General features: G+C 35.9%; 1 protein-coding gene and 2 non-coding genes across 5 annotated transcripts; all 3 read right to left on the reverse strand.

The window, feature by feature from the left end:
* Nucleotides 1-12,479: 12,479 nt before the first annotated feature.
* TRNAL-UAA (transfer RNA leucine (anticodon UAA)) lies at nucleotides 12,480-12,562 on the reverse strand. The gene has a single exon. It is a non-coding gene; the product is annotated as a tRNA-Leu (tRNA).
* Nucleotides 12,563-12,719: 157 nt separating this feature from the next.
* Nucleotides 12,720-12,790, reverse strand: TRNAG-CCC (transfer RNA glycine (anticodon CCC)). Its single transcript has one exon. It is a non-coding gene; the product is annotated as a tRNA-Gly (tRNA).
* A 21,071-nt stretch (nucleotides 12,791-33,861) lies between these two features.
* LOC131036836 (DNA-directed RNA polymerases II, IV and V subunit 11) lies at nucleotides 33,862-85,008 on the reverse strand. Of its 3 annotated transcripts, none has more exons than XM_057968828.2 (5): nucleotides 84,758-85,005; nucleotides 84,505-84,594; nucleotides 83,856-83,934; nucleotides 83,472-83,567; nucleotides 33,862-34,182 (listed from the first exon to the last, which is right to left on the reverse strand). In XM_057968828.2, the coding sequence occupies exons 1-5, from the start codon at nucleotides 84,808-84,810 to the stop codon at nucleotides 34,150-34,152; spliced, it is 351 nt and encodes a 116-aa protein (XP_057824811.1). In that variant the 5' UTR covers nucleotides 84,811-85,005; the 3' UTR covers nucleotides 33,862-34,149. The 3 variants fall into 3 exon arrangements, with proteins under 3 accessions (XP_057824811.1, XP_057824813.1, XP_057824812.1); XM_057968830.2 differs by lacking the exon at nucleotides 33,862-34,182 and adding an exon at nucleotides 83,027-83,275 and having other exon boundaries at nucleotides 84,758-85,007; XM_057968829.2 differs by lacking the exon at nucleotides 33,862-34,182 and adding an exon at nucleotides 83,293-83,340 and having other exon boundaries at nucleotides 84,758-85,008.
* Nucleotides 85,009-144,179: the final 59,171 nt, after the last annotated feature.

Raw genomic sequence — 144,179 nt, forward strand, 5'->3', positions numbered from 1 at the left:
TTGAGACCAATTGATAGGCAAGAAGTTGAGGAGAGCTCATCCAACTCTGAATCTTCAGAAGAGGAGGAAGAACCTCCAACGCAGCTCGTTCGAAGGTCTACAAGACATAGACGATCACCTGAAAGGTATTCACCTGATGATTGGAGATGTATTTTTGCTTTGAATACTAATGTGGATGAACCTAGATCTATAGAAGAGGCATTAGGTATGAATGATGCAAAATCCTAGAAGATTGTTATGGAAGAAGAAATGACAGCTTTGATAAAGAATGAACATGGGATCTTGTAACATTTATTGAAGGTCGAAAGCCTATTGGTTGCAAAAGGGTGTTCAAGAAAAAGATTGGTTTAAATGGAAGCATTGAGAAGTACAAAGCAAGGTTGGTTGCAAAACACTATTCTCAGGTTGAAGGTGTTGATCATGGTGATATTTTCTCCCGTTGCAAAAATGACATCAATTAGATTTTTCTTTCTAGAGCTGCTTCTTATGATTTAGAGGTTGAGCAAATGGATGTGAAAACTGCTTTCCTTCATGGTGATTTGGAGGATATTTATATGACACAGCCAGAGCACTATGTGGTGAAAGGTAAAAGTAATTTGGTTTTTAAATTAAAGAAATATTCGTATGGCCTCAAATAGAGTCCTAGGATGTGGTACTGGAAATTTGATACATATGTGTTGAGTTTGGGATTTGAGTGTTCTAAATTAGAACACTGTGTTTATTATAAATCTAATGGTGACATTTCCTGTACATTGCAATGCATGTTGATGATATGTTATTCATTGACAAAGGGAAATGTATGATTTCAGAACTAAAGTCTCAGCTCGCTGCTAAATTTGAAATGAAAGATCTTGGTGCTACAAAGAACATTCTTGTGATGAAAATTAAAACAGATAGAGTGAACAAAAAGCTATGGCTAGGCCAGAGTAAGTATGTGAATTCAATTTTACAGAGGTTCAACATGTAGGATTGTAGACCATTATGTGTTCCTTTTGAAGTTGGAACAAAATTATCTGCTTCAGATTGTCCTACATCCCCATTGGAGATGGAAGACATGAGAAGAGTGCCTTACTAGAGTGTAGTTGGAGGTTTGATGTATCTATGGTCTATACCAGACCAGACATTACCCAAGCGGTGGGAGTTCTTTCCAGATATATGTCTAATCCTAGTAGAGTTCATTGGGATGTAGTCAGAAGTGTTTTCAAATATTTGAAGGGCACCTCAGAGTATTATTTGTGTTATCATGGTAATTTGGTTGGAGACATAACTTCTCTTAATATTCATGGTTATGTGGATTCAGATTGGGTAGGTGATATTGATAGCAGAAGATCCACCATTGCTTATGTGTTTACTTTATTTGGTAGTGCAATTAGTTGGATGAGTAAGCGACAGGATGTGGTTACTTTGTTCACTACTAAAGCAAAGTATATGGTAGCTACTCATGCTTGTAAAGAAGCCATTTGGCTTAAGAGATCGCATTCAGATATCGAAATTGTATACAGTGAAAAGTGACGATGATAAACTATTGTAAAACCATAGAGATCCAACCACAAACAATCTAGGTCCTACAATGAAGCATTCACCAATACCAATAGAGATACCTAAGATCATGCAAATCAACAAAATAAAGTAGTATTGCCATTCACATGTCAAGTAGGGTTTCAATCTCCATTGTCTCATGTCTTCATTGATATTGTTTTATATATTTGCTCTCAGATTTCATGTGTGCAAAAGAGCTCAACAAAGAACGGATTGTGGTTGATAGCTTGATCGCAAGAAGGCTTTATTGCATATGAATGTTTAGATGCATTTATTAGCTAGCTGGATTGATTAAACACATTGATTAGATGATTAGGTGATTAGGGTTGAAAAGGAAGAGGGCATCCTCTTATATAGAGAACACGGTAATAAATGGAGGGATAAGATTAAGAGGTGTAAAAATAAATGGTTGGCTAGGATTAAAGGGTAGGTAGAGGAAATAATTAAATGATAAAGGGTGTAGGTAAGAGAAGAATTAAGAGATGAATGACATGTGTCATGGGTAGAAAAGGCTAATGGATTAATTCAATAAATAAATATTTATTTAATTAATAGAGGAAGCATGATCAATTAAATAAATAAAATATTTATTTAATTTAGGAAAAAGGTAATTTAAATAAATAAAAGTATTTATTTAAATGGACATGCTTAGAAGAGGATTAATGAATTAATTAAATAAATAAGAATTTATTTAATTAATAGAAGACTTTGGATAAAATAATTAAATAAATAAAATATTTATTTAATTAGACAGGACATGTAATGCCTGCACCCGAGCAGACTCTTATTCTATTTTGCTAGACTCAATCAGACATTTATTTTGTGCGATGGATTTGATAGACATGATTAGATACACTAGATGCATGGATGTTGTTTTGGCTTTTATATGTGCTTCATTAATGATCATTGACATAGATTATATGCTTCATGATTTGGATATTATTGATTATGCTCATGCCTAGTTACGACTTTATGAGATTTAGCTATTAAAATGATGATTGCATTGCTATACGTATGTTGTGATTGATGCATACATGGATAGTGTTAGCATATTGATTATCATGTGCATGGATAAATTTCATGGCTTTTGCTTTATTATGATATGGGCATACTAACCCTAGTTCTGATTTATTTATGATGTGATGGTGATTGTATGAGTCTTGTCTGATTGTTTGCGTGGGGGAATCAATGTCACAACACTCACTGATAGCGAATGTGTCATTGCGACATTCTCCCACATGCATGCAATGTATGAATATATGTATGTATATATGCACGTGTACTTCATTGTGGTTGCAGGGATTGCAGGTACTATGACACTTATTCCTCCAGGGCAACCGGGTGCGAGCTCCCCTGGCTTTACAAGTGCGAGTGTGTCTCTTCCCAATGGAAAATGTGGTACAGAGATGTCGTTGGTTCCCTACTCACACCCTAGGTCTAGTTTGGTCGCCAATGTTGTCGTAAGTCTTGGCGTGATACGCCATGTCATCATGTCATTGATCTGTGAGTATGTGGCATGGGAAGTTTGTGTATTCGGTCAATTTTTTTAATTTGTTGAATTATGATTTGTTAATTACGAGAATAGATTGATTAATTGATCCATTCGATTATGGTTGTTGACTGATTGTGTTAAGTGTTTATCTAATATTAATTAATGATTTTATGGCGATAATGTTTATTTTAATTTATTTAATAATGCTCATTTTGATTTATTTAATAATCTTTACCTTGATTTATTTAATAATATTTATTTCGGATTATTAATGTTTGTCGAGTTGATTTAATTGACAATTGATATTTAATGATCTTTGACTATTTATCTTCATTTTTTTAAAATTTAAATAATGATATTTTGATTTATTTAACAATTTAGCGATTTCAAATTTGGAGGCGATTAAAAACTATTAAATTATTTCGCCTTAAAGATTTATTTGATTAATGATGACTTGATCATTACTTATTGACTATGACTTGATTATTTAATTAATTTCTAAATTGTTAGCGACATTTGAGTTATTTTGAATAATAATAATAATAATAATGGGCGAGTATTATATAGTTTTCCTATATTCATTTTTATAATATTATTTTAAATCATTTTCATGATTTATTTTGGATAGAAATGATAATAGAAATAATAATATATTTTTTATTGGATTGATTTTCGAAAAATCCCATGAAATAAAATGGGAAAATAAAACTTAGTACTATAAGTTTATGAAAATATTATATTGAAATATTTTATTATATTTTTTCAAGCTAGGGTTTTGATGGAATTGGATTTGGGGATTTATTTTTGTTTCCCCGTGAAGGGATGTCTCTCTCTCTTCCTCGGGTTTTTTATTTTCTCTACTCTCTCTGCATTGTAATTTTGCGTTTGAGATTGGTTGTCTTGTAAGAGTGGCAAATTTGGAGAGTTTTGGGCAGATTGGAGCTTATTTTTGGAAGAGACTTGTATGTTGTCCAAAGATTTCTTCTACATCTCACAGGAAGAGGTAGGTTTTTGCTTTCCCTTGCTCTTTCTAGGCTTAAGTCCAAAATTTGAAATAAAACTCTGTTTTTCTTCCTTTCTATGTTTCAAAATTTGAGTGCATTCAAGGGGGTTTTGTTGAAATGTTGTTAATTCAGTAGTTGCTGGATGAAATGCACTGCTATTAAACTTGAAATCTGGTTATAAGTTTTTCCCTTTTTAAGTTTGAACCAAGTGAAATTGGAGAAATTGGGGTTTCATTATTTTGCAGATGTAAAATGTTGTTATCCATGTCTGGAATTTGTGATTTAATTTGGGTATTAATTTACCCATGTTTAATGGGTTTTGAATTTCAAATTCTTCTGCTGCCATAGCAAAATTGTTGCTGCTATTTTAAAATTGGATAGGGGATATTGATTTTTTTTCACCCATGTTTATTTTGTTCCATGGGCTGCAAATTTCTATTTATGCTACCCCTTTTGAATACCCTGTAGTGTTGTTCGAACCCACATAGTGGGTTGGGTGTTGTGGCACCATCCACATAAGTGGTGGGTGCTACAACACCAACCACCTACGTGGTGGTGCTACTAGTACCAACCACATACGTGGTGGTGTTGTCCAGCACCTCCCACATAAGTGGTGGATGTTGCACCACCACCCACATAGTGGTGGGTGCTACAACACCAACCGCCTATGTGGTGGTGCTGCCAGCACCTCCCACCTACGTGGTGATGCTGTCAACACCTCCCACATATGTGGGAAGGGTTTCGTGCACCCAGCTTTATGTAATTTAAAATTTGACCCTACAAATTTAGTGTTAAAATAATACCCTGCTGGAAATGAATTGTCAGTAGGGGGTGTAAATTCGATTTCCCCGACATTATAAAATTATGAAATTCATTTCTTTTTCAGCCTACCACATATGTATGTTTTCATTAATTATCAATTCGATATGGTTGGCATTATGGTGTTCTAAAATGTGTGACTCTCTAACTGTTATTGTAAGTTCGATTTGGTTCTCTTCTTGAGTTGTCTAGTATGATTTCAATGTGTGTACTTACATTTTCAACTGTAGTTAATTTAATTGTTTAGACGTCAGTTATTATTCTAAATGATTATTTGTGAAGTTCACTCGTAATTTTTGGGGTGAGCTGCGAGTATTAGCGCGAGCTAAGCGTAAAATACTCGATGCCCCAATTTGCTCATTGTTCACCTCGGTGTTTGTCAAATGTTGTGTATTTTACTAGTTTAGTTCTAGAGGCCACTTGAGTGATTGTTTAATACAAGTCAAAGCTCTCATCTCACGTCTAGTTATTTGTGAGTTTAATTTTGTTGCTCATGTGTACCTCATAATGATTTTTGCCATGAGGGTGAATTATTTATGCTGCTGATTTTGAGGCAGCGAGTGTGAAGACCTTGTTGAGTTGCCAGTTACTTGATAGCAGTCGTATTACGATATTGTTATGTTTTCCTTTGGTCAAGAGGCTTGCCTTTTTGTTGAGTTGATGATTGGTCCTTTGGGTATGTGATGAATTGTGGTATGTCATTGCATGATGTTCGCATTAGATTTGCTTGGTTATTTATGAGCCTCTTGTTTTGTTGAGTCATGGGTCCATGTTAAGGGAGTGGGATTCCTTATGACACCGGGGGTCATGAGAGATGGGTTATCACGAGGTTCCTTGTAAGGATGCATGAAATCCAGACCTCTCGGGTGTAAGGGAGTTTACCGTATTTTAATCAAGTGATAACTAAATTAAAGAATGGGTATTAGGTAGCTAGAGAATTTAAAAGATAATAATTTATTAGTGCCTCATGACTCAGTCCTAGGGAGGATGTATTGGGATGAGCATGAGAAGACCGTGGAGATGGTAAGCCAATCTCCCTTGGTCTCTCAAAGGTCGAGATGGCTTCACATGCCCACAGGCTAGTGCCTTGTTCTTGGTTTGGCATGTGATGACACTCCCTTCTACATGCAAGTCCCTTATGTTACTTCCGCGTTTATGCTTGATGTTCTATCAGCCTCTGGAGTTTCTTGTTTATGGTGTTGTGTTGAGGTATGCTTGTGTATGTGAAGTGTTTGAAGTTAGTCCCTTTGGTCAAGTGTCAACCTAGGCTTAGTGTGTGAGTCGGGACCTAGCGACATCTCCTATCTTGGGGGTGGTTCCTTGTAGGTTCCACATTGGTCGGGTGGTTGGAGATTTTTGCCATTGGGGGTTTTTCCCCTCTTCATTGGTGTTTTCTTCATGCGTGGACTTGGATTCTTCCTCATGCTGATTTTGGATCCTTGGAGCAGATTATTGTTCTATATTACTTCATGATTGAGATGTTATCGTTATGTAATAAATGAGGATTATGGATTGAGAAGTGAGTTAATCTCACCATTGTACCTCATGTAATAACAACATCTATTGTAATCGTGATCATGTTTTAGCTTGGACTTCCAATGGAAGTAATGTAATCTACTCTTATGTAATTAGGGAAGAAGTAAATTGTAAACACTTGTAAGTAATGACTTAGTATTTGTAAGCATATAAATCCTTTGACTTGTTACATGAAATCTTGATATAATCGTCATGTTTATTTAAGAGTAAATTAGTTAGTTGAAATTTCCAATATGTTGTGCTTAAAGTTAGTTTAGATTAGCAATATAGTCACTTATGTAGAATTAATATGTTAGATGGATGGATGTGAATATATGGTCAATGCAATGATAGCAAGATGTTTTATTATTTTCAGTATGATACATCTTGACATATGTAACGAGCTAATGCTGGACAATCAAATACTTCCACATGGTTATCAATGCAAACTAAGTAGGTGTTAGTATCTTGTAATGAGATTAAAAGACTTGAACAATGACATTGAACCAAAAACTATAATAACCTATCAAGATAGAGTAAGGAAACAATATACCTCTTGATGACACCATTATCACGATGGTAACCCAATCCCCTAAGGCTGAAAACTAAAATAAAACTTAGCAACTCGATATTCTTAAGGATCTAAACGGGAATGCACATGTTAATGTAAGTGCTGCAATAAAATTATCAATGCATGATTAGTATCAATGTGCATATAGTTGCAATAGAAGGACTTGTGTGCATACATTGGTGATTAAATGAGATATGGTGGCATATAAGTGTTGCATTATAAATGTGGAAAATGATATAGGAGTATCCATTTTAGTCATAGTAGCTCATAATAATCATATTAGCATAAGGAACTAGAGTGTATGTATTGAGTCAAGATCAAGGTTGGTTGTATGTAATGACTTGAGTTGACATTCATACTTAAGGTAAGGGCATATGTACATAAACATCATGCATATGTAAATAGCTCCATACTCATGTATGTGTTAAGGGGAAAATGAAGTATTATGCATATATTTATTTAGGTTGATTGCAATATTGCATTGGATTCCTAGACGATGTAACAGTTATGGAAGTGCATTTCATGCTTAGCTAGTAGTGATTGAGCATTGTAGTGGGTTGTATTCATTAAGAGTTTTAAAGGGCAACAGTAATAGAGTGCCTTATGGGAGTTACCATGTTGGGTAGTATGCATACGAGCACTTATAGTTATGTTTCATAGTAAGGTTAGATCATTAGGTGCATATAGGTGTATTTTTATGATGATGGTAGATTAAATATACTAATCATAAAACACAAATAATGTCGAACTAAGTAGTGGAGCCATTGCCCTAGAAAGATTATGAAAACATGTAAACATGATTCCGCTTGTGTTAGGAGCATAATGTATCAACCATCAATTGGACAATTGACCTTGAGATGAAACTATTGAACCAACTTAACAATTCAATGCCTTAATTGAGTTAGATGCAAACCTTATTAGTGAACAAAAAAAATAATTCCTCTTTTAGGTAAATTGTTGTAAGTTTCCCTAGGGTTTATTGGCAGGTGCTACACATTGGTATCAGAGCATAACTTATGAGTTTCGGGTTCTACACTCGGTACTCTGGTTATGTGTGAGCCCATTGTGCTAGATAGATGTTTAGCATGGGATAGCCTAGCAACTTTATCCCTGTTGTTTATTTGTTGTAATCCCTAGTTCAATGGCTTATAGTATTCCCTTGCGTCTTGTCCAGTTAGGATGTCTACTAGGCGCAGAGGACATGGACATGGTCCTAGCAGTCGCACGGGGACTCGTAGGAATCCTCACCTCGAGGTTTCAAAGGAGTCACATCATAGTGAGCCGCGCCAGGAGCAACCTGGTGGCAATGCGATACCATAGTTGGTGAAAACACTGCATGAGCTTCTTGGTTGTTTAGGGCCAAGGCAAGAGGAGAATAGACAGGAGGAGTCTCACCAGTCAATGCGTCAAGAGAGAGAGCACTCCCGCTCCCCTCCTAGGAGGAGAGTTGTGGTTGATCAGGAGGAGATAGGAGCCAGTCATATGAGAGATTTACTAAGAGCTCATCCTCCCACCTTTGATGGTTCAGGTACTGGTATGGAGGTAGAGACTTGGCTATTGGACCTGAGTCGGTGTTTTTCTATGTATTTATATAGCAGTAACACCAAGGCTAGGTGCGCCATTATGCACCTATGTGATTTTTCTTCCACTTGGTGGTGCACTAAGGAGAGGAAGCTAGAGATAGAGATTACCACAATCACTTGGGAATTGTTTTGAGAGCGATTCCGAGCTAGATTTTTATCCGAGCACTGGAGATAGTGTAAGGCAAATGAGTTTCATAATCTGAGGCAAGGCAAGATGACACTTGATGAGTATGAGTGCAAATTTTTTGAGCTCAGACAATATGCAGGGATAGTAGAGGATGAGACTATGCTCATACAACACTTTGTGCAGGGTCTCAGAGATTACATTTGTAGAGAGGTTCACATGCATGAACCCAAGACTTTAGAGGCCGCCACAAAGAAGGCGAGGATTGTTGAGGAGAATTACTCCTTGAGTACAGGGGGTGCTACAAGAGGACAGGTAGCTAGTGCCTCAGTTATAGGTACAACTGTTAGAGGTTCCCAAAAGTAGTCTACAGGTGTGGCTAGGAGCCACCCCTCCTCTTTCTGTAGTAGCCAGTGATTTAAGAGGAGACATTGACAAGGTCAAAATTTTACGAGAGGGGCTAGATTTTTGACTGATAGGAGTTGCAATCGCTAGCAGTGTAATAAGACACTCGCTCCTACACAGCCAGCTCAGAGATCACATCCAACCTCTAGTAGAGGTAGTGTTCAGCAGCTGAGTGCCACATCTGGGAGTAGAGTTCAGGAAAGGAGAGGATGTCTTTCTTATGGGTAGCAGGGACATATAGCACTTCATTGTCCTCAACGCACATCACATGTTTCAGAACAACAAAGGACAACCCCAACAGAGCGCATTGTTGCAGATTCAAGCAAGAATACAGGGTATTCGTGATGGTTGATAACCGTGAGGCCGAGCATCAAGCCATAGTGATTGAGACATCAGATGTGATAGGTGGTATCCCTTGTTCTATATTATTTGATTCAAGATATTCAAATTCATTTATTACCCTTTATTTAGTAGAGAGATGTGGGCTTGCTACAACAAAGCAGGACGATAGGTGGCAGGTAGAGCTAGCTATGGGGTCCAAGGCAGGAGTGGATTCCCTTGTGCTTAGTTGTCCTCTAGTTTTGGGAGATCTTCATACCTCAGTGGATTTACGTATTATGCCCTTGGGTTCCTATGACATAGTTCTTGGTATGGATTGGCTTGGATTGCATCAAGCATAAATAGATTGCAGAAGTAAGAGGGTGCAATGCATAGATGACAATGGGAAGAGTGTAGATATTATAGGCATTTAGAGGCCTATCTCTCTTCGCATGATTTCCACCATGCAAATGAAGAGGTGTGCACGTAACGGTTGCTAGGTTTTTGCAGTCAGGTTGAGGGATGTGGATGAGGAGGTTAGTACAAAGGAGTTATTACAACAACATCTTGTCCTTCAGAAGTTTGTAGATGTTTTCCCCAGTGAGATTCCAGGTATGCCCCCACAACGAGACATAGATTTCAGGATTGATCTTGTGCGAAGAGCTGAGCCTATCTCTAGGGCTCCTTATAGGATGACCACTCAGGAGTTGAGTGAACTGAGAGTGAAGCTTGAGGAGTTGTTAGAGAAGGGGTTTGTTCATCCTAGTGTATCCCCATGGGGTGCGCTAGTGTTGTTGTGAAGAAGGATGGTTCTCTCCAATTGTGCATTGACTATAGACAGTTAAATAAGGTGATAGTGAAGAAGCGGTATCCCTTGCCTCAAATAGATGACTTATTTGACTAGATTAAGGATGCAAAGGTCTTTTCCAAAATTGACCTTAAGTCCGGATATCACCAGTTGAGGATCCATGAGGCAAATATACACCATACAATATTTTGTACTAGATATGGACACTATGAGTTTAGAGTTGTGTCATTCGGTCTCACGAATGCACCATCAGTCTTCATGAGTCTGATGAATGGTGTGTTCAAGGCATACTTGGACAGATTTGTGCTGGTTTTCTTGGATGACATTTTGATTTATTCCAGATCAATGGAGGAGCATGAGGATCATGTTAGACAAGTCTTGCAGTGTCTTAGGGAGAATCAGCTATGTTGGAACCCTAAAATTTTCAAATTTTAGAGTTCCATATTCAGTCAGAAGGCATATTTTTCCATGCGATTGTGTGTATCGCCTATGATTAGCCCTCGGGAACCTTTTATGCAATCAAAACTTGAGGTAAGTATGTATTGCACAGATTCAAATATCGAGGTGCGCTCTCAAGCCCTAATTCTTTTGTCTAAAAGTATGATGCCTTTTTAATTTGTTTATATTCAAGTATTTCAATTTTAATATTCACTATGTCTTTTGAATAAATCCAAATGCAATTTACTATGTGCAATATTAATTTTTTCTCAAAATCATGTTATCTAGACATTGAACTGTTTTCTCCTACAGGGACATTACAGTGATTGAATTTCATCATAGCATTTTTTACAACCAGTCTTAATTATATTAATTGGAGAGTGTTTAAGTTTTAAAATATTGTTTTTTTATCCTCCAATTAATATTATAGCATTTAAATTATTTTTGTTATGAAACTATATGATGTTTTAAAAACTAACACAAACTTTGAGCTCGTGTGATGTGCAGGAAATAAAAGATTTTGTGTTTGATCAAATGAAATGATCAAACACTATGTAGTTGGTTGAAGGAAATAAAGAGTTTATTTTCAAAAGCAATATATAAATACTCTAATTTACACATATATTTAAACCATTTAAATAAATGATTTAAGGACACATTATGAAGAGCATACTTTGAATCTTTTAAATAAAAGATTTAAAGTATTTTAAGGGAGGTAAAAGGTTTTTTTATCTCATAAGGTAAACTAATTATGATTTTTTCTCCAAAGATATTATTATAGGGACTTCTTGATCTTGAAATTTTATTTATTTTAGATGATTTCCAGATCATTCTTGAAAATCTCCTAAATATTAGGAGAATTTTGTGAGGGTTTTATTGTAATAAAAATAGCTTTGCCCTAAAGGTTGAGTTTTGGTAAAATACATTTCTTAGGGTAGATTATTTTTATTAATGGTTTTATGATTCTAGAGAAATAAGTAAGTCATCGGGGATAGACAAAATTAAAAATGTGCTACCCCGATAGAGTAAGCTATCCCGATGAGCCAATGAGGTGTGTAAAACTATGCCGATGGAGATCAATAAGGTAATATTATTTTATTTCGTCATTTGGTAAGTATTTCAATTTAATATTTTGCATTCTGATTTTTAGCTAATGGTAAATCATTATGAGTTTAAAAATAAGGATGAAATATTTTCAAAATGTTATTAAAGTGACATTCTTATTTTGAAATTTTTTATCATAATGATTCTTTTTTTTTTAGATTTCTTCTTTTAAAAATTATTGAGAGAGTTTTGCCTTAATGTTTTAATGGAGATATATCTGGGAGAAATTCCCTTAATGAATATTTGCCTTAGGGAATTTATTTATAGTATTTTATTGTCGATTTTTTTATTGCTCATGTAAATACTATTGAAAAGGGAAAATTATTATTTTTAAGATTATATATTTTCCACATTGAATTATTTTGAAAGGAGAATATTCTATTTACAAATGCTTTTTTGACACATAGTAAAAACAATGAATTACATTTGATGAATGATATTTTCTTCTCTTATAAATATACTTACCATAGATCAATGAATAGAATAATTCATTAGGGCAAATAATTATAATGCTTTTAAGCATCAAAGTGTAATTATTACTAAATCTAGAGAAAAAAATTGTTTGAATTTGACTTATCTCTCCAGGAATCTATGTAAATTGAAAAGTCTCCTACTTGGTATTCCATGACAATTTTATGCTAATTAATTATAGTATCTATAATTATATATATAATTTATTTTATCCAAAATTTTAATCTATATAAAAATTGAAAGAGTAATCCAATTGGGATAACCATCTTGGAATTTATAAAAACGGACTGCTGGCTGTGGGGTTCGAACCCACGCGCACTTATGTGCAGAAGATCTTAAGTCTTCCCCCTTAACCACTCGGGCAAACCAGCTACATTACATGCCTTGCTTCTATATAATTTCATCACAAATATAATATAATTTAGTAAGTCAAATTACTCACATTTATTGACCAGTATAGATGCAATTATGTGTATTTTAACTAGCAGGGTCGTTTTTCCTAGCATTCAAAAGAGGAAAAGAAGAAATTGCGCATCCGGGGAATCGAACCCCGGTCAGTACCGTGGGAGGGTACTATGATACCACTACACTAGATGCGCTTTGTTGTTTCTAAATGCTTATGAAAATATATTTTAACTATAATACCAGTACACTAATGCACTCTGTTCTTCACACCAATTTATGATACCGTCTCTTCCACTATTGTTTGTTTTCATAAATGACGAGACACGAAAAATTAGTGGTTTTGTCAAATTTAATGGCTAAGTCTAAAGTCCATGTTGTAGCTATCTAAATGGTCTATAGTGAAGCATTTGATTAATTAAAATATATTTAGATTGTTTTTAGAGTGTAAATGATTTCATATCAGTTAATTTTTACAATATATTTGTTTTTATTATTAGTATTTATTTGTCACAAAAAGGTCGCAAACATAAAAATCTTACAAATGAGAGGAAACTTGATTTGAATTTGACACAACTTGTACACATATCATGATGCTAAGATTTGAAACATTTTCTTTAATATTATGAACATGTATGAAAAGCATAGGCTTTAATAGTCTCATGTACAAATGCTACAACCATCTAGTATAAAAATTTATTTTTCAAAGAAAAAAATGGTTTGTCAACAAAATTAATGCCCAACTACCCCATCATACAATTGGATTCATCCTATAGTGTAGTAATGTTTTCCAAATATAAAATCCTCTTTAAACAAAAAGCATGGCCAAGTGTCTCATCGATTATACTCAAACACCCAGTTATTGGTCCCTTCCTCCTTTAATACATGTGTGCAACACACTTGAAGGCGTAAGGCTCAGTGAAGGCTCACCAATGAAGTTGTCAAAACAAGAGGACAAAAAATAAATAACTTAGATCATACAAGCCTTCAACAAAATCAATCAACTCTCAAACATATTGCCAAACAAAAATTCCAAAACCTACAAGCAACACAATTGATGGTGTAAGACTCACAAATCAAAAGAAGAGCACACAAATTTAAGCATTCAACCAAATCAATCACCTGTTATTAGTGTTATCGATTCAAATTTTTAAACATCTATTAAATATATATTTTTATTTCATATAAATTGATCATCCATATTATTTTGTATTTTGTTATCTCTTTTTTCTCTTGTTCAATATTATACTATTGGCAACAATGTAAGAAGAGGAGGCAACTACATATATGTCATTTTTTGTTATTTTGTATATGTCTTTCTATTGTATTGGACGTAAATGTTGTAGGCACTATTATGTGAGTGCATATATGTTGCATAAGATGTAAATGTTGTAGCCATGATATTGTAAGTGCATATATTTTGGTTTTTGTTGTATTGTAAGTGCCTATTTGGACTTCATAGTTATACTATCAATGTCTATCTATTGTTTCTAGTTATATTGTAAATATTTATTTCTTCTGTAAGATGTAAATATTGGGACCACTAAAGCTTAAGTATTTATATGCTTATCTTTTATATAATGTTAATGCCTATCTATTATATATTGTTAATGCTTATCTATTATATAATGCTAATGTCTATCTATTTTGTAGGATGCAAATGTTCTAGCCATTGGATTGTTGGTGTATATTAGTTAAATATCTTTCAAACAAATTATGTCCATCATGGAATTATTGAGGTTAAGGTACATTTTTTAAAAATTTGATCCACATGGCATTTCGTGTGGACCCCAAAAGTTAGCCCACTCCACTATAGTCTTTTGGTTATATTGTTGATGCATGTCTCTTATATATTATCAATGTCTTTTTGTTCTATAAGATGTAAGTGGCGTAGCCCTGATGTGTTGTATTTGCATATATGGGGTTTTTAGTTCTATTTTTAATGCATATATGTTCTTACTATTAATGTGCATATATGTTCTATACTGTTAATCCCATCTATTCTACAAGATATAAATGTTGTACCTGCTATAATGTAAGTGCATAAATGAAATTTTTAGGTTTATTGTGTTTACGTTTATATGTTTTATATTGTATATGTTCTTTATGATGTAAAGATTGTAGACATTGTAGTGTAAGTGCAGATATGAAATTTTGAGTTATATTGTTAACTCGTATTTGTTCTAAACTGTTAATGCTCATCTCTTCTACCTAATATTAATGTTGTTTTGTAGAATGTGTGACAGAAAGGACGAACATAAAATTGATTGAACTGGTTACTTTTGCCCTGTAATATCTAAATAAAGATTGTTAACAATTAGTTGTATTCTTTCTTCTATAAGTTGCAGGAATAAAATCATCATTATGGTGTTTGTTTTCTGATTTATTGATTATCTTCAAACAAATAATATGTGAATATTTCATTATTTCATTATTATATTCACCAAAACATGTTCACATCTACTATGTATTTGCTAAGGCTTCCATGGAAAGGAATGGCCACCAATGCTAGGTCCTTTCTCATTGTTCCTTTCTAGGTCATCATCTATATCAATTCTTACTAGTATAATGGGTTCGCTCTAGGGATACTTGATTAGTATTTATAGTTAAAAAAAATTGCACATGTCCACATATCAATTTGAAATGTAGAATAAAATATAGCTTAACATAAAATGCCTTTGAGAAAACAAGTCTCTTAAATGCTACCACATCATACTAGCTTAGGTTTGTTGTTCTATATGATGTAAATGATGTCTCTATATTGTATAAATATCATATAAATGTTGTTAATTTGAGGTTGATTGATTTTGTTGAATGTTTGTTTCTGTTGAAGTTTTAAATTTATGTAATCTTATTTGGATTGAAATTTTCATTAAATTGTGTCAATCAATTCAGGTGAGATAACTTAATGGATTTGATGGATGTAGGAGCAATTACATTTTCTATTGTCTAACAATTGATTGATTTGTAACCTCTAGTTTTTATTTCTTGATTAGTGAGCCTCACACCTTTGAGTGTGTTGCTACTAAGTATGCATGGATTAATTGATCTATGTTAGGACAATTAAATAGGAAAGGATATAAAGTTAATGTGGGCGATCAAGTGGAAGAAGAGGTGGCACCAATTTAAGCTTGGGAAATGATATTTCTCATGGCCACAAAATTGTTGCAATGCATAATGTTAATGTTCCAATCTTGTACTAATATAGATTGCAAATAACATATATATAGTTATAATACATTGGCTACAATATTTACATAATAGAGGACAGATGGCCATTAATAGTGTATAGTAGATAGGCATTAATAGTATAACTAAAAACCCCATGCATGCACTTAAATTTAGTAGCTACAATATTTACATCATATAAAACAAATAGGCATCAATTTTTTACAATAGATAGTAACATATATGCAATAGATATGCATTTATAGAACAACATTTACATTATATATAAGAGATAGGAATTTGTAGCACAACATGTACAACACTTACATCATATAGAAAAAATAAGAATTTGCATAACAGTGGCAACAACATTTACATCATATACAAGAGATAGGCATTTACAGAACAATGGTTACAACATTTATTTTATATCTAGAACCAATAAGTGTTTACAAAATTGCGGTAATGCAATTAAATCTTATAGAACATGTAGGCATTTACATGTATGTATTTAGAATACAGTGATAACAACATTCACAACATATAAAATAGATATGCATTTATAGTGTAACTAAAAACTACATATATGTTAGGATTAAGGTACCATCTAACTTTTAAATCCTATGACATGGTTCCAACATCCATGGAAAGTATACTATGACACTTAGGATGTATTGGGAAAATATAGTTTAATATTTATTCTCACTATTGTTTGTAATACATTCATAAGTGATGATGGGTTCCACTAGCAGCGCAAAGGAGGGTTGTGAACACAATTATTTAATATTGTTTTCCCCACAAGTGGACACCCTGAATGGGATAATTAATGACTTGGGAATTGAAAAAGTGAGCATGACTTTTGGGATTCTCCAAGTGGGGCCTTGACAAGGCAACATGTGTCTCTTGGTATTCCATCATTTATTACATTTAATGCAATGTTTATCTTTTGTGATCGGGCACTCAAGTTGAAAGGAAAGTATTGATCCAAAACCTGTGTTTTCAACTTTCATGGAGGTAATCCAAGGGTTGTGACCATTGGGAATGAAAATCCTTCTTTGAAGACTTTTATTTGTGGTTTTGGAGCTCTTGTCCTTCTATCAATTTAACTCTTTTGATGTAGAAAAAATGAAGAGCAATTGAATGTAGAGTTAATTTATAGGAACAATGATAGGTGGGAGGCATAAAGAGATTGTTCATAGGTACACAGGTGCTACTATATTGGAGGAAAGAGGAGAATGGAAGTGAGTGTACTGTAATCACATTTATTGCCTATAATGCATACTTGGTCTCTCTTCTTGGTGGAGTTTTTCCCTACAAGGGTTTCTCCATGTAAATCTTGTGTTATGTGATGCTTTCATGTTGCTGATTTGTGCCTCATTGTTACTATCTTATGACGATTATATTCTCTATTTATTGATGTAATAAGTTCACATAAGATACGGTTATTGAGCATGATATGTAGGCTAATTTTTGGCATCATTAAGAAGAAGGATCAAAGCATGGTTTTCCACATTAAGGCAACTTAATTTTTAGATTTGCATGTAAGTTTCAGATTTTCATGTTGAAGTTTTCCAAGACTTGTATCTCATCCTTTGATTGGTTCATTGGATAGAGATTAATCTTCATAATCTTGGGTATGAAACCTATTTATTTCCCACCAATATATACATTTAGTTTAAGCCCTTGTTAATTTGGTTAGCATTGTGTATAGGTAACTATTAGTAGAGTGTGAGAGTAATGCAGTTTATTGGATGGTGATTAAGTAAATTTAATTATAGTTTACATAAATTTAATTATTGTGATGAAAAAATTTTGAGCACATGAAAATACCAAAATAATGTTTGCAGTCCTAGTTAAAGAAAGTGAGAGTAGTGCATGAGACATGAAATATACAAGTGAAAATGTTTTTTTGAACAAATAGATAGCCAAGATAGTTTAGATGGATTTGATGATTTTGTTAGAGAGAATATTAAATTTGATGATTTTATTAACGACAATGATAATTGACTTTAGTTGCCACAAACTATGGTTTAATTGATTTGATATAGGACCTTAGACATTTGTAATTGTTGTGCATCCACTACATACTATGGTCTAAGGTTGATGAACATGGCAGTAATTAGAATTTCATAGGAAATACCAGAGATTCATTCTAAACCAATAAGAGATGTTGTCCAATTACCATTCTACATTGATTTGTTTGTTGTTTTTTAGCACTATTAGAAAACTAGTTTTGATCTTGAAAGAGCCTTACACGATTTGCAAGCACAACTTCAAATCATAAAAAGATAAAACTTAATCAAGATGCTCTAGACTATCATTAATTCATGTATCATCACTCCAATACTTAAACTTTGTTGTACATCACTAATTTTGTGGGTTTTGGGTGTGAAGTTCCTAGTTTTGTTACAATCTTCTAAAATTCCTTGAACATGCTAGAAAGCTCTCCACTATAGCTCCCACTATTTAAATTTTTTAAACTAATTCAATGAGCATAAATTTTCTTTAAAAAATTGTTGATTTTTAAAGAGAGAATAATACCATGTAAGAAAGTTAATAAAAAGATCAATATTTTGATCTTTTAGACAATAACATAACATAAAAGAAACTAAAAATCTACAACAAACAATAATCTTTATTGCTATAAATTTATTATAAATATGCATGTTAGAAACATAATTATTCTACAAACTTTATAAATTGCTTCCTTCAAAAAGAACAAAAAGATAAAATTGATTTAATATAATCTCCATAGTGAAATGATCTAATACATTACTTGCATTAACCTAACTAGGAATTTAACATATAATATCATAGCAAAATTACTAACATAATGAATAATTTGAGCAAAGGTGGCCTTTACAGGAGGAAACATAAATTCATACATCTCAAATCCCCAAAAGGTAAAATGTTTGGAGTAAATATAATATTACAAATGACAAGGACATAAAGATAAAGTGATTGAAAATATTACACCAAAAAGCACCATAATATTGCTAACATCTGGTTCATAGAACTCTTTTGCCATTATTCAAAATGTAATTGGACATGAGAGATAACCTAAAATATAAAGGAAATGAGATAAGGAGATGGTGAACAGAAAAATAGAAACCCTAAATGCAAGTAAGCCCTTGTTAATAAATAAATGTGAGTAAAGCATATTACTATAAATTAAACCTTGGAAGTTCCTTAATGCATTTGCAAGTGGATTTGTATCTAGTAATTAAACAAATAAGCATATAGAAATGAGTGCACAAAATATAAAAATAACCACACAAAAAATAAACATCCATGCCTCCTCCAAAAATGTTTATATTGAATAGAATTTTTAGTACTTGTTTTGATACCCTTTCCTTTGTAAAAACTTATACTCACTCAACTAAGAGAAAGATTTCATTTGGTCTACATTGCTATTTTTTTATCAACAAGGATAAATTGCCTATCAGATGAAGAGACTTCCACATGGTTTCTACACTACTCACTCTTGTTATGAATGTGTGCATTATACAAGCTTCTAAATGGTACAAACTGAGTTTGTCCATTTATAAATTTAAAATCAGTTCACAAGAATAATTTGTAGCTTGGAAGATTATAATTACCACTTTTCTATTGTTAAATGATTGCACTTCCAACATTTAGATGCGTAAATGTTATATCTATTAAAAACTATATTGGAAATTATATCTAAAGGTTCACACACATTAATCATTTGACCAATTTTGAGATTATTACATATATTGTATTATAAACTTATTCATTCACATAGAAACCTAGTTATTCCTTGTGAGAAACTTCCCAAAAACTAGCCTAAATTATTACTAGCATTACTTACATGTGTATTCTTAATTTAGTTAATTAACCTTTATTATTATTTATAAATTAACGTTAATATTTTAATTTACTAAGACATGCACTGATTTTTAATACTTTATATTGTAGAAAGGAAATAATTAAATATACCTTTTTCATTTTGTAAACAACCTCAAAAAATTGACAAGGTGTTATGTCTTCACTCTCAATCATTATTAATAGTCATTAAATGGAAAAATGGTCTACTTAGGAGTCATAGTTCCTCTAACATCATCTTTGAAACATTTAGAAAAACCATTCTTCGGTATATTTGACATGATAGATATAATGATGCTTTCTCTAAATCTTTTGCCCTTTGAAAGTTCACATGCAAAGTAAAAGAAATAAATTAGCATCGTGTAAATCCTAATAATAACCTCATGAATAAATGCAAGAAAACCCTAAACATATTAAGAGTGTAAAGAAGAATATTAAACATTATTAAGCACATAATATGTAGATTATAACAAATAACGAACAAACTTTAGAATATTATTGAAAAACAATAAAACTATTGATAACCCATTTACATAATGAATTAAAGAACTATAAACTTAATTTTATAACATAAATTGTATAAGTCACAATGATGCTCTAGCAAAACATCAGAACTCTATAAAGAATAAATGTGTTGCAAAACATAGAATATGCTCGTATTCATAAACACCTTTGAACAACACTTTTGGTGTGAGTAGGATCTCCTAATCATAAACACATCACAAACTGATATTTGCACTTCTTCTTTCACACATTCTTCTCCATCATCCTCAATCAATCCACACGACAATTTATATCAACTTGTTCACCAAAACCCTCAATTAGGTTGATCACAGATAGAATAAGCATAAGTTACATAAAGTCGACCATCATGATCAACTATGCTAATTGCGGTCCACTTCAAGAGATAAAGGAGACCCAAATATATCACAACATGTCTTCCTAAGTCAATTCCAATGAACCACACACACCAAAACATCCTGCAAAGTCAGCATCAAATGTAATGTGTAGATAAACAATAAAGCATGTTAACTAGTTAGCCCAAAAACATTATCCAATGCAAATAACTTAATGAAGATCTTCACATGCCATGGTCAGACCCATAACAGTACTTTAACCCAACTTCCAATGCATGTACAAACCAAAAGAGTGTGATCCAAATAAGATAACCCAGCTGAGTTGGTTAAAAACCAACACAACAAATAATCCCAAACCACAAATCAACATATCTTCACTTGTGGAGAAAACCAACACATGAATTTTGAACTAGAACACTGTAAGAGCAATGTAAACATGTCCTTCAAGCTGCAACACATGAACTAACATTGTGGGGCAATGTAGAGCATTCTCTTGACCAATCCTAATAAACATCCTCATTGTTAACAAATTGCAACAACCATCTTCAACACTTGAACAACTGAGGATCTGAAAACATAATAGTGCAACATCCACAGAGCATAGACATTAAATCTAGAACCGCAAGCCATCATCTTCATAAACTAGAGGAATTCAGAGCATTCTCCCACAAGAACTTTAAATACTTTTTCCTGCATATTGTAACTTCCAATATTGTCACCTTCTGGAAACACCACATGCTCACTCAATATCACCACCAGACATCAAAACAACATTTGAAAACTTATTTTTTTACCATACACATCAGGTAGCAAACAACTAGACAATATTGAACACAACACAATTGAACAACTACAACATCAATTATAACATCAACAATCTTCCACAACAAGTTTAACATGAATGACAATGCAAACAAACTCATGTTTCCAACACTATCCCCAACCATCAAATCCACATCCCCATGAAGAGATTTGGAGATGTCAATATCAACCAAAATGCAAGAAAAAGTAGAATGTCCCATGAAGAAAGTGGAATCATCAACCTTCAAGAAGTGGCTAATAGAGTTGCCAATGGCCTCATAAGAAGAAACCTCCTGAAATTGGAGGGGAAGATTGGGATTTTGGACCCACATTGATCGCACATTTAGTGGTTTGGTAAGGGGATTAAATGAAATTGTCCAAGGTTTTATCAAGAGAGATTATACTCGTCAAGCCCACAACTTATTCAACGCCAAGTTTTTATCTTCGGAAGAAGCAAAAGAAGCAATGAAAATACCCAACAATGAAGATCTGAAAGAGAAGGCCAAAGACTAGAGAATCTATACACCAAACCATAACATTAGTGAAGTCCTCATTCTCCACTACATCATGGCCGCACACCACAATAGGGGATGCTTTGACGCAAACAAGAGAGCAAGGTTTCCTCCTAGGAGGATGAATGGAAGCAACACTAGCAACACAAGAAAATCTCCAACCTCCAACATGATCTAGAGGAGATTATTGTTCATGTGAATCTATTGGAATAGATTCATGTATTGAATGTATTATAGCTACAATAGTTAGAAGAGTGCATATTAAGATCGTGATGTTGATTTTAAAAGCTAGAGAAAAAAGTCACTCTATCATGGGGTGTAGTGTGGATTATTGTATAACCATTTGTGTATTTTTTTATAGAGGATGTGTTGTTACAACCAATCTAGGGTTAGCCTAGTAGCATTAGTGGCCAAAGTGAAGAATTGGACTTTGTAGACCATTGTAAATGTGCACAATCAAAGGAATAATATTTTTGGACCTTTCTCCCAAGTTTCCCATATCTATAGAATTGAGCAAGAGGAGACATTGCACAATATAGAGAGTTCAATGTAGCTCCTACAAGCAACAAATGTTTTTTATTCTTGGTTGTAGTGAAGCCAATGAGGATCACTGCAATGAGATGCACCTTCAAGAGAAAAGAGCATGTATTGGATCATATTAAACAAATTTGATCTCTGGATATGAATAATTAATTTCTTTCAAGTTTGACAACTAAAATTCCTTCCCCTAGCAAAAGATCAGTTCTACATCTTCTTTCTCAATGTCATGATTAGGAGGATGAGAGCATTAGATGTTGAATTTGAACAAATTTGTCTAATGATAGGTAAAAGATGCATGTAAAATTAGCATATGAAAAAATTCTACATTTGAAATAAATTTTCAACATGCAACGATATTGTTCAATCCATTGCATAATAGAAACTTTGAAATATTGTGATTAACTCATCATGAATCTAACATGTTCATTTCCTTTGATTAATAACTAACATTCAAAATAAGTAATGAAATAAAAAGGCATGTAGTAGAGAGAGAGAGATGTTAGATACTGCTAGTATTTGGACTAACTAATTTGTATCTCAAGCCTCCACGTGTATCTGCAAGAGGGAGAGCACCACTCGAGTTTTTTTCTTCCAACCACAAACTTGGTAGTCCCCTACACACCTTCTTACCACCTTGCTTAAATAGCACACACTAAGGATTGACTTAGTGTGTGTTGTCATATGTGGGGCCCTCTTCAAATTTCATTCAATTTCATTATTTCAACATATACAGTATTGGTATTTATTGCAGAGCTAACTTTAAAAAGTGTTTTATAAAAAAATAAAGGGTAAATAATTTTTATTTGTCATTTCCATTTTTTTTCTTTCTTCGTTTGGTTAGGTTTATATATTTTAATCAAATATACATAATGAAATAATTTGAATATTAAATTTGTTAAAAATTGATTTTTTTAACAAGTTTAGAAATGAAGATTTATATTCTAGATATCTATAAATGAGTTAATATACATATAAAACTTGTTAATTTATATGACATTTTTTATTTTTTTCTATAGATATGATAAATTATAATAGATCATTCAAAATTATTAAACATCAATATTACATAATTATTTTCTTATAACTTTATAATTTTATAATTATATTTTAGATTATATTATTGTGTTATATAAATTTAATTATATAATAGATATATTATTTTATTCCATTTATATTACATTAGATTATGGTTAAATATATTATTAATATTTGGCTTTGTTGAATCAACAACACTTTGATTGTGTTAGTTGGCAGTTTGATGGTGTTAGTTGGCTAATTGTCTTGCCAAATGGGCTTCTGACTTTATGGAGGGCTAGTCTATTGAGGATAAGGGACAACTTTCTCCAAAGTTGTCTCACATGTTTTTGATTAAAAAAAGCAGCGTTAACAAGGGCGCTGACCCAATACAAAGAGACCTCAATCCCTCAACGATTAGCGTTAACTATTGCTAATTGTTTTTGAAACAAAGCAGCATTAAGAAGGGCACTGACCCATTACAAAGCCAAAGGCTATCAAAATTAAAGACCAAGCAGGGGTGCAAACCCCAAAAGGACAAAGTCAGACCGGCTAAACCAACCAGTTAAACGATCAACACCCAAACCAAATCAAGAGGGGGGAGAAAACCCCGACTCTTGAGAAAGGAGGGCTTGGGAAAGGTGGTTACAATTTCCTTTCCGCCTATGACAAACCACCATCCAGGCAACACTGTCAGTAGGAACTTTCGCAAAAGAAACAGGCGGGGAAAACCCTGCAAAGTCACTGCCAGACTGTTGTTGCAGAGCGGCAACAGGCTATTGCAGCAGAGCAACAACAAGAGAAGGAACGCCAGGAGTAGAGTGAAAGTGAGAAGCAGGAGCAACAGGAGGAGGATCCAAGGGGGCGGAAGGGGCTGCAACAACAGTAACATCAACTAGGGCTTCATCAGCTGTAAGGAGCACCTCATCTTGGGATGAATCAACCGAAACAAAATCTGAAGCATTGATCGTCAAGTGGTCCTCTGTAGCATCTTTCCACCAAGTAGCAGCACCTTTGCGGTGAGAGAGAGAACAGTCAAAAGCAAGGTGACCCGTTGAGAAACACCTTCGACAGCGAAACAGGAGGGCCTCATAATCCAGCGGTTGAGTCAAAGAAGGTCCCCAACCATAAGAACCACATCCCTAGGGAGGGCCAGCGATAAGTCAACATCAATTAATAGGCGAGCAAAGGTAGAATGACCCATGGAGAACGTGGCATCATCAACCTTCAAGAAGCTGCCAATGGAGTTACCGATGGCCTCAAAAAAAGAAGGTTCCAGAAATGGAGGGGGAGATTGGGGAGGTGGACCCAAACCGGACAAATAGAGAGAGATTCTGTAAGGGGGTTGAAGGAAGGAGTCCAGGGCTTAAGGGAGAGAGAGTGATCCTCCCAAGACCAAAGCTTACCCAAAATCAAATCATGATCATGAGTAGAGGCAAAGGAAGCAACAAAAAACCACTTAGCACAAGGGAAAAGCTCAATGCCATAAGAAATATGGGGCTTCCAAGAATCACTCACCCAGCGATGAAGGTTCGGGAGGGAAGGCCAAAACCCAGTAAATTTGCAGACCAGAGCGCTGCGTTGATAGAAGTCAACATTCTCCATAACCTCACGGCCACAGACCACAACAGGAGAGGTCTTGGCACAAGGAAGAGGACAAACCCCCCTAGAAGGCTGGGCAGCAGATTTAGCCACACGGGCAAAGATACGCATCCCAGCAAAGGGTCTGGGCATAACAGTCTCACCCACAGGAAGGTCGTCACTAGCACCAGCAACAGTCGCCAAGGTATCCAAATCCAGAACTGGATCAGAGACACCAGGTTTGGGAGGGACAAAACCACCAACAGGGATCTTGGCATCCAAACCCCGAACATTAGTACCCAAAGTCGTAGGAAGACCTTCTCCAGCAGCAAAATCACCCAATGTAGCAGACAGAGCCGCCACGACACCAGCATCGGAAGTAGCAGCCACAAGTGGGGGAAACTCACCAACATTGTGGGAACCACCAGTGACCCACCCAACAGCAGACCGAGGCACCAGTTCTGAAGAGGAGCATGGAGCAACAACTACAACCCCAACCCGAGCAGAAGCACGACCCAGCACAGAGGGGAGCGAAGAGCCTTTGTCGGTCCACGCAGTAGTAGGCACATTTGAAATGCAGGAGGCGGGAGAGTCGTTGGGGAGCGGGTGCGGGAGAGACATTGTAGGCACTGATCAATGAACATGTTGGATCAACTTGTTGTTCAGGATAATTCTTTATAGTCTTCTCTTTGTTGGGCGGTTGGCCTTCTTTTGATGTATCCTTCTTTTTGTTTTGAATAAATGTTTGCCTTCTATTAAAAAAATATTTTATGATAAGTATATTTATTAAAAGTAATATTTATATTAGCCAATAGTGGCATGTTGCGATGGTTAAGTTGTTGTGTTTTTGTTCTTGCCATCAAGATTCAAATCCCATTGGTTCATAACTCCAGGTTAAAAACGTTTACCCCTTTAAAAAAAAGTAATATTTATATATATTAATAGTTTAATATATTTAATCCTAATTATATATATATATATATATAATATGAAAAATAACAAATTTTACCTTAATAATATTATATTCAATTATATTATATTTATACTAGTATTATAGTAATATACATTATTATTATAATGATTACAATATAATAATATAATGTAAAATTATAAATTTTATTAATATCATATGATGATAATAGTTAATATTGTTTATTATCTTATATATATATATTTTTATTTTTATTTTGTGTGTGTGTGTGTGTGTGTGAGAGAGAGAGAGAGAGAGAGATTGCTATTATAGATCTAGTCCTAATATTCTAATTAATAAATATATTAATAACATATACTTTATATTTAATTATCATATATAGTAATCTATATTATATCATTTCAATTTCAAATATGATAAACATAACCCTAATTTTATTAATATTATATGACTATTATTATTAATATATTTTTATGTTATAATATAATCCTAATTTTAAAATATTATTTGAATACTTAAAATCATTTAACTCTAACCCTAAAATTGTTTTTCATTGCTCATAAATTCTAATATAATATTATTATTTTTATAATAAATGATCTTTAGAGAGCCCTAAGCTTTGGAAAACCCTAAAATTATTTTTCATCACTCATAAATTATATTATAATATTATTATTTTTATAATAAATGACCTTTAGGAAGCCCTAACCTTTGTATTAAAATATTTTAAAAAATCAATAAATATACAATTACATATTACGATTAATATATTTAAATCATATTAGCTTATTTGTATTATATTTATATTATATTTTTTTATCAGATTTTATATTATATTATTATTAATGTATTATATTGATATTATTTTACTATATTATAATTACTATATTATTATTTTTTTATTATTGTTATTATATTATTATCAATATTATCATTAATGTTGAATACATAGATGTTATTCTAGGCTATATCAAGCGTTGTAGGAAAATTGCAAATATCTTTTGGTCTTATTTTTCTTTGGAGGTTCTTTGGCTCATATGGAAGTATCGTAATGATAACATCTTTAATAACAGCACCAAGCACCTCACTGAGTCTCTTAGGAGACTCATTATTTACTCTATCTCTATGCAAGTCACTATTGTACTTAAACTGGACTCATACAAATTTGACAGATGGATCAAGGAAGGGGCTACTACTGTTTACATCTGAGAGTTATCTCACGGATTCACTTGGGAGGGATGAACCGGGCAAGGTCGCATTTGAGCAAGCACTAATGGCCTTTATGAGGCACATGGAGCGTAGACAGATACACATGGAGATCACTCGAGAGGAAGCTGACCAGATTCATGAACGCACCTCTCACCCCCCACAAACATGCCATACTTGATGGTTGGGTGGAAGTGTGGCAAGATGGAAACTTGGGGTGGGTGGCTTGGATCCCCCCACTGGGATACAACTCTTCACCGGATTCTGAAATCTTATATACCTAGTTCTTTAATGTTTTTTGGTTGCAAATATGTATATCTAATGTAATCATCTTCTTATAGTGGAGGTGCTCATTAACTATATATTTTTGTGCATGCACCTTCCCTTGGTGCCTTGATACTGTTGAACTCAGATTTTCCTGATGCTATGTAATGTTTATATGATATCTAATCCAAATATTATCCTTAATGTTTTAACTATGATCAATTATCAATATTATCCTCAATGAAAAACTACATAAACTCCTTACTCACAAAAAAAAAACATAAAAAATATTATAAACAAATTTAATATTCAAATTAACTCATTATATATATATTTTTAAAAAACATATATAGCCCTCATTTTTTCATCCTTGAAAGAAAAAAACTAAATTATTCATTAAATTCAAATATTACTTTACATAATATATTATATACTAATTATTATATGAAAGAGTCCCATAATTTACCCCAGTGCAATTATATTTGTTAAAAATATTTCCAATTTCGCTTTTAAAATGTCTAAAAACAATCAAGTTAAATTTCCATTATGTTTTCAGCAGGTACGACTCTTGTCTGACGAAACGGAAAGGGTATTTGGAGGCAGACCCACATAGGATAGCACACACTAAATCACATACTAAATCAATGCTTAATGTGTGTTATTTAAGGGTGGCCCCTTCTGACTAGAAGTGGCCCTACCCTTCATGAGGATACAAACAAGCGAATTGGTCAAGGCTTGCCATCTAAGTCTAGTCTGGTATCCTACATAGTAGCAGTCAAGCATACAACTATAAACAACCTTCTAACTATGCATGACCATTTGACAAGACTATGCAATTGAACATAGTGAATTGACTGGATTCAGGTAGACCTTTGTGTCACTTTGGCCAAAAACTCATACAATATCACTTATCAAAAGTGCAATCAAATGTTCACACACCCTTACTCGACTTGGGTACGATCAGATGTCCTACTATTTCAACTCATAGACTCAAAATAACAAGGTTTGCCATTGAACCTCTAGTCATGTGTAAATCCATTCTCTAACTTTGGCATCTACCTCTAGTTCCCATGACAAAAGATAAACAATTATTTCAAGGGTAAGAACCTCAACTCAAAACATCACAACTTGAAATCTAAAAATGGAAGTGCAAACAATCATCCTTCACATAATTGTGACTTGGTGAGTTGCCATACACCTTGACAGGATAAGAGACTTTCTATTAAACCCAACATCTCCTACACTCTTGTCTGAATAATGACTTACCATAGCTTAGTTCTAGTTTTTTAAGTCTCATAAGACTCATTCCAAGTTCAAAATATTTAGAAACCTCAATGGTTTACAAATATTAGCTCTTTGTTAAGAATGGTTCTTGAATAAGGCACCATTACTCGTTATCCTCTTTGTTAATAATTCAAATCATTATATCATAAACACGTGAAATGCACCTAAAGCAACTCCATAGCTTCCATACCATCGAATGTATGCATAATTGTACAATCCCCTTGCACCCTTATACCTACATACGACTTTATGAAAGTTATCTATTCATGTGCTCAATGCACAACATAATTGAGAAATACTCTTCTTCCACTAGTTGAGTAGTAAATAAAATTTAAGTTATTATGTTGTTCCTAATAGAATATGTTTATAGAAAGATACGTCTAACCATCTTTAAGATTAAGGGGAGTTCATAACCTTAAGCAAGCATGCACATTATTTGCAAATGCAAGTATGTGCATAATATAATACTCAATAACAACTTCTGAGAATAGAATAATCTTTAATCTCCTTTCAAAATAAAGATAATACTCATAAACTCATGAATTGGCAGATCTCACTACCATTCCTTAACGTTTGCAAAAGTATTCAAGCTAGTATTCAAAATTAAAACTTTAAATAATAAAGCAGTTCGTTACATTCTACTTTCATATGTCCGAGTATGAAAGATTCTTTTGTAATTCTAACTACTATTGAATTCAAAAAAATATAACTAGGTAGAAAGAGATCGGATGGCTTAAATTACACACACTAAGCTTTGAATTCTAAACTTCAAAATGTTAAACACTCAGAATTGACTTACATTCTCTAAGCTTAATATATTACTTAATGTGTAGTTTAAAACTGACTAAAAGAAACATGCCTAAAAAAATATGTGCTCTTGTTCTTTCAGTCTCTTATTGACCCTTTTGCACCCACGAAGCATTCAATTGCAAACGCAAGACTTCATTGTTTCATAGAATTCATTCGTAATCTCATCGAGATTTACTATATGTAGATTGAAATGTACTGAAGAAACAGTTTAAAGAGTTTATAATCTCTTTCCACGTAACGTATATTGCGGCTACAATAATACTCATACGTTGAATCACATTCACTTTATTCACTGCTCCTAATATTTCATTTCAAATATAAATATAAGGTGCGATGGAAATAATGTTATATTGCTCAAAGCCATAGTGCTCAGTTTTAAATTGATAAGCAACCATAAGCTTAACAAAAACCTGTCGATATCGACCTTATTCAAAATACATACAAATGCAAATATATGCAAATATATGAATTCGATACAGGGTCTCCTCAAGCTGTCTAAATCGGTTTAATATTGACATTAAAACACAACATCAAAAAGCTCATAGGTTTGGCTATATAAAGCCACTTGGAATTTAATTCTAAGGTACAATATATTTGCATAGATATGTCTTCATTGTCATTAAAATATATATATATATATATATATGTATGTATGTATATTAAATTTACATATACGTACACATATATGCAGTATACATAATTATACACCCACATATATATGTATCGATAAAGTAATTAAAATAATATCAATAACATGTGTGTGTGTGCGCGCGCACGCAAGCAACGATCTAGACATGGGTTAAATCCAACCAATAATTAATTTTATGTTGACAACTAAGATCAACATAGATTCAACGGACACATATCTAACAAGATGCAAGGTGATCAATCAAAGACTTGACCAAAACAATAATTGTATGAACCTCTGTGTGTGTGTGTGTGACAAAACCCTGATGGCATTGCTTGCCTGTTCTCGTGTAGTTAGCCCATTACATCTAATTGTCATCAAATACATCGAAACAAAACATTAATCATATATCATTGAATATTAATGATAAGCATTTAATACGCATGCTCAATTTAAATCATCCATCTAATGTAAACCAAATTCACATGTAAATTTACCATATAATATCATGTAAGTAAAAAGTGCTCTCAATATCATAAAGAGGTATGTAACAATTTGCAAGAGCACAAGTTTTGCAAAATTGCACATAGATCATGATATGCCTCATTTTACTCTTGTAAAACCATTCAAGTTGATGTTTGCTTTCACCTACCTACATAATAATGTTGGTGTCCTATTGGGACCCTCACCTTCCATTTGCACATATTACATACAAAATGGTTTCTCTACATGTGAAACACTTATAAACCTTATCTTAAATAAACTAAATTAAGTAGTCATCCAATGATTGCATAGTCATCATTATGATTGCATGACCATTGTAGCAAAAAATTGATCTTTAATATAATTTACAAATATTCTATTCATATGAGCATCTATATGAGACTAATACAAGCTCTTGCAAGCACCTAATAGGAACCAATACAAGTTTCATACAAGCACACACACTAGAAATCACCTATAGAATCCCAAGGGTCACTACTTAGAAACCCACTTTTTTAAGAAACTACATCCACATTACAAACAAACTATTGCAAACCAAGTGTCACCACTTTGAAATCAACATTAGATGCCCCTCTAAAGAGTTGATCTTTGCTTTCTATAATGAGAACTCAATGCTTTAAAAAATTAAGCTCAACCCCTTAGACCACCATGGCAATTTTAAAATTGCCTATTTAATTAAATTAAAATTTCTCAATGATCTATCATATTGAAAGCAAAATATCAAGGTCCAAGAGGAATGGTTCCCCCCACCTTGCTCCTTTGTTTGCATTTCTACTTCACCTAACAAACTCTAAATCCTTCATTTTTCTCCAAGCATGTCTCTTTAGGCCAATCCCGAGAATTAGAAAATTTGTGTTGTTGGCCATTTATTGGTACTCAACCTTAATCTTATTGTCTATCACTTTGATAAGGACAATATTTGTTCAAATTAGTTTGCATCCCCTTGTGAGCATCCCAAGATACATATGTGAAGACGACATACTAAAGACTTTACATTGAGGAGTCAAATGATATTACAACTACATTGATTTGTCATCTTATGCTTGATGGGGCAGTATTTAGTTTATTCATTTATATTAGTGGACTTAATGATAGGTTAGCATTAAAATAGTTGAATTATTAAGTTATTTTTATTGCTAACTTTCAATAGCTTATACAAATCTCTAGCATAGTTGTAAGTGTATTTTGGGAAACTCAAGTATAACTTTCTGTTATTACTTGCAAAATTTGTCATAATCCCTACATCACTGTTTAGGAGTGCTTGTTTCAACATCTACACCGCTACCTTAGGCTTGACTTGTATATATTTACTTCTCTTTCATCTCTACTTAATAGTTAAGTAGAGGCCTAGGTGTCACTCTCACATAATGATTCTAACCCCTAAATACCCTAAAAACATCATTTCTTCCCTTCTCTAATTTTTTTTCTTATTTTGTCAATTCTCCAAGTCACTTTCAACAAATTTGATTAAGTTTCATTGTTCTTCCTCTTCTCTAGTTGCTTTATACATTGTAGTTTGGATAGATTAGGTGTCTAGTTTCATTCCAATCAGAATTCATTATTCTTCCCAAGTTAATTTCTTGTCTCAATCTCACTATCTATCTAGCTAGAAATCATTTTCCTATAATTTGGTTTTGTTCACATTTTCCTTTCAAGGTTTCCTATGATTTCCGACCATAACAAAAAGGGCAAGTTTAGCTTTTTAGCTTCTTTAGAAATGTTTTGCATGGGAACCAAATTATTCGATGCTCTAGTAATAGGATGGATAGGTTCAGGAACAAATTCTACATCTTTCTCCTTTATTTTCTGAAATTAGCATATTATTCCAAAAGGAAGTAAGAGATTGCCTTGATTTCATTCATGATTTTAGTAATATGCCTCCACTCAAATTCTAGTTTGGAGATATAATTTATTTATCTGCCTATACATCTTTTAGGTAAGATAATTTTTAGTGTTGTGATCTCCCATTTTGGGTCGTTTAATTCTAGAATTATATTTCCAAAAGAATTCCTCACATTTTTAAATATCACCAAGCTGATTAGCAACATATTTCTCCTTCAATGAGCCCAAAGACATCATTGCATAGAGGTGTTTTTGAGTATCCATCATCCTATTTAAGTTGAAATGTTGCAATCTCCCTATTTGGGCCATTTGAATAGATTTCTACTTCCAAAAGATTTCCTCATATTTGAAATATCAAGTTGATTAGCAGCATATCTGTGCTCCTTCAATTAATCGAAGACATCATTGACCTAGAGGTGTTTTTCAGTATCTGTCATCCATCATCCCATTTTGCTTTGAAATAGGTTCTTGAAATCTGAAAGATTCCACTCATTCAAATGCTGTTTCAAAGCCTTCAGCTTTCTAGTAAATGTGTACATCTTCATCCAAAAATGAGTGATGTTCATTCCAAAATTGAATGATGTCCTTTCCAAGATATGCATATTTAAGGGAGGTTTAACAGGACCACAAGAACTCAAGTATAAGAAAATTGGAAAACAAGTGGCCAAGTAGATCTTCTTTTTGAAGGCAATAAATTATTTAATTGTATTATTTTCCTCTAAAACTGAAAAGGAAGACATTTTTTAAGGGGAACCCTAGTTTCTCAAAAAAACAGGACCTTTCATAAAGGATCCATCTGCTACTTTCAACCCCGCCAAAAACCTCTCCAGTACAGTAGTAGTATGGGTAAGAGTACCTCTTTTCCCCAGCGAATAATGGCAAGAATCCTCCTTAGAAAAACTTGGCAGCTTAGAACAGCTTTTCCCAGATAGAGTTGTCCTAGACATGAGTGGAATAGAATGGGAACAGCCACTTGAATATGAAAATTTCCCTTTCAGATTTAGTCTGTGCCACTAATAAGAACATTTTGAAAGTATATACCCCTCAGAAAAATTAAAGGGGTGGCCTGGAGAACATTCAAAGCAAACCCGAGGCAACAACAGCAAATCAAAGCCTATTCATGACACATTTATGATTTACATGAACGAAATTTGACTGAAAATTCATTTACTTGGGGTGGATTTAAAACAAATGCATTTGGCATTCTTTGTCTGTAATGACTCGAAGCTTCAAGGATAATAAACATTTTTTCTTATTAAAGAAGAGCTCATATAAAGAAACTATGAAATTGAGAACAATATATTAAGGGTAGAATCTTAACACCCATTTATAGACATCCAAAACAGTGTTAATATGAGAAATAGGAATTACCACATCATTTATTCACCAATGTGCCGCAACAAACTCACTCCCAAAAGAAGCAGAGTTCCATAAGACCAAAAATTAAACTTAAATTTAAAGATGCTCAAGAGAGGAAACATAACACAATAACTCCAGAATTTTATTAGCAGCAATGCAAATTGAATTGCATGCACTTGATATCTAATCTCACAATTCACATAATTAAATTTGCAACTGGCCATACATTCCAGAAATTACACACACAGCTTTTACAAAAGATGCAGAAGTCTATTATAATGTATTATATTGCTCCAAAATATAGGTCACGATACACCTGCACCTTGTATCCATTCTTAAGCAGAATAAGGAACCACATGCAATGTTCAATGGGGTTCTTCCCTCACTTATCTTTCCTAATGGTAGTCCATCAATATTGACTTTTAAAGCGTTCTAATTCAGCCTGCAAGTGACTTATTATTCAATTAATTATGAACATGAGAAATGCCATATTCCTAACATTGTAAAAAGCATTTAAGGTTAGGAAAGGTATCAAATATTTAGGTCACAATCACAATTTATAAGAATTGTTATCCAACACCAATGAAACTGCTTCACAACACAGAAACAAGTATGGGCATTTCTAAGAAGACAAAAAACACCAATCCAGAAACTCTACATAATGATGCTAAAATAAAAAGAACAGAAATCAAAATGTACAAATAAAGTTTAAACACACCCCCACACAAAGTCATCTCACAAGAGGACTATGTTGATCCTGACTGCAGAAGAAATGTGCCAGAAAGTTTGAGAACTGTATTGTTGTCAATGACTTACAAAAAATGCCAGCATTCTTGCCCACCAATTAAAAAAAAAAAATTAGAGAAGCTTTGTCCTGTTCTAAAAGATACAGAATAGGATTTAGGATTTAGGAGGCACAATAGCTTTACCATGTAGGATAATTAATCCTACAAGTAAAAGACAAATAAAAATGGAAAGTGAAAATGTTAGACCTCTAAGCCTTTGAGTAAGATACATTTTTAATAACATCTACATGGTAAGCCATGATAGATTAATCCTCGGCCAATCCCAATTTCATTTGTCTCTGAGCACCTTACACCTAAAATACCTCCAACCTCAGATAGTGTGTTTTCTAATAATTCTTATGTACCATCCAAACAAATTATCCTGATGATTCTAGAACCTGAAGTTCAGGTGCAATGGACATACTCATAATTTATTATGCGTGCCTAAAGAAGACACATTCTCAGGTTGCTTGGGAAAATTATGCTAGCTTTCACTGTTACCTCGGATGGCAGGCTCTCCAAATTTATCTCCATCACTACAATAAATGAATGAGCTGTGGAGCACAGATCAATGGTACAGAAAACATAAAATTTATCTTGAATAAACTTGCACACAAAAAAAGTTTCAATTTTTAAAAACCTTTTGGGTACAAGAAAAGTGGTTGTGGCAGTTTTCATGATGAAATTGCCCGATACATTTATTGTTGTTGTTTCCGAAGTAGTCCATGTCTCTTTTTAAATTCAGATTTCACACGGTTCTCAATAATTTACTTGGGTAATTTGTGATAGACTCATCCTTGGCTAACTTGCAATGTCCACACTTCTCTTGGAGTATCCCATGCCTCTTCAAACCTAAGGAAAGCGTGTAATTTTTTAAATTCATGTGTGCTGGTTGAACATTAGTTTAAACTTTATATCAACAAAGTTTCAGTAGAGATTTTTTTATCTAATTTTAGTGTTTTTTATTTCTGAAATAGTCTGCCTCTCTTCAAACTAAACATTCAGAATTCAAAAATTCTGACCTTAGATTCTAAGATTCATGCTTCAGTTTTCATTAATTAAGGTTTCACTTTTCTGGATTTTTGTTCTGGTTTTACATTTATGGATTTCAGCTGTAGATTTTTTTGGTTATTTGTTATCAGAACCATTTTGTTACCGCCCAAAGGGCTAACAGTTAATCCCTATCATTTGTGAGTCACCAAATATAAAGGTCAGTGAATCACCAAGAGCTGACAGCCAGTATGATTGACCAAAGGATCAATCCATTCCCTAGATAAAACATCCAAAATGAATCACCACATATGTCAAAACTAGACTACAGAAGAATAGCTAATAACAAAAATATCCAACAATTGTGTTATGTTGGTGCATATTTATCATAAGTCGGTGTGGACCAGAATCCCCATTTGATTTTTTCCTTTACAGTCACTGGTGTAGACTCTATAGAGAACATAAAGGAGACTACTTTCGTGAGGGCTGAAATCCTACTTCCTGATTGCCTTCCAACATGGTCCGAATCAAGTAATACTAATTCAATACATATTAGTTCATATGATGTGTGTTTCTATGTGCTAATGGATATATTTGATGTTTGATCATGCTAGTGTGAATCAGCTATAGATCCTGCCAAACAATGGATCCAATAACATTGTTTATGAGTTTTCTGATCATTGGCAAGAACAAGAAGCATTGGTCAGATGTGATGAATACATAAAATGATAGCATACAGGAAGAGAATCACAAAGCATCTCAGCATTCCACATACTTTACAATCAGAAGGGGAGTAAAAAGTTTCTATTATTCAACATACAACACCAAGATTGAAGAGATGTGATGAATTAATAAAATGATAACATAAAAGAAGAGAATCACAAATCACCTCAGCATTCCACATATTTTACAACTAGGAGAGGAGTAAAGAGTTTTTGCTGTTCAACATCCAGCACCCAGATCGAGGACCAATTTAAGCCACAAGAAAAGCATTAGCTTGATGGTTACAATGTCCTACTATGAAGAGATTTTGAGGAAGATAAGAACAAGAAGACACAGATCTTAACTAAAGACTTGCTGCAAAGAGTTTGGGTAATTTTACTCGCAAGGCAAGTGTTAAAAGTTAAAAAAGCTGATAGATTTACAAGTGTTTTAACCTTCCATAGATCCTTCAACCATCCTAAACAGCTACAATAAGGGTGACAAGGAAGAATGGTCTTGGGGGGGACCACACTTCACCAATAATTGTACTGCAAGAATTTCATAAGTAAAAACTTCAGACATTCTAAACTACTGCGATGAAAATTGAACTGAGTTTTATTTGTTATGGATTGTATTAAAGTTGCTGACAAAATTTACGATTTATACCAAGAAAAGAAACATTTGTGAAGAGTATACAATGTGAAACTCAAAAGCTAGTTAAAATTAGGAAACCAAGCCCACTTGTTTCTTGAAGAGATGGTTCTTAGAGAGACTCTTCACAAATAGAATTTGTGGTGACAGGCTACAGAAATTACCATGGAGATGAAATACCAAAAGTTAAAGTTAACTACGAATAATAGTGGTCCATTAAGTGTCAAATGTTCCTGTGCGATGGTGAGTGGAAGAGTGAGCAGGAAGGCAAACAGAAAGGCAGGTAAACTCAACAGAGAAAATGGCACATCCACGGGCAGTTTAGATGGAGCAGGTGGCAGTGATGGAAGGGAAGCAGATGATGTGGAGAACTTTTTGCAGGCTGGGAAACTTGCTCTTAAACTTGCCATAGTTGATAGTGAGGTTGTGCTGCATGAGGAGCGGTTGGTTTTTGTCAATTGTAAGAATGCTGCTAACCTCTTTCACAGCTACAGAGACTTCTGCAAGTCTCAGATTGCTTAAGTTATTGGAAAGTCGATCCTTGGTGCTTATTTCTGCTCAACTGGCTGAGGCTTCAAAGCTCAATTCCGAAGATGTTGGTTTTGTTGGGAATTAGTGCTCACATAAGTTAGGAATTATAAATTATGTGAGTATTTAAATTAATGTTATGAATATTAAGTTGTTGAAAAACAACTTAATATTATTATTAGTTACATTGTTGGGTAGTTTATTTGAGTTGTTAAAACAACTCAATTATATTAGGGAGTCATTGTTAGGACGGTTCCTATAATATAGGATCTACAAATCCTATATATATGTAATGTGTATTGAAAGAAAAGTGAGGAAGCACGTATTATTTCTATGTAAAAAAATTTGTAGCTTCTGTTTGATTGAGCTCAAATGTGCTTACATGGTATCAGAGCAAAATCAATTTTGTGGCTATTCCTTAGCGATATGAGTTGATCTTTTATCATTAGAGTGGCGCATCTATAGAAAGCTTAGCGGAGCAATAGCCATGTTGTGCAGGCCTTGGTTTCTTTGAATGGGTCAACTCATGGTCTTTTCAGCTAGGCAGATTTAATTTGGGCATTGTTTTCGGCTTCCTGAGCATGCAACGTGGATTTAGTCACACATAGTGATTTGGGTGCATCGCTGTGATCAACGTTTGAAGTTTTGGCAGATCATTTGGCCTCCTTTCATGGGTTTTGACCATTATTTTCAAACAGCCAGTGAACTTTTTGTAAACCAATTCTTATTGGCAACAATGGCAACACAATTCTGCCTGCATGCTTTCGCCAGTAGCTCTTGAGCATTTTTGTCTTCGTTGAGCATCTCTCACCTTTGAGCCAAGCCTGGATTCTTTGGTTATTATCACACTATATTCATCAGCTGAGGGCAGATTGGCTTTCATTTTTTGTTTGATCTTTGTTTGATTTTTAGAAAGTGGAAGTGATCTGCTCGATGTCCTTTGTCAGCCTATGTAGCTTTGGCAGTCTGTTGACAGCGATATATTTTTCATCACTGGAACGGGCGGGTTCATTATTTGTCTTTATCCATTGAATCGGGTTTCTTGATCAATTGGAGGGTGCGTTTCTTGACTGGGTCGTGTAAACTGTCGACTCAATGTAGAGGATGATTTTTCTTGTTTGCTCGATTGCTCTTTACATTGGGCAGAGGTTCATTGCCATATATATTGATTGAGATATATTGTCATTGGTACTTTGAATATGTTGTGATAGGATATCAAGTAATATTATTTATTAGTTTTACTATAGTAGATTATTTCTATAGTTGATTATTATATATTGTTCATCAAAAAAAATTGTGTCAATTGGAGTGCATGATCGGTGGTACCGACATTCGCATGGCTTGTAAAAGAGAAGTTCACATCAGGGGGGGAATTCTAAAATTAAGCTCCAAAGCCAAATTTTCTAAGTAGAAAGTCTACTAGAGGTTGGAGGCAATGGAGGAAGGAGGACAATCAGCATCCTCTCGTCAATCACCAACTACGGGGCCGCGCATCAAGCATGGTGAAATTTTTTCAGTTGTGTATTTGCTTCCAGTTACAAATGGTGTGATGTGTGCTTCAGATTTTTGGTTTTCTACTTTACGAAGTGTGTTGGATGCTGGAAGGGCAATTGTATAGGAAAGCAGCTAACGTCCATGATCCTCTGACTACGGAGATCCTCTGACTGCCATACTTCATCAGAAGATGATCGACTAGTGAATACGTTCACTACCAATTATGATCATGTGCAGCAAGATCCAGACATTGGTATGCAGTTTTATGTGATTTGTTCATGTTTTAGTGTTCATGGTTGTGTGAATAAATGAAAATTTCACATTGTGGTGGGGGGATAATTTAACCAATGTTCCATTCCCATTTTGTGCCAAAATGACTAAAGTCAAGGACAGCTTCCAATGGCAGTGGCGGTTGTCTATGCTATTTGAGATTGAGTAGCAGCAATCGATAACAGTGACTACAATTAAGAACATTGTGTTCTTATGGAATGTAATGTGAAACCTTTTCTAGTGTGGGTTTTTCAAGTTTGTGATATGTATGTTGATTCCTATATAACTTCCCTAATGTACAAGCATAGTGGCGAACAAAAGCACCAGAGTCAGTCAGTTCATGGAGCTTGAAAGGGTTTGTGGGAGGATCCAAAAAACCACACAAGGTGGGCAGTTGATGGGAGGTGCCTTTCGTTTTTTAATCAAGATGTAATGTCCCCTATTTAACACTATCAATTCCCAAGAGCAACATCTATGTTACTACCTTTTATCACTATTAATTGAGCATAACTAACTAATTCTTTGTAATATAACTTATGATGCCATTAAAACCATGCCTAAACCCAAACCAATCTGACCCCATTCCCAGAAGAGGGCTTGGCTGCCTAGGACGCTTGACACTACCTCCTTAATGTAACCTAGATTACCGGGACTCAGTCCATTCACCCTTGGGGCCTGCAGCATAGATTTCAGGAGGAGTCCTTTCACCCTTGGGGCTTTCTATTGAAGTGATTTTACTCTGCCCTTCCCTAGCAGCACCCATCTCCCTTGGGGAATAGAAGGATTAGAATAGATTTATGACCTAGGACAAAGTTATGGCAATATCACTTTGTACTGTGGATGTATATTATGACTGTCGTACATATTGCAATCTATATTAATATTACTATTAAATTCTGCATAAGAACATTATCAGGCTTCATATATTAAACATATATATTAAGCACATCCCCATGCATACCAACAAGAACAAGGATGTTACTGCCTGTAACTTAGTAACGGTTCTGATCTGATCTGATCGATGGTGATGTCACTAGATGCTTTTGATTCCGTTCCTTTATATCTCTCATTGTGAGGGAGAGATCACACCTCTTCATCATGTATGCCCTTTGGCAAGAGAGACACCCTTTCACCATTAGCACCCTTTGAAAGAGTGCAACTCTTCATTATTTCTGCCCTTTGAAAAAGGAGACAACCTTTCACAATCAGATCTGCACTTCTTATTTAAATCAAATCTGCACTTCTAATTCCCAATTTATCCCCCTTCAAATGAGTTCTCCTCTCTTTTATACCTCATATTTGGGGGAGTCACAACTTACCATTTCATGCCTTTTGACCATTCATTAACTTTAATCAAATTTTAATTATATTCTTTTATATTCAAATTTAATTTTTATTTTTATTCTTTTGTATTTTAATTTTATTATTATTATTCATTATTAAATTATATTTCAATGTGGGGACACTACACAAGATCATGAGCCGCAAGAGTTGGGCTTACTACAGATGAAGGGCGTGAGTTCTACCATGTTCACACTAAGGGGGGGAATGTTGGGAATTAGTGTTCACATAAGCGTTAGGAATTATAAATTATGTGAGTATTTAAATTAATGTTATGAAAATTAAGTTGTTGAAAAACAACTTAATATTATTATTAGTTACATTGTTGGGTAGTTTGTTTGAGTTGTTGAAACAACTCAATTATATTAGGGAGTCATTTTTAGGACAGTTCCTATAATATAGGATCTACAGATCCTATATATATGTAACGTGTATTGAAAGAAAGATGAGGAAGCACGTATTATTTCTATGTAAAAAAAATTGTAGCTTCTGTTTGATTGATCTCAAATGTGCTTATATTTGTTATTTCTGAATCCCCCCTTGAGCCAAGCAAGGATGGAAAGAAGCTTTATGATTCTTGTTGTAAACTGTTGCAACACACACAAGTTTCTTTAAACTCAGTGTAACCTTTTGTTTTTTAGTCATTTTGCCTTCCAAACTCTTGCAGTGTCTGTTTGTCCCAAGATTTTAAATGTTTTCAATTAAATAACTAAAATTAAATAATAGATATTTTATCAGGTTTAATTTTTATTTTCATACTTTGCCAGTTTTTTATTTATCGGATTACAATTACACTAGGGATTCCCAAATCCTCTCTGTCTCTTTAAACCCTCTTTCTGAATAGCTCAAACTCAAAGTTAGAATACCTCTGGATTAATTTCAACTTCGCATCTGAATTCCTCTCATAAAACCTTGGATGATTCTGAGCCCATTTTACCTCTAAGAAGCCCACAGACTGGAAATTTTATAAACCAGATTATAATTGGATGTGCATCTGATTTCCCTCTGGAGGAAAGATACATGTTACAAATGTCCCTGATGAACACTTTGAGGTCAAATGCTTAAGGAGTGTGAGATGTCAATATGTGTCCCACTGCAAATAAAATCAAAACTTTTCTTGGAGCCTACCAGATTAAGACATTTGTTTTCCTCAAAGCTCCCAAGATGTTGACAAATGTTACAAACAGAGAAAACCTAAGCCCCAATCTAAACTTGAATGTAAAGTATTATAAACCCAGATTTGTTTTCCCTTCACATCTAATCTCACCCATCACCACAAAAGACATCTTCTGCAGAACATTTTTTGGTGTGAAAATGTCAACGTATGTCCCTTTTCAAAGCTGTCCTGTCGCTTACATCAATCTTTCTTGGACTTAACCACATTAATCTAAACTTGAATGTAAACTACAATAAACCTAGATAAGTTTTCCCTTCACATTTAATCTCACCCATCACCACGAAAGACATCTTCAGCAGAACATTTTTTGGTGTGAAAATGTCAACGTGTGTCCCTTTTCAAAGCTGTCCTGTCGCTTGCATTAATCTTTCTTGGACTTAACCACATGAATCTAAACTTAATGTAAACTATTATAAACCCAGATTTGTTTTCCCTTCACATCTAATCTCACCCATCACCACAAAAGACATCTTCCGCAGAACATTTTTTGGTGTTAAAATGTCAACATGTGTCCCTTTTCAAAGCTGTCCTGTCACTTACATCAATCTTTCTAGGACTTAACCACATGATGCCACGAGGAAACCCCAAACAAAAACCCTTGCCATTTTTGGACCCAAAATTGATTCAAATCACATTCAATCAATTTTTGCATCCGATTTCCTTTGGAGCTCCCAAAGTAAATTTTATGATTGACTAATTAGCCTCCTAATTAACTAAAATTTAACCCAGTCTTTTCGATCCAAAACTTTCTCAACCCTGTAAACTTAATGATAACCCAGGCAAACCTATGACCATAAATATTAACCCAGAGATCAACTGGTGCCCTGGCAATGATAGAGAAACCAAAAACCAGTGCATTAACGACAACCGCCATCCTGTTGGCACCCCCATGTATCCAAATGTCCAAAAATGATTGAATTGAAGGAATTTCGAGAAGAAAAACAAAAAATTGGGATTTTAGAACAGCTTACAGAAGAATCTACCTGATTTTTCCTTGGATTATTCTTACAAATAGATTTCTGAACACCAAGAACTTGTAATCAGGTAAACTACAAAAGAAATAATTTATGAATTCCCATGTTTGTTAGTTGTCAAATATTCTTGAAAATTAAACCTGGCAGCTTGGAATTTCAGTTAGTGACTGATGCCCAAATCAAAATTGTTTCTTTGTGCAAGTTCTTGAAACGTATCTACTCAGGATCATCTTCCAGATCAAATATAATTGCAATCCAATTGAATTAACCTAGGGTTATGGAACAAATGTACTTATATACATGGGAGTTACTAATTATTCACTGCTGGTCATGAAGATTTGCATTGAAATCAAGAAGCAGATTATCTTGAGGGCCATGAATTCAATCAATCATATCATTTGGGACACATTATCACCACTAGCACCATAGGAATATGATTTTAAAGTACTGATTATTGCCAAAGGCAATTAATTGTATTGTAAACCGAGAAAAAAACTTAGTAATAACAAACTCAATTAGAAAACTACTTGCATTTGTAAACAAGAGATTCTATTATTATCCGATTGGTTGGAATCTTTCCATATGCTTGGTAGTTAAGCTAGTCTGGGCTCCTTTTTGTTTTCCAATCCAGCTTTTGTAAATCTATGAACATAATTATTGAAATTTGTATGAGAATTATCACATGAGCAATCAGTATCATAAGCCTTTATCTTTATCTCTCACCTAAACCTTTCACCCTGTTTTATTTTCTCTCTTCAATTAGAGGAGTAGATTAGATTTTATTTCTTGTTCTCCTACCCTGCAACGTTGGGTATATGTCTAGAGGATAAAACAAAGCATGGATTTTCTGAAACTCACTTTAACTGTATAACTAATTTACCATGTTTTCTAAGAAAGCAACCAACAAGCCCCTAGTAAGGAGACAAATCCACATACCATTGAGTCAACCAAGCATGCCTTAGCAAGCTTCTCAATCTTGGGAGGGTGATTTCCCTTTTCAAGAGGAACAGATAGTTCCTTATATCGGGAGAGTCAAAACACACATTAACAAGTCTCTTTTCCTTGGAGATATTTCAATCAAAATTTCCAATGATTCTCTTAATTCTAGGTTACCGGGTTCGGCCCCCTAGACCCCTGGTACTGGTCCGGTCCAGTCCTGGTCCAGTCCGCCTGTGGTCCAGACAGGGTCCGTGATTCACAAGCCTGGTTCGGACCAGGTCAAACCCAGGAGGACCCAGGTCGAACCAGGGGTCTGACAGCCCAAAAATGGTTTTTTTTGCAAAATTTAATTTTTTTTGAATTCCACCAAAAAAATTAAAATATAACCCTAAAAGTGAGTTTTAAAACATTAACTTGGCTCATTTCACACAAGCAACATGACTACAAGCAAGGGGAAACGAAGATGTCGGATATAGAGCCAGAGCATACTGATTTGGATGCTTTCACTTCTCAGCTCGTTGCATTTGATGACTCAGATAGCGAGCAAACTTAAAGTGCAGGTGCAAGTGTAAGTGGCATTGGCATTGGCATTGATTCATCTAATGTCAATGTCAGTGATGAGGTGGAGGAGAATGAGGATGATGAATTAGAGAATCCATTGGATGATCAAACTTTAAATTGTCGAAAGTTGAAACAATGATACTTGAATATTTTATCATTTTGATATTAAACTTGATGTATATGATGCTGTTATGGTATGATCATGATGCTATGATTACAAGTTTATGTTGGTTTTGTTTATATGATGCTATGTGACATGCTAATCTTTCTTAATTCATGCTTATAGGCTGCATATATATATATATATATATATATATATATCTGTCTCTGTGTGTGTGTGTGTACTAACGAACCCAAACTCCTTTTCAAAATTTTGCCATACCGGTGTACTGGTTCTTCGAACCCGAACCCGAACCAGCAACCTGGTTTTAATTTGGTTCTTCATGAAGATAGGCTCGAAATTTACCTGCGAGCAAGAAAGCAGATCTTTAGTTTGCAGGTTTCTGGGTAAAAGACCATCAGTTTAGAAGATTTACAGTTCGATGGAAATTAACTGAAATAATGTTGGTTGTCCAACTATAGCAAAGATATCTTGGGATATCTTTTTTGGTTGAATTTTAGTCTACGGATGATCAAGAATAGACCACGGAAACCTTTAGTCCAACTATAACAATGCTATCTGAGGATTTCTTTTGATAGAATGGGATTGAATGTATGCCCATGGAAACCTTTTTGACCCTGAGAAGGAAATGATCACCAAAATCCCTCTCTGAATCCAATTTTATAAAATCTTTTTCGGACTGAAATCCAGATTTGGTCAAGGTATTGGTGGGTACAACTGAAGACTTTATTAACTTTGACAATGAGAGAGTTGATTTTCAGCACAATTTTGTAAGGGTTGTGTCATTGCTGATATTCCTAAACCCCTAAATGACTCAATTGAAGTTTTTTCTGCACTTAGTTCTAAGATTCAATTTGTGAATTTTGAAGGTCTTCCATTCAGGTGCTTCCGGTGTAATTATTTGGAGCATGGGCTTTAGAGCTACAACTCTTAATAGTTTGCTGACTCTCCTAAGTTGCAGCCTCAACATTGGGTCAGAAAGGTAGCTTCTCCTAATGCAGATCCCATTTGGAAAATCACAACTGCTTTTTTGTTCAAAATCTTGGTTCTTCCCCTATTTGTGGCAAGGAGGAGGGTCTTCGGCTACATGGAAGGCTGGAGGAGTCTTTTGATTTCCAGAGCCTTAGCTCAACCTCCAAAGTCATCTTCACTGGTTGATGAAGAGAGTTTTCTTGAAGTTGAAGAGAGGCAGATTTTTAAAGACTCGCAAGTTTTGAAAGAAGCACTAAAGGAGGATGAGTTAGCTTACTCTGAGATATTAAAAATCTCTCAAACAGCTAGTCAAAAGAGCAAAGCTCACTGTGGAACTACAGCAAAGTGTATGGGAGGAAGTCAAAACTAAAAGTGGAAGATTGAGGTTGGAAGCTCAGTATTGAATTGGTGATGCTCCTCAATGGACTATGGAGGCTCTCTTGTCCCAAAAGGGGGAGGAGTTTTCTCTTCGTGTACCTTTGATTTCATTCAATTGTATGGTGAAGCTTGGCTGGATCTTTCATGAGATGGTTTATGAGGTATTACAAGATTTTTAGTTTTAGTTGAGGTTGTCTTCCCAGATTCTAATTGTAAAGGACCAAAGTTGATCAAGCATCTTTGGCAAGCAGTTTCAGCAGTCTTCTACAAATTTTGTAGTTCTTTAGTGTTGATAGATGTATCCTAGATTCCTTTTTATGGGCAAGGATCCCAATAGATTCCCTCACTTACCTATCAAAAGAATATCAGTCAAGTGTCAACCTATTAAAGGAAAAGTATGATAGCAGCTAGGGAGAGTGCCATGTCCACCCAAATTCCAATCAACAATGACAATGCTTGAACGTTACAAAGATATCATTAGCATTCGCTTGTAGATGCTGTGGTTATTGCGGTTCAACAAAGCATCCATGGTTTCAAACTACTTGGTCAACTCTGTTTAAGGCAAGTGAAAGTAATTCAAAAATGAGCTAGAGATATGAGGACAATCAAACTGATTAATAAAGAAAGACTTCAGCAAATCCTAAGACTCTAGATGTTAAGGATAAATTACAAAGTAGGTGATCTTGTTCAAACAAAATATAGAGCTGGTTGCCAGTGTGCGAATGTTGTAGAACTATTTGCAGGACTAAGCTTAATCCATATAGTGGCTAGTTCCACTAGCAAGTGTAAAAGTGTGATTTTTTGGAGGAGAATCCACTCGTCTCAAATAAACGTAAAAATTTACAAGGAATATGTCAAGTAATACTCTGCCTAAACCTGTTTTGCGCATAAAATAAACCCAATAATTCATGTTACACTTTTAAAGTTTCAACAAGTTCATTATTTCAAGAGCTAGTGAAAGAAGATGCAACCTTGCAAAACCAAGTACTGCATAGCAAAAAACTAGATATGCAGTTCAAATATTATTTAGTGCTACATGTAGTGGACTGCGCCAAACCACAGAAACTGAAAAGTCAAGATGATGAAATGATACACAACCTTTGGCTAAGGACAAGGAAAGGAGTAATTCCCCTCAAAATAGGCTCAGTCCCCCTGACTTGGATTTGTGGAAAGATAGAAGTATAGAAATAGAATGTTAATAGGAGGTGAGAGTACAGACTGAGTGATATAAATTATGCATTAAGGCTTGAGAATGCCACTTCACAATACAATTAGCCCCAAGCATTATTAAAATAACCACTACCCAGCTGTCAGATGAAAGAGATAATGAATATCATTTAATGTATCCTACTCCCACCAAGTAAAATAGAAAAAGCATAAATACTTTAATAAGGGAAGCAATTGTGACAAATAAAATTTCATTGCTTGTTTCAAAGATTGCATGCTTACTAATTAATAAATATAAATGGGACTTGGTGTACTGACCATAATAAGCCCTAATCCATATAAATTAGAAGGCTAACCAGTAGGACTGTATGACTAAAAGTTGTTTTATCAATGGATAGAATAACCATCAGTATTACTCATATTTGTGGTTAAATACCACAGAGAACCTACAAAATTCTTCCCAAGACAAAAAACAAGCCTACAATGCTTATAAAAGCCAAGTCAGGAGAGTACTGAGTTCAAAATTAGTGCAATAAAACAAAGAAAAGGACAACCACCCACAAATGATTGAACCATTTGTAATTAAGTGGACACGCAAAAAGAGAATGCTAAATTTACGACCCAAAAGCATGCCCTAGGCCCAAAAGAAGTTCTACTCAAGACAAAAAGCTAAGGTAGATGCAAAATCATATTGGCATTGAAATAAAAGTCATAGATGGCCCCTCATGATATCAAAATATAAATGTACAAGTTCTATAAGGATGGTCAGTGATGATGTCAAAGCGCATGCCTACAAATTTACAATAACAAGTATTACAAGGATGGTCACTTAACAATGCCAAAAACTGTTGGACATGTTGTCATCGATGCCAAAGTGTGTTTTGTTCAAGAAGGAAGATTGTTGGAAATATTGTCATTGATGTCAACGTGTATTTTGTTCAAGAAGGGAGATTGTTGGAAATGTGGTCATTGATGTCAGAGGGAGATTGTTGGAGATATTGTCATTGATGACAAAGGTTGTTGATGTCAAGTTTGGGAGATTGTTTGTTATATTGGCTTTAATTGGAGTTCGACTCATTGAATTTTATTATTTTGAAAGAGGTGTAATTGGAGGCTGACTCATGAAATTTTATTATTATGATTTAATAATAATAATGTTATTATTATGAGGCTATATAATGTTTCTTGACAGATTGGCAATTTAATTAAATAAGTAAATTAAAGATTCATAAAAGATTTCATAATAGATAATCGATTCAACCATATTACATACCAATCATTTTGCTGATCACAAATGGCTGCCTTTTCTAAATTCAATCTCAGGTCTCAGAATTCTTATCTGATCGATACCTTCCTCCAAGTGAGGACCTTCCTTATATAGGAGGGAAAATTTATATCTCTTACTAAAAACACCATCTTTCCAAATGAGGTTTCTCTTCTTAACTAACCACTGCCCCTCCATCTAATTGTCGCTCCTTGGGAATTGCTGCTGCTTATGATTTGTTTAAAGATAACTATCCTTATGCTTAAACAGATCGCTGATCATGTGAAGAGGTACTTTGTTTGATCATCCATTAATAGGGAGATCTTCAAATATGTTTTATTTTATTTATTTCTTTTATTTTTTCCTTACTTAAGGATGGATCATCGAAATGGTCTCATGGCAGGGGCATGATAGTCCACCCTTCCTGAGATTGCTTGTCCTTAAGCAATTTTAAATTTGGATGATCAAAGATTTTGGCTCCTTCCTAAGTGGCGTCTTCTATAGGTAGACCCTTCCATTTAACCAGATATTCAAGAATAGACTTATTCCTTAACTTGTTTTCTCGCATATCAAGAATGGCTTTGGGCTCTGAAATTAACTTGCCTTCGTCATCGAGCACGGGCAATTCTAAACATGGAGTAATATGCTGTCCCAGTACCTTCTTGAGATTGAACACATGGAAGACATTATGGACTCTGCTATTTGCCAGTAGTTCCAACTCGTAAGCAACCTCTCGTATTCTTCTTAGAATCTTGTATGGTCCATAGAATCTAGGTTTGAGTTTCTCAGCTCCACTTACTTTGACTGATGATTGCTTATAGGGTTGTAACCTTAGGAAAACTAAGTCCCCGGCTTCAAATGTTCTTTCAATCCTTCCTCGATCAGCATACATCTTTTGTTGATTTTGTGCTTGGTGCAGATTACCTTTGAGTGTATTCATAACAGTGTTAAAAGAATTTGTTGGAAACGCCGATTCCAATCAATTCCCAAGGTGAGGCAACCTGGCAGAATCCAGGAGCCTCGAGACTCAAAATCGCCGAGTCTAGCTGAGGCTGGCAGAGTCTTGGCAGAGTCTCGGCAGACTCGTCGAGTCTACTAGAATCGGTGATTCCAATAGATTCCCGAGCCCTAGAATCTGTCGTCCCAACAAGATGAAAAAGTCAACAACAAAAAAAATTACGAGTTAAAGTTAAAAGTTAAACACTTGTATTTGTTTCCCTAACCCCTAAAAGGCATTCTTATTGTTTTCAAGCACAAGGAGGAGAGAAAAAGAAGGCTTTGTGCAAAAATAGTTGCCATTGAAGAAAAAACCAGCAGGCTGATTGAAGACAAAATATTGATTGAAGATCATTTGGGTAGGTTAGTAGCTTGCACTGATGTATTTAGAGGATTTGGAGGAGGCCACAACTAATTTGGAGATGCATTTCTTCATTTTTGGAGCAAATTTGAAGAGGTAAGTTAATATTTTTTGTTTTTTTTTCCTTTAATTTCAAAGTTTCAAACTTCCATTTTTTTGTACATTTGTTTTATTTTTATTTCATTTTAGGTTAATAGGAGAAAAAGAAACCCTAGCTGTCAAATAACCAAACACTAGCTATTTTTTTCCCTTAATTCTTTAATTGCAAACCCTGTGTAAATGCATATTTTTTATTATTTATAATTTATTGCAGCTTACCATTCATTTATACATTGATCCAAAATTTGAAGTATAATGTCTAGTTCTACTCCAGTTAGAAAGGATCCTGCTTGGAAACATGCCATCCTTGGTACAAAAAAAGGTGAAATGGCATGTATACATTGCAAAACAAAATACAACAAGGGAGGTATTCATCGGTTGAACTATCTGTTGATGGTGTTTTTATGCACAATCGAACACAATAAAGTATTGAATACTCTATCCTCTCTTGAACAAAGACTTCTCAAATGCTGAAGATTAGCGAAGGTTCACTTGAGATGACTCCAAGGTTCTCGATGTCAGGTCTTGACGTGTTGGATAGCTTCACTGGTGTGATGTATTTGTTGTACTTGCGAGGGGACTTACGTACTTGTTCTTCGTTCAATTCAGGCTCAATGGAATGACATTCTTCGAAAGATGTTGCAATATTGCTCTTTCTTACTACTAATGATCTTTGATTAAAAAACGAAAAAAGAAGCAAGGTTTAGGAATGCTATGCTAATGCCAGGAATGCAAGACAATGGACAAATTCAAGTGAGCTCAACTAAGCTTTGCTTCGACATGCCATGAACATCCCACAAAGCTAGTGCAATCTTCTAAGGATAGCTTGGTGATTTTCAAATCACTACCACAAGCATAAATACCTTCAAGATGAAGCATATCAATGATGGAACAGTAATTGAAGTTAAGCTTTTGCTAATATTAAGTTTAGTTGACTACGCAAGATACTTCACCATCGATGTAGTACTAGTAGTATGAACAATGAGCTTCACTATCAATCATGCACATGCATCTTTCATTCATCTAAAATACTTAAAGCAAATTGTATTCTAATTTTTTTGTCTTTTCAATTTTAACTTCTCCCATAAAAGGATGAAGAAACAAGCAAATGCTCCAAAACTCAATAAGCCACCAACACTTCAATAATTTTATTAATTTCTGCAACATCAAGCAACAATTCTTCAATACTCCTCTAATCGATCCATAGTTTGAAACTTTGAAGACTCGTGGACTCACCACGGACTCGCGAATCCAGTGGCTCCACGAGTCGACTCGCCAAGGACTCGCAAGGCGAGTCCAGGCGAATCTTTTTGAAAGACTCGCGAGTCTTTCTCATGGACTCGCGCGAGTCAATTACATGGACTCGTGAGTCTTTTGTAGGGACTCATACGACCCAGTTATGACGCCCAGCAACGTTAAAAAGTGATTTTTTTTGCATTTTTTCATTCATTTGCCTTTCTTTCTTGGTGAAAACAGGTTTGTAGGGTTTAAAACTGCTACTACTTCTAGCTCAAGGCCTGAAAAATTGAGCTATATTAGGAGAAGTGCAAAGAGGAAGACGTAGTCTTCTCTTTAGTTTGTTTATTGTTTTTTTTCACATTTGGAGTTGGACAATCATTATATGTAATTTTGTAAACATTTATAAACTTATGCTGCTATTATACATTTTAGAGTTTGAAACTATGAGTAATGAGTATGAATGATGAAATTTTAAATATTGAGTGTTTGGAGATCATATGACATGTGTAATGTTTCAATTATGGTTCTTATATTCTAAAAATGCATTAATTTCTTTATTTTTTTTGTAAAACTATGGTTGTTTTTTTTGCCGAGTCTTTCGCAAGTCTTTCACGAGTCCGAGTCCGAGTCCGAGTCCAATTTTTTGGTTTGCTGAGTCTGTGGCGAGTCCGAGTTTTAAAACTTTGAATCGATCCTTTACAAATGAAATGATTTGAGTTTATATAGAGCTCTCAATTACAACGAATGGCCAAGATTAAATCAAAATCAAGGGTCTAAATTATGCCACCTAAACCCTAATTAGGATTTGTTACAACAAAAATACCTAATTATTGCAAATCATTAAATATCAGTCAATGGGAATGTGACATCCATTTAGCACAAAATACGAAGAAAAATCCTCCAATAGGAAAGAAGATGCCACATAGGATCATAACAAATTGTCTTCTAGAATCTTGTTGCCTTTATCCTTTTCTCTTTTTGCAAATTCAACGAATCTAGACGTCATGAATTCAATCTCAGTTATTGGAACTACTGGCAAGTTCTTCAATTGTTCTTCCAAGTAACTGACTTCATCCAAGCTTAAGGAAAAAGTTGTCTCCCATCCTGGTCCAAGATCTCTTGTCTTATTGGCAAGCACTATGAATGAGTGAATATCATCCAACTGCTTCTCGGAAGGTGATCTGTCTATTCCAAAGAATATGAGCTTCACTCGTTCAGCCAGCTGATCGGTATCAATATAGATTCCTTCGTTCATCTCTTTCTTAAGAATGATCTCTACTACCTCTACAATCTTGTCATGTATCAAATTTATTGTGTGATCAGTTGGGTGCATCCACCACTGATATCCTCAAATATGACCTTTCTCATGCGAAGCAAATTACACCACTACTGGAAATCGGGTGATTGCTCATCTCTCAATACCCTTTCGTTCACCAAAGTCAGCTTCGACATCTTCTTCATTACTTGTAATATGGGTATGGTAAAGTCTCTGGTGTAAACGAAAGTATCATATGCTGCCATGAGAACCTGAGTTCTTTCAAGAATGCTTACAACTCTATCAAATATCTTCACTAATTCCTTTATAAATGCATTCCCCCTAAGTCTTATTAATCCAAGTATCCATCAATTGTGCTAAATCTTTCATCTTTTCAAAATTGTCAACTTAGTCGGAGGAAAGCAATGGCGGTGGTGTAGCTAGAGAATCATGTTGCCTCAACGATTGCATGAACTGCAGAAGGTGACCTCTCAATACACTGATTTCTCTTTCCAATCTCTTATTCTTTTCAACTTCCAACTTCAGCATGTCATGGACTATCTTCACTGTGTTGTTCATATCTTCCAATGCTTGATCAGTGGTGGGAGGACCTAAATCAATAGTCTCCAAGTCATATTCTTCTGTTGTGATCTCGCCTTTAGACTTATCTACTCTTGGAGTGGCAATTTGTATTATTCGAGACCCTTCGCCATCTCTTATCATCTTTGACATCTTCGCTGCTTTCTTATTCTCAGTCTCTTGAGTTCTATCCAGGAAGTTGTCTAAATCAATGGGATCTTCCTCTTCCACTATCACTTCCTTTGCTAATCTCTCCCTAAGCCAAGCAGGAATAGCAAATTTCCCTCCTACCTGCACTTCATTTAGTTGTTGGTCTTCTCTAGGTGGAGATGTTGCTTCTTGATCTCAATCTTCAATATTCTCATGTATGTTACTGCTTGCCTTATCATTGACTAGGTTAGGTGAGACTGACTTGTCTTGACCTAGTGATTTCTTACCCTTGTCGGTTCTTTCGCACCTATTGTTCTAAATTGTGGATTCTACAGACTCATTCCACCTCAATCCAATTGACTTTTACCTCTTTGTCTTTCTCTTGCTCATATATAGGTAGGAGGTGTCTTCTACTATCTTTGCATGCCCTGACGATGTCAATAGACAGTCTTGAACACATTCTTCTTCTTATGTCCAAATCATCTTGAGCATGCATGAAATGATCTTCCAATTGTAACTTATGCGTGTCTTCTTCCACTAGATCTCTTGATACTATCGTAGGGATCAAAGCTATCTCTGGAAAAGTATGGAATGAGAAGGAGAGACTTCAATTTTTTTTCCACCTTCTCAACTGCCTACAAGGATGGGCACACTTCCAATGACCGTCCAACTAAAATGGGAAAAGGAATCCTCGACTTGAGTTTATTCTTCTGCACCTTGTTGTATGTCATCAATTGTTAGTAGGATATCTCAGTAGCATGTAAGGCGGACAAGTGCATCCTTGTATTCTTATGTAAATGAACTTGGGAAACTGAATAAACCAAGCGTCGAACTTCTCAACTAACTTTCTTGCTCGTGGGGATAGTCTTTGATAAATGCCAACTTGCGAAATTCTCATTATGTGCATAGAAGGCATCATTCACTTTCCAGTAGTGTCTTGCTAGGGTAATGCAGTTGTGTGTATGATTCACATGCTCCCAATTCTCCAGCTCTTGTACCAACTGGACCTCTATAGATTAATCCTGCATATTCATGAGCTCTGGCAAGTGCATATATGATGTATGAACTCATGTAGAATTTTTTGGTTCGCACATGTCTCTTGAGTTGTACATCAATGTTATTGCTAATTATCCTCGCCCAAATGACTCTCTCCTTTCTAGTTGATATGACCTCCATGAAGTAGAACATCCAATTCTCAAACTAGGATGCTTGAGGGGCTCCTACAATTCGATTGAGCATAATGGTCAAGTCACTAAATTCTTCCTTGAAGCCCATCTTGTGGAGCTTGGCGGGTAACTTAGATAAGCCAAGCCTGCTCTTCAATAACCAGTACTTGTTGATTATGCCGAGGCATTTGTCGAGATCATGTGTTGATTATGCCGAGGCATTCAAATATATGGAAGGCTTCACTGATAGCTCCCTCGGAAAGGTAGGCAATCTCTCTACCATTAGGTGCTATTATCATCCTTTTGCTCGCATCATAGTGACACACTCAACGATCAACTCATTGCATTGTATTGGTGGAGGGAAGCCTACTGCTTTCACTAACCCGCTCTCAATCATCATCCTTGAATATCTAGAAGGCTTGGTGGTGTACAAAGGCCCTTGGAACATCTTCATGTTGATTTGGCCAAGGTTGGTATCTCCTATATTGCCCCAGAATAATGTAATCTTGGACTCCATCGCCTCTCCCTTTGAGTCCTCCTTGATGAGAGTCTGTCGTGCCATTGCCATGTTCTACCTGTGAGAGTTGTCCAAATTAGCTCTATGGTATGATTTATTGCTTACAAGTGGAAATCAATCACCTAAGTTAATAATCTCCACTCTAGAGCTGATAATTCACCAAAATTTTCAATATTGCTAAAACCCTAGGTGCTTATGTTAAGACCTTAGCTTGCAAAACTTGATCCTACTTGAACATGACCATCTAAGCTGATGAATTAGGCTTTGAAATGTGCTTAGATAATCAAAATATAATGAACAAAGCATCCCATGATCAAAATCATATTAAAACAGTAAGCAGGAAGCTGTACCGGCGCTAAACAAAGTCTGATTTCCTAGAAAAATGATCAAATAAACTTGTCTCAGACCTGCGAATTGATTGAAAATGAGCTGGTAACATTGGATTAATTGATCTTTTGGCAAAATTGCCTTCCTATATCAATGCGCTCTTGATGTCAATTGCTGGAGTTGTCAAATTGCTGATTGTAGAATTGGTGATCTCCCTCCAAGTTCACTGTTTGTTTAATTCGCTGATGCCTTATGGATACAATGTCACTGCCTCAAGGACAAGTTCTCTGATCAAAGAAGTCGATTTGCTGTTTGATTGCAACAAATTTCGCTATGCCTTTAGAGACTTTGCCTTGCCTTGGTCAAAATCGTCATCAATAATGAATGGATTTGCTGTGGTTTGCAATGACAACCTTGGCACTATCTGATTGAAAGTGGAATCGCTGCCTTTGATGAAAAATTCGCTGCTGATTGGGATCATTCACAAATTCATATGTTGATCAACTTACCTTTATAGTCATTGAAAGGGGGTGGGTGTAAATCATCACAAGGCCGACTTGCATTTCATTAAATGATTTGCAATTAAAACTAAAAGCTGACTCGGATCCTCAATTCAAGTTTTAAATAAAACGTTTTTCTCTCAATCATGGGGCCCATTCAAGGTGGTGCCCATATCAAATGCATCCCCTTTGCAAGATTGTATTCCTTAAGTCGCACTTTTGGGGTGGAAAAGGAAGTAAAATACCTTAAGTTGCTCATTTCTATTGCCAAAGGAAGTCCTCAAATCCTTAAGTCGCTTTCCATTGCCAAAGGAAGTGTTAAAATCCTTATGGAGCGCATTTCCATTGTCAAAGGAAGTCTTTCAATCCTTATGTCGCTAATTTCCATTGCCAAAGGAAGCATTTCAATCCTTATGCCTACTGATTTCTATTGCCAAAGGAAGTCTTTTAATTCTTATGTCACTGATTTCCAGTGGCAAAGGAAGTGATCAAAACTGCCAACTTTCATTGTCTTCATCAATTCGCTTCCAGAAAGGATCGCTCTTAGCAATCTAACCTAACAAAACCTAAAACTGAAATGGATTTGTGATGGGGCAATGTGTGAAATGGTCACAACAGTATCATCTTGCACAAATACCATTGCATGATGCTAAACCTTGCACACTAGTACCCATTGATGTCATACGTGAAGTACAAATGCAAATAGAGGATTTTGAAGAGAAAAAAGAATTAAAAATGAAGCAAAGGGAAGAAATGGCAAACAGTAGTGGGGAGACCTCTTCAATTCCTCCATTTCCTAGGCAGTGGTAGTGCGAGTGTGAGTGTTGGGTCTCAAAATCGTAAAAATAAATCCCAACTAGATTCATTTTTTGCTCCACATACGACTCCAAGTTCTCAACCATCACTTGATAGCATGGATTGGAATAAGGAGAAGCATGTTGCTGCAAAAAGTGCAAATGGGGATTTTTGGTTCTACTACGACATTCCATTCCATGCAGCTAGGGAATCACTATTATTTTTGTTTTAAAATACATAATTTGATTTCTATGTCTGTTAATTTTTTTGTTTTTAAGACTTAAGAGTATGTGGCATGTCAGAATTTATTTTTTATAGTTAAAAACTTACTTTGTTTACATAATTTGATTTAGGTCTCCTTATTGGCAAATCATGATAGATGCCATTACTGTTTTTGGTGCAAGGTTCAAAACCCCTAATGATCAGGAGATAAAAGGTCCCATTTTGTCTCAAAAGTTGGTTGATGTCAAAGCCACAATAAATGAGCAGCGTGAGATATGGGCGAGGAAGAGTTGCACCATCATTACTGATGATTGGACCGACAAAAGAAATAGAACACAACTAAGCTTTCTTGTTCTTTTCCTCAGGTAATTGTAGTTTGTAAAATCTATTGATTTAGTGTTCAAGATTTTTAATTTTTATTTTACTAAATCACTGATTTTTTTCTTTCTCAAGCAGCACAATGTTCTTGAAGTCAATTGATGCTTCAAGAAACACAAAAAATGTTGAGTTTCTTTGTGGGGCCTTGGAGAAAGTGTTGAGGGAAGTGGGTGAGTAGGGCGTAGTTCTGATAGTCATAGATAATGCAGCAAATTATGTTGTTGCAGGTAGACTTCTTATGGAGAGGCACGCCACTTTATTTTGGACCCCTTGTGCTGCTCACTACCTTGACCTCATATTGGAGGATTTTGGCAAAATTCCTTGGATCAAAGCATGTGTAAAGCATGCAAGAAATATTTGTAAATACATATATAATCATGCTTGGGTCCTCAACCTTATGAGAAATTTCACAAATAAGAAAGAGTTGGCTCGTCCAGGAATCACTTACTTTGCAACCAATTGGCAACCGGCCAGGGAGATTGTGCAAGTAACTTTCCACTATATTTTTGTTCTTATTTCCATTTCGTTTGCCTATTTTTGTTCACACTTATTTATGTTCACTGTTAAAGATTTAACTTACAACTTAATGTTTCACAATGATTGCAGTTCATAGAGCCTCTAGTTGTCCTACGAGTTGCTGATAGAGAGAAGCCCGCAATGGTGAAATATCCCATCCTAAGATGACTGAAAACAAGGAATATTTTGCTGTCCAAAATGCATGTAATGTTGTTCTGAAGCTGTGTGTTATGCTGACAGAGTTTTCAGTTTGAAATGAAGACCATCACATATGAACATTTCATGAATAATCAATTACTAGATGACTCCCCTTAACCAATAGATAACTAGAGATGCATAATCAACAATCTATTGATAATATTTAAGAGTCTAAGTCATCAAAATCATGACCTACAGCAGATTGGCATTATGACAAACACTTGGCATACGTCCTCAGACAATCATAAATGTAAGGGTGACATAGATGCAATCCCAACTCCCTTCTTATTTATTTCATTTGACCATCCAAAGATATTACATAAGCAACAAAATGATCAAATATATGGACTGTCATTATAGACCATTTTCAGACATTCTGAAGACACCTGACAGTCCTATTCTCACACACACAAACTGATAATTACAAGTTTAATTGGCAATTGAACCTGGAAGAAAGCACTATGAAGAAACAAGCAATATCAAGGTTAAAGGAGCCTCCAATGTGCCAATTCGTCCTCCTTCATAAGTGGCCCCTGCTGCTGCAGATGGAAGGGCTGATAAAAAATGGTATGTCTGCTGCTAGCCTCCAATTATTGTCATAAACTGATCGCCTTGACTCCTAGAGTGTAGCACTGTCCATCAAGAGGAGATTCGATGTCCAAATGATGAGTTATATGCAAAATCATGGGTCACTACCAGTCTGATACGAACTGTTTCAGACCTTAAATGGATGCCAAAATCTGCTTAGAACTCCTCCATACTCCTCCACAAAGAATCGCCTTATGCTTCCAATGAATTATACCCTTTCAAAATGACCTTTCGATGCTCCAATGAATTATGAACAAAATCGGTGGTATGAGGGCTGGAAGTCAATTTGTTATCAGACCTGCAAGTTGACCAAATTCCACACAATCCGACCTCCAACCATTCACTAATAAAATCGCCTTCTATTCTTGATGAAGAGTAAAGCAAAATGGGCACTCAATTGGGAAATCCGAAGATGTCAGGAATACCCTATCCACCATGAAAGTTACAGCAAGCTCATTAAGCACAATTAGGAAGACTGAGGTGTCTCCCTCTCACAATAGCAACCCCTCAGAAGATCTCTCACCTCCTCAATTATGCCAACCATCAGGAGTTTTCGTTCCCAAATGATTACCTGCAGAAAACCCTTCGGCTCCACAAGTCTACACAAGAAGAGATACTCAACAATTGATGCTCAACAATGAATCACCTTACTCTATTTATTCCTTTCATATCCAATCATGTGATTCCTTCTAGAAGATTCTCTTCTTATCTTGAAGGTACACTTTATTGTATTTTTATTACACATTAATTTAATTGCACTTTATAAAATATTATTATATTATAATTAAAGTGCACACGTCTTGCAATACGTGTAATCTCCTTATTTCACCATAAAACCACATAGACATGAAATGTGAAGCCGTGAATTGCTGCAAACCGACCCCCTAATCAATCCTCTTGGCCTACAAGGGTCAGATGATAGGCCAATCCTGTGAATATCTAAAGACTAATGAGAAGGGGACATTACGAATGGGCTACATATATGAGGACATGGGCAGGGTGAAGGAGGCCATTAGATCTATTTCTTCAGAGGATGAGGCTAAGTATTGTCCCACATGGGAAATCATTGATCGACGATGGCACCATTAGCTTCATAGGCCTATACATGCAACTGCCTACTACCTTAATCGGGCATTCCAATTTCGCTGAGATTTTTAAGGCCAATGAGGTGTTGAGTGGACTCTACACAGTTGTAGAGCAAATGTCCTCTAATTCATCAACGGGAGCACACATAGTCCGTGAGATAGAGATGTTCAAGAATGCACAAGCAGACCTCTTTGCATGAGACTTACGCAAGCAAAATTGGATGCTAATAAGCCCATTTAATAACTTTTCTATCTTTTACCATTTTACGTTAATTAACTCAAAGTTATAGAATAGAATTGATTTCTATTTTTTCAAATTTCGGATGCATGGTGGGAGATGTTTGGTGCTATGGTGCCAAATCTACAGAGGATTGCAGTTTGTATCTTGAGTCAGCCATGTAATACTTTGAAATGTGAGCGCAATTGGAGTATGTTTGAGCACATACACTCCAAAAAACACAATAGGTTGTCAGTGCAAAGGTTGAATGATCTTGTGTTTGTTCATTACAACCTTTGCCTCTGTCATAAACAAATCCTAGGCACTGACATATCTCCTATCACTTTAGAGGAGGTTAATCCACAGTCATAGTGGATCACTGAGAGTGGTGATCCTATCTTCAGCAATGATGACTTGGCATGGGTTGATCAGGGGGATCGAGAGGCAGAGGCAATAACCATGGCAGAGGAGGAGGCTAGAGCACGAGACCCATTGGAGGAGGAGAATGATGTGGATGTCACTGAGCCTGTGCCTCAGACATAGGCAGATATCATGGCTGCAGCGTCATCCAAGATCTATCTTAGGCGCACATGTAGGAGGGTCAAGGTGCCGAGTGATATAGGCTCCTCTGAGCAATAGACTTTTGGCTTATATTTTGATATTTGTTTGGAACTTTTGATGCCATGGATTTGATATTCCATGACTTTTGTAGACATTTGACACTATTTATATATCTAATGTGTTATTTCCTTCAGCTAAAATTTGTGTTTATACTTATGTGATCAATGTATACTTGTGTATGTGTTCAAAGTAGCTTCTATTTCATGAGATTATTGTGTAATTAATGTTTATTTAGTAAAGGGTGCATGAAACAAGTTTTAAATCCTTAAAAATCTCTGAATTTCTTGGGTTTTTCAATTTGCCAAGTTTTTGTCAAGTCTAGACGTCAAGTTGGAGTTCGAGTCCAAAATCAGCTTGCCGAGTCCAAGGCGATTCCGGGTCATGTGACACTAATTTATAATGTCTACATTTTGCTAAACAAAGTCTTTTAGGATGTGTCATGTGCCAGCATAAATCCTCCCTTATGATTATAATTATTGTAATCAGTACTTAATCTTGCAAATTGTATATTGACATTTTACATATATATGAGTCAATTGTCTATTTAACATTAACATTGAATGTTTATTATATGTTGATCAGTATATATAATATGTATAAATAATTAATTGTGTATCAGTATATACAATAAATGAATTTATTTATGGATAACTAACTGTGTAAATAATATCCATATAATAAAGAAATATATATATATATATATATAATGATTAAATATTCATTTTAATTAAGTTAGTCATTATTTGGAATTAAAGACTCCCAAAGGTTTTAATTCCCTTATAAAAATACGATTCCAAAGGGAAAGACGTGACTCATGGAAAAGTCGCGCCTCTTCCCCAAACCATCGTGTCTTGTCTTCCACGATAAGAAGAAGCATGACATGGATAGAAGGTCACGGGAGAGTATAGAGAAAAGGAAGGAAAAAAGACTACGGTCAAGGTAGTATCGGATCTTAGACTCTTGCCAGTTACTTGCTGCCACACCATGAACAGGTAAGGTAATTCACCTAGCCTACTTATTGTCACATTTGATCACTTTCAGATATTATTGTTTATACTAGGAACAGCATCAATATTGTCAAGAGTACTGGGGATATTAAATATATTTTGAATATTATATCAGAATTAATATGGTGCTGAAAATATTTATATAATCTGATTGTAATTGATTTAATGCTGTCTGCAAAAATATACACACTGTTCAATTACACTGAAATAGGAAATATTATATATAATCTGATAAATATATACTGTCTGATTTCATATGGTCTGAAATATTTACTTTGTAATTATATGTATAATGAATTATAATGAATGCTACTTGTTCAGCAAAGCTTTAGGTTACTGCTGTATATCAATTAGTAATTAGGCTACTGTTGTATGTAACTGGGGAATATATGTGATAATCCATTTTGGTTACTGCTGCACATCATATTAATAGTTAAGAGTAATGTTTCCAACTCTATCTTGGAGAGAGTACTGGAGGTGGTGATCAGTGGCAACGAGGGGCCATCATGTGGTCAAAGACCCATGAAGTCAAGATACCAGTTACTAGCTCCCTGCCAGTCTTTCCAAGACAGAGAGGTTATTTGTGTGTCTGAAAGTATTAAGGTCTAGAAGGAAAGCATAGGGAGACTACCCATATAGCAAGGGGATTAGAAGCAACCAGCCTTTGGAATAGGTAGACAAGCAGTCGCTTGCTCTCCTCTTTAACCTATGATAATTTCTTGCTGTCTGCATGTTAGTACTGATGGTTTAGGCTAATCAGTAATATGTATATGTTGTAGGTATTGTGTGCCTATCCTTGTGATTGCAGGGCTCTCCATATAATCAAGCAATCAAGTGCAGGCTTAAGGTATGAACTGATTTATACTATGAGCAATTTCTTTCATTATAAATCATGTATGATAATCAAATAATGATAGTTAACCAGTAGTATGAAAGTATATTCTAAGATTTAAGTTAGAATGTTCCCTTAAACTAGAATTGGTAGATACTATAACCATATTGAATAGGATTATTATTGTTCATCAGGCACAGTACTAATAGGGGGACATTACAATAGGTATCAGAACTAAAATCCTGCCAACCTGAAAATTCTAGTTAATGTCAAGAGGAAGAAACAAAATGAGTGAACAACTAAGCAATGACTTAAGGGCTTTTATGGAACAAACAGCCCATACTACCCAAGCTATCTCTGAACAAAATCTAAAAACAAATCAACTGCTAATGCAAACTTTCCAAAATCTAAATCAGCCAAGACCCCAACAAAATAACAGCAGGGAAGTACATTCAAACTTCTTTGAAAACAACAACCAAGCTAGTAGTTCCAGGCCTACAAGGCCCTCTTTCCTACCTGTTGCGACCTTTTCACACATCGCCCCACCCCCTCTTTCCTGCTTTTCGCGTTGGTTAGTTTAGGGTTTTGGCAGCATAGTGGGCAATTTTGAGTTTCCCGTGCCCGAGTCTCAGATTTTTTATCATGCCTATTGTCGTTTGGGGTTTTTGAAGTTACAGGATCAAGCACGTAAAGTTGAGATGTTAAATGATCCTAATTTTGTCTAAGTGTAGACCTTTTGAGCGTTAACGTGTTTTTGAACGTCCTCGTCGGTGATTTTAAAGTGCTAAGGTATTTTAGGACTTTTTGGAGTTGTTTTCTCGCTCCTAAGAAGTTATTCAGGTTGATTTTGCACTTTATCCCAATAGGTTTCCTTGTGTTTCGCTCAAATTTTTGGTGAATTTGCCTAAAAGTCTAGATGAGTTTTATTGAGTTTTGAGGTTTCCTAGTGATTTTGAGTGGAAAAATGATCATTTTCCGGATGAAAATCCATATTCTAAGGGTCAAAAGGTCAAAATTCCACACTAGAGGTGCTTTTCCCCTCATATTCCTTACTACCTGTGATTTTTCCCACTCAAAATCCAGACTAGACATGAATTTCCCCTGGAATCTAGAAATACCCTGTTTTTCCACCATTCAGAATCTCCATACTAGGGGCGATTTTCCACCAAATGACTGAGAATTTGTTTAAGTGTCGGAGAATTTCCTGACAGCTCACGTTTTTCCACTGGGAGTGTGGATGAGGTTGCGGATGACTTTTATGATGATTCCTGACATGGATCGATTTTCCACCAGGACTTTTGTGATGAGATTTTGTGGATTTTTATGTGGATATTCATTCCAAACCCTAGGCGAATTTCCACTGGGAATTTTTTGATGATTTTTGTGTTTGGATGACTATCCAAACAGAGGTTGATTTTCCCCTAGGATGATTTTTTGTGATAAGTGATGAATTTTTCGTTGGGATTTTTATCCCAATAGGGGTCAATTTTCCTCTGGACCCAATTGTGCAAAGTTGATGAAGATTTTTTATGGGATTTTTATCCCTACTTAGTGCGATTTTCCCTTTAAGGGGTATTTAATAATTTTTAATGATTTTTATTGGGATTTTTAGCCCAAGTAAAATTGATTTTCCCCCAACTGGCCATTTCGATTCAAATTTTGAAATATTTTAAATGAATGGGCCCCAAATTTAATTGTTTTTACAAAGTGCAACGATTATTTAAAAAATAAAAACAATTAATAAATGATTTGCAAAGAGCATTTAATAATTTTCGCCTTCTAGAAGCAAATTGATTTTTGCCAGGCAAGTATAAGTACAAGTGTTTTATCCCACATTGCTTGTGTGGTGAAAGTAAAAGGCAAAATCAAGTTTAAAGAGAGAGGCCAGCAATATAATATTATTATGTTTGCCAAGTGTGTTCATACTTAGGCAAATTTTTTTCTCCACCTGGCGTTTTGTGAAGTGTCAAGTTGACACCATTGGAGCTTGAAGTTGATTTCTTGTTCATTTTTCTTCATTCCCAGCCCTAGGCGATTTGATTTGGCTGCCATTGGAGAGCATTTCTTGCAGATTTTTCAGACTTTGGCGATTTTTTTACCAAGGTGGCGTCATTTTTTGGAAAGGGGCGATTTTGTTTTGGAGGTCATTTGCCTTCATTTTTGGGTGAATTTCTTCACCATTTGTGACGCCTTGGCTGGGAGATTGCTGTCAAACATTTTCCGACCTGGTTTTTCTCCTCCATTGCTGGCTGTGCATGACATTTCCAGACATATACTTCATTGACAGCCCAATTGTGCCTAAGGCGATTTTGTCTAAAGGCTGATTGGAGTTGTTCTCAGTCAAATTTCAGAGCTTTTTAGAGTTGTTGCAGGTCTGAAACTTCATTGTAGGGAGGCTGTCCTCAGAAAACTATCATTTCCAGCCACCTACCTAACTTGGCAATTTCATTTGGGAAGCATTTTTGCTTCATTCCGGGGCCATTTTCTGAGTTTATTATCATTCCTAAGGGTGTTGGTAATCCCAGCCCTACATACATACTCTGATTTTCTCATGTTTGCCTTGGAAAATCGTTTTTAATCAAGTTTGTGCACATTTGGGTAATTGCAACATGTTTTTTAGAGATTAATTTGTAAAGTTGCAGGTTGTCTTCAGATTTGCTGGCAGCCATTGTTGACCTCGGAAGGTGTCTTCAAACATAATTTTGTGTGAAAACATAACCTTTCACACCTTTCCGTAGTCATTGTTTGATCCAGTATACTCCTTTGCACTCTATTTTGAATAAATTTCTAAGTAGAAGGAGGTGATTCAGACTTTGGTCTGAAAATTATTGATTTTGATGAATTTCATGAGGGTTTTATACCCTAACCTTGTCACATTTTGCATTCTATTGTTAAAATCTATTGAGAATGTGGATTATTTTTCTGATTTCCATACCCAAATTTGTCTAAATCATTAGGAAATCGGAATTTTTGTCAGAAATATTTTTCGGAGTTCTAACTTCTAGCTTCCTACAGGTACGATGTCGAAGTCCGGACTCAAGGAAAGGAGAGAACAACAGAGGATAGTTGAGACGGGATTCTATCCAAAATCCAAGATGTCATCTAGATGGAAGGAGATTACAGACACGAACATGCATTTCCTGAACATGAACCAAATGCGACAGCATATGTTCGGAATTGGAAGCCAGATTCCTTCCCCAGCTTATGTGAACATTATGAAGAGTGGCATTTATCAGGCCGTTGGATTTCCGCAATCTATACAATGCAGTGAGCTTATCCGGAATGCGCACGATGTTATGATCCTCATTCCCGAATGATCAAGACTCCTAAGGGTGTCACCATTGCCTACCTTGCTGAGGTGTTTGGAATTCCACGTGGAGCAGACATGAAAGATATAACTAAGGATGAACATGAAGACAAATATAAGAAGAAGATGGATGTGTGCAAGATTGTAGTAAACAAGGAGTGGATGATTGATCTTAGGACTCATCATTCCAAGGCTCCCAAGACACTCATGTGCATAGACTTCAAAGATGAATATAGTGATTTAGTATTCCTGCTTACTGAGTGATGGGGATGCCGCAAGGTGCAATATGCGATGGATGTATGTTCTATTTCATTTAGGATTATCTGAAAGAAACATTGATAAATTGGTCTAAAATCATAAGTGACAATCTGGATTTTCAGCTCAGGAATGTGGAGCGGTCCAGATCATTCGCCATGACTTCCTATTTGGTGTACCTGCTTGCACGATTTGTTACTTACAAGGGATTGACATGCAGAGGTGAAGTCGATAATGGACAAGGACAATTCAGGAGTTGTAAGTGCTATCCACAGTTGAACATGTATCGAATTGAAGACTATAAGCGAGTGAATGATGTATTCACAATGTACATAACGTGAATGTTGCAAGGTGGAGTCCATAGGAGGTTGTCCAAGGAGGCAACAAAGCTGATAGAGAAATATGGATCATGGTAGATACAGTTTCCCACTTTCACATACCTAAGGATTCATAGATTTCAATCCGAACCTTACAGGCTTCCTAGGTATCCTTCTGACAGAGTGATCTTGTTGGAAGTGGTGAGACAACTTCTGGAATTTGATTCTATCAGAAGGAAAAGCACAGAACGGGCATGTCATTTCCTATTTCAGTTGGGAAGACATTGGAGGTTTGCCAATCCACCTTAGCAACTAGCATAGCCAGTGAGGATCTTGCATTCTATCGATTTGCAACATACAAGAGAAGAGAAAGGTTTGATCCGGATAAGAAAATTGGAAGGATCAGAGGAGAAAAGTTCATCCACAAGGTAGACATAGAAGATTATTGGGCCAACCTAATGGACAAGCAAGCAGTAAAGAGAAGAATGTGGTCCAGAATGTAATGGATTTCATGAGGAAGTGTGAACTTTTCCTCATTCCTGATCAAGTGTTAGATGACAAGGATCATACGCATCCACAAAATGAGAATGAAATGAAAGCGGCGATTTTATTGCCTAATTGGTCAAAACTAGAAGATATAGATTTGAATGTGTTGATGAGAGAGGTCTTAAGTTTCTCCCGAGCATGGGTGGATATTCAAATGAATAGATTAGTTGATATGGGTGTCGCCTTCACTTATAAAAAGATGAAACCGGAGGAATCCTCTTCTGAAGATGATCAGAGGACTATCAGTGATATCAGGATTCATGCAAATGAGGAGAGTCAAGCTCCCAAGAGAAGGAAGAACACACCAGGAGAAGTCAAGGCTAGAGGGAAGAAGATTGAGGAGGTTAAGAAGAAGAAGCAAAAGACTATCATTCCTTCGCCTATCATTCCTTCACCACCCCTCAATGTCTCATCAATCAAGGAAGTTGAAGTGCCAGAACAAAACAAAGAGACTAAGTAATGTTCCAACACAATGATATTACTAGAGAATATTTAGGATTTACATGCCACAGCGACATCTGCTCCACCTAATGAGGATGATGATCGGTTGGGATCCCCTATTGTCCTTTTGGAGGTTAGTTTGGGAAAGAATGTATACAATTTGACCAAGGATAACACTGATGATGATGATGATGTTATCTCAACATTGAGAGAACTTGATCGAGAGATGTCTCAATGATGGTATGGAGATGGTCGTTATTCCTGATTGGTTGATGAAGAGTATGGAGAAAAGTAAAAAAATGATAGGGGCATAACCTATTGATGACTACTTAGCTAGGAGAAAGAACCTAAGAAAGCTGAGATTTTGTCACACATAGCTAGAGATGAGACAGGAATGCGGATTGCACAGGTCGTTGTTCCTATTGGAGGTGTGACGGCAAATATTGCTACTCCCATGGATTTCCAGATTACTTCACTTGCCCTTGGTCGTACTACAAAAGAGCGGGAATTTCAGGAGGTTGGTGATACCCTTAAGGTAATCAGTGCGAGATTGGATGGAGAAATAGAGAAAAGAGAGAAGTACGAAGCAGAGAATATCAAACTTACAGAGTACATTGCAGGCATAAGGCGTGAGAATCCCACCCTTATTTCCCCTATTGCAGTTGATCGTGGACTACATTTGCATTATGAGGCAGCGAGAGATACACTCTCGGAGGTGGAAAAATGGATTGAAAACACAAAGAGACAGGCAAATGATTTCCTTACTCAGTTTATCCGGGCTTTTGACAGGACAACAGGGCTCATATTCAGGATACAGTATTTGGAGGGAGTTTGGGAAGAATTCCGACCTATTCAGGAGAAGACTATTCCACGCCTCAGAGCTTTGAAGAAGATTCCTAAGTCCACATTGGTCAGGGAGAATGTTGTGCACAATGGAGATAGATACGATTTCCATGGTTGGTATTGTTCATTAGCCATGAAGAAATCAACTTATGAGAGTGCACAAATAAGTTGTGCAGAGATGGAAGGATATATCCATGATATTCAATTGAAGATCCTTGCCTCAATTGAGGAATTATTGGGGGTTGACATCAATGAAGCTAGTGGTTTATACTTGGCAGAATTAAGAGACAAAATGAAATTCATGTATTTCAATCAGTTGGACTCTTTGAAGAGTTAGATAGATGATTTGGTCTCTTTGTTAATTCATGTTCATAATTTGCAAAAGCTCATGCCAGGTTGGGAGAACACTTTGGATGCTTACTCGGATGCTTTGGACGCGATTGATTTACAGCAAGATACCTTACCCAGCATTTCCATGGAGGAATTAGATTCTGTATTGGCTAGATTCTTGGAGTATGCTATGAGAGAGAGAGAGATGCAGGGCAGAATCTTCTAGAAGATTCCCTATTTGATGACTAGGTATCTTTCTATTGGGCCATATGTTGGTGGCACCATTTTTTATGTAAACCCTAATTAGGGCAACCCTAGGGTTTTGTTGGCATGATCTTGGCCCTTGATTTAGTTTTAATCTTGGCCATCCATTTTGTATGAGACTATATATACCTCATTGTCTCTCATTTGTAAGGGAGAGATTTTGTAGAATTGTTGGTATATGCTACAACTTTTTGAATATAAATCATTGTTCGACTTGATGGTGATTTTGTTTTTCAAGTGTTATTTTGCATTCAAGGTTCTCAATTCCTCCAAGTTAGATTAGAATTTTAGATTACAATTTGCTTTCAATGTTTGTTAGATTGAATGAAAGAATTGTTGAATATATTTGTGTGGAATCTATTAATCCATACCACTAGCCTCTTGTTGATTGTAAATGTGCCTTGCGTGGTCAACTGGAAATTTATGCAAACTTAACTTCGATTATTACATATCCATTGTTATGCATCAACTTGGATGGTCTCAATGCTTGATGGTAATAGTTTTAAAATCTATGAAGTATACCTTAGATGATTGCACTAAGCTCGTGTCAAAATCTGTTCGATTTGATGGTGAGACCTTGCCTAGTTTGATTCCACTAAATTTGTTCATCATTTCCTACATTCTTAGGCTTAGAATAGATTTCTTGAACCCTATTCCCTTTTGTCCTTTTTTAGTAAGTCTTGTTAGAATTAAGTCCAGAACTACATTGCCAAATCCTAAGTTATCAGCACACCCATTCCATATTCATGATAAATGAAGTTAATTCGAACAATTGTGTAAGTCCCCAAGTGAAAACAGCAATTCACATCGACCATTGAGTTACCCACTCATCAAGACCTGACTGTAGAAACCTTGGAATCATTTTAGTTGATCTTATCCTTAGCATCTGAGGTGAATTTGTTCAAGAGAGGGTAAAGTACTTTGGTATTTTATTCTAAATGTTATGTGCATAAAACACACATCAACACTACCCAACGAAATTCAAGTAGAAGAGAGGGGTGAAGAAAATGCACCCCCACATGATAATGTGGACGAGATCTTGGCAGCCTACTCCAGATTGGACCTTGATTTGAGAAAGCATGTGTCTTTCAAAGACTATTGTGATGCCAAAATGATGGCCAACTCTCAAAAGAAAAAGAGGAAACAATCAGACAGAGACCTGAAAGTAAGGATCAGCAAAATCACCTTACCTAATTTTGATGGTACTGGGAAAACTTCTGCATGCTCTTGGGTGCAAAAATTAGATACATACCTATCCTTAAGTCCCATGACAGAAGAAAATGCCATCAAGTTTGGGGTATTACATTTGACAGGAACAGCCCATGAATGGTGGCATCATGCTCTTATCACGCAAGGTCATCAGCACATTTCTACTTATGATGAATTCACACAAAAACTCGTCAAGAGGTTTGATCAAAAGCATCCCCAATGGTATTTTAAGGAGCTAACTTGATTAAGACAGCATGGATCGGTGGAAGAATTTGCTTCAGAATTTCAAAATTAGCCGTCATGGTTCCAGAAATCTCCGAAGAAAGGCTCACTTACCTTTTTGTGTATGGGTTAAAAGAATCAATCTGAAATATTGTGAGTGCTATGGAGCCCCAAAATCTGGAAATAGCCATCCAAAAAGCCATGAAGTTTGAAACAAATCACTCAACTGAAAAGGTCAAAAAATTTACAAATCATAAAGATGGGAAACATAGGAAAGAGGATAAGAGAAACACATGCTATTTCTGCCATGGAAAATGGGAGAAAGGGCATACTTGTCCAGATGCACTTAAGCAAAAAGAAGAGTTGAGGAAAAACAAATTGTGTTTTAGATGCAAAGAACCTTGGAACCCCAGACACCATTGCAAGGGAGGCAAAATACACAACATAGAGGCAACCACCGAAGAGGGGAATAATACCAAAAGAGTTAAGTGGGATGAAGAAGAGCATGGAACTCTTGCTACCATCTCCCAAGTAAATGAGCACTGGCCATTCCGAATAAGAGGCACACTCAAAGGCCAAAGAATAATTATGCTGGTGGATAGTACTGGTAGGGGGACATTACAGGATGTCCTTCTTGAGACCCTTCCAAGTGTATTTCTCTCTCAGTTGCTTATAGGTTTTATAGTATCCTTGGTGTCCAACTTAAGGATCTTTGGCATATTCAACAATAATTGAGTTCTTCCAATCTGCGGAAATGTTTGTTATGGAGCATAAGTAGTGTTTGCAAGATAGAGCATCAGCTACAATGTTGTTTTTCCCTTTCATATATTCTGTCAAAATTATAAGCTTGCAACTTGCTGACCCATTTTTGTTGTCGGGGGTTTAAATCCTTTTGATTTAGGAAAAACCTTAGGCTATTGTGGTCATTTTTACAATAAACTTTCCACAAACCAAATATTGTCTAAATTTGGCCAGTGCATGCATAATGGCTAACATTTCTTTGTCAAAAATGGAGTAATGGTTTTCAGCTTCTATAAGTTTGTGACTCTTGATGCAATCGGGTGTTTGTTTTGCATGAGTACTGCTATAATGCCTTCTCCGAAAGCATCACACTCTAATTCAAAGGGTAATGCAAAGTCAGAAACGGCTAGAACAAGACATGATCTCATTACCTCTTAAGTCTTTCAAAAGCTTGTTGGGCTACTTCGTTCCATGCAAAGGCTCCCCCTTTTTTTTAATTCAACGAGTGGAGAAGCAAATTTAGAAAAACCTTTGACAAACCATTGGTAATATTTGCATAAACCCAAGAATCCCCTTGGATGGGTTAGGGTTCTTGGTTTTGGTCATTTCGTTATAGCCTTTATCTTTTCCTCATCCACATTCACCCCTTGTGTGTGTATTTTATGTCCTAGATATAGGATTCCTTCTAACCCAAATTCACATTTGGAGACTTTAGCATATAGTGATTCTTGTTCAAGAATTCCTAGAAATTAATCGAGATGCTCAAGGTGTTCTTATGTTTCACAGTAAATCAAAATGTCATCAGAGAATACCAATAGAAACTTCCTTAGTTGTTTTCCAAATAAGTGATTCATGCATGATTGGAAAAGGGTAGGACCAAGAATTCAAAGTGTCCATAGTGACATCTATAGGCGGACTTAGAGATATCTTCCTTCCTCATTCTAATTTGGTGGTAACCATATCGTAAACATTGATGATGGATCATAGAGCGTGATCTGAAATGTTGATGCAAAAACTACCACAAAATCTAATCTAGAAGCAGCTCTTCCAAATGTAATGGATTGTGGAAACTTGGTGTCTTCAACCATATCGTAAGTCAATGTTAGAAAAGTATTTTGTTCCATGTAATTCATCAATTAGTTCATCAACTCTAGGAATAGGATAACAATTTTTTATGGTTTTCTTGTTCAAGGTTCTATAATCTATGCACATTCTCATAGTGTCATCCTTCTTTTTAATTAGTACCACGAAGGAGGCAAAAGGACTAGAACTAGGTTGAATGTGTCCCATTTCAAGAAGCTCCTTAATAGTTTCTTCTTTAAATTTTGAAGGGTGCCTATAGGGTGTAGTGATTATGGGTTAGCCCCTTCTTTGAGTTCTATGGTGTGTTCAAAACCTCTTTTAGGAGGAAGTCCCAATGGAATGTTGCCAAATACCTTTTTGTGTTTCTTCAAAATGAGTTGAATGTCAACATGTATGTCTTTGCCTTTGAAGGAAGACATGTCAAGTATCATGCATTGAGCGGCCCATTCCACCCACCCATGTCTAAAGGTTCTTCCCATCCTTTTCGACAAAATTCCTCTTGGGGATCCATTGGATAATCCTTGTAAAATGATTTCTTGTCTGTTATGTTGAAAACAAGTTCCCATTTTTGGAAGTCCAGGTAGAAACATCCTAAAGAGTGCAGCCATTGGACACCCAAGACTACATCGGTGTCCCCCATATTTACAACATTGAAGTCTTCTTTGATTGGGTGCCCTCCCAAGGTGATGCTTAGTTGTGGAATCCCTCTTGTACATGAGGTAGTAAACCCATCAACCATGGCTACCTTAAAGCCCTCAAAATCTAATGCTTCCAAATTCATTCTTGTAACCAAACCTTCATCAATAAAGTTGTGTGTTGCCTACCTTAAAGCCCTCAAAATCTACTGCTTCCAAATTCAATCTTGTAACCAAACCTTCGTCAATAAAGTTGTGTGTTGCCCCACCATCCACAAAGGCAGTTACCTTTTGTCCCTTTAAAACACTATGAATTCGGAAGGGGTGGTACTTGGATGCTTTTGAGATTGCAACTAAGGTTCCATAGTCTTCCTCATCGAACCTTCTTTTGCTTAGGTTTTTCCCTTTCTTCTTCCCATACTTCTCCATTGGATAATGCCTCTATGTTGCATACTTGACCTCTTTTTCCACAATTATGTCTTGGCTCCCACTTCTCCTTACATTGGTAACATAGTTTTTTTTCTTTGAAGATCTTCTCAGTCACAATTATCTAGGCTCCCATTTTTCCTTACACCAAAAACATACTCATTTTCTTCGAAGCTCTTCTTGGTCAGCTTTAGAAAGAAAAAAATTTTGATGCCCATCTTCCTCATAGATGGGTTTTGAGGTTAGATTTTTTCTCTTGGCTATCTCTAGGAGGGAAAGTTTTTGATGCGAATCTCTCTTATAGAAGGGTTTGTCTTTTGATGGTATCACTTCCAACCTTGTCGCTTTTTGAATTGCCTCTCCAAGTGTCATAGAATCAATAGCACTTACCAAACCACAGAGTGATTCTTCTAATCCTTCAATAAATAGGTATGTAAGTCTACTTTCAAAAACCCCCAAAACCATGACTAATATTTTATGGAATTCTATTACATAATCTTCTACGGTTTCTTATTGCTTCAATTGTGTTAGTTCTTTCAAATATCTTTCGGAATGTTTTTGATCAAATCGTTTAATAAGCCTTTGTGTGAATTTGTATTAGGTTGTTATGTTTTTGTGTCCTTGGGTAATAAGGCCATGATGCCACCAATCATGAGCAATTCCTTCCAAATGTAGAATGGCAAATTTGATAGTGTCCTCTTTCTTCATAAGACTAAGGGAAAGATAGGTGTCCATCTTTTGGACCCATGAACTATTGTGACCCTTCCTGATCCTTCAAAGTTAGGGAGAGTCATTTTACTCACCCTTTGTTGTAAATTTCTATTAGGTTGTCTTGTTTCCCTTCTAGGGGCATTCCGTGTTCTAGCATCACAAAATTCCCTAAAGAAGAAATTTCTCCTAATTTTTGGGTCCAACCTTGAGTAGGCTTCAGCAATTTTGTCAACATTATTAATGGGTGGATTGTTTTCTTTTTCTTCCATTATTGGTTCTTCCCTAGGTAGAAAATGAAGGTCTTGTTAATCTAGGGGTTGATCCCATTGGTGTTATGTTGTTATTTTCCGAGTGATTAGAGTTTACATCCCTTCCATTTGTTTGGTTGGGCCTAACGATATTGATTGTATTATTCATATTTTGTATGGTTTTGGAGGAGTGCTTGAGAGGAAGGCTCTCAATTCATCTACCAACTATTCACCTATTTTATTTCTTTGAGTAGAGTTATTATTTGCTACAAATCATCTTCTTTCCCTTTCCAATGCCCTTTGAGCTCTTTGGCTTAGTTGCATCAACTATCTTTTGTCCCACAGGCAGGCAGGAACAATGCTCTGATACCAATTGTAATATCCCCTTTTGGGAATATACATGATTTTGCCCAAAATAACAGCTCTTGCAATACAATGTATTTACAAAGAGTATTCTAGTACATAATTGCAATTCAATTTAGAGAAAATTGTAATCAATTGATATTAAACATTAATATCAAGGATCTATGATCATATACAAATAATTCCTATTGAAAAACATAGTATCCTACATGCATTGAATACAATTTTTTAGCATATTTCCAACAGCCAAATATATGAGGAATTTAATGGGGAGGCTTGGTAGGATGCCCGAAGATTGTTCCTCACAATTAGCCCAAGAGGCAGAACAACCAACCAATTCAATTCGACCCCTTAGCCCACAAGCTAACCAACTTGGGGTGGGCTACTGAATTGAAGGATGCCTGGATATTGGTTCATCACAGCTAAGCCAAAGAGCACGGAATGACCAACCAAGTCAATTCAATCTCTTGGCCCACAAGCTAACCAGCTTGGGGTGGGTTATTTAATTGAGAAAAAGCTAGTACTGCTGCACCTCCCTACCATGTTTCCTCATTAATCCAGTTATGATTGCATGTAGGAGAATTAAATGAACAATTATATTAATGTTTCTTGGTGGATTGGCAATTTAATTAAATAAGTAAATTAAAGATTCAAAATAGATTTCATAGTAGACAATAGATTCAACCATATTGCATACCAATCACTTTGCTGATCACAAATGGTTTTCTAAATTCAATTTCAGATCTCAGAATTCTTATCTGATCGATGCCTTTCTCCAAGTGAGGACCTTCCTTATATAGCCCTCAAGAGAGGACGAAAACTCATATCTCTTACTACGAACACCATCTTTACAAATGAGGTGTCTTTTCTTAACTAACCGCTTCCCCTTTGTCAAATCATGGCTCCCTGGGAATTGCTGCTGCTTATGCTTTGTTTAAAGATAACTATCCTTAAACAGATCGCCAATCATGTGAAGCAGTACTTTGTTCAATCATCCATTAAGAGGGAGATCTTCGAATATGTTTTATTTTATTTTTTCTATAAGGCCGGATCATGAAAATGGTCTTATGGTGGGGGCATGACAGGAAAATTTAGCTCAAGCAAAGGAATGTTCTAAAATCAATATTCCGAGTGAGAGGCAAGAAATGATTTTACATACCTTGTAAAGAAGATTCGTGTGCACCCCGTATAAATTTTCCTCTCGCAACTTAACCACATGTTAATATTTGTTGAAAAAAAATCCACTTCAATGTAAGACCACATTAGGGAGTGACTCCTACTTGTAACTGCATATGGACACAAACAAGGTATTTCTGCCCACACTGTTAGCACACAATGCATCTACTGCTATGATAAAAATGTGATAAGCAGTCTTCAATGGGATGCCCAAACAAATGAAGAGATACAGTCATCGCCATCAATTATCTTAATTGATTAAATTTTACATCCATCAATGGTCCTTTCATTTAGATTCAAGCTTGTCTACTTTAGACTCCTAACGAATCACCATATTAATCCTTGAACCCAAATATGGCTACAAACAAGAGCTCCAGGTTGAGGCCACAAACTAATGTCACATAAATATCTTGAACACTGAGTTGAAGCCATTGACCAAAAACTATATCTTGAGGCTATAGTATAACAGCTCTGGATTTGAGACATAAACTAAACAACCTGATTTTCTTCAACACTTACTGAAGCCACAAATCAACAACTCCTAACTAAGGTTGCAAACAAACGACACTAGATTCAGGACAGAAACCAATTATTGAACATGAACTTGAGAAATACACCAAAGCCCTGACTCATCATTCTAGGGTATCAACAATTGCATTTGCTTCTCAAAATTCATAATATAACAAATTGCTCTTGCAATCACCTGACATAAGTTACAATACCTAGTGCAAAAACATTTAATGCAATTGCATAGATGTCTATTTGAATATAGTGAAAGAAAATATTTTGACATTTTAAAACAAGAAAAGAATACATCCTCGAGTAACTGATGAAATACAAAGTTTTCACAAGTAGTCTGAGAGAAGTCAATTAACAGCTTGACAAACCCTCAGAGATTTATATGCAAGTGCACATTTTTGTAGGTAACATGCAATTTTGGAGAGACAAATGGCTGTGATTGGTGGAGAAATACTCTCTTAAATAGGGTATTTATAGTTATCATTCCCTTACAAATTCTCCTTGATTGGCTTAAGGAGTATGCAGACTGATTCTAACACTAACCTGCAGGCTCCACTTCCATAATAGGGTATTGGAAAATTGAATAAAGATGATATATTCCTGTATGTTATTCAAATGTGTGCATATTATCCATAATGAAGAACTCTTGAAATCCTAGTGAAACCCTTATCTACTGATAATGAAACTGATTCCATTTATTCCTTAGATTTTAATAATGGTCTAAAGTTTCACACAGTCACTTTACAAGTAGCTTACTAGACTCATATGATAGCTCACAATAAGAATAGGCTTCTTATATCAATGCTCTTAAAATGTACTTTGTAATGGTATAAAGAGCATAAAAATCTCAAGGTTCTTCAACAATAACATAATCTCCAAGCTACCCCTTTAACAGACAAAAAATTAGTTAGAGAAAAATCTCAATGTTGTAAGCCCCATTCTGACATCTGGAATTTGATAGTGCTTCAAAGGGCAATCCTAATGTTGCCGGTGCTGGAGTTATTCTGATTCCTGAAAAAGGATAAGAGGTGTTTTGTGAAAGGATATTCTTAGTTCCTAAGTGTTTGTACCAACAATGAAGAAGTAATTGAAGGAATCTGTCTTCCTAAACAAGCAGGCTATGAGAAATTGATTTTGGAAGGTCATTCTTTAGTGTTCATTTAGGGATTGATCAAAAAGAACTGCCAATTGGAAGCTAAAATCTCTTCTAGATGAGGCATTTGATGTCTGCCAAAGTTTTGGCATGTTTTCCTTTAATCATTTGCTTTCGTGAGTGCAATAAGACAACTGATTTGCTTGCTGATAATGGTGTGGATTTAAATCCCAACTTGTCTTGTGGCCAACCATGTGGATGAGTGGGCTGTCCTTGGCACTGTTTTAGAAATAGATCTGCCTCCATGAATTGTTTAGAGTGAGGTCATGTATGGTGGGTCCCTTCAGTTTTATGTTTGGCTGATATTCGTACTCCCCTCTAATTGTTCACTCATTTCTCAACTGTAATGATTGTGCAGCTTTGAGTGTAGCAAAGGGGGTGACAGTGTTCAATTGATTTGGGAGATGGCAACGAGATGGTGCCAGCTTGTTGTGGTGTTTGTTATAAACAATCTACCTCCTCCTCGGCTTTGTGCCCTTGCATTATGCAGTTTTTACTCTGTGAGTCTGCTGTCTTTATTACATCCTCTATAGCTGTTGGTGGCTGTCTGTGCTGGCCTTCTCTTGATTCTACTCTCCAATGCTCATGGTAAGTTCTAAGTCCCATGACCCTCTTCTTTGTGGGGTTGTGTGAGACGAGCATCTTAATGTAGTTTTTAATTGCTCGCCCCTTGGCTCTCTCTCTCTCCCTCTGGCAAAGTGCATTCTTGGACAAGACAGCTTGGGTGACTTGGGACAGCTGCAGAGTAAAGCCTCCGTTTGGAAGAACTTCATGCAGGGTTTGGAAGCTAAAATTTTGGATGGAGAAATGTGTGGCTAAGTGAAGAATTTCTTGCTCTGAGAAGAGTCTTTCAGCTCTGGCTTCAGAGCCCTCAACCTCAACTTGTTCTGCTTTGTTCTTGCTAGCATCATACTGAGATTTACACATGATCAGCAAGGAGCTGTTAGCTGTTCATCATCACCTTTGTTATATCCATGCTTTCAGTTTGGACCTTGAAAAATCTTCATGTAGTGCATTCCCAAGGGACATTAGAGGTTACGATCTCTTTAACCCTTTTGCTGCTGGTGGTTAAGATTGTTCTTTGCTTGGGGAAATGGTCTTTAACCCTTTTGGTGCTGGTGGTTGGGATTGTTCTTTGCTTGGGGAAATGGCAAGAGGTTATCTGTTGTGACCATTTCACACATCACCCCATCAAGATGGGGAACCCCCTTTTTTTTTAAGTCCTAGCCTCTTAGTCTAGTCTCTCCCTCTCGCAGGTGAAATGAATAAGTTCATAGGGTCTGGATTTCACGTGAGTCAGTCATGAGTTCAACCAAAAAGTCTAGAGAGCTGCTAGTTAGCGACACCTCCAAGTGCTCAAGGTTAACGGCAAAAGCTTCAAATGCTTCTCATGAAGAGCGAAATTCATCTCAAATACCCTTGACTGAGACCTAAGTTGTTCCAAGAACTTTTCTTGTAAGTTTGAAGGAAGAGAATGAAACAAGGTGATGAGCAAATACGAAATATTCAATTTCAATTCACTTCATTCTCCAAGCCCCCAAAGCCTTAACTTCGCAAGCTTAAGTGAGCGCACTTCAGGTTTGGCTAGAGGTGAGTGAACTTCAAGAATTAGGTTAGATGAGCGAACTTCATGTTGAGAGGTAGGAGAGCGAATTTCCCTTGAGTGCCTTGTTTGAGTATACTTGTGAATATGAGTTCGAGCATTTGAATGAGATAGTCCAAGGATTGAATCAATATGCAACGAAATGATTGAAGACAAGCTCATTTGAAATCTACTTCATCTCCAAACCTTCAAAAGGTTTACTTCATGAATCCAAGGAAGTAAGCGAACTTCATGTTTGAGGGAAGATGAGCAAACTTCACAAGTTGGAGGGGAGATGAGCGAACTTCACAAGTTGAGGAAGATGAGGGAATTTCACCCTGAGCAACATAGAAGTAAACTAAGTGTGGTTTCAAGAGCAAGATCAAAAGGCGAAGTTCAAGAATTGTTTCATGTGATGAATGATAGAATTTAACTTCATGTACTTGGAGAGAGAAGAAAACTTCAAAAATCAAGACACATGAACGAACTTCATGTTTCAAGGTAGATGAGCGAACTTCTCAAATCAAGACACAAGAGCGAACTTCTCAAATCAAGCTAGATGAGCGAACTTCAAAATTTAAGTGACATAAGCAAACTTCAAAAATGAAGACACATGAGCAAACTTCATGATGGAAGGGAGATGAGCGAATTTAATGTTCAAGAACTTAAGAGAGAATTTCACAAAATGAACTAGATGAGCGAACTTCAAGGTTTGATGCACATGAGCGAACTTCATAAACTCAATGAGATGAGCGAACTTCACAAATTGAAGTATATGAGCGAACTTCAAGAATCAATGAGGATGAGCGAACTTCAAGAATCAATGAGGATGAGCGAACTTCAAGGATTGAGATGGATGAGCCAACTTCAAGAAATGAGGGAGATGAGCGAATTTTTTCTTTTTTAGTGCACTAATCAAACATTGTTTTAGCGCCCCCTTAACAAAATTTGAAATTCAAACAAGGATAGGTAAGTCGGCCAGCTTGAGGTAATTTGTTGTTTTAATTTAATTAAGCTAGGTCAGCCTATATGGGAAAAGACACAACTTTCTCCTAATCGCCTATAGAAGAGAAAGCAAACATCCATTTCTAACATCAATCAAATCGAATTCATCCCTCTAAGTAGCGAAATTCAGGAGCAGGTTGGCGAACTTTATCAGCAAGAAGGCGAATTCATCATCATCAACAGTGAATTCATCCCAAATAAGCAACGACTTCATCAGCATAAAGGCGAATTTTAGCAGATTGAAGGGCGAATTTTAAAGACAGCGAATCTTTGGACATTAACAGTCATATCATAGATCATATTTTGAATTCAAATCAGAAGTGCATTATTTAGACTGATACAAAATCGGGTACAGATCTGATTGAGGTCTGAAAGTGATTTTGTCTAAGGCAAATTAGACCTCCCTAATTTATCTAGAAGAGTAAATCAGTCTTATCTAGCAAATAATTTAACATCTATTAAGATCTAAGAGTGATTTGGATTAATTTCATAACTAGCTTATAGGCTTCTTTACATCAATATTTCACCACTACCCTAACTTACATATCTCTCACAGGTGAAAGATGACAGCTCCTAAACCGAACAAAACCATGACTCGTCATACACTCATCAAGGAAGATTCGAAGAGCGGTGCATTTGAAAGTAGAATCACTTCACATTGGAGCAAAATAGGAGATACCACTCTCAGGAAGTTCGACACCAAGAAGTTCCGGCACCCATCATACACAAGTGAACCTACCGCTACAGTCAAGAAGATGATTGAAAGTGAGATCATAAATGCAGTTGGCTTTCCTCCCGCGGTGCAATGCTACGAGCTAATTGTGGAATGTGCTCAACATTATGATTCTACCTCAAGAAGAATAGTAGCGAAGGATGGAACAGTGCTCGCATATCTCTCGAAGACAACAATCAGTGAAACATTTCATCTACCTGAGCCTAAGAACATGGTCTACATAAGCATGGAAAGAGCTAAGTTCGCCTATGACGATGATCCAGATGCTTGTGCAAAGATCATCGACAAGTTTTTGGTTGAAGAAGAGTAGAGGTGGTTGGAGCAGATGGCCCGACAGACTACATAGGGTGGACTTCAATGATGAATTCAAAGACTTCATCACCCTACTCCATTGATTGGTTGGTACACCTAAGGCTTCATATTTCGAGGACTGGATGTTCTATTTCACGGAGACTGTCACTCATGGCAAGGATGCAATCAATTGGGCAAGACTCATTAGCAATAGCATTGATCTATAGTTAAGGAGGCTGATGCGCACCAGAACATTCTATATGAGCTCCTACATCATATACTCCATTGCAAGAAACTACGAGTATCCAAGACTTATGTATACGGGCATAGTCGGAAGGAAACTTGGAGAGATAAAGGTGCATGAGTGTTATCCGCAGCTTAATTATCCACCAAAACAGCACTATAAGAGAGTGGATGATGCATTCACTATGCATATCACAAGGACGCTTCGAGGTGGATTGCAGCGAAGACTCTCTCCTGAGGCACAAGCGTTGATAGAACAACATGGTGCATGGTTCATTCAATTCCCGAAATTCACCTATATCAAAGTTCAAGGATGTCATCTTCCTCCCTACATGTTGCCGCACTACCCAACAAATAGAGTGGTGTTACTTGAAGTGGTGAGACAATTGGTGGCATATGTCAAGGCATATAGACATAAGCATGGAACCAACGTTTCTTTTCCCATCACGCTTGGAGATTCTATTGAAGCATGCCCTTCCATTCATGTAGTTGAGGATGCCGAGAGAGAGTTAGCACTCCATTCACGCCTAGAGATTGCTTCGATCCATATGATAATGTGAAAGAAACTTTGGGGAAGAAGTATGGACACAAGTGGCAGCTAGAAGACTATTGGATGAACGTTCAAGATGATGTAGAAGTAAAGAAGAAGATGTATTCCAGACTACCTCTAGACTTCATCAGGAAATGCAAGTTGTTTCATGTTGCTGATCAAGTTCAAGATAGCGGCAAATATCTCCAAGCAGCCTACGCCAAAGAAGACAAAGAGATCAAATTCAAGTGGGTTGATATGGAGGTGTTGATTTGAATGAATTTGATGAAACCAGTTTTGGAATACACTCACATATGAATAGACATACAGCACCAGCAAGACTCAAGAACGCGAACCTGAATGGGAGAATGCCATCGTCAAAGCTTTCGATGAGGTCATGCACATGGAAGAGTAGTTGAAGTCTCTACCTGAGATCCCGATGACAAAGATAGAGGGCATAGTGACTAGATTCATTGAATATGCCAGAAAGGAACGAGAGAAAGGGAACCAGATTCTAGAAGACAGTTTGTTATGATCCTACTTCGCAATTCATTTTCTCATTGGAGGATGCTTCCTCGATTTTTGTGCCAGCACATGCTATTTTCTCATTGGTTGATTCCATGATGATATTTATCTAGATAGGGTTTCATTTGTATCAAACCCTAATTAGGGTTTAGGTGGCAATATTTTGGCCCTTGATCTCCATTCGATTTCGGACCTTCATTGTATTTGGGAGTATTATATAAACTCCACTCATTTCATTTGTAATGGTTAATAGGAATTTTGATTAGAAAATTAGTAAGCAGGAGAGAGATTAGATATTAGAAATAGAATTCAAGAGTGATAAGAGAAGGACTTGAAGAATTGTTGTTGTTTGGCTTTTCGATTAATAAAACATTGAAGTCATGGTGTTTCTATTCAATCTTTGAAGCTTATTGCATGGTTCTTTACCCTCTCAAGTCGATCCTTGAGGTTAGTTTAAGTATTTAAATTGAATGATGGAATGTTGTACTTGATATATTGTGAAACTTGTAATCCATACCACTAACCTCTTCCTGATTGTAAGTGCGCCTTGTGTGGTCAACTGGAATCATTGAAAGTGCTTAAGTTCAATTGTTGCTCAGTCATTGATATGCATTCAAGTGATGGTGTCTATGCTTAGTAATGATTTGAAAATCTCTAAATATCCTTAGATTGCATTAGTTTTAGTGGAGTTGTTCTTGTATGGCGGAGCTAAGACTAGTAGAGTTTCACTAGTATCATCCTTCATCATTCCTAGGATAGCTTAGAACTTCTCGAACCCTCATCTTTTGCCCTTTTTTTGATAAACATCTTGCATTAGTAGAAAAGGACTTCACCGCATATCATCCGCAAAGTGCTTCATGAATCCTTCCTTAACCTAAAAGAACCCTTGATGAAACAGCAATCACAACAACCACTTGTGCTTATCCACACGTCAAGACTTGACATTTTAAACCTTAGAGTTGTCTCAAATGAACCTTAAGCCAATCTTCAGCATTTGGGAAGCTTTATTCAAAAGAGGATAAGATACTTTTGGGTATTTTATTCTGTGTTCGCATGTGCGTAAAAACACATCAACACTATCCTTAGTGGCAATTTCCCCCAGCTTGCCGATTCGATGGGAAAGCACTCTATGGTAGCTCCAGTCCTCCTCAATGTCTCTTCTCTGGATTTGTTTTGTCTCATTATTGATTTCCCAGTTGTTCTCTGTTTTGGGTTGGCTGGCCTGTATTAATTTTCAGAGCCTCTCCATTATCTTGTGCTGGTTGTTTTTTGGACGGGAGCCCTGGTTTAAGCTTCTGTTTTTTGGTGGGCTTTCCCCCCGTCTGCCAGAAAGTTATAATCTCCAAGCTGAAATTTTAGCCATGATGTCTGCCAATTTCTGATAGATGCTAAGTAAAAAATCAATAGTGTGAATAATTAAAATTTTCAGGATCAATAAAAATACAAAAACATAAATAATTTGAGAAATAAGTTTTCTTATACAAGTTCCACGTCTCTATAATGATCCAAAACATCTGCACGATCACATTGAATTCCAACATACAAGTTTCTTAAACAGGATTGAGTTTTATAGAGTCAAAATAGATTAATAATCTTGTGATCTATGAAGCAGAATGTAACAAAAGTAATCTAAACAAGTATTTTAATGTATGTGAGCTAATTATCATGTGAGTACGTGATCCACTCAAAATGAAATAAGCACCATTTGAAAGCCACGATTCAAACAATCTAGCTCTTTGTTGGGATCGCAGATCCAGAAAATAGACAACAAGATGATCAGCTCAAATAGTCTACCTCAGCCACTTTAGATGGCAATCAACTTGTAACTGAGATAGTAAATCCCAGGTCGATCCATCTTTATTGAGCACATCGATTACTTAATATCAATCAAAAGATGTTTCAGTTACTTTAGAATACTAGCACTATCATTCCATGTAAGAGCTGAACACACCATGCCGATAAAGTAGTCATAAATGTATTGGCTGTCAAACAAGAATTATTGACAACTAACATCTCTGACCTAGATTTCAAGATAGTTAACATAATATAAAAAGTAGAAAAATAAACACTACCTCAAAGCTACTTTTCAAACAATCAAGCTCTTTATCAAGATCATCGATTGCCAAGTTGTAAGCCTGCATTGGAGAAGACTGGCTTGTAGTTTGAATCTGGTAATCCAGGCACCAATTGCAGTTTCAGTATATTGTTTTAAACACAATATTTTCAATGTGTGCTTATGCAAATGGCCACATGCTGACATTTACATAAACCTAAAGAAAACTATCATTCCCAGTCTGAATGGTTCTTTGAATGTTTTTCCAATTTAAGATTTCCTATTAATGCAAAAGTCAAACGGATAAATTTTTGCTTGAACAAAAACTAGAGATAAATGGATTGTAAAGCAGTTATTCATTTGAACGGTTTTATATTATAAAAAGATCAAACAAAGAACTAACCCTGAGGAGAACCTTATACTGCAATGGATGCGGCAATTTGTAGCCAGCGAAAAGCACATTTGGGTCCCTATGCAATTGCCTGTCGCGGGTGCATACAATGTCAGTGCCAATTCACTTTGGGAATCTGTTCATTCAGACATAAATTGATCCTATATAAAACTTAAACCTTTCCAATCCATAATATAATCAGTCCCCGATGAAATAACAGGAAATATTCTCTATAACAAATTAGGTCAGCGAAAAACCTAACTCTAGAAACATGAATCCTGAACCTGTTCAATCTAGAAGATAATAAGGACGCAATAACATAGAACATATATCATATTTTATGAATTTATGTCTTTAAAAAACTAATTTTAAAAACAAAAAATACATCATTTTTCATCAAATCTGAATTAGCAAAGGCCTCGCTAAGAATTTGAGCTTCATAAATGATAGTATCAAAAAAACCTAAACTTAAAAACAATATAATTCAATTTTTTTAATTAAAGCTAGATGATAAAAAGGCCAAAAAAAGATAAACAAGAAAGCTTAATCTTATTGATCGAGCTATTAGAACCGATATAGTTGTGTCCCATCCAATCCAATGTAAAATTGTGTGTGTTGCAATTAAACCATAAGAATGTCTCTGTGTAGAAATACTACTTACATACGGACAACATTGCCTACTGTATGATCTTCTCTCTCGATGACAAAAGTTGCAGCATTCATAATCTTCATGTCTCTTTCATAGCTTACTCTGTAAAACCCAATAGAAAAATATCAACTGCGCATCTGTATAAAACCCAAACCCAAATGTAATTGCCAACGTGAAAGCCCAATAGACGCTTCTATTTATGTAAGGACGTCTCTATGTAGACTGTAACTTTTAGATGGTGATGCAAGAGATGGATGTAACATACTTTTTAGTGCCCTCGGGCACTACAAACTTCTCATATCGATCTGGAGCATTCATCGTAGCCTGTTGTGTTGTTTGAAAGTCGGAAGATTTTGTGCTGAAATGAAAAGAGGCACTTCGCCTTCCCAATAACAGAAAAAGGAACTCTCTATCTGAAATTACCTGTTCTTGATGACAACTGATGGAATGCGGGGAAATGGTTATTCAGTCGTTGGAATGCATGAAGATATTAATATTTCTTATACATTATAAATGTTATATTTGGTCTATCTTAAGGGTTAGATATACATTTTCGAGTTTGCTTTGTTTCTAACTGTTTTTATAATTAATATTATAGTTTTTCTCAAAATTTATGAGAAAGAGAGGGAGCAAAAGATAGTAGTTTGTGAGTTAACAAAGAACGTAATGTGTCAATTACTCTCAATAGTGTTGAAAGAGGAGAGAGATAAAGATAACATAAGAGATATAAATATATAAATATATAGAGAAGGAAAAATGTTCAAAGAGTAAGAGAGGTATGGAGAATTAGAGATAGAGCAATGTGGAGAAATAGAAAGAGAAAGAGATAATGAGAGAAGCGAGATAAAAAGGTAAAGATATAGGAAGTGATATATAGAGGAAAGCAAAGAGAGGGAGAGAGAAAAATAAATAGATAAAAGTTGCTATCATTTGTTTAAATTAGTTCTAAAGTAAAATAAACTAAATTTGTGTCATTGGAGTTAGATGCATTCTACAATGACAACAAATGGTGAAGCATGAGAGAGTGACTATGATAATAAAAACTTTTATCTTTTATTTTAAATTTCAAATCATTTAAATATCAATGTATTAAAATTTTAATAGTATTTAATAATAAATATAGATATAAAAATTGAAATGAATTTGTTTTTTTTATTTTTGTTGTTCACATGAGCTTTCTTTCTTAAACACTTTGTTTTTCCTTAATAATTCATTGATCTATTAGAATAAAATAAGAAAAATAAATAAATAAACTAGCTTTGGTCATTTATTTAGTTTAAATTAATAAATGTTTTTGTAATAAATATTTGTTTTATTTTTGTTTAAATTTTTAAAAATATATAAAACAATCAAAAAATTTGTTTTCATAAGAAAATTAAATAATTTATTAAAATTTGGATAACAAATTTCATATGTATAATAAAATAGTAATATAATTATATACATTCTAAGATGACTAATTAATTAGCCTATTAATGGGCATGTCTGGGTTGATCCAGTCTCAACGGGCCAGTTAGAGATGGAATGGAGCAAACCCGAAGATGGATGGATCAAAGTAAATTGTGACAGGGCATCGAAGGGGAACCCGAGACTATTTGGAGCTAGGTTTGTGGGAAGAGATTGAGGTGGAAACATTATCATTTTGGGTGTGAAGAAATTGTTGGAGGGGTCAATCTATGAGGTGGAGGCTCAAGTAGCTCTTTTTGCAATAAAAATGGCCAAATTTTTTGAAACCACAAGATTGCATTTAAAAGGGGACTCAATGATAATTATCAGTGCAGCGATAAGAGGGGAGGCCCTCTCATGGAGACTAAATAAATATATTAAAGTGATTAAAAACTATTTACTTTTTAACTATTTTAAAGTATCTCATGTTTTAGGGGGTGGAAATATTGTTGTGGACACACTATCCAAATTTGTTGTGTCATTAAATGATGGGTGTTTAAATGAAGTATTGGAGAACTATTGAAATGTGAGTCTTGACTCATGAGTAGCACCATACGCTACCAAACTAGACTCGATTTATGGTAAGTGATGGACAATTAAGGAGTCGGGCTAGCAATTCTATAAATATAATGGGGAGGTGGCATTTTCAAGCTTTGTCTGATGTTATTGTGACAGGTGAGCAAGTGAGAGGATGGGTGGTGAGGGACTGAGCAAGATGAAAGCAAAATTTACCCTCATTACCACTAAAAAATAATTGTCATTCCTGGGAAAGACTGCGGAGAAAAGAATGTGAAGCCTTTTCAAGTTTGAAGACCCTATTTTCTGCAGATATGGATATATTACTCGCGGAAGAATTTATAAATGCAGAGCATCAATACCAAAATAATATTGATATTGTTTTAATGGTTCTGGCATGGGGATTGGAGCTTAGGAAGAAGGAAGAGGTTGAGTGGGTGATGCAAAAATGTGTAAAAGAAGAATGGTTGTTCAGAATGAAATCTTTGATGGCTATAGCGCAACTTGGAGTTGGGTTTATGAATAGGAGAGGGGAGGGGATTCGAGTTGGAGAGCTCACTCTACCCATGCAACCTTTCATTTGTTGGAGTGCATCCTCAAACAAAGAGGAACATTGCGTGGAGGCATACATCGGCTAGGAAGCACTAAAGGACTTTCTAGGGAGAAAGAAAAGGAATGGGTCAAGGCATTGAGGTGACACAAAAGGGCAACAAGCGAGGCAATTTTGATTCGAGTGATTATTGGGTGAACGAGCCTAAAATCGATGAAGAAAGAATAAGGATTTGTGTCTAGTCAATTATGTTGTTTTTTATTATACAGTAAATAAAAAACTTGTTGAATGATGTTTTTGTTTGATTCTAAATGGTGTCTAGCGTTTAGGGTTTATGCTAAATTTGAAATTCAGTTTTTGTATTTTAGTAGATATGTAAAATCTTGTATGTCGGGTTATATGAAAGTGATTGTATGGACAAGTAATGGATAGGGTTTTGTTGTATGATGGCTCTATAAAAAATTTGTATTTCATATGTATAAAGCAATAGAAATGGTAATGGTGTATTGGTAATTAGGATTAGACTATGAATTATGACGATGTTTATGATTTAATCTTTACTTTATATTAATTAAAATACTATTATTACATATTAAAAAAATGACTAAATAATTTGTTAAAATTGTCGATAAAAAATACTTACACATCTATCTCAAAAATCACTTAAGTATCAAAAAATACCTACCCATTTTTTAGCTAGATGTAATTAAGGTTTACTATTAAGATTAGTTTTTATGTTAAAAACTCTAAAAAATATATTTTAAAATTAATTAAGATTTAATTTAAACACAAATGAAAACCTAAACCAAAGTAGCACTTAATTGTTTTTTAAATTCTAAGACATTCATGGATAGACTCTTAAAATTAAAACATATTAATAAATCAATCCATAAAAACCTTTAACATCATATTCTTCCATCGAAATACCAAATATTATATTTAACTTGTTTGAATTTCATAATGAACTTGCAATTGTAAGCATAACTCTTGAATCTAAACTAAATATTTCTTTAATATATTTACAATATACTATTGGGGCCATGATAAATGATTTTTTTAAATTATTAAATTAGAAATTAATTACAAACAATAGAATTGTTGTTCAAATTTTTATTTATATGCATTGAATGGTTAGATTAATTAAAAATTTAAATTGAATGATTAATTGGTTAGACTAATTAAAAAATTAAATTGAATGACTAATTTGAAAGACAAGAATACTAAGTATGCACTCTTTATCTTTATAGGATAATTTATGTTAGATAAAAAATAATAATAATAATAATTTGATGTATATTTATATTTAAATGTTAATTTTAAAAATTCTTTAATATTGATACTTTAATAAATTTTCTCACTATTAAATTATTTACCCTACTTAGGCATTTTACAAATGACTAAATATTCCACCATTAAACTTTATTAAGAAACCTTTTTTGTTTTTTGGTTAAAAACTTCCTCTAAATTTAGCTCTCGCACTCCATTCTCTCTCTAATGGATCGCTTCCCGCTAATATGCACAAAATCATATTTAGAGAATGACATTTACTTCAAATTTCAAATCTGAGAAAGTATCGATTGGTCAAATCAATGGTCTACAGATCGAAGAAGAATGCATCCAAACCATGCATATAAATTAATCTGACGGTGATCAAATATCCTCAAACCCAAAGTCCAATCTAGAGGCTTTATATACCTATTCAGAAACCAAATTCAACTCAAGTTTAGGAAGTTCAATTTAAATGTACTATTTTTTCAATTGGAGTTGCGAAGGATCTGTACTTGCTCACAATGGTAATAATTTTCCTCTTTTTCTCTTGTTCTTTTGAAATTAATTTTGTCTTGTCTTTTAATTTTATTTCATCTTTTTTGCATTTGTTTTGATTAATCTTGTAATTAATATAATTTTTACACTACATGAACCAATAAGAAGGAAGATAAATGAATTTTTTTTAATTATTATTTATAAGAAATTAATTACACTATATAGAATTGTTGTTCAAATTTCTAATTTCATGCATTGATTGTTTAGACTAATAAAATAAATAAATTGATTGGATGCAATAGTATCCTGCCTTGGCAGAAACTAAAAATAAAGAAGAACTAGGTAATGCATTTAGAGAAGAATAATCCAAATTTATTTTCAGATGGAGAGTTATTTAATGGTTAAATTGCTACATTATCTTGGATGCATCTCTAGGCCTAAAAACTATGTCCCCGTTCTAAAGACACGGGGATGATCTAGGGACATCATCATCATTTCCTCTTTTTTGAAAAAGAAAAATAGGAAATGTCCCCGAATTTCGATGACAATGTCCCCTGACGTTAAGGACAACCAAGGACATCTAGGACGTCAACCATCCTGGAGATGACGGGTCATTCTCGACATCAGGGGATTGTTTTCAAAAAAAAAACACGCACTCAACTTGCAAAAAATATATTTTTTAATTATTTTGTGGCCCCCTACCTCCCAGGTCGCCATGAAGACCAATATGCAAAACATTTTGACTCATTTCATCATTTGTGTGACTATCAAAAAAATGGAGTAGCAAGAGGGTTTAAAGCAAGCAACCATTTTAAGATGAGCAATAGGTGATAAAAGGAAAATATCTTGCTTGAAGCTTGAATGAGGTGATTTTCATCCTTTTTTTTCCAATTCTTTTCAAATCTTGAACCATGAATGTCTAATTTTATTTTATTTTTTGCATTCTTTAGTTTAAGGTTGCATTCAATCTTTATAAAAAAGGTGTAGGGGTGAGGGTGATAGTAGCACTAAGAATAAAGTCGAAGTGGGAGGTGTAAATACAAGTGCAAGTGTTGAGGGTAGTAGTGGACAACAACCAAACTTATTTAAGTGCCCTTAAACAATCGTGGAAACATATGCAAAGGGTCCTTTCAACAAGAGAAAACCTCTTCTCCAATATTTTACACCTAAGAATCAAAAGTAAAAAAAATTCAAGGGGGTAGAGTGTGGAATTGTCACAGCTACACAGGGGTAAGGTCTCATTTTTTCGGTATTACATGTTATGGAGTTAAATATTGTCCAAATCTAAAAGAAGATGAAAGAGTAGAGTGTCATAGATTGCACACAAAGGTGGAAATGAGGAAATAAGGTGTGACAATGTCGACACCTTTTGAGAGTGCATAATCATCTTTGCCAGTGTCATCCACTATTGGTACTAGTCAAGTTGGCACAAGAGGAAAGAGGAAGGTGAGTGGTGATGACAAGGGAGGGTCAATTGAAGCTATGCTTTAATGTGCAAGAATGAGAAGCTATAGAGTCTTTCATTGCCAATTTTTTTTTCTCATGTTATTCCATTTCATGTGACTCATTCCTCTTAATTCAAACAAATTATTAGAGATGTAGCCACTATTGGTCCTTCATTCTATTGCAGATATGTTGTTGATGATTATAAATGGTTGTCATTGATGTTAACATTATGGTTGCCATTGATATTCTTGGTATTGGTGATCCGAAATACGTGTTCCTGGAATCTTTGGTGCTCTGGAAGATGTGTTGTTGGTGATTTGGATATTTTTGTTTATTGGATATGGTGTTCATATGTATATCGGTCCCATTCATATTTTTTATGCTTTGGGAAATGATGTTTAGGTCCTAATTAATTATGGAATTTGAGGACGTGTAGCGGCATTGAGTCATGTTTTTTTATCTGGAATTTATAATGATTGTAACATGTTCATCTGATCGTTTGTGTATGTTGTGGTGTGGTCTACTTCTCATTCCTTCCCACCACTAGATTGTTTAGTGTTGACCTATTTTAGGTCTCTGCCTTGGACAACTTAGAAGATTATGTTTCCCAGAAGACAGTATATATATGAGGATGATTTGATTATATTAGTATGAAAAAGGTGTGACGTTATTATTGAAGATATGCAAGATAAGAAAGGAAAGATTTGATTGTTTGTGATATGTGAGAGTGTGTTGGCGTTGAGCCACCGAAAGCAGTCCAATTTTGCAATTCGTGTTTCAATGGTCGATTCTTTCTTTCTCTCTTTCTTCAGCAATGAGCCTTTTTAAATGGGCAGTGAGCCCTCCTACAGCGAGCATTATGGCAGTGATCCACCCTTGGTAAAAATCACCTTAATTGGTGTTTTATATTAAGAACTAACATTCTCCGTGATTTTTCCCTTCTTGGGTTTTACACATCATATCTGGTGTTCATTATCTAATCTGTTGTATGTTTATATTTTCGTGTTGTATATGTTTCAGTTAATTCTGTTAGTTGGTCTGAATGTGAAAAGAATAAAAGAAATTATTTTAAAGTTGTCAATTGATTCACCCACCCTCTTTGTTGCCTAGATATTCAACAATTGGTATCAGAGCTTTGGTTCCTTGGAGAAGAGTTTAACTGCTTAAGGTAAATCCTAATCTGATGGCATATAAATTGACTATTCCTATCTTTGAAGGATTTGACTATAGTTTCTAGAAAGTGAAGATGAGAGGCTACCTTATCTCTTCAGGATACAACACTTTGAAAGTTATGGAAACTCAACATGTTCAACTCACAAATGGTCCTACCACTTCAAATGAGATTCAAGCTTGTGAAGAAAATGAAAAGGCAAGGTATGTTATCTTTAGTGCTTTAACTAAGACTGGATTGGCAAAGGTTATTTCATTGAATACTACTTATGAGGTTTGGGAAATTTTGAAAGATATTTATGAAGGGAATGATAGAGTGAAATTGTCAAAGAAGCTAACAGCTAAGCACAGATATGAGAATTTGAAAATGGAAGAAGGAGAGGACATAACTAGCTATTTTCAGAAGGTTGATAGTGCGGTAAATGAAATCAGAGAACTTGGCAGCAACAAATGAAGACATAATTGAGAAGATTCTGATGTCTCTATCGAAAAGCTACAGTGACAAGATTTCAACTATTGAAGAAACCTATTATCCAAAGAAGTTCACCAGAGAGAAGCTATATGGTACTCTATCAGCATTCAAGATAAGGAAGTTTGGAAAAGACAAAGCTAAGACTAAATCTACCTTTAAAGCATCTGAAGAAGATTTGGAAGATGAAAGTTCATATGAGATGGAAGCGAACTTTGTAAGGAAACTAAAGAAGGGCATTGGTAAATACAAAGGTATGTTACCTCTTAAATGCTTTAAATATGGAAAGATTGGTCATATTGCTACTAGGTGTTCGGAGAAAAGGTTCAAGAGAAAAATATAGAGAAGGTAAAAGAAAGTTTAATAAAACAGCCTATTATGTCAAAGATGATACTAGTATATCAGAGTATGAAGATGGTGATTGTTTGTTTTTGGTAGAAAATGATGAACCTAAGATTAATATTCCTAAGACTATTGTTATTGCTTTACATGTTAGAAGAGATAGAAATGAATGGCTTATTGACAGTGGATGTTCAAATCATATGAGTGGTTACAAAAGTAAGTTTGTAAAACTTGAAAAGTATGATGGAGGTTCATTTAGGTTTGGAGATGATCAGAAAACACAAATTGTGGGAATTGGTTCTATTTCTTTTGATGGAAAACATAATACTGACAATGTTTACTATGTGAAAGGATTACATCATAATCTTTTGAGTGTTGGACAAATGTGTGAAAATGGTTACAATGTTATTTTTTAGGATGATGGTTGCGAGATCGAGAAAGTATCCGGAATTGTTATTGCAGCAGGAAAAAAGGACTGGTGGAAACACGTATCTACTAGAAGGAGTTATGAAGCATTGTTTGTTATTTTAAATCAATGATAGCTAGCTCTGGCATTGGAGGATTTGTCTTATCAATTTTGACAACTTAGTAAATATTAGTTCATTGAGTGCAGTTTATCGAGACTGACTATACCAGATAATAGTTCATCTGTAGAGAATGTCAATTTGGAAAGCAAATGAAAGGAAGTTACAGAGGAAAGGAGCATTCATCCACCAGATTGTTAGATTTAGTGCATACAGACCTATGCGATCCAACCAGAACAAGGAGCATACAAGGTAAGAAGTATTTTATGTGTTAATTGATGATTATTCTAGAATGTCATGGGTTACATTTTTTAGAGAGTAGTCATAAGCATTAGAGAAATTCAAAATATTAAAGGCTAAGGTTGAAAACGAAGCTGACAAAAAGATTAAGTGTTTGAGGTCTGACAAAGGAGGAGAGTTCACTTCTGATGAGTTTAACAACTTTTATGAGAAACATGATATTAAAAATAGTTGTATGCCCCGAGTACACCTCAACAAAATGGTATAGTGGAAAGGATGAACCGAACAATTCAAGAAGAAGTTAGAACAATGATCAAAGGAGCATAACTCTTAGAAGTCTACTAGAGAGAAGCAATTCATGTTGCAGTCTACACTCTTAATAGAATTATATTTTGAAAAAGACATGGAAAGACATCATATGAGCTATGGCAAGGTAGAGCCCCAACAGTAAAATATTTTGAGGTAGTTGGAAGCAAGTGCTATATCTAGAGAGATGAAGATAATCCTGGAAAATTTGATAGCAGAACTAATGAAGGCATTTTCCTAGGTACTCTACAAGGAGCAAGGCATATCGGTGTTACAACAAAAGGCTGAATAAGATTGTTTAAAGTGCAAATGTGAAGGTTGATGAAGACACTTTTAAAGAATTTGACAAATTGGTAGGATATGAGCCAGATGACAAAAAAGGGGAAGAGTAAAATAAAGAAGAAGAAAAGAAAACTCAAGAAGCTTTGACATCTACATCTAAAACCCTGAGAAACGTTCAGAAGAATCATTCAACATATTAGATTATTGAAGATAAGAACAAAGGAATCATCACAAGAAGCAAAGCAGCTCAAGAACAAGTTTTGTTATGTCTACTATTAAAAATTGAACCGAAAACAATAGAGGAAGCTTACAATGATCAAAATTGGATGAAGGAAATGAAAGAAGGCTGGATCAAATTGAGAAGAATCAAACAGGGGAATTAGTTAACAGGCTGATAGATAAGAATGTGATTGGAACAAAGTGGGTATTCCGGAACAAATTGGATGAAGATGGAAAGGTTGTGAGAAACAAAGCAAGGTTGGTTTGTAAAGGTTACACTCAGATTCAAGGCATTGATTTCGAGGAGACATATGCCACAGTTGCTCAGATGGAGGCAATTAGGATGTTTTTGACTTTTGTAGCGTTTAAGGATTTCAAATTTTATCAGCTAGATGTGAAATCAACATTTTTGAATGGAGAATTGAAATAAGTTTACATTGAACAACTAGAAGGATTCAAGCTGAAAGATGATCCAAACATTGTTTGCAAATTGAAGAAGGGCCTGCATGGATTGAAACAAGCTCCTAGAGCTTGGTATGGAAAGATAGATAAGTACTTGATTGATCAAGATTTTCAAAAGGGTTCGATTGTCAATAATTTATATTTCAAAACTGATTTAGCTAAAATCTTAATTGTTGTAGTGTATGTTGATGATATAATTTTTGGAGGAAATGAAGGGATGTGCAAAAAAATTGCTAATGAAATGTAGAAGGAAATTGAGATTCCATGATTGGTGAGTTAAATTTATTTCTTGGTTTCCAAGTAAATCAGAATGATAAAGGAATTTTCATTTCTTAGTCTAAATACATTAAGGAATTATTGAAGAAGTTTGGGTTAGAGAACTCCAAATCGGTGTGTACACCTATGACCACCATATGCAAATTGACAAAAGATGATGTCCCCTAAAGCAAATACAAGTCAGTGCAGATCAATGATTGAAGGACTGTTATATATGACGGTTAATAGACCAGATCTATCATGTATGCAGTCTGTTTAGCAGCTAGATTTCAACAAGAATTGAAGGAAGCACATGTTGTAGCTGTAAAAAGAATTTTCAGATATCTAAAAGGAACATAAGAATTTGGTTTGTGGTACCCTAGAGATTCAGATTTCACTTTGAGAGCTTATACTGATGCAGATTGGGCTGAAAGTGTTGATGACAGGAAAAGTACAAGTGGTGGAGCATTCTTTCTTGGCTCCCAGTTAGTTGCTTGGTCAAGTAAGAAGCAAGATTATATCTCTTTATCTATAGCCGAAGCAAAATATATTGCAACATCTTCATTTTGTACACAGATTCTATGGATGAAGCAGAATTTGAAGGATATCAATATAACATTCAATGAACCTATCTCTATCGTGTATGATAACACTAGTGCAATAAACATTTCTAAGAATTCAGAATAGCAATCTAGAACAAAGCATATATTTGTTTAGTATCACTTCTTCAGGGAAAAAGCATTGGATAATTAATTAAAGCTTGATTATGTACCTACAAAAGAGAAAATTGCAGATATCTTCATGAAGGCGTTGTGTAAAGATACTTTTGAGTATCTCTGAAAGAAGTTAGGGGCATTACCCCTTCCTAGTGTGAACTAATGTACTTCCTGTTGTGCATTGGTCCAGTGAACAACTTGTATATTTCTATCCGGACTAATGCTTAGGTGCTTCCTCTTAGGGGGAGTAGGAGTGAGTTTCATATGGGGGAGTTATGCCCATCTTTGTCCTTGATGTCGAATGGGGAGAGATTATGAGAAATTATGAGAGATTCAAATAATTGTTGAGTTGTTGCAGAATTGTGCAGAGAGTGTCATGTGGTTGTTATTTGTTGTTGATGGATGTTGCCATCAATGAAAAAGGGGGAGATTGTTACAAATATGTTGTTGATGATTATGAATGGTTCTCATTGATGTCGACATGAGGTTGGCATTGATGATCTAGAATATGTGTCCCCGTAATCTTTGGTGCTCTGGAAGATGTGTTGTTTGTGATCCACATATTTTTGTTTATCAAATATGGTGTTCATATATATATATATATATATATATATATATATATATATATATGAGGATGATCTAATTGTATTAGTATGGAAAAAGTGTTGCATTGTTATTAAAGATGTGAGAAATTGGAAAGGAAATATCTGACTGTTGGTGATATGTGAGAGTGTGCTGGTATTGACGCACCAAAAGCAATTTGGTTTTGTAGATTATGTTTCAGTATTGGATTCTTTCTTTCTTTCTCCCTTTCTTTGGCAATGAGCCCTCCTGCAGCGAGCATTCTGGCAGTGAGCCACCCTTTGTAAAAATCACGTTAACCAATGTTTTATATTGAGAACTAACATTCTATGTGGTTTTTCCCTTCTTGGGTTTTCCACATCATATTTGGTGTTCATTGAGTGATCTATTGTATCTTTATATTTTGATGCTATATTTATTTCAATTAATTATGTTAGTTGGTGTAGATGTGAAAAGAATAAAAGCAATTGTTTTAAAGTTATCAACTGATTCACCCCCCCTCCTCTCAGTTGCCTGGATGTTCAACACATTTGTGCCCCTTGGAGATCATAAGCTATGAACTACCTTCTTGGACAAAGAGTATTCCAAAGTTAATGTGCTAATGGAGGATATAAAGCAAACTTGGATGATATTAGGTTTCTCTATTGTTATGGATGGGTGGACTCGCGTTAAACATTGATCACTCATCAATGTCATTGTCACATCCCCTACTAGTTCTTATTTTCTCAAAGTCATGGATTGTTCGGGATAGCATAAGGATGTAAATTTCCAATTTACCATTTTGAGAGATTCTTAGAGGAGGTTGGGCTTATTAATGTTGTACTTGAGTGATCGTTGATTCAATATGTATGTGCAAATCATTTGGTTTGGTGGTTGAGGGTGCTTACAAGCACATATTTTGGACCCCATGTTGCATTCATGCATTGAACAATGTAGTGAAAGACACAAGAAAAATAGATTAGGTGAAGCAAGTGGTGGAAAAAACTAGAGAAATTCAAAAAAATTTGTAACCACCTCACATCACTTGCTCTCTTCGGGTCATTTTCAAATAAGGATTTCTTCGAACCTATTGAGACAAGGTATGCCACTTCATTTTTTTTTTCACTTTCAATATATGTAAACATTGAAAAATTAAAATTTTGAAACTTCAAGCATTTTTATTCCAATTGCATTGAGCCTTGTATTTCTTTTAATGAATGTAGGTATTTCCACTTACTTCATCTTGTTAGAGAGGATGCTCGAGGTGCATTAGCCTTGGTAGTTGATGATGGTGAATTTTGAGTGGACAAGATGACCTGATTCAAGCTCTACTCAAGGAAAAATCATCAAACAAAAGATCCTTGATGACAATTGGTGATCCACTGCGAGGTAAGACATTTCTAAATTTATTATTAAATTGTTGATTTTACTAAAAATTAAATATTATATTGTTGATTTTCATATTAAAAAAAATATTTTAATATTCCAAATTTTGAAGTTTCTAACATGTCAATGAGCTTGTTAATCAATTCTTTTGAACTTTTAGTTTTCATTTTGCAATTTGGAAGCCTACGAGAATTGCTCTGTGGGAAAAAGGTGGTCACTTGGAGTGTGCAACCAAGTACACTATTGTCATTTAGACATCTAAAGGGTTATACTTTTTGCAACGAGATTGTTGTCCGCTTATAGTTCATCATGATGTAGAGTCTAATAACATCCTCTTGAAGTGTTGATATTCAGACACACGTTGTAGATTTTGGTCTTGCAAAGTTTTTGCATGATTCAGGCACTTTGAAATGCATGTCATCCATTTCAATTTCTTATGGTTGCATTGCCCTATCTAATATGCATACAAGTTTAAATTAGATGAAAATAGTGATGTCTACAACTTTGGAGTAGTATTGTCAGAGCTCATTGCAGACAAAAGGCCAGTAGGTGAGTTTTGAGATGGTGTCGATATTGTTCAATGGGTCAAAAAAATGACTAAATTTAGAAAGCAAGGAGTTGTCAACATATTGGATTAAAGGTTGTCTATTGTACCTCTATGCAATCTCATGCATGTTTTCTCTATTGCAATGGCTTGTGTTGAAGAGTAGAGTATGAAGAGACCTACCATAAGAGAGGTAGTTCATATGCTCATGATCAACCCTTAAAAGGTTCAAACATGTGAGAATTAGTACCTACTTAAGAACAAGTGGAAGCCAAGGAGTCAAATGGTGTTCAAAATACCAATGATATTTTTTCCATATGAATTCATATTTGCAATTTGGTTGAATAATTGTTACTTTACAACCAAGTTACATACAAAATTAGTTAACAATGGTTGCCTATACATTTATTTTTGGAGGGCATTTACCTAGCTCTAAAGCATTGGTGGCTTTTTTAGAACCTATTTTAGAGATGGATCTAAAATGCTTCACATTGAATGATGAGATGTACTTGTTTCCACTCATCTGGAAGCATGTGTTATCACTAGATACATTGTCAAGACTAATTAGAATCATATTTCATGTTAATAAAATCCAAGTATGTCATCGGCATGTAGTCCTTCAACTTTGCCTTGTGTTTTAACCTTCAACCTTGCTTTGTTTTTGTGGTTTGCTTGAGTTGCAATTTGGAATTTATGTCATTAAATCTACCTCTCTTGTGAGAATGAGTGAATATGTGAGAGATTTGTCAAATTTGCATTAGTTAAAGATACTAGCCAACTCTCTCATTTGATGTCTATTGTGAAAAAATCAATGTGCCTGGACCAACAAGTAAATTTTGAAACATGTTAGAATGCAATGAACTTTAGTCTAAAGTGGGGACCATCATAGTGTAGCATATCAAACTGGATTGTTGGATAGAAGAAGAAACTATATGATAAATGACTAGTGTTGTCTTGTAAAGTTTGATTACATGGAAGGAAATATTGTAATCTTATCCATCATCTCTTGATATATGCTATAATAATTTATGATGATGTACAACTATACGGATTTATTAGCCTCAAGAAATATTTTAAAAGAAAAATAAGATCAAAGGATGAGATACGAGGCATGGACAACTACAATATGAAAATCTAGAACTTATATGCAAATATGAAATTAATTTATAGTTGGGACTAATAATTGATGATACATAAGTAATAAAATTAATATAAAAATACAAATAAAATAGATGTACTAATCCCTTGATCTAATGTAAATTTTGCATTGTGCTATATCTCACAAACTTAGTTGCCAATGTACCAAAAAATAAGGCTCAACAAATCATTATTATCTAACTCGATAAACAATTGCATGACTTTCATGTTCACTTCCATGAACGTTTAATTGAACCTTTGCATAACACTAGACTTGTGAAGATAGAACTAAACAAATTTAATCTGCACTTCTATTTAATCTATTCACCTATTTGTCTATAACATGTAGAAGTTGGTTGGAAATGTCTATAAACTCAATTGAGAAACTTGTTAAGTATTCATCAATGTGGCATCTCTATACTTATAAGCACAACATGGAGATAAAAGGGAGATAACATATAACTTCGTGTCTTCATTTAAGTTTAAGTACTATATCATATGTACGGTAAGAAAAAAAATATTAAAAAATTTAATTGTCATCAAAGATTTGTCAATGTGTCATGAAAAGATAAATAAATGTCGCATTATTCATCACTAAATATGTTATAAATAGCCCGAGATAGGGAAGTAGAACTAACACACCCATGCGGAGATGAAATATATAAATACATGTCTTTAAGCTCATCAAGTATAGATGAATCAAATGAGATCCAAGTAGAAGAACCCAAAAGTGAACAAGGGAAAATAACATGAGATTTATAATATATATGCTTATTAGGTGTAACAACTTCACATGATAGAAGATTCTTTAATGTATTGTGAGATGTGAGGGCTAAAGTATCTTCAAAATTAACAAAATCTTGAAGAAGAAAGGTGCTCAAAGGTAATATATCATTGAATGCACATACACGTCATTGTCACTAATCATGGGAAGAGTAAAGGTAACATGAAGCATGTGAACAAATGAAGTGATAAAATACCACCCATGTAAAAGACGCTTCCAAATCCATATGATAAAAAGTCATGAAAGGATCAATGATGAGGGGATTAGATGAAATAAAATGTATAGATATTGTCAACTAGGAATTAAGAAAAGGTGCAATGGAACATACAAGCAACCACAAAAGCTTAGTTTGAAAGCAAAATCCTACTCAACCAACAAAGAAAATGAATCCAAGATTCAATCATAATAAAAAGCAAACCCAAAACAATCTTGCATCAAATTCATGAAATCTCAATTGTTTATTATTAACTTTCTCACAATGCTCTTAGATTTTATGTATGCATAAAGCATATTCAAAAGTTCAAATTATGATGATAACAAGAAGAAGATATTGAAGATGTGGTTATATTCAAATGGAAACTAATTTAAAATTATAGAAAAACGAGCATCAAATGAAGGGCTAGGATCGATTCAAATTTTGGGAGATCAATGGTCACAACTACATGAGAAGAAGAATTAAGTGGAGAGAGAGGTGATAGAAAATAGGTAAGTTAGAGTGGGAAAATAGGAAAGTTAGACCGAGAAAAGGAGTGATAAATATTTTAAAAATAAATAAATTATTGTCACCCACATTTAGAGATAATTAAATAGATATTGAATTTATTTGATTACGAGGGATTATAAATTAGGAAACATTAAATAATTATTTAACTTGGGAATAATAATTAGGGATTAAATAATTAAACAATTATTTAATCATAGAAGAACGGTTAGCTTTAGGTAAAATGGATAAAATATTTAGGTTGATTATTTAATCAAAGAAGAATGATTAATTAGGGTGATTAGATGATGAAAGGTTGGTTGATTAGGACAAAGGGTGAATTAGAAGAAATCATAATTAAATAATTAAAAATTATTTAATTACGAGAAGATAAAAGAATGACACTAGCGTTAATTAAATAATTAAGATCACTCAATAAATGCAGATGAATATTTACTAAAAAGCATTATCGCAGGCAAGAGACGATTTCCAATGTCTACATTTTCCCCCTCTTTGAGATTATGCAAATTTGAGAATTGTTTCAAAGAAAATAAGAAAAAAATGCTTTGAATCATATGTCCCAATGTGCCCTAGCGATGATGGGATATCATGATGCCCCCTCTAAAAATTGGACAATATTTTTAAAAGTTGAGGCTAATTTGTCAACTATGATGTTTTGAGCTTAGAAGTGTGTTCACATCAAAAAAGAGGTCCATAGGGTAAATTTAGGAGATTCAAAATGTATAAAGCACCATGATCAATACAAAATGTGAAAGGTCAATCCTCTCCTAGGTCAAAATTGGGCTATAAATAGGTCATTTGGAGGTCATTTCCCCCCATTTATGCTTGTTAAGTTTAGAAATTTAGGAAAGAGGAGTGAGTGCTTAGTGATTTGTATTGGAGCTATGGTGGGCATTCAAGATCATGAGCATAAGGCAACACAAGTCAAGACCATTGGATGACTTGAGGGAGCAAGTGCAACAATAAGTACCACATTCAAACTTGTCAATTTTGTCAAATTTTTACCTTTTTTGCTAGATTTTAGGACCGACAAATGTGGTGCATCGCATTCGTGCATGTGAGTGATGCAATTGCTATCACCATGATCATTGATTGTGCAATGCAATCATTAAAAGTGCCGCATTTGACTAGTGTGCAAATTTTTTAGATGCATCACATTTGAATGTATTGCATGACACAATAATTTTTTATGTTTAATACATTTGCTTGTAAATGTAACACAATTGTGTTTCTGCACCATATTTGTCCTAAGTGTCACACATTTGACTATTTTTGCACAATTTGCATGTTTACTATAAAATTATTAACTTTCATAGGTCCAATAGGTAATATTAAGGCTTATAATTGACATAGGATATTGATTGACCACGAGAGGAATTACCACCATTGTATACCTGGGAGAATAGGCCCACTTATATGTCATTACAACATCACTTAATGAGGGCAAGTGAGAGATCTTAAATGACATAGGTATGTACCTCGTATATTTTATTCTTGAGATTAGGGATAATTAGGGATTGAACATTGCATTTGTGGATCAATGATACTCTAAGAAGAGTTATTTCCACTTATTGGGAGAGATTGATTACACTAGAGGACATATGGTGCATCTTATGAATCTTGATCCATGGATAAAGGGTTATATATAAGAGTGTCATTGATGTACTTGCTTTGAGTCAACTATTTGATTATGATGCTTGATACCTAAGGATTTAGTATTTAGAGATTTGATGGGATGCCATAGTATATAGGTATGACATACTAATCATTATCATTGTGATTATAGTAGGAGTATTGGCTCTAGATAGATGTGGTCATGGTTTTTTGGTTGGATGGGCCCAAGTAACAGAGGCCATGATAGCACACGGGACAGTATATGCTTGGGAGCCATGTGTTCTAGGTACACTTTACTTTTAGTTGCATGATGTTGCCTATAGAAAGAATTGTTTTGTTAGATGTGGGGTGACACTCTTACAAGTGTGGGCTTGGGAGCACATCATGGTGTGCAAATCAATGAGTAGATCTTGGGTTATCTTATGTTTGCTACTATGCTAGTGTCGTGACATGAACACGATCAAGGCACACTTTGTATTGGAGACATGAGTTGGACATGCTTGGGGATTTCACTTAGGGGCCATATAGGGATTGCCTCGATTGGGAGGATGGAGGTGAATACTTGTCATATTGTAGATACACTAGATATTTGATTGGCATGACTATTTCCACTTGGAGGATCATTGAGATGTTGTAGCTTTAGAGGGTCTTTGGGAAGTTTGGATAGCATCAAGGTGTTCTCGTAGATACTGCATATTTTGTTTCAACATCACAAGACATAGGACAATGGGGGCCAATGATTAGCCCTCAAGTAGCCTATGTCAAGTTTGACAACCTGTAGCTGAGATAGTGGGGAGTTGGGCTCGAGGTAGCAAATGCAAGGACTACTCCTAAGTATGATACTTGGTTTATTGCACATAGGCCCACACTTGTGACAAATCTTGATGTTCTAATCCCTAGGGAGAAACAAAGGCTAGCAAGGAGAAAAAGACCGAGGGGGAGGGGTATAGGTAGGGATAAAGGCAAAGGTATGGGGATGGGGATGGAGAGGAGTGTAATGTCCACTTGTTGAAATATTATTTATCAATAAATAATAATAAATTAAAATATAAAACAAGAAAATAAAAAATTAATATAATTAAAATTTAGTCAAGTTTAATGAATGGTCAAAAGGTATGAAATGAAAAGTTGTGACTCCCTCAAACTTGAGATATAAAATAGAGAGAAAAGAACTTAATTTAGGGGAAAAGGGAAAAAGGAGGAAAGAAGGGAGCAAAGGAATTAAGGAAGCATTAATGAGAAGAAGATAAGGAAGTGACTCTTTCAAAGGGGCAACAAATATGAAAGGTTGTGACCCTTTCAAAGGGTGGTAATTGTGAAAGGTTGTGACCATTAAGAAGAGGTGTGACTCTCCTTCACATTGAAGGATATAAAAACAAGAAGTTTTCATTTGAGAAGGAAGGATCCATAGAATAAAATAAAATATTTGAAGCTTTAAAAGCATATTTAGGAGCAAACCTATATCAGGATTATAAGAAAATCTATAAGAATGATATGAACATTTATCAAAGAAATCATAACACATACAAATATGCAAACAATAATAAAGCAGACATCGAAGGAAAATAAGAGGAAACATTGAATCAATGACTAGAGAATCAAACTTGATGGAATAGAAAGGATTCACACACACACACACATCTAAGTATAGGTAACATATCAGATTGATATAAACAACAGACCTATGCATTTAAAGAGAGAAACAACATTGAATTAAATATGTCCAAATTACCACAACAGACTAAAAATACATAACTTGCAATAATTCTACAAGTATATTGGGCAAGATTTAGTGCCCTCCCAAAAGGGAACATTACAAGTGGTATCAAATCATGTTCTCGCCAACCTGAGGGAAATTAGTTAATGCAATTAATGTTAGAGTAAAGGTTTTAATTTAATCATGTTGATTAAATTACCTTTATTCCTCTCTTAAGATTTCACTTTAGTTTGCATTTGTGACATTTAATAATTATATTAATTATTAAATGTCTACCTATTAGGGTTTCTTTTAGGGTTGCACAATATCCTTTTATAAGGATTCATCATTGTAATTTATCTCTCTCTCGGATGAATACATTTTTTCAGCTTTCAGAGCACCCTTGCTTGTTTGTCTCCATCTCTTCTTTCTGTGACAGGTTATTTGCATGCAGGTGATCTTCGGGGTCTGTGAAGTTGGCTTTCTCAACTTCTACATGGTATCAGAGCTCCAGACCTGCTACTTCCTGTTCGTCTTCTGAAGAATTTGGAGCTACGAGGGTTAGATCTGACTTTCAGGTTTTGGTTGCATCAGATCTGTGTTTGTCTTCTGTTTTTTATTTTGGAATAGGGGGATTTATTTTTTTCGGTGCACTTTGAGCCCAAACGGACCTCACTGTTGCACTCGTAGCGCCCAAAAACCCCTATTTCCATATAAAATTCGTCCGATTTGGACACAGTTGCTCCAAAAGGCAAAAAAATTTATGCCCCAAGGCCGTACGGCCCCAGGGCACGAAGTTCGAGGCAAAAATTTTTTAAAAAAAAAGTTAAAAAAAATTAAAAAACACAGTTTTTAAATTTTTCACGGGCGCAACGATTGGCAGAGGCACGCGCCGCCGCGCGCTGCCCAGTGGCCACTACCCGGCCGCCGCCGCTAGCGGTAACCACCGGTCGCGGCCCGGCAGCCACCGTCGTGCCGCCGGCGCAGACCGCAGCCCACGCGCCGCCCGAGCGCCACCCGCGCCCCGCCCGCGCACCGCCATTCCACCGCCGCCACCCTTGCTCCGCCACAGCCGCCAGCGCGCCAGCCCCCTGGTCGGTCATGTGACCAGGGGCCGAAGGTCTTAGCCCCTGAGGGCTGTGAATTTTTTTTTTACCTTTCAACCTACCTTCACGAAATCGGGCATAACTCGGGCATTTTAGCTCGGATTTTCGAATGGAAATAGGCGTTGGAAAGCTGGTTCCGAGCCCAATCTAATTGATGAGGTCTTTTTCTTTGATTTTGCCGTTTTGCAGTGTTTTTTGCCAGTCAAAGTTAGAACAAGTTTTTTGCACTCCAGGAGCCATATCTTTTGCATACGGACTCCGTTTTTTGCAAACGAATAGGCGTTGGAAAGGGGTTTCTGTGCTCTTTCCAGATCTGTCATGTATTTTTCCAGAATCTACACCAAGTACATTTTATTCAGTACTTTGTTTTTTCACACATCTGTCAATTTACTTGGACGTTTCAGACTTGGAAATGATTTGTTTGCATGGGATGGCTTTATTTGATCTACTTTATCAGTATTAAAGTCATTTAGTCTCAGATTTGTTAATTTGAAGAGTTATCATGGGTTTTTCTACTCACCCTTCAGTTGTATTTCTAGAACGAGGTAATTATGAGTCATGGGCAAAGGGCATACTTACACACTGTAGGTGGCTTCATATCTTGCCTTATTTGTATGATCTCATACCTGAACCAGCAACTTTAGAGGGAAAACTAGCTTGGGCTATCATTAGAAATCACATAGTAGGAGTTATTTTGTCTAGTGTTGATTCTGACACTGTGTGGGCTATATCGGGCATTGATTGTCCTCACTCACTTTGGACACGTCTTTGGGAGATCTATGGAGACCCCAGTCTTTCTCCATTCCCAAAGGATCCTGCTTCAGATTGTCTTGTACCCATTGGTTGGAGAGATAACACACCTTTTGATCATGATACTTTAAAGGAACTTCAATATTTAGACACCCTTACATATTCCAATGAATCAGAGGATTGTCTCACAGTTCCTACTCTTCAGACTGAGATTATACATGTATCAACATCATCTCCTTTTGTTCCTGATCAGTTTGATATTGCCTCTTCTTTGGCTCCTATTGATTCAGCTAAGCAGGACATCATACATCTTTCAGACATGGCTACTTGGGATTCTTATCTTGCAGGCATTTCGTCTTTGTTTATAAAGTCCTATATTGCAGACTTGGAGGATTACTTTGAGGATTTTCAGCTCCTCTTTGTTGACAGCCATATTCCAGCTGTTAGCCCACCATCATCTGTGCATTCAGAGGTTGCAGTTTTTGAGTCTTCAGTTCCGTTTGGATTTGACATCTTTTGTTTCAGTTCAGACAGAGGGATTCTTCAGCATCCTATTATGGCACACATCTTGAGACAGATTGATTCTTCTCTCTTCACAGGGTTTCTTCATCTTCGTCCTTTGGATCCATTTCTTCCCAAGGGGAGGAATATTATATGTTGCTTCAGGATCTCTTTCTGGATTCTACCTCAGGCATCCATATGTGCGAGAGGAGTTTCTTCATTGTGGGGGGGGCTTCTAGTCTCTTTCTTTTTCTCCTATGGAGACCATTGTATATGTACTTATATGATAGAAGTTGTCTATGGGGGGTATCATGTTATCCACCTCCTATCCTTCTATTATTAGTGCATTTATTTCTTTCATCTCTTTTTGGAGTAGAGTTTTTCCCATGAGGTTTTCTCTATTTCTCCACTTTACAGAGATTTGGTTGTAATTGGGTACCTGATCAGGCCTTGTTGCCGGGACCCAAGTTTACTTTCTTGCATTGTAGTTACCTTTGCTTTCTTGCACATGTTTGTAACTGCACTTTTGCTCATCTTAAGGGGGGGTGTTAGAGTAAAGGTTTTAATTTAATCATGTTGATTAAATTACCTTTATTCCTCTCTTAAGATTTCACTTTAGTTTGCATTTGTGACATTTAATAATTATATTAATTATTAAATGTCTACCTATTAGGGTTTCTTTTAGGGTTGCACAATATCCTTTTATAAGGATTTATCATTGTAATTTATCTCTCTCTCAGATGAATACATTTTTTCAGCTTTCAGAGCACCCTTGCTTGTTTGTCTCCATCACTTCTTTCTGTGACAGGTTATTTGCATGCAAGTGATCTTCGGGGTCTGTGAAGTTGGCTTTCTCAACTTCTACAATTAAGTCAACAACTTTTAAGGGCTATCGAAAGAGAAAGGAAGAAAGCCAATTATGTGATACAGAGGAAATGTTTGATGGTGAAAGAAAAGGAAATCCAAGTAAGAAAATAGGCATGATGAGGAAGATCTTAAAAGAATTCAAGCAAGAGAAGAAGGGATAATGAACAAATGGAGCTTTGTGGAGGAGCCAATCTAGTAATTATGACACCCTTACATCCTCGAGATCTATGGGACATATTAAGTAAATGTTTGAAGCATATTATAAAAAGTTTATGACACATCAATGAGCATACAAGAGCAGAAAGATTGGGGTTAGGCCCACTTCTTGACTCAAAGTGGATTACGAGTAGAAGGATTAGGGTTAGGTTCACTTTTTTTACTTGAAATGGATTGGGAGCAAAAGGATTGGGGTTAGGCCCACTTTTTGACTCTAAATGGATTAGGAGCAAAAGGATTTGGGTTAGGCCCACTTTCTAACTCAAAATGGATCAGGAGTAGAAGAATTGGGGTTAGGCCCACTTTCTAGTTCAAATTGGAATAGGAGCAAAAAGATTGGGGTTAGGTTCACTTTCTGGCTAGAAATGATTAGGAGTAGAAAGATTGGGGTTAGACCCACTTTGGCTCGAAATGGATTAGGAGTAAAAGGATTAGGGTTAGGCCCACTTTATAACTCAAAATGGATTAGGAGCAGAAGGATTGGAGTTAGGACCACTTTTTGGCTCAAATGGAATGATAGGGTTAGACCCACTAAAGGGATCTAACAACATGTGTACTTTTTTGTATACTCTGTGACTGCATATATTCATGTGTATGCTCCGTGTTTGCATATACTTTGGTTTTTTATGTGTATGCTCCATATTTGGTTCATACTTGATATATTCTAGTGATGTGAATAACTATAAAGAATATAGTTGCATTTGAGGTCATAGATGAGTGTCATGCTTCTAATACCAACCTTAATGTATGTTAAGATCACCCATGCTTTGACACATAGAGATATCCAAAGTATGGTGCAAATGTTGGGTCAACCAAATTAAAGAAGAAATACTAATCTCTAAGGATTGATTTATTCAATTCTTAGAAGTCTACTTTGCTCGAGGACAAGCAATTTTGGGAAGGGTGGACTGTAATGTCCACTTGTTGAAATATTATTTATTAATAAATAATAATAAATTAAAATATAAAATAATAAAAAAATAAATTAATATAATTAAAATTTAGTTAAGTTTAATAAATGGTCAAAAGGCATGGAATGAAAATTTGTGACTCCCTCAAACTTGAGATATAAAAGGGAGAGAAAAGAACTTCATTTGGAGAAAAAAGGAAAAAAGGGAGGAAAGAAGGGAGCAAAGGAATTAAGGAAGAATTAATGGGAAGAAGATAAGGAAGTGACTCTTTCAAAGGGGCAACAATGATGAAAGGTTGTGACCCTTTCGAAGGGTGGTAATTGTGAAAGGTTGTGACCATTAAGAAGAGGTGTGACTCTCCTTCACATTGGAGGATATAAAGAGAAGTTTTCATTTGAGAAAGAACGATCCATGGAGTAGAAAAAAATATTTGAAGCATTAAAAGCATATTTAGGAGAAAATCTATATCAAAATTATAAGAAAATCTGGAAGAATGATATAAAAATTTATCAAAGAGATTAGAACACAAATACAAATTTGCAAACAATAATAAAGCAAGCATCGAAGGAAAAGAAGAGGAAACATAAAATAAATAACTAGAGAATCTGACCTAATGGACTCTCTCTCTCTCTCTCTCTCTCTCTCTCTCTCTCTCTCTCTCTCTCTCTCTCTCTCTCTCTCTCTCTCTCTCACACACACACACACACACACACACATCTATATCTCTGAGTATAGGCAACATATCAGATTGATATAAACAACTTACCTATGCATTTAAAGAGAGAAACAACATTGAATTAAATTTGTCCAAATTACCATAGTAGACTGAAAATACATAACTTGCAATAATTGTACAAGTATATTGGGCAGGATTTAGTGTCCTCCCAAAAGGGGACATTGCAAGGAGGAGAGAGATAGTGGAGGGGACAATGAAGGTGATGATGAAGATCGAGGGGATGACATTCATATCCCCATTTTCATACAAATAAACGTAGTAGAGGATTTTTTGGGGAGGAGGAGGAGGTAGAGGAGGGTGATGAGGAGGCACATGTGGATGAAGAGATGCAAAATGTGGCCATCATGGAGGATTTAAAGGATATTATCAATGTTGATATTACTAGGGCCTTGATCCATACACAAAGGGATCAAATAGCGAAGCTACCTAGCGCAAGTAGCATCATTATAGGTTGAGAGGGACACCTAGATAGTAGATAGGGACACTTTTATAGCTGATCAAGATACAACAATAGTGAGGGCATAAAGGGCAAATGAGGATGTGAGGAGTTTCATTACTTCTATAGAGGATGCAAGCTCTTTGATACTCAAATATTGGAGGCGAGGAAGTAGATCAAATACTAGAGGGATCTCTATGTGGGTGCAATACCAAATGATGTGAGGGCACCCAAATGCGTGGTTACTCAATCACGCATCAAGACTAATTCCTAGAGGATTGCATGTAGCATAGGGCTAGTAGGCCCGATGAGGCCACCTCAACCACCACATAGATCCTTTTCAGAATAGGGTGAGATAGGATTGTGGGGTAGAGAGGATAGACATGTTGATTTAGAGGACGAGGGGAGCATTGGTTGATCTTGTCTAGACACTTACTCATTTTTTATTGAGCCTACGAGCTCCACTTTTTTCATAAACATTTTGATTTTGTACGTTGACACTTTTTTATTTTATTTATATTTTTAGATATTTTTATGAGATACATGATTTTGGCAGAGACTATATGATGTGCACATGATTCTATATGTATGGTTTAAGATGCTTATATTTCTATATGATGCTTACTATGTGATGGATACTTATATGATTCTAATACATGTATTGTGATGTTTTGATTCTATTTGATGCTTATTATGCATGTTATTATGTGATTCTAATGCAATGATTTCATGATATGTGGTTATATGTGTGGATGGATGTTTTATGCACAGATTAATGTCATGTTTTATGATGTTATGGTCTATGAACAATTACTAATATATGCTTATAACTAATGATTGTGCACAAGATAGTCTACTCATGTGTGCATGTTTAATGTATGTTAATTATGATGTCTCTAACATGTTTATGGATGCAAGATGGCATGCTCTATGTTTTTGTATTTTCCAAATACATATATGATAATTCAATGAGATGCAATGCAATGATATGATATATGTCTTTCTTATGTTTATTCTTATGACCTAACATGTGTATAGATGGAGGGTGCATTTGTTTTTGTGCAATATGGTACTATATTAAAATGACTGCAGGGACTAATAGAAGAAATATTAGAGATAATAAATAATTAGTAAGAAGTGAAGAATGGTTTATGTGATGAATTGGGGTTTGAGCTATCATTTGTGCACTTTTGTCATCATATAGCTTCATTATGTGGAAAATTGATATCTTTGCACCAAGGCATATAAAATCCAAGGTGACATCACTATCCCTTTACATAGGTAGACACATTGTAGACAAGGAATGTTTTCATCCATTCTTAAACTTGTGTGTCCAAGGTTGAGGTATGTGCAACAATCATGAGCATAATGATCCATGACCAAAAGGTTTTCATAGGATCTTTACCAAATGAATGTGTCAATATAGACACCAAGAACACACTTTTCCTATAACTTCTTGAAAACATCCCACAAATAGAAAATGAAATCAAGACCATGAATCATCCTCTATCCTCTAATCTCTTGTAGACATCCTCGAGTGGAATAGGAACATGATACAAGATAAATAAATGAACAGATAAGACTCACTTGACCAAATGAGTCAACAACCATTCCAATTTTTCTAACAATGTTGAGTATTTGTGAGGATCATGATATCTAGTTCTAGGAATGGAGTACCCAACATAAGATAGATATGTCTAGTTTCAAGTATACTACACCCTGTATAAGACATATGATGGTTGATAAGGATAAATTGATGTTTGATTTAGAAAATTTGATCAATTAAGTTATATGCTAGTTTGATAGTTTGTTTGTTGATACCTAGTCTGTTAAGTTGAATGTTTTATGTGTTTTGTGTCTATATCTTCAAGGAATAGTTTATTATGGATGGTTGATACAGCCATAACCGGTAAAACCCTCAAAGAGAATCAACCGGCTTATGCAGCAAGAGTAACGCAATGAAAGCGGAAAGAAAACATAACAAAGTTACATAAACAAATCATATTATTGCTTTAGATCTTCCGACAATCATCCAGTTATCACCATATAATCATCAAAGAATATCCGGCAAATAACCGATTACATGCAAGCTATCAGCCAGATACAATCCAATCTGGGACTCTAAGAATCAACCGGATCACAAAATGTGAATCTCAATCCTTATTCTCAATTCTTCTTCCTCTACCCCTACAAATGATTACATAATAACATATTTATACCCACTGGAACATATATGGGTCGACCTCGTAAGATTACATTTACCAATGTAGGAAAATGAAACATGTAACTAGGTCGGCCCCAAGAATTAAAGAAATATTTATAAAAAATAACAACCACGAAGTGCGGTTCAGCAGGAAGGTCGACCACACACCAAAGAACATCGGACAAGACCCAAGATAGATCCATGTGCCAAGAATCTTGTCGGTAATGAAGGAAAACCAACCGATAAGCACAAGCACTATCCTAGAACCCAGAAACAGTCAACTGGAAGTGATAACTGACCGAAAAAGAACCCAAATGAACTAAAAATCTGGAATTAAGCACATGAACTAGCCTGGGAACCAAAAATAAGATCTTCCACGAAAAGAAAGCAACTACCGGTAAGAACACATAAAATTGCATAATGAACTAAACAAGAACAACAACTGAAAGGAAATATTTTTTGTTGATGCAAGATTGCTCATCGACCGAGGATGTTTTTGCATCAGACAACCCAGGTAGAAAAAGATGTTCCATGAGAGGCAACTCATGAACATCTAAAATGATTCGGAATAAAGACCCCATTCTCATTTCTGATCCACATCTTCCTTATCTGCCAACCTCTGCTTTAGTTCCTCTGGTGCCTCAACCAACTTCTCTAACCTATGACTCTCTTTGTTTCTCTTCCTTTTCTTCAAATATGCACGTTGTCTTTGCTTACTGCCTTCTTTCTTCTACAACTCTAATTTATTTCTACCACAAGACCATTTGGTTTATCACCATAAGCTCTCTATCATCCGGTTTCATCTGTCCATCAGGCTCATCTGTCAGATCCTTCTACGAACTCATGTCAACCTCCGTTATAACCTCTGCAACCAGTTCTATCAAGACTTCTGGTATAACCTCTGCCATCAGATCTTTCTTGTCATAAATAGCTCCTCTATCATACTACCAAGTTTTTCCCAACAAGAAATGACAAGCACTCATAGATACAACTTCACACAAGACCTCATCTCTAAAAGGCCCAATGTTGAAATTCACCAAACACTGTTCCTTTATCTCCATCTTTTCATCATCTTGCAAACAACTTACCTCATAAGGATAAGGATGCTCAAGCCTCTTCAATTCAAGCTTCACAACCATCTCCTCAGATACCAAATTGCCAGTACTTCTACTATCTACAATAACCTTGCAACACTTACCACTTGATTTACACACAGTCCGGAAAAGACTCTTCCTCTTAGTAGATCTGGTATCCTTTCTTCTGAACATGAGGGATTGTCCTTTCTCTGGTGCATAGTTAGATCTTGTACCTTCTCCTTCCAGTTCCTCATTTTCCATACAACTTCTTGCCATTTCATACTTACATTCATAGAATCTATGTCTAGTTTCTCCACACTCGTAACATTTGCCAGGAAACTCTCTACCGGTACTGCTACTACCTTTCTTCTATGTTTTCTACTCCGGTTCTTTAGTCCACTTAGGTTTTGATTCATCTTCCTCAACCGGTTTCTTCATAATGTCACTCATCTATCCTTTGAATTTCTCCTTCCCTCTATTCGGTTGTCTTCTTCTCATCTTCTCCTCAACCTTCAAAGCATACTGGTAAGCTTCTTCAACTTTGGAAACCCTCAACATACTCATCTCATACTGAATGTTAAAAGAAAGCCCATTTATGTACCTTGCCACCTTTTCTTTGTCCATCTCTCTATTTCCAGATCTAATCACCACCTTGTAGAATTCCTTAGTATATTCCTTCACATTCTTGTTTCTTTATTTTAGGTTCTTCAACTTCTTGAACAACTCTAGTTCATAGTCTCCTTGTTTGAACTTGGCCTTCAATCTTACAACTATTTGTCTCCACTGGGGGATCTTCAATTCACCATTCACTCTGTCTTTCTGCAATTCTTTTCACCGTAAGACAACATGCCCTTTCAACTTAGTATGTGCCATCCAGACTCTCTGTGGGTCCTTGACATCCTCAAACTCGAAGTAATCCTCCAACTCTCTGATCCAATCAATCAGATCCTCTAGGCTCAGTGTTCCGAAAAAGTTAAAAACTTCAACTTTATAATTTTTACTCGCTTGCGCCACTGCTCTTAGGAATCTTTCCTCTCCTTCATCTTTTGGTCCTTCAACTTCTTCAAGCTCTTCACCGGCTTCCTCATACTCATCCTTAGAATCAGGGTTTCTTTGCAAACCAACTAAAGTGTTTCAAATATCATTCCTCACTTCATTATTGAAGTCTTCCATCATCTGCTCTACCCTATGGGGGTTTGTCCTTCTAGGCGGCATCTCCTCTTCCACTCTGGTGAATTGCCTCAACTCAATGATCTGACTACTGGTTTCAATTGCCTCCCCTCGGTGATTTATTGAACAAACGTGCAACCTGCCTCTAATCAAGGATCTAACCACCCAAAGGAATGCCTCAATGTTTGCAAATAATTCTTCCACCAACCAGTCCATAACCACCTCTGATTTTACTTTATGCAACCATAACCAGTAAAACCCTCAAAGAGAATCAATCGGCTTATGCAGCAAGAGTAACACAACGAAAGCAACAAGAAAACATAACAAAGTTACATAAATAGATCATATTATTGCTTTAGATCTCCCGGCAACCATCTACTTATCATCATATAATCATCAAAGAACATCCGACAATTAACTGATTACATGCAGGCTATTGGCCATATACAATCCAATCAGGGACTCTAAGAATCAACCAGATCACAAAATGTGAATCTCAATCCTTATTCTTAATTCTACTTCCTCTGCCCCTACAAATGATTACATAATAACATATTTATACCCACCGGAACATATCCAAGTCAGCCTCATAAGATTACATTTACCAATGCAGGAAAATGAAACGTGTAACTAGGTCGGCCCTAAGAATTAATGAAATCTTTCCAAAAAATAACAACCACAAAGTGTGATTCAGTAAGAAGGTTGGACACACGCCAAATAACATCGGACAAGACCCAAGATAGATCCACACGCCAAGAATTGCGCCAGTAATGAAGGAAAACCAACCGATAAGCATGAGAACTATCCTAGAACCCAGTAACAGTCAACCAGAAGTGATAACTGACCGGAAAAGAACCCAAATGAATTGAAAATCTGAAATTGAGCACATGAACTAGCCTGAAAACCAAAAATAAGATCTTCCACGAAAAGAAAGCAACTATCGGTATCAACCGGTAAGAACACAAAAAACTGCACAATGAACTAAACAAGAACAAAAACTGAAAGGAAATATTTTTGGCTGATGCAAGATTCCTCATCGACCGGTGATGTTCCTGCATTAATGGTTGATTATGATGTTTTGGGGTTTGAAATCTTTTTAATTTTAAGGGTTCTTTCAGGACTTTTTGCAATTTTTAGGGTTGTTTCAGTACATTTTTTAAGTTTTTTTTTAATGATATTTTGAAAAAAAATGGATTTTTTTGGGACTTCTATCAATTTTTAGGGTTTTTTATGACATTTTTCAATTTTAAGGGCTTTTTCAAGACTTTAGTATTTACAAAAGTTGTAGGTCCTTTGAGTTTTTGTCAAAGATCCAACTTGGAAACCTAGGTAAAGAGATTAGACAATTAGGTATAGGGTTGCTTATTAACAAAATGGTTCAAGTAAAGTGAGTTTATTATAGATCGAGATGGTGGGTGAATGATGCTAAACACTAGTTATTCTTGGGCCATGAAAAGTGCAAGAAGATTGATTATGAATATGTGGATATGAGATTTTATTATGGATGGGCAAAGGTTTATTATGGAAATAGCAAATAATAAAGTGGAATGATGGTAGATGGTGGAGCAATGACCTTCTATCTACATGGCGCTTGTTTATGAGGTTTTCACCACGGTACTTACCTAAAGCTCTTGTTTGTCAAGTTTTCTCTGTGGGGTAGATTATTTCTTTTCTTTTTTTCATTTTTCTAATGTTTATTAATTTCATTTTTTTATGTCACACAAGATGCCTATGTTGAGTGAAAATTTTGTAAACTAGAAAGGTGTACAAAATAGTAGTTTCAACCACAGTACGTGAGATTTAATCGCTCCTCATAGACAAGAGGTTGCCTTCTTATTGCTATTTACTGATTAACTCTTGACTAAGAACTAAAACTAAAATAACTACTTGGGCATTACAATTATCAATTCCTCTTATTTCAGGATTAATGTTTCTCCTATTCTCTTATTTCATAATAAGACATCTCTTCTCAAGATGTACAAATAAGAATGGTAATAAACAATAATAAATGATATCCACAAGATTAAATGAAAGAAGAATCTTGTATGTACCAATGCAATATGTGATTTCAAGAGCTTGCACAAGCTCAAAGACTTTTGCAGCCCTTTATACAAATTAGATAACGAAGATGAAATATATAGCAACACAAAGACTTTTAAGTACATTGCAACTCCAAACTTATGAAGGAAATAAAATTTGCAGCCCAAAGACTTCAAACCTTCTTTAATTAAAATGTTGATCACTATCTCCAAATCCAGTATTATAGTCAAAGACTGTAAAAATTAGATTTAAACCACTTTAAAATTGATAGCCACAACACAATACCTCAAGCTAATTCCAGGCTATGTAATCACAATGATACAAGAGCATTGTAATCTCATTAGAAAATTCTCCAACTCAAAGATTGAATACACGATTGCTCTTAAATTGCTACACAAATTGGTAGAGTTTTGTTGCTATGCATGAAGATCCTTATTTATAAATGAGCACCCTCATACATATAGGGGAGGGGCTACAAGAAAAATTAGGAAAATGTACAACTAACTATGACTTATTCAATAGTACAGTCCTACTTGACTTTGACTTGTACTATGGCTACATGTAATTACATTTTCTCGAATTACATGTAGAATGTCAAAACAAAATTACAAAATGCATATACTAAGAAAAACAATCTAAGTGTCATGGGACATTTCTTCATCATCTCCATTCTTGCCCATGAATTCTTCAAACTCGCATGGTCCATCTTGGGATCTCAGCATTATCGGGTCTGGATATATGTTTTGCAATTGCTCTGACTCATATGATGGTGTCCTCCAAACCGATGAAAGACTTCTTATAGCGAACCAAAATGTACTTCAAATTATCTAGAGCCACTTGGAGATCTACAAACTTGTCAATAGAGGCTATTGAGAAATTGTCAGAATCAATCTCGTTTTGAATGAGAGATGTAAGCTTTTGTAGTATTGTATCCTCGAGAAGAATTTTTTACTTTCATCAAAGATTTTGGAAGGGATCCATTCAATTTTGGCAATAATGTCTCGCCATTTCTCTTCACCTATTTCCAGAGATAATTGCAAATCCTTAGTAACTTCTTTCCTATTTTATGAGTTCTCTAAACTCAATGTACTTCTCCCTGGATGGGATAACACCGTTGTCAACCAGAATCTCCAAATCCATATCCTTGAATTTGATCCAAGTTGTTAGATTTGAGGTCTATGATTCTAAATCTCGTGACAAAACTTCCAACATTTTCTCCAATTGGGACTTAAATATCTTTCTAATTTTCCATCATCTTGAAAGTATTTTTCAAGAGGTGAGTGTCTTCTTCCAACATCCTATCTGACCATACTTCAACTTCTCTTACCTTGCTCCTAGACCTTTTATCCTTCTTGATTGTTTCCTCAATAATGGATGTATTCAAAGGTTTAATCTCTTCAAAAGACGGTGATTTTAAGCACTGAAGTAAGCTCCTCATTCCTAATTTTTAATTTATATTTAATAATCTTATCCTAATCATACCTCTAAATCAATACATCCATTACAACTTCAACATCTTGCTTGGCACTATCATGTGTCTATTTATCGAGCTCAACCCTTCTTATCACATAGTTTGAAAGTTGTATTTCTTCAATATAGTCTTGTTAGGGGGAGGTTTAGTTATCTTTGTGTACCTTGTCCTAAGTTCATCATTTGAATCCTTGATATAGTATTTGCCTTCTTAGCAACTTTAGACTTGGCAAGAGTCAACTAGCTAAAATTAAAATCATTTGGGAATATGACTTGTTTCTTCCTTTTGGTGCAATGGTTCCCAACCATGGAGAAAGATATAATGTTTGTTTCTCTATACCTACAATTAGAGTTTGAACAATCTCAATTTCATTATGTATCTTAGTGGATACAATGGGGGGTGTCTCAGTTCGGATTGTGGATGTAGTTTCCATATTTGATACTCGAGGCATACAGAAAGACATTAGACTATCAAAATCTAGAACATTACTATCAAGCATAGAGGTGGAAACATTAGATAAAAACAGAAAGGAAGTGTCAAAAATATTCTCAAGATTGTCATGAGGGGTGTCTAGGATAGACTCAGTGGTCGATGAAGAAGCAATTGATTGGAAGGAAAAGGGAGTAATAGGATCTAGTATTACGGTGGAAAAGGTATCAACATTAGTATCAAGGGAAACAATTAAAATGATAATAAGAGAGGATATTGTTATAATTATAAGATAAGATACTTGTAGTGATGCTCCAGAGGTAGGTTCAATGTTTTCATCAACTTGGGATTCTTCTAAATCTTCATCCTCTATTTGAGCTTGTTTTGCCTTGTCATAAGTTTTTCCTTGAACCTCGTTCTTGTCCTTCCCTACTGTAAACTTGAATTTGGTTGCCTTCTTGGAAGGAGAAGGATCCTCTTTGTTATTTCTCTCAAGTTCAGGCCTCTTATCAATAGATCCCGCAATGTCATCTTTTGATCCTATTTGAAAGTCCTTTAACCTTGGCCCCTTGATTTGTAACCAAGTGTTAGCATTGGCAAGGATTGGTTGAAATCTCTCTCTGATTTAGACATAATATTTTTGTGACCACTGAATGGAAGGAAGAGGAGTATCTTCAATCTTCTGACTTTCATAGATAGGGTCAAGGACTTCTTCGTCATCCTCCATGTTGTCGAGAATATCTACTAGATCATGATCCATGATTTGTTGCAAAGTGGGATGAGTATAATCTAGTCTCTTGGTATCCTCGTCGGTGTGAAGATCAACCCAAATATCTCCCACTTGACACACATGGGTATAGGCCTTCTTGAATATATCCTTAATTCTCCCAAAATCAAAGTCTTTTGTCCTTCCTTTTAAACTTCTCAAGAGTGATTTTCTGCAATTCTATTTACATGGCTTTGGCTTTTATGGATGTTGTCAATGTATACCTCCCAATAAGAAGAGGGAACTTGAAGCTAGTCTTATGAGCCTCTGATTGCCTACTATGCACTATTATGATATGTCTTCCAGCTTCCATCAAGATGATTGTATTAGTGGGATACCTTGGGAGCATATATGGAACTCCTTCAAAACATCCCACATGAAGATAGGTAAAAGTTAGAAATTATAAAAATAGGCAACCATACTCATTCAATTTCCTCCAAGAAGGTACTAATACTCTTGCCTTTTGAAGTTTCTTGTAAAATTGACACATAAAAGAACCAAAGAAACAATCTTGCACTCTTCTATAGTCTTTTTTGTTGGGCAACAAAGTCAACTGATCATAGAAAATCCACACTGGAACATTTCTCCTATCGCGCTCTATAGATAACCCTAGAAATAACCTCATCAAAGTAGTTGCATATACCAAGTATGAAATCATGTATAGCTTGAGGGTTGAATTTACCTTGGAGTGTCGTTCAAAAATGACAGATCACTAATATGTTCACGTTAGAAGATCTATTGTGTACCCTTCTTCATGATGAGTATATATTGGTACATCCATTCCTCAAAAACATTAGAGTTCTTTAGCCCCTTGGTCCCGTTGAGAAATGTGATCATGTCATTTATTTCTTTTTTGAAATCACAATGGAACAACCTAGGCCACCTAGTGGTTATGGCTCTTGGATTCTCAAGCCGATTAGTGTTGATATTCTTCTTACATTTCTCCTTATTTTTATTGTAATCTTCTTAAGTAGATTTCATGGTAATATCAACATACTCTTCCATGGTGGGACATTTGAAGATTCTATCAAAAATATCATCATCCAACTTGATCACAACCTTGACATCAATATATTTCACGGACATGATCTCCTTGTCAAAATGAGTGGCACAAGCTAAAACAAATACAGGTTCAAGAGTTTCCACATGAAAAGAGGCAACAAGATGAATGTTGCTATTCGAGAGAAATTGCATACCAATAGTAGTTGGCCACTTCTTGGTTCTTTGAATGAACTCTTATATGTCAACATGGCCTATTTCAATATCCTTGATTTCGCCAATATTTTAGGCCAGTAAAGAAGAAGAGATGCTATTCTGATATTTCTGATACTCATACTTCATCTTCATTTTTGATGTAGAGGCTAGCCCTTTAGATATTTAGATGTCTGTGATGATCAAATCCACTATCAAGAACACTTGGACCAAATGTGCATGTTGAATTTCAAGTTCAATTTTCCAGATAATTGAGTGTGTGCAAAACATGAGGACAAATTGGCTAACAATGAAAAATAGACCAATTACAATTCGGGTTTGAAACCTCAAATTGCAAGTGCAAAAGGAATATGACATATAATCCATGTTTAAAAACCTAACTACATGTTTAGCAAAACACATATCTTGCAATCGGGTTTTAAAACTCCAATTGCAAGTGGGTATGATTATCTTGTAATCGGATTTCAAAAACCTAATTACAAGGGATTGATTACTATGTCGATCAGGGTCAAAACTTAATTACAAGGGATTGATTACTATGTTGATTGGGGTCAAAACCTTGATCAACAAGTGTATCTATTGTTGATAGTGATTATGACCCTGATTGACAAATAGGACTTGTTGATACCAGTTTTGGGGAAACTTGGTGGTCGACGTTTATACTGGGATCAACAAGTTTTCACTTGTTGATTGGGGTATAAACCTTGATCACCAAGTGTTACTTTGTAAATGCAGAGTAATGCAAAAAAAATTTGGAAGCTTGGTGGTTGAGGTTTTCACCTTAATCGACAAGTTTGAACCACTTGTTGAATATTATCACGACTATGAAATACAAACTATTGAAAAAAAATGTATTGTGAACCCCAACCTTGCTGGTCGAGGATCATAGTCTCAATCAATAAGGATCACCCTTGTTGGTCAGGATTGTGATCTCAACCAACAAGTTTGGCCTTCATTGGTAGTTGCATCAAACGAAAAAACAAAAGGGGTACTAACAAAAATTCAAGAACAATAATAATGTACCTAAAAAAGTGGAAAGTTGATCAAGAAACACAACGATGTGGATATCAATTCGTGGAGCACAAAAAAACTTTGGGAAAGTAAAATATAATAAAAACAATCAATAAAATTACTTAAAAGTGATTAAAAATAAGTGCATTAAATGCACTAGAGAAAACCTAATAGGAGTCTAAATGCATTTTGGGTCTACAAACCTGAAATGATGTAGGCTTGAAATACAACTTACAACATTATATGATGTAAAGTAGGGCTTAAAACTTGACTTAGCAAGAGGCATGACAAGTTGTAAAATAAAGTTTAAAACCCAATTTTACAAAAAGACTTAAAAACTACCAAAAACACTAAAAACATTTTTTTTTTTTTAAAGTGAAAAGAAGATGTAAATGTCAATGAATGACAAATATGCAAAAGCCCTAAAATACCTCAAAATTCATGCCAAAGGGATTTTGACACAAAATAAGTAAAATTTAAAGGGGGGCTATCCTAATTTTGTCCAATAATCGAAATTGGGGATAATACTTATTTGCTAGGTTTTTATCAAGGTGACAATTTCTTTTAATTTCTCATTTATTTATTTTTTTGTATTTTCTTAGTGGGGGTTCTCTAAGGGTCATGTGTAGTAATTTGGAAGGTGCATGCTATTAATTAGCTCTGGAAGTGGTTCACCTTCTGGAGTGGCAAGCCGGTATGCATCGAATCCATATGATAGTGACGATGTAGGGACCTAGCCAATTAGGCTTAAACTTGCCTAGCTTTTCTCTATCCTATTGATTGTTTTGATTTTATTCAAGGACCAATTCATTAGTGTCAAAGTTCCTACCTCTAACTTTCTTGTTATAATTGCGACTGAGACAATCTGGATAGGCTTAGAGGTGAACTAATGCAGTTTGATGTCTCTCATCTAGTAGTTATATCTCACGAGGTCTAGATACTTTGTATTCTTCATAATCTATCAAGTGTTATAGAGAAAATATCAATGATGGTAACTTGACCTCAATAGGCAGGATGGCCTCAAAACCATAGACTAGGGAATAGGTAGTGGCACATGTGGTCATGTGAATACTTGTGTGGTAGGCCCATAAGTGTTGGCATTATTGTCATTAATATCAACGTGAGACACCATGATGTCAACAAGTGATGCAGAGGTTGCAGAGTTCCAGTCATCTAGTGGAGAGTTTAGATTGATGTTAACTAGATGCAGAGTGAAGCCAAAGGTTGCAGATTGCAAAGTAAGTGATCCAACAAGATACAGAGAACTACATGATCATGGTTGCATAGTGATCAGGGTTAGAAAAAATGCATCTCTGACATACGTGTCATGACCAAAAATTGAAAATCCATTCATTGTTATTTACCATATGTTTGGGTCTCTGTTCTATGCCATTACCCTCGTATCTAGGACATAGGGTTTATGCATTTTAAACAAGACTATTTCAAAAACCCTTAAGTCTCTTAAAACTGTTATGTTTTTGTGTTACCTTTTTCCACTTAACTCCAAGGTTCACTAGTCGTCGTGCAGGGCCATGTTCCCCTTGTCATTTTTCTCCTAGGCGTTATATCAGGCCCGTGTTATTTTCCTAAAGTCCAACGCTTCAATTTATTTCCCCCCCTAGACTATAGTTTAGTTGTTAATTTTTATTAAGTCCTAAGGCAACGAAAATATGTTATAGCTCGAGCTACTAAAGGTACACAATTTTGCACATGGGTTAATCAAACGACTATGTCTTAATCGCATCAAAAAGGAACTCAATGGTTATGCTATTAAGGTTGATGGTCACTGTAGCAAGGAAGATAAAGTCCAAGTAGATCTAATGGCTCTCATTATCTCGTGATGGAAGATGCAGGGAAGTTAACCTTTGCGGCATCACGTGATGTTGCCACGTGTCCCTATCGGGCGGTCAAGGTTAGAAGGTGGGACCGCTGTGTTGAGTTGTAAAAGCGTGATTGACGTGAAATCTTCCTATTGGACAAGAGCTGAGTCACTTGCCAGCGTGGAGGTCAATATCAGATTGACCATTGCAGATTGTCTGTTTTGCTAGCATGGAGGAAGATCTACGACTGAGTTTTAAAGTCCTTTTAAAATTGTTTCGTGCCATTTCTTTGTAGCAACTCAGAAACGAAAAATGGTTGACATGCACAATAGTTGCAGAGACCTATGTGGAAGATGACCGACATTCGACCAAATGATTTGGATGCAGAATATGATGACATATGCTAACCACATTCGACCAAATGATTTGGATGCAGAATATGATGACATATGCTAACCAAGTGGACAACTAGGAGATCTGATATGCAGGTCAGTTCTTACAAAGATGAAGGATGATTTACTAAGGTAGTTGTCAATCCTTGGAGGGTAGGTCAAGAGAGAATGAAGAACACATTAATGGTGGATCTTTTGTAAGTGTTTGATGGGCTCGAGATGATCTGTGGTGACTGGATCAAATTTACTAGGCAAATCAATTTTACTAAAGACAACAACCTAATGCAGAAGGTGAATCGTACAGAGACCAAAAAGAACAAAACACACAAGAGTCATTTAATGTGTGTGCTCGATCCAAGAAGGAAAAACAAATTTGATTCATGCAAGGACAAGAATGAATTACTCCAAGTGGAATAAAAAACATTCCTCGATTTAGAGTTGTTAATATAGGGCAGTTAATGTGATTCGACTGAGGTAGTTGAGCCTGTTGAGACAAAGTGGGAAACCAAAAAAAAGGGGGTACAACTACACTAGTTGTTGTTGTTGTTGTGTGAAGAGAGTGAGGTGCTATAATCGAGTGCTAAAGGAAGAAAAATATCTGAACAAAGACAGAGATAGAGGAGCAGCAAAGTTCAGTTATCAGAGTGCAGAAAGCCAAGACAACAAGAAGCAACAAGAAGCTGAGTCAAGGCAGATGAGGGAACTGATCATAGTAGAAGACACATATAGAACCTAGATTAGAAAGTGACAGAAAGGAAAGAGAAAAGAGAGTTACTAGCAGAAACAAAAAGAACAATTGAAGAAAAGCAGAACAAAACGAAGTGTAGAGGGTAGAGAGAGAAAGGAAAGATAGAAGAAAACCAGTAAGGTGCTACAAAACTTCATTTGTAGTGACGTATCTAATTTGTAATTAAATCTATACTTATTTTAAACTCTGAGTGGGTGCTTAGAGCAGGGGTAGGTGCTCCTTTGAGTTGTAGCTCATAGAATCAAGGGTTGGTTCTCCTTGAGTTGGTGCTCATAATACTAGGGGTTGGCGCTCCTTGAGTTGGTGCTCAGAATATCAGGGGTTGGTGCCCTAAAACTCATTGCAATTGTTATTCTTTGTGAGGTTGTATTGGAGCAGTAGACTCCAGCAGCTATTCTCACCGAGGTTTTTACCACATTGGGTTTTCCTTGTACATCTGGTGTTATGTGATGTGCCTCTTATGTGTGTGTGCTTGTATGTTTGATACCTCTACTCATTGCTTCATAATTATTGTTATAAGTGCTTAGATCCTTTAGAAGGTAAAAAGTTTTTATTGATCACCACTGATTCACCCCCCTCTCAATGGTCCACTGTGTTCCTTCAATAAGGTGAGATTTAACTATATGTGCCAATCTCAAACAACATCATTGACAATATTCTTGAGGATTGTGATTATGGTTTAATTCGATCCCTTGGCTTGAATATTGTTTCATGAGTGATAAGGAGTAGCAAAATAGTGTTGGATATGAACTTTCACAAAGCTCGCAGACATTTTGGTTCTTGAATGGATCCTCGTTATTCGTAACAATAACAAGGGAGACTCCATACCGACATATGATGTAATTTAGGATAAACTTCACAATTTGCTTATCGGTAATATAAGTCATGGGAATAGCCTCTGTCCACTTCACAAAATACTCAGTGGCAGGAATGATAAACTCATGGTCATTTGCAATGGTGGGAATTATTTATCATGTGAGGTCGAGTCCCCAATTATAGAAAGGCTAGGAAGATGTAACATGATTAAGCTCTCATGTAGGTGCATGAACCAAGTCTCCATGAATCTAACATCAAAAACACTTATCTGCAAATATTTGTGCATCTTGCTCCATAGTGGAGAAATAGTATCTAGTTCTCATGAGATTTTCAACTAAGGTAGGACCACTAGAATGGGCTCCACATACACCCTTGTGTACCTTGTGTAAAGCTATGTGTTCTTCTTCTAAATCAAGACATTTGAGAATGATACTATCTAAGATATGACAATAGAGGGTGTCACTGATGATAACATACTCAAAGGCTTGTCATAATTAAATTATTATTTTGGTTATTGAATAGGTCAAGAGGAAAGAGTTGGTCATGGAGGTAATTGTAAATGTCTTGGTACCAAGAGGATTTAGGACCAAGAATTTTGCATACAACCTCAAATTAGAAAACATCAAAAGTAGGTATTAAAATTTGTTTCACTAAGAACTCACATTGTTAAATGATTTAAGACACACCAAGAAGTGAGGTCCAATGGCAACCATACAATCAACTAATTTATTTTGAACTCTCAACATTTGGTCGAACTTGATGTTATCAAAATAGGATTTGAAATCATCGACAATTATTTTGTAGGGCATGAACTTCTCATATTTTGTTACATAGTCATAATTTACTTGACAAAAGACTAGCTAGGAATCACCATATACATGAAGTTTTTTATTTTCCACTGAACAACTATCTTGAGTCTTGTAATCAATGCTTATTATTCAACAATTTTATTGGTACATTGAAATGATACCCTTTAAGACTTAGGAATTGCATCCCCTTGTGGCGTGATGAATATGATTCCTGCTCCTAAGCCATGTTGAGTATGAGACCCATCAAAGTACATTTTTCATCCATTATTTTTTTTTTTTTTGGTGAATTATGAATCATCAAGAAAGTTAGATAAAATATTATGGTCTATTGGTATAGGAGTGTTTGCAAGTTGATCTACTATAACTTGTCCTTTTATTTCCTTACAATCAACATACTCTATATCAAACTCACTTAGGATCATCACCCATTTTGCCAATCTCCCTATGAGAGATGCCTTGTTTAGGAGATATTTTAGGGGATCTATTTTTACTATGAGCTTTTTTTTGGTGATTTAGCATGTAATGTCTGAGCTTTTGATAAGCAAAGATGATAACACTTGATATGCTTGCTCAATTAGAGTGTAATTAAGCTCATACCCTACAAGTGTTTTACTAATGTAATATAGGGCTCTCTCTTTTCCTTCTTGATTATGTTGTGTGAGGAGAGCTCCCAAGGATGATGTCATATTTGAGATGTACAACATCAATAGTTTTATTTTAATGGGAGGCATCAAAACTAGTGGGGATAATAGATAATATTTGAGTAACTAAAAAGCTTGTTGGATTGATCAGTCCATTTGAACTAAACACCCTTATGAAGCAAATGTTGAAAAGGGTGACACTTATCTGCTAGCTATGCAATGAATCTACAGATGGATCGTAACTTTCCTTGTAGACTTCTTACCTAACTTAGATTGGTGGGTGGAGGCATATCTATTATTGCTTTGACTTTGGGAGGATCTACTACTATGCTTACGTAGGAAAAAATGTATCCATGGAGCTTTCCCAATATAACTCGAAGACACGTTCCTTAGGGCTCAATTTGACTTTGTATTCCTCCAATCTATTGAAGTTAACATCTAGAATATTGAGATGAGTATCCCTTATGAATTATTTTCATAACAAATCATCCACAGTCTTCTATTAAAGTATGCATGATATCATGAAAATTATTGTCATGGCCCTCTGATAAGTTGCTTCAACATTTTTAAGACCAAAGGGCATTACGTTCTAGCAAAATGTTCCCCAAGCACATGTAAAATCTATACTGAATAACGTCAATGATCTTATCCAATCTCTTTCTCATATATGTGTGCATGTGTGTATATACGCACACACGCGCGCATACACACACACACGTACATATGCATATGTATACACATACATACATATGTACATATGTGTGTGTGTGTGTACATATGTATATATACATATATACATACATACATACATATCTATGTATATGTATGTATGTATGTATATGTATATCTATGTATATGTATGTATGTATGTATGCATACATATATATGTATATCTATGTGATGCTCTGCAAAAAGGATTAGAAAATCTGTTTGATGGCAACACACACAAGAACACAAGAAACAAACGTTAGTGTTAGCAACAAAAGATTATCCTAAACAGGCATATCAAGAGAGATATTAAGCATGAAATAGAAAGCATATAAACATAGAATAAAATAGCTAATCAAGATGCTCATAGTTGCTCCTCCCTTGTTCCTCTCCTCTCCAAGTCCCAAATGAGTGTAGCTCTCAGCTTTTAGCACTAGCCATGGATGCCATATGGAGATTCAAGATAGTTGAATATGATAAGCAAATGCTATGCAAACGTAGATAGTGATGCTATGAGAAAGCTCTATGCTAATGCCAGTATAACAACAATACTCTAATGCTTCTCTTTTTTGCTTGAGGAGAAGGGTTCTATTTATAGAAGAAATGGGGAAATGAAGGGTTAAGATTGAATGGTTTAATCAAGGGCCAAGTTTGAAAGTTGGGGATCCATGTGCACAATTGGCACCAATAAAATGGTGACAAGTGTCAACATAGGATTGGGTTGAGAGAAGAGGTTGGAGGCATTAAAGACCTGAGAAGACCTCATGGTTATCTAGAGGCTAAGGGTCAAGTCCAAATTAAGATTACCCACTGGATTAAGAGTTAATCCAAGGATAAACCTTTGTGCAAATGTTTAAGAGATAATCATGGTCAAAGCATTAATGGCCTGATGAGACCTTTGGGTTGGGTAGAGGTTGAGTCAAAACAAATGTTTTAACCATGTGGGAGGGTTTGAGGTAACCATTAATGGTTATTGGAGACTTTGGGGATTAAGTGGTTGAAGGTTGAAAGCCTTCAATGGTTATCAAAGACTTTGAGCCATTTAGTGGTTGAAGGTTGAAAGCCTTTAATGGTTATCAAAGACTTTGAGGGTTTGAGAAGTGACTTCCCTTTTGCTTAGGAATGTGACAAAGTTTAGAGAAGGGGTTAGGTTATTTAGAAGTGATTAGAAAATTCTAGAAGGGGTTTAGGCATGCAAGTGGATTTTGTAGGAAAATGCAAGTGGGAGAAATTTTGGTATTTTCAATTAAAATAAAATCATTTATTTCAATTAAATGGTGTAATTTGCATTTGGATAAATATTCAAATAAATATTAATTTATTTAAATGAGAAAAATAAAGATAAAGCATTAAAATGCTTGAAGACTTTGAGGGAAACCATTAAAGGCTTGAAGACTTTAAGGGAAGCAATTAAAGTCTTAAGAAGACTATAGAAGGAAGCCATCAAGTTTGAAGACTTTAAAGCCATCAAGTTTGAATACTTTAAGGGAAACCATTAAAGGTTTCAAGTGGGTGAGGATAAATAGGATTTTAAATAAATAATTTATTTAAAATAGTTGTGCAACTTGCATTTGTAGGAAAATACAAGTGGGTGGAGGATAAAGGTGATTTAAATAAATTATTTATTTAAAATAATTGTGCAACTTGCTTTTGTAGGAAAATACAAGTGGGTAGAGGATAAAGGTGATTTAAATAAATGTTAATTTATTTAAAATAATTGTGCAACTTGCATTTGTAGGAAAATGCAAGTGGGTAGAGGATAAAGGTGATTTAAATAAATGTTAATTTATTTAAATGTGAGAGGTGGGATTTTGGGGGATTTAAATAAATATTAATTTATTTAAATGTGAGAGTATTTAATTAAATAAATATGATTTATTTATTTAATCAATGGTCTGAATTTGGTTAAGTGAATTAAATCAAATAAATTGAATAATTTATTTAATTAATAAGAGAAGAAGGTTAAGATGAATTAATTAAATATTAATTTAATTAATTATTAATTGATGGTTAAATAATTAAATAAATACTAAGTATTCATTTAATTAAGTGGACAGATTTATGTGACTACACTATGTATATGTATGTATACATACATACATATACATAGATATACATATATATGTATGCATACATACATACATACATATACATAGATACATATGTACATAGATATGTATGTATGTATGTATGCGCACACACACACACACATATATAGACTAACTTTGTCCATTTAGCAGAGCATCAAGATATATATATATATATATATATATATGCGCACACACACACACACATATATAGACTAAATATATATATATATATATATATATATATATATCTATCTTGATGCTCTGCTAAATGGACAAAGTTAGTCTAAGACAAATAACACACACACAAGAAACCGTTAGTGTTAGTCAATCAAAAACTAATCTAAACAAGCATATCTAAAGAGGTACTAAAAACATGAAAGCATATTTAATTAAAGAAGCAAATATGATGAGGCATCTCCAAATACCTCCTAACATGCTCTTAGTTTTTTCTCCTTTGTTCCTCTCCTCTCCAAGTTCCAAAATAGTGTAGCTCTCAACATCTTTTTTCACTATGGATGCTTATGGAGGTTTGAGATTGAAATATTGCTCTAAATGTAAATAAAGAAGCTAATATTAAGCTATTGATACTAAAATGATTTATTTTAACCAAAATGACAATATATGAGTTTGCTATGTTAAAATGCTCTCTAAAATGCCTATAGGTTAAAATGCATACAAGTTTTCAAGATCTGGATTATGAAGAAATGGGCTCTATTTATAGGAAAAATGGAGCAATGGATGGTTGAGATTGAGTAATCTCAATAAGGGTCAGGATTGAATGATTTCAAATCCATGTGAGGGCTTTCAACCCAATCCCAGGATGACAAGTGTCAATGTGAGATTGGTTGAGAGGGGAGGGAATAAGCATTAAATGCTTGATAAGACTTTGAGAGTTAGAGTCAAGGTTAGTTGAATGAATAAACTCTTTATTCAAAGAATAAAGCTTTCATCCAATGGATAAACTCTTGTGCAAATGTGAAAAGGATGAATATGGTCAAAACAATAAATGTTTGGGGAGACAAGTTTGAAATAACCATAAATGGTTATGTAAGAGCCATAAATGGTCATGTAAGAGCCATTAGTGGTTTTTGAAGACTTTGGAGGTTAATTTGTTGAACACACAAAACATTAAATATTTTTCAAAGACTTTTGAAGTCTTTGAGAAGTGACTCCATTTTGCTTAGGGATGTGACAATAATTAGGGGATGGATTAGGCTAATTAGGAAGGGGTTAAAAGAATCTAGAAGGGGATTTAGGAATGCAATTAGATTTAGTGGGTGAGGGAAAATAGGATTTTATTAAAAATAAAAATTCATTTATTTCAATAAATGTGGGCAAGTTGCATTTGTAGGAAAATGCAAGTGGGGGGGGATAATGATTTAAATAAATATTTTTATTTAATTTATTTAAAAGAGGAATAGGGGGATTTAATTAAATAAATAGATTTTATTTATTTAATTGATTGGAATTTGATTTAATGAATTAATTAAAATAAATTGAATAATTTATTTAATTAATAGAAGAATGTTTGGGAATAAATTAATTAAATATTAATTTAATTAACTGATGGCTAGTAGATTTTTAATCAAATAAATAGCAAATATTTATTTAATTAAGCCGGACAGATTTGTGTGACTACATTTGCCCCTCTTTGAGACGGTGCAGTTTATCGCGTCGTTTCAAAGAAAGACAAACTGGTGTGAAGAAAATGCCTCATAAAATATAAATTTAATGGGTGGTATGCCCCCTTGAGAGATGGGCCAATTTTTTTTGAAAAATCGGGCGATCTCTCGAAAAAGAATGAGAATTGGCAGGGTGTTAGAAAAGAAGAAGTGAGCAAGACGGGTGAAAAATAGAAGAAAATGGGGATAAAATGGAGAAATGGGGGGGCTCGGGAAGTTCATGGGGACCACGACGGTGAGCGGGGGGAGTTACGGTGACGGCGAAGGGTATAAATGGGGTGAAAGGGGTGAAAACAAGATCATTTGTGACCACGACCAGTGTGAAACCAGAGCTCTGATAGTGACCTTTTGGAGGAGCGAGCAGCAGTCAGGATGCCGATACCGATTACCAAGCACAGATTTGAGCGAGTCCGACGGTTCCAGCAGCCATATGACTATGGACCAACGGTACGTAAATTGGAAATTTAGATTTATACGCATTTTTAATAGGCTTTTTACTGAGTCCAAGTTGAGTCGGAGCAAGAGCGCTGAAACTATGGTTTTGGCGCTTTTGCTCCATGAACTAGCGCTATTGTGCCGTAATGGCACTATTGCCCCATTGTTTGAGCACTTTTGAAATGTTTTAGCACTGTTGTATGCAAGTTTAGGCGCTATTGATTAATAAGCACTATTGAGGGTTGATTGAGCACTATTGATCTTGATTAGCGCTACTGTGTAGTGGTTTTAGCGCATTTGTAGTTTGAGCGTTGTTGGATAGCGGATTGAGCACTTTTGTTAGGGTTGTAGCACTGTTGTGAAGAAACTAGCGCTTTTGTTGGTAAAATAGCGTTGTTGTTTTAGGATAAAGAGATGCCCCAGTTTGGATGAAGAAAATCTTCCGATGCCAATGATGGATGGAGGGCGATGTGGAGTGGGAGTTGTTTTGAACCATAGCAACCTGATGAGACTTAGGTCATTAGGATAAATGCCCGTTGAAGTCTAGGTGGCCATGATTGCTTACCTGTTGAGACCCGAAGATACTTGATCAAAGTATATGTTGATAGTCTAGGTTTAAACTTAAGAAAGTTTGAAAACAAAACAACTGATGATGATTGATGAATGTCCATGTGCAGGAGGAGCTGGGCGTGTTGCAATTACGCGAGCGACATCCTGCGACACAGGGGTTGCGGGATCGATTGACACAGGCGGAGATTGATTGTATTGTGGCGACAGGACTATATGAGGTGATGCACATGTTCGTGATTCATATGAATCACGGATTGATCACATCATTAGCAGAGCAGTGGCACAGTGAGACGTGCACCTTCCATCCGGCACAGGGGGAGATGACAGTGACCCTAGAGGATGTGTGGTGCATCCTTCGGATTCTGATTCGGGGGGAGCTGGTCACATATGACAGATCCTAGGGGACCCTTGCAGTTCAGAGGATTTTTTATGAGGACGTGTTTATTGATGATGGCTCGATTGCCTGGGAGGAGATAGCAACGTTATATGAGCCTCTTCCAGCAGTCTTATCAGGTATCGTGGGAGGACTTCTTTGTCCAGACAAGCGATCACATGGTTTGGCCGTGGGATGGGGACAGGTGATCGAGATGATGATGACCGAGGGGACGCAATTTGCGTGGGGGTCGTGCGTGCTGGCACACCTGTACCAGGAGCTCCATGAGGTGGTTTACCGGGGTAGGGGTTCTTTAGCAGTGGGAGTGACACTGCTGCATATTTGGGCCTGGGAGCACCTACCAGTGACTCGACCGGTGAGTCTGAGATTCCATGCAGTAGATCAGCCATACATGTTCATGTATAGCGACATGATGAGTTAGCCCCACCTGGGGAAGTTAGAGTGGTGGCGGCGAGCATTAAACGATCTGGATGCAATTATATGGTGACCATACTTGGAGTGTGAGCCATGGGATGACGATGCCGAGGCACTGTCGTATGTGTTTATGACTCGATTCCTCATTGGGAGGACCTCGTACCATGTGGAGAGACAGGTGCTCGGGAGAGTGCTAAGACAATTTGGACGACAACAGGGACTGCCTAGTGGATCAAGAGAGTATGCTCGGGTTATTCGAGAGAGGTACGGATGGGGGCCAGTGCTACCGTATGATCAGACACTAGTAGAGTTCCGAACACTGCAGGCAAGACTGTGGGATATACAACCGAGGTCATGGATGTAGGAGCGTCAGATGAGTACATGCAGTACCGGGCAGTGCATCCGATCTTACGGATATCTGATCCAGCAGAGCCGATCCCGGATTTTGAGGATGAGAGGGGATGAAGATGGAGGAGGGTAGGAGGTCGAGGACAGAGGGCAGGGGGAGGAGGAGGTGGAAGAGATGGAGGTGGAGGAGGTGGTGGAGGAGGAGGAGGTGGTGGGTTGGGGATGCGGAGTCAGCGGAGAGGGAGAGGTGGACTACCTCTACAGATATCACAGGGACCATTGATACAGGGAGGAGTTCGGCTGAGTGGGAGGGAGATGGAGAGGGAGATCCCGATGGACAGAGGGGAGGGAGCTACTGGAGAGGGTGGTACAGGTGAGGTGGCGATGGATACCAGGGAGGGAGCCATTGGAGATCTTCGAGATCATATGATAGCACATTTGCAGACCTGAGTAGAGGATTTGGAGGTGGAGGTGGCGGCTAGGGATGTGCAGCTATTTGCACGGGAGTCAGAGCTAGCGGTGGTGCTGCAGGAGAGGGATAGTGCAGTGGAGAGATTAGTAGAGTTGCAGGAGAGAGTCCGGATGGGAGTAGGAGCACAGGGGCCTACGGGGGAGGTGATGAGGGAGATGCGGCGAGCACAGGTGGAGATAGAATACTGGCGGGGTTTATATGAGCAGGTGGTGCCAGTTAGTCAGTGAGCTCTTAGCTATTCTCAGATGCGGCAGGCTAAATTAGAGCGATCACAGAGGGTGCAGAGCAGTGGGGGTGTGATGGGTCCTCTGCGAAGGGAGAGATCAGGGGATGCAGGAGTGAGTGGTGGTTCGATGAGGCCTCCATGGAGAGATGGATCAGGTGGTGCGGGCACCAGTGGTGGAGCAGGTGGAGGTGGAGGAGGTGGTGGGACAGCATCTGGCCAGAGTGGCATTTGAGAGAGCATTTTTGCATATATGTATTGTATCATTATTTATTTTTTTGGACTGTATCTTGGTAGCCGATTTTGTAGACTTCATTGTACTCTGATATATGAGATGATATATATGAGGAGATCCCATATTTTGATGATATGCAGTTGATATGTATGGATGTTTATGCAGGATGATGAGTTATTGCTTAGATAGATTTGTGTACATGTATGCATTTGATGAGATGTTTCTTTTATGCATGTGTTTTTATGATGATGTATGATGTGGGATACTGACATATGAATGTGGGTTTATATATGTATAATTTGTTTGATTTTTGATGTAATGCTTTATGTATGTGATGCCATGATAATGATGTATGTTTATAATGATTTATGAACGGGATTTTGGTGTTTCATATTGCAATATAATGATGAGATGATTTATGCGATGATGTTAATGCAATGGTTGAATGAATGATATTTGTGTATGGATATGCATCTAGATGTTTTTATATGAATGTAATATGGATAAACAAAATGTAAAGTACAAATGGTTATATGATAATGCCTAAATGAATGCATATGTATAATGGATATATATAAAATGGTATGAACCAATGTTTGGAAACAAATGGATTTATGATTCTAAATGCTTTAAATATGTTTTTAAGTAAAAATGATAATGTGAGGATATTATAACTCATGGTTTTAATAACTGCTCCTTCATGCAATTTAAAAAGAGGATAATGAATGCAATGTGAATGAATCCTAAAATGAGCATAATAAGGTACTTAATAATGAATGAGTGCACCTTTTAATTATAAATGAATGTATGCAATAATAAATGAGAAAATGATAATAAAATGAGGATGGATAATTGATACTAAATGAATGCCTAGTAAATGATTTAAAACAATCAAAGACAATTTTGATCCCACGAATGAATCTAATTATTTATGATTGATGCAATGATGCAAATGTTTAATGAAAACTAATGTAAAAAATGAACCATATGCAATGTTAAGTTAAAAATGACATGAATGTACTTAATGCAAGATGCAACTAAATGCGATGATGATATGACCATGAGGAATGTGAGGTTTTTAAGACTTTGCATGATGCATTGATGATGTCGCAGAGTACTCGGTCGTCGTGATTGTATCCAAGACTAGTTTTAATGGTCACTTTTGCATATAAAGCCTACATATGAATAAATGAATGGATGGGTGATATGCAACGGAATGCTAGATATGAATAGATGAGATGAAATGACGATCCATAGTGCTCTATTTTCATCATTGAGCTTTAAAATGTTGGAAGAGAATACAAGCATCTTGACACGATGATTCAAGATGACCTGAGTATTCCTTACATGGATTTTATATAGCAAGTTAATACAAACGACGTGATATAAGGGTCAAGTCAACCAGAGTATTGCTTGCGGAACAAACAAGGATTATCTCTGTTCATGCATGACTTGGATCGTCCTCCTTGATCTTATGCTAATCATATCCTGAGACAAGTGCATATCGTACTAAGAGATAAGAACCTTTATCCAGTTGGATGAGGTAGGAGGAACCAAAAGAAGAGCATTGTACCTGCAAACAAACAGTATATACATAAAGAATAAAGAATAAAGATCCTTGATAATGGTTCATGCTCATATGGTCGAGGTATACACTGTAGTCAGCAAGCCGTAATGATCCATGACTGCATTTGGCATAAGATCACGTAGCTTGGTGAACTTCCCACGTAGACACCATTAGTACATGCCCCAGAACTTCATTGGAAATAATGCGCAAATGATACAAAACAATGCTGAAAGATCTCAATACAGATAAACAAAGGATTGTACTCACAAATCAACCAAGTATTTGATAACTTAACATAATTTTCTTGTCAAAGAAAACGTCACTTTTTGTCTTTGTTTTAGTAAGGAAGGATGCATCCTTATTAAAGACAATTTCTGATTTTGTTGATGTTGATTGTGTGGTTTGATTGGTAAATGGTCATCGTGTGAGTATTATGTCAATGCTTGTTTTGTATCTGCGCGAATGAGTATGTACAAAGTGTTGCCATGTTTTTGTGTGATTTTCAATGGTTTTTCGATGTTTTTGGATTTTGAATTGTTTTGAATGTTTTTGGATTTTGTGAGACTTTTTTTTTTGAATGTTTTTAGATTTTATGAGTCATTTTTTTTGAATGTTTTTGGATTTTATGAGTCATCAGTAATGTAGAATCCACTTCCATCAACTAGATTGAGAGGTATTGCCCCCAAGTTTAGACATGACTATGACAAAGCGGGATGCAAGACGCATGAAGTACTTTCTTTGATTACAGAGCAAATAACAAGCCATGGTTTAGATGGATGGATGTGTGTATGTATGAATGTGATCGTGATGAGCCTGAAAGATACTGGAGCCATTGTTTTTACGAGTGGCGCCTGTTTGCCAGGTTTTCACCATCGCACTTACCCAAGGTGCCACCAGAGTGGTTGTTCACCATTTAGATGCATGATTTTTCTCTACTTTTTTGAATGTTTTTGTATTTCTTCAGGACATTTTTCTGAATGTTTTTGGTATTTTCTGGTATGCAGGGGAGCCTGATGCTCTGTACAGCTTAGGTATAAAACCGTTTGAGGTGCATGCTATTGATTGGATCTGCGAGCGGTTCTCCTTCTGATGTAGCCAACTGATATGCCCCGGACCCAAATATAGCAGTGACAACATATGGGCGCAGCCAGTTTGATTCAAACTTGCCCTGATGTTCTATGTTTGGTTGGTTGCGAGGATTCTCTCGGAGAACAAGATCACCTACCTCAAATGTACGAGATCTAACTCGGTGATTTAGCTTCTACTCATGCGCTGTTGATAGGCTTTGAGATGGTTGTATGCAGCATGTTGCTTCTCATCGAGTAACTCTAAGTCTTGGAGGCGTGAGACTCTATACGCTTCATCATCTATTATATTGTGCAAGGAAACCCGTAGTGATGGGATCTCGACTTCAATAGGTAAGATAACTTCTGCACCATAGACCAATGAGTAGGGAGTTGTGCCTGTAGGGGTTCGAATGCTAGTTCGATATGCCCATAGTGCTGGATTCAATTGAACATGCCAATCATGACTGGCATCATTGACTGTCTTCTTTAGGATCCTCAATATATTTTTATTGGATGCTTCAGCCTGACCATTGCCTTGTGGGTAGTAGGGAGTGGAAAAGTAGTGTTAGATATGAAATTTCTCACAAAGTTCACGGACATCCTGATTTATGAAAGGAAGACCGTTGTCTATGATGATGGACATGGGCACACCATACCGACAGATGATGTAGTTGAGGATGAATGAGGCGATCTGCTTGTCGGTGACTTGGGTAAGTGGAACAGCTTCGATCCACTTTGTGAAATACTTGGTGGTGATAATAATGAATTTATGGTTGTTAGATGAAGATGGATGAATCTTACCCACAAGTTCAAGGCCCCATTGACAAAAAGGCCATGGTGTTGTGATTGGTTGTAGTTCCTGGGCTGGTGCATGTATCAGGTCGCCATGAACTTGACATTTCTTGCATTTTCTGACAAAGTAGTAGGAATCTTTTTCCATAGATGGCCAATAGTATCCACTGCGCAAGAGTTTCTTGGCTAGTGACGGACCACTTGAGTGAGTCCCGCAAATTCCCTCATGGACTTCTTCGAAAGCCTTTATTATCTCACCTTGTTCCAAACATCGAAGGAGAGTACCATCAAGACCACGTCGGTATAGGGTTTCGGCAATAATGGTATATCGAGCAGTTTGGCGAATGAAGGTTTTACGTTGGTTATTTGATTGGTTGGGAGGAAGGGTATGATCATGGAGATAGGTGTAGAATTCACCATACCATGGGGATTTAGAACCGACAAGGTGACATATCATTTCAGAATCGGGGATATCATAAGCGGGAATCCAAAGTTGTTCGACCAAGAACTCGTAGCGTGTTGAATTCTGTGGAAGATCTAGTAGAGATGCGATGGTAGTCGTGGCATCAGCAGCTCGATTCTGATCTCTTGGTATCTGCTCAAAAGTGATAGTAGTAAATGATGTCTTTAGAGTGTCCATCATTTGCTTATATGGCATGAGTTTATCATCCTTGGTCTGATATTCATCAGTTGCTTGTTGAATGACTAGTTGTGAGTCACCATATACTTGCAGTTCTTGTAATTTCCATTGTATGGCTAACCTGAGTCCCGTGATCAAGGCCTCATACTTTGCGATGTTATTGGTGCATGGAAATGTGAGCCTGTAAGACTTCGGGATGCTGTCACCTTGAGGTGTGATAAACAGAATGCCTGCCCCCGAGCCATGCCTAGTGTATGAACCATCAAAGTATAATTTCCATGGTTGTGTTGTTGTGATCATGAATATCTCTTCATCTAGAAAATTGGAAATGAGAGGATGATCGCCTATGAGTGGTGCATCGGCCAACTGATCTGCAATGACTTGTCCTTTGATAGCCTTACGGTCTACATACTCGATGTCAAATTCACTTAGAATCATCACCCATTTGGCCAAGCGACCTGTCAATGCTGCTTTGTTGAGTAAATACTTTAGTGGATCAATCTTGGTAATGAGTTGTACTTTGTGTGTTAACAGATAGTGGCTGCTAAGATTACTGCTAGGCAAGCTCGCTCAATAGGCGTGTGATTGAGTTCATAGCCCACTAGTGTGCGAGAGATGTAGTAAACAACACACTCTTTTCCTTCTGCATTATGTTGTGCCAGTAGTACACCCAATGATGTACTTGTTGCTGAGATATAGAGTAACAACAGCCTACTTAGATCTGGTGGAATCAACAATGGTGGATTCATGAGATAGTCTTTAAGAGTCTGAAATGCTTGTTGGCATCGGGCATCCCACTAAAAGCGGATGTTCTTGTGTAGCAGGTGTGTGAATGGGTGACACTTATCAGCCAATTGTGCAATGAATCTTCGGATGGATTGAAGTCATCCTTGTAATGTCCTTAGCTGACTGATATTCTTTAGAGGTGGCATGTCCATGATTGCTTTGACCTTTGCTGGATCGACCTCAATGCCTTTGCTTGAGACAATGTATCCTAGAAGCTTCCTGGAGGTCACTCCAAAGACACATTTCTTTGGGTTGAGTCGAACACGGTATTGTTCCAGTCTATCAAATATTTTATCTAATACGTTGAGATGACCTTCTCTAGTGAGTGATTTTGCTAGTAAGTCATCAACATAATATTCCATCATAATATGCATCATGTCATGGAAGATGGTGGTCATTACTCTTTGATAGGTCGCTCCTGCATTCTTTAGACCAAAAGGCATTACATTCCAGCAATATGTGCCCCATGGACAGGTGAAGGCTGTCTTATGTTGATCTTCTGGTGCGATCTTTATCTGATTGTATCCTGAAAAGCCATCCATGAGTGAAAGCATGGCATGCCCTGCTGTCAGATCCACTATGATGTCGATATTTGGTAGGGGGAAGTCATCCTTAGGACGGGTCTTATTCAGATCTCTGAAGTCAGTACAAATGCGGATGCCCCCTTTTGGTTTGCCGACAGGCACAATATTGGAGATCCATTCTGCATAATCAATTGGCCTAATGAAACCAACATCTAGGAGTTTCTTGAGTTCTGTTTTGACTAGTACTGCAATTTGAGGATGCATCTTACGAAGCTTCTGCTTGACAGGTTTGGCTCCTTTTGCTATGGTGAGGTGATGCATGACTAAATCAGGATCAAGCCCAGGCATGTCTGCATATGACCATGCAAAGTTGATCTGATGCTTTTGAAAGAATTCTATAAATTTAGGTTGTTCCTCTGGGGTGAGAAGAGATGCCATATGTATGAGATGAGGATTTTCAGGAGTCCCCACATTGTATTCTTTAGTTGCCTCGATGAGAATCGTTGATCGTTCTTGTTGTGCATTACCAGGGAGAATGTCAAACCCTTCATCCTCAGGCGCCTCATAGAGGTTTTCACCATTGGATACGCTCTTTCTTTTTAATTTTGTTGGATCAAACAGTGCCATAGTGTGGTTTTCACTGGAAGATCCATGTTTTATTGTTATATTCTTGCAGCTGAAAGGTTTGGCATCCGCCCCGAAGTATGTTGCACTATTAAGTTCAATGGTGAATCCAACTTTGTGATCCCCGCTTGGTAGGTTATCTCTTAATTTCAAAAAGTCAATGATGGCCTCATCGTTTTGGAAGAAGTCAAGACATAGGGGATTTGGTTGGTTCCATTCGATGAGTTCAGGGTGGATAATGGGCATTACTTCATCGATTAGGTTAAGTGCGTTAGATGTATCAGTGAGGGTTAAGACGTTATGGTGAAGGTCGTTGATGGTACTCTCCCTGTCAGAATCAGGCGTAGGATGAGACGTAGGGTCTGTGGAAGATGTTTCCAGCTTAGCAACCCAAGAGGTCTTTATCTGTGCTTCTCCATAAACAGGGATGTCTTTGCGTGGTGGAGGTAGTGATGTGTCTTCCTCATCTGAAGTGTTAAGTTGTACAGAATCAAATTCCCACTCATGTGAGTTGGTCTCTGAGTCACTTTCCAGCATCTGATTATTATACCATACTGGGATGTCTTTGGAGTTAAATACTGCAGGTGTGATTGGTTGATGTACCTTTGTAGTGATCGGTGCTGCAGGAAGGTCAATGGGGATTAAAGGATCTGGTACAGAAAGTATCGGTAGTGTTGACTCAGTGGCTTCTGCTAGAACTACTGGTGCCATAGATGCTGCTGCAGGTTCTGATACAGTTGCTGCTGCTAATGATGCTATTGATGTTATTGTTGTTGCTGATGGGATCACTGGTTCGTTTGGTGAGATGATTGGCATTGGTGATGGTTGTGTTGGGGTTTTGTGCCTCGATGGGGCAGTTGGGATGGTGCTTGAGGTTGCTTTGATAATGAAAGGTGTCCTTTTTGCAGTAGGCTGACATAATGGTTTGCTAGGTTTTCCTTTGAATCTGAGCTTAGGAAATATCTCATTTTCAAAGCCTAGGCTTATATTCTCTTTGGGCTTCAATTCTGGCAGCAGGGGTTCATGTCGTCCTTGTTTGCAATATCTCAAAGCACTCAGACCATCTGTAAAGCGGAAAAAATTGAACCCTAGTTGTTCTCCCCTCCCCAACTCCAAGGAGAGAGAAGGGAGAGTCACTAGGGTTGATGGTTTTCACTTAGGAGAGACTTTACATTCAAAAGAGGGGTTGAAACCCACAAGATCCAATCCCATGCAATGCAAGATTGGATTCTAAATGAGTTTCAAGGGTTAAGACATCAAGGATACCCTCTTTTGTAAAGAATGCAAATAGAAAGATTGAACTAGGAATGCATGTAAAGTAGGAAAGATTCGCTTATAAACAGAGATAGGGATATGGGATGAAGTTGCAGACCTGGAATTAGCAGTAAAATGTCAAGATGGTGTTGCTCTGCAAATTTGAGCAAAAGTTGATAGGACGATGGCGCCCGGCGTGCACACGGTCCTTCGAAAAATCCGCGAAACGAAGGGGGATCTGTTCGTCTCTGCACAAGGATTCCAGATCTTCAATTACAGCCGCGTACCTGCAACCTACACACAGAAAAGAGAGGACGATTGGGGGGTTAGGGATGAGGGGTTTACCTTTAGGTCAAACCCCGGTTTTGGAATTAACCAAGAAATGAGAATGTTGTAAATGTAAATGTTTGTAATGTAAACCAGTACTGATACCTTGTTGTAAGAATGTTTGTATTCTTACATGCGAAGGTGTAATGTATGTAGTGTGTTGTATGTTGTATGTGATCTCCTCTTCAATGGTTGAATCCTTGTCTTGAATGCAACACCTAGCCTTGAATGGAGACTTAGAATGCTCAATTGCTTGAAGGAATGCTTGAATGCTTGAATGCTTGAATGTCGCTTTCGCCTTTTTGCTTGTATATGTTTTCCTTTTTCTGACCTCCTCAAATGGGAGAGGAAATGTAGTTTATATACTTGTCAATTAGGGCTGATAGACTGATTTTTCCGACCTTGGGCCAACATAGCAACCTTATTTTCCAATTTGCAAACTTAAAGACCCGAAGCCCCAAAAGAGACCGGGCCCAAAATAGGGCCAGGGACCAGGGCGCTGGGCGCCATGGTCCTGGGGGACCAGGGCGCTGGGCGCACTCGTCCTGAAGGACCAGGGCGCTGGGCGCCATGGTCCCACCTCCAGGGGCAGCAGGGTGCAGGGAGGATCTGGCCAGGGTGCTGAAAAATGCAGTTTTTGATGTCATGAACAAGTTTTGGGGTCTCCATTCAGGTTCCGTGTTGCATCGCCATCGTGAAGACCCAAATGCGGTCGAAATTGCAAGTGTCGCAATTTTAGGACGCTACATTTAGCCCCCACTTTAGCGGGAGTATAAGCGTACGCCCATACTTCCGGTAAAGTACAAGGAAACAACATTGAAAGACTTTCACCACGTCAAGGAGGCAAGATACACCAAGCCCCCAGTGGACTAAGGATCTTACGACTTTGATTGACAAAGTAAAAGGGAAGATCACGAGGGAGAACCATGACTGTCAGTAGTAAGGTTCCCTCACTATGAGTCATGCAAGAAAGATATCAAAAAATTTCAAGGCAAAGCTACATCTATCAAGAAATTTTCAAGTATCTTGAAAAGATATGAACAGGATGTATGCCCCCCTACGTTAAAGTGATCGCACACGCCTCACCGGGGGTGATTGCTTTAAGGTGGTGATACATATAAGAAATGAGAAAGGAGCACGTTATCGCAAGGATTTAGCCCCCAAGTGTGAGATAAGCCCAAGGATAATAGACACAAAACACAAAGCACAAGGTGACTTCGCTTTCCTCGGGGTCAGTATGCTGTATGATAATTCATGTATATCATATGTATGTATGCATAATTGTTCTTCATTCCCCAATCAAGGAAGGTCACCTAGAAGAAGGGAACACATGTGTCTTTTGAGTCAACATGAGAGAGACCAAAAGAGATCTCAATGTTTTGCATCGTCCTCAAGTAGACAACACTAAGGACAACAAATAGAAGAATGAGAACAACACATAGAAGAAGTAACAAAAGAGAGGAGGAGAGAGTCTGTTATGCTAATGAACTAATCTAGCACGTCATTTACCCCCCGATCTTGCTGATCAATATTTCAGGAAGGCAAGAAACACGCTAGAGGAGGAACATCCAACACAGCAGATGGAGCTATCAAAAGATCCAAACAAGGGCTATGTTCATACCCCAAGCCACGGTGTTCTTGTCTAGAAGCTAGGATAAGTGCTTTAGAAAATTCGTTAGATAGATTGTTATCAACATAACATATTCATATTCACTATCAGAATGAACAGGAGTAACATTTTCATCATGAATAACATTTTCATCTATGTCATCATCAAGATTTATAAAAATAGGATCTTTAACTCGCACAGGATCAAGACCATCATGCATCTTATGTTTAGGAGATTTCGGCTCAATCGTCAGCTGAGGAGAAAATGGAATAATACTGGCTGAAGGTGTTTTTGGGGATTGCAAAGTTTGAGAAGCAGCTGCTTGAGCTCTAAGACGACGCTTTCATCGGCGTTCACGTGTAGAACAATTTCGTCTAGTCTTAGTAGGAAGTTGAGAAGATTGAGGAGGAGGAATGTTCTCATCCTTTTCACTTGGGTGTTTAGGTTGTGGTCTCTTAGGTTGAATAATAGGAGAAGAGGAATGTCTCTTCTCTCCATAAGAGGAAGGAGGAGGAACTACTCCATATAAGGGAGGAATATTTGGTTTAGGAAGGAGACCAAGTCCATCATGACAAGGAGGGATAGGTCTACTTTTAGGAAGTTTATTAATCATAAGCATAGTCACATCCATAGGGATGGGTTGGGAATCTTCTTGAGGAAAGACATTAGTTTTATCTTTCAAAGGAAGAACTTCCTTCTCAAGAACGATAGGAATGTCAAGTTTGGGTGTTCTAGGTTCGCTTAGAGATAGGATCATATCTTTTTTCCACTTTTGATAAGATTTGAAAAGATGATCACTCCATGGAGGAAGAGATTGGAATTGTTTAGGCCAAAAGTAATCAATAGGAACGCTAGAAGTTCTTTCAGCTGGTTTAAAGAGACTATGATTGATAGTAACAACTTCACCATTATGGGGAAATTTCAAACACTTGTGAATAGGAGAAGCAATAGCTGTCATGGAAGATAGCCAAGGATAGCCTAGCTTCACACAAAATTGTTCAGATAATGGAATAATAGAAAAGTCCACATCAAGGGATTTGTTATGGACCTCAATAGGTAATGTAATAGAACCAATTGCAGGAGAAGAAAATGCATCAAATAGTTTCACAACCACATTTGTTTTGTCATAGATCACTTGATTCAATTGCAAAGTAAAAAGAAATTCTTCAGTAATGATATTAACCATACAAGAAGGATCAATAAGCACTCCACGGCAAGGTGTATTCTTGACTTTTGCAACTATATATAAAGGACCATCAGGTGCCCTGATAGTTTCACTGGAATCAAATGTGATGGAAGGTTCTTTAGGGATTTTCTGCTGCTCTACAAAGTTAATCACATTCGGAGTCATAGACACAAGATCATTAGGTGAGACAGAGGAATCAGTAGTATCAATCGCATTAGAGGTATGAGAAGGCAATGGATCAGTAAAAATCTGAAGATTTTGGTTAGGAGGAGCTACAGATGTGTTGCCTTTATCATTCACACCAGAAACAGAGATAGTATTATTATCAATCAAATCTTGAATTTTACCCTTTAAAGCAAAACATTTTCCAGTATCATCCTAGGTTGACGATGAAATTGACAAAAAGATTTGTTATCAAAATAGGGTGAGTTAATCTTTGCAGGATCTATTTGCCTTATAGGAG

Source organism: Cryptomeria japonica, chromosome 3 (assembly GCF_030272615.1).
Source record: "Cryptomeria japonica chromosome 3, Sugi_1.0, whole genome shotgun sequence".
Taxonomy (NCBI): Eukaryota; Viridiplantae; Streptophyta; class Pinopsida; order Cupressales; family Cupressaceae; genus Cryptomeria; species Cryptomeria japonica.

What these genes read in the sequence shown, in the direction of transcription:
- LOC131036836 (XM_057968828.2), bottom strand. Translation starts at nt 84,810, where the DNA reads ATGAATGCTCCAGATCGATATGAGAAGTTTGTAGTGCCCGAGGGCACT. An exon ending in AGTATAAGGTTCTCCTCAGG is followed by an intron (nt 83,568 to 83,855) that starts GTTAGTTCTTTG and finishes CTGGATTACCAG; the next exon opens with ATTCAAACTACAAGCCAGTC. An exon ending in GTTTGAAAAGTAGCTTTGAG is followed by an intron (nt 34,183 to 83,471) that starts GTAGTGTTTATT and finishes AGTCACTTGCAG; the next exon opens with GCTGAATTAGAACGCTTTAA.